The sequence below is a fragment of the Oncorhynchus kisutch genome, linkage group LG15 (genome assembly GCF_002021735.2).
Source record: "Oncorhynchus kisutch isolate 150728-3 linkage group LG15, Okis_V2, whole genome shotgun sequence".
NCBI lineage: Eukaryota > Metazoa > Chordata > Actinopteri > Salmoniformes > Salmonidae > Oncorhynchus > Oncorhynchus kisutch.
This window is the reverse complement of record NC_034188.2, coordinates 87,290,170-87,392,669: the sequence shown is the minus strand read 5'-3', so window position 1 is coordinate 87,392,669 and position 102,500 is coordinate 87,290,170. Positions and strand designations below refer to the sequence as shown.

At 48.1% G+C, this 102,500-nt stretch overlaps 3 protein-coding genes, 1 long non-coding RNA gene and 2 pseudogenes across 20 annotated transcripts in view; 2 read left to right on the top strand and 4 right to left on the bottom strand.

Annotated features, from left to right (window-relative positions):
- Window positions 1–5,552: 5,552 nt before the first annotated feature.
- LOC109881505 (uncharacterized) lies at window positions 5,553–15,021 on the bottom strand. Of its 15 annotated transcripts, XR_004203216.1 has the most exons (7): window positions 14,859–15,021; window positions 13,976–14,257; window positions 9,048–9,089; window positions 8,905–8,966; window positions 8,549–8,768; window positions 8,231–8,311; window positions 5,553–7,551 (listed from the first exon to the last, which is right to left on the bottom strand). It is a non-coding gene; the product is annotated as an uncharacterized LOC109881505 (long non-coding RNA). The 15 variants fall into 15 exon arrangements; XR_002253862.2 differs by lacking the exon at window positions 8,549–8,768; XR_004203212.1 differs by having other exon boundaries at window positions 8,549–8,966; window positions 14,859–15,012.
- LOC116353655 (GATA zinc finger domain-containing protein 14-like) lies at window positions 9,259–12,494 on the bottom strand. Its single transcript, XM_031791242.1, has 2 exons — window positions 9,792–12,494; window positions 9,259–9,731 (listed from the first exon to the last, which is right to left on the bottom strand). The coding sequence occupies exons 1-2, from the start codon at window positions 12,220–12,222 to the stop codon at window positions 9,274–9,276; spliced, it is 2,889 nt and encodes a 962-aa protein (XP_031647102.1). The 5' UTR covers window positions 12,223–12,494; the 3' UTR covers window positions 9,259–9,273.
- Window positions 15,022–15,322: 301 nt separating the features above from the next.
- Window positions 15,323–16,671, top strand: LOC116352929 (uncharacterized; annotated as a pseudogene).
- On the top strand, window positions 16,666–17,172 carry LOC109881503 (dnaJ homolog subfamily C member 30, mitochondrial-like; annotated as a pseudogene).
- A 10,531-nt stretch (window positions 17,173–27,703) lies between these two features.
- LOC109881501 (SH2B adapter protein 2-like) lies at window positions 27,704–67,565 on the bottom strand. 3 transcript variants are annotated; one of them, XM_031791239.1, is made up of 9 exons: window positions 67,325–67,565; window positions 53,879–54,830; window positions 48,157–48,264; window positions 46,360–46,451; window positions 45,875–45,975; window positions 45,540–45,701; window positions 40,122–40,327; window positions 32,786–32,984; window positions 27,704–28,420 (listed from the first exon to the last, which is right to left on the bottom strand). In XM_031791239.1, the coding sequence occupies exons 2-9, from the start codon at window positions 54,797–54,799 to the stop codon at window positions 28,065–28,067; spliced, it is 2,145 nt and encodes a 714-aa protein (XP_031647099.1). In that variant the 5' UTR covers window positions 54,800–54,830; window positions 67,325–67,565; the 3' UTR covers window positions 27,704–28,064. The 3 variants fall into 3 exon arrangements, with proteins under 3 accessions (XP_031647099.1, XP_031647101.1, XP_031647100.1); XM_031791241.1 differs by having other exon boundaries at window positions 32,813–32,984; XM_031791240.1 differs by having other exon boundaries at window positions 48,163–48,264.
- Window positions 67,566–97,273: 29,708 nt separating this feature from the next.
- The window catches only part of cux1b (cut-like homeobox 1b), a 162,230-nt gene continuing 157,003 nt past the window's right edge, over window positions 97,274–102,500 (bottom strand). Inside the window, 5 exon segments of the mRNA XM_031791238.1 lie at window positions 97,274–99,397; window positions 99,518–99,582; window positions 99,671–99,751; window positions 100,081–100,137; window positions 100,649–100,735. Of these exon segments, the coding sequence (XP_031647098.1) occupies window positions 99,349–99,397; window positions 99,518–99,582; window positions 99,671–99,751; window positions 100,081–100,137; window positions 100,649–100,735 (339 nt within the window). The 3' untranslated portion in view covers window positions 97,274–99,348.

The following is a 102,500-nucleotide window of genomic DNA, read 5'->3' as shown; positions in this document are numbered from 1 at the left end:
AACCTGTCATTACTGAGACCAGAAAACCATGTTACATAGAGACACAACCTGTCATTACTGAGACCAGAAAACCATGTTACATAGAGACACAACCTGTCATTACTGAGACTAGAAAACCATGTTACATAGAGACACAACCTGTCATTACTGAGACCAGAAAACCATGTTACATAGAGACACAACCTGTCATTACTGAGACCAGAAAACCATGTTACATAGAGACACAACCTGTCATTACTGAGACCAGAAAACCATGTTACATAGAGACACAACCTGTCACAACTGAGACTAGAAAACCATGGTCACTAGAGACACAACCTGTCATTACATCAGACTGTAAAACCATGGTCACTAGAGACACAACCTGTCATTACTGAGACTGTAAAACCATGGTCACTAGAGACACAACCTGTCATTACTGAGACTAGAAAACCATGTTACATAGAGACACAACCTGTCACTACTGAGATTGGAAAACCATGGTCACGAGAAGCTCAGGAAAGGACATTGGGAACAGAGAGACAGACAAAATTCACAGAAATAATGAATGAAACCCCCAGAACAGGCTTTCGCCTCAAATTGAATCAATAGTTGTTTTTTTCAACTGGCACACAAACACACTTGGTCGCTAGGTCACTGTTCCACATCTATCCTATTAGTTAATGTGTCACTCTAACCCCACAGAGACATGTCACTGGCCCTGTCTGCTAGTAACACTGACTAACAGGGTTACACTATGAGGAGAGGAGAGGAGGCTCTTAATGATTCATCATGACTCACCAGTAGGGAAAAGAGTGAGAGAGAGAGAGAGAGAGGTCAATCACGAAAGAGGGAAGGACATTCAAAGGAGGAGAGGAATAGGCTAAAGACTAGGCTATAAACTGAACTACGTCACTACCTCTAGGGTAGAGGGGGATCTGACCTACCTCTAGGGTAGAGGGGGATCTGACCTACCTCACTACCTCTAGGGTAGAGGTGGATCTGAACCACCTCACTACCTCTAGGGTAGAGGGGGATCTGAACTACCTCACTACCTCTAGGGTAGAGGGGGATCTGAACCACCTCACTACCTCTAGGGTAGAGGGGGATCTGAACTACCTCACTACCTCTAGTGTAGAGGGGGATCTGAACCACCTCACTACCTCTAGGGTAGAGGGGGATCTGAACTACCTCACTACCTCTAGTGTAGAGGGGGATCTGAACTACCTCACTACCTCTAGGGTAGAGGGGGATCTGAACTACCTCACTACCTCTAGGGTAGAGGGGGATCTGAACTACCTCACTACCTCTAGTGTAGAGGGGGATCTGAACTACCTCACTACCTCTAGGGTAGAGGGGGATCTGAACTACCTCACTACCTCTAGTGTAGAGGGGGATCTGAACTACCTCACTACCTCTAGGGTAGAGGGGGATCTGAACCACCTCACTACCTCTAGTGTAGAGGGGGATCTGAACCACCTCACTACCTCTAGGGTAGAGGGGGATCTGAACCACCTCACTACCTCTAGTGTAGAAGGGGATCTGACCTACCTCACTACCTCTAGGGTATAGGGGGATCTGAACCACCTCACTACCTCTAGGGTAGAGGGGGATCTGAACCACCTCACTACCTCTAGGGTAGAGGGGGATCTGAACCACCTCACTACCTCTAGGGTAGAAGGGGATCTGAACCACCTCACTATCTCTAGGGTAGAGGGGGATCTGAAATACCTCTAGTGTAGAGGGGGATCTGAACCACCTCACTACCTCTAGTGAGGCAGTGTATTTGGGGGGGGGGGGGGGCAGTGTGTTTGGGGGGGGGAGAGGCAGTGTGTTTGGGGGGAGAGAGGCAGTGTGTTTGGGGGGGGGGGGGGGGGGGGGGCAGTGTGTTTGGGGGGGGGGGGCAGTGTGTTTTGGGGGGGCAGTGTGTTTGGGGGGGTGGGGCAGTGTGTTTGGGGGGGTGGGCAGTGTGTTTGGGGGGGTGGGGCAGTGTGTTTGGGGGGTTGGGGCAGTGTGTTTTGGGGGTGGGGCAGTGTGTTTTGGGGGTGGGGCAGTGTGTTGGGGGGGTGGGGCCGTGTGTTGGGGGGTGGGGCAGTGTGTTTGGGGGGGGTGGGGCAGTGTGTTTGGGGGTGGGGCAGTGTGTTTGGGGGGGAGAGGCAGTGTGTTTGGGGGTGGGGCAGTGTGTTTGGGGGGGAGAGGCAGTGTGTTTGGGGGGGGAGAGGCAGTGTGTCTGGGGGGGGGGGGGGCAGTGTGTTTGGGGGGGGGAGAGGCAGTGTGTTTGGGGGGGGAGAGGCAGTGTGTTTGGGGGGGGGGGAGGCAGTGTGTTTGGGGGGGGGGAGAGGCAGTGTGTTTGGGGGGGGAGAGGCAGTGTGTTTGGGGGGGGAGAGGCAGTGTGTTTGGGGGGGGAGAGGCAGTGTGTTTGGGGGGGGAGAGGCAGTGTGTTTTGGGGGTGGGGCAGTGTGTTGGGGGGGTGGGGCAGTGTGTTTGGGGGGGTGGGGCAGTGTGTTTTGGGGGTGGGGCAGTGTGTTGGGGGGGTGGGGCAGTGTGTTGGGGGGGTGGGGCAGTGTGTTGGGGGGTGGGGCAGTGTGTTTGGGGGGGTGGGGCAGTGTGTTTGGGGGTGGGGCAGTGTGTTTGGGGGGGGGGGACAGTGTGTTTGGGGGGGGGGGGACAGTGTGTTTGGGGGGGTGGGGCAGTGTGTTGGGGGTGGGGCAGTGTGTTTGGGGGGGGGAGACAGTGTGTTTGGGGGGGGGACAGTGTGTTTGGGGGGGTGGGGCAGTGTGTTTGGGGGGGTGGGGCAGTGTGTTTGGGGGGGAGACTGTGTTTGGGGGGGGTGGGGCAGTGTGTTTGGGGGGATGGGGCAGTGTGTTGGGGGGGAGACAGTGTGTTTGGGGGGGGGGACAGTGTGTTTGGGGGGGTGGGACAGTGTGTTTGGGGGGGTGGGGCAGTGTGTTTGGGGGGGTTGGGGCGGTGTGTTTGGGGGGGAGACAGTGTGTTTGGGGGGGGGGGGGAAGAGGCAGTGTTCTGGGGGGGGGGGGGGGGGCAGTGTGTTTGGGGGAAGCAAAGTGAATTCCCCTCTGGGGCCAATTCATACAGAGATCTCTGGTGAAACAGAGTCGTAAATTGTTTACAGCGTTTTCTCTTCTCTCCTCCCCACTATTCTCCTCAGCTTAATTGGCACTTACACAGGTCTGACAATAGCCTCACTCTCGCCCCTCAGACAGAGTCTCAGACACCCACACCCACACACACCCACACACCCCACTCCTCTTCTCACATGAGATAACGAACACCGACAGCCAATCTTTCCTTAAAGGAAAAACAATCCAAATGTAGGTGTGGTTCTTCATTCACCATGGTCAGTTCCATCCTATCAACAGTCTCTCCTGCACCACTAACCCCTCCCCCCTCCCTCCACCATCAGACCAGCGATTAGCAGGTGTGGTTCTTCATTCACCATGGTCAGTTCCATCCTATCAACAGTCTCTCCTGCACCACTAACCCCTCCCTCCACCATCAGACCAGCGATTAGCAGGTGTGCAGAAAGAGTGAGGTAGAGGTGATATTCAGACAGGGAAAGTCAACTACACCCCTATATAAATAACTAGAACCCCTCTCCTGGTTGCTCTTTTTACTTGGTGACAAATGGTTTGTAAAAAACAACAACCATTAAATCAAATGGGCTTGATTGATTCTTTTACCATCAAGGACCAATCTGGAAATTAGTGTTTTAATTAATACTTCTTAGTGTTATCATCTGGGAACACATTATTATTGTGTAGGTTTTTACCCAAATCAAATCAATTGTCATACACACACAGATGTATTATCAGGGGACTGGGATTTTCTCAGTGCTTAACACATAGTCTATACATGACACTGGAATTAAATGCCTTGTCTCTCTCTCGAACACCCTCCCACAAATCCTTGGAGAACCCAGGACACACCATGGTCCTACCATGTGTCCTCTCTTTCAGGTCCCACCAAAAGTATCACCTACACCAGCTATTGGAGAGTGGCTTTACAGTGGAATCTGTTACCAGGTCGTTACCAGGTTGAAATTCAACATCATTCTTTCGACGGAGATTCATAACAGAGAGAATCCTCATGGATAAGTCAACCGTACTGTATACATTTGCGCGTAATAGCGTTACGCACAGTGAGGTGTCCAGTGCCCACATGCCAGCTGCTCGCTCATATGGTGATGAAAGCGCAATGGAAATATGCAATTCCAGGAAAAACAAATGTGGAGTGAGTCTGGAGTGCCCATCTCGAACCTCTTCTCGGTGGACTGTGAAAATATAGCCCAGTTTCTCTCATTCATTGTCTATTGACAAAAATGCAGGCAACGCCTCGATAATCGGCGCTGGAGCTGTTATTTATGATAACATGTCTGTAATATGGGAGACCATGGTCACCAATGGTGACACTTTATATATGTACCACCCCAGACCCCACCTCAAAAACTCGTTATAGGACCTTTTTCATTATAACCAGGAGCAATTTTGTCACCATAGGTTAATAACATAAGTTGTCATACCCAAAGTAAGCTAGATTGTTTAAAAAAATATACTTTTTCCTCGTCTAGTCCAATTTGACAACTGTTGCTTGGCACAATGTTTCCCACTAAGACATTCCCGCTAATTTATACTGTCCAGTTATTCCATCAGACGTTTGAATAGTCTACAATAGCCTACAGTCAGATACAATTTCCACTGTGACCATTCCTTCTTCGATAACTATAAACGGACTATTTATAGATCGACAAAAAAATAAGTGTCAACTCGCCTGTCGAAGTTCTTGCGTGCGGTCTTTCATCATCACTTATGTTACACTTTGTCCGACTCTCTCCGTAACGCCCCTTTATGAATGTGGTGATGGTGGTGATGGTTTCCGCGCTTATTCTTTATATTTTCTCAAATCTTCAAAAGAGCGGTGGCAAAGAGAGCAGGAGGGTGTCCAAACGTCGAGTGCGCGCTTCAATCGGCTGCTGGATGGCAAGCTAGTAGCGTGATTTCCTCGTCCGTGTTTTTGGAAGGTGGGACTCCCTCGGGGTTAACGCGCTTGAAAGGTGAGGCCACCCGTTTTTTCACACATGAATCCCCAGTGTTCATCGCAACAGATTATATCCCCATATCAAAATACATTCTGATGCAACATATTTTTTTACCCCTCCACTCAATCATTCAAATTGGCCTAAAAGACCACAGGCGAGAACAAGGAATGGACACGGTTTAACACGTCGCCTAGACGACGATAACGCCCAAGTGAGCCTTGATAGTGGGGATGTCATTTCTGGAGGAAGCTATTTGTTGTGCAAGAGCGGCCTCTATAGGTATTAAAGACAGCAGGGTTGAAATTGTCGACCTGTCGCCTTACTTTATTCATCGATTTCTAATGATTGCTACCCGATTACGTACAAACTAATCTATACATGCATTATGCATGTATCTTGTGCGAAATTATACAATACATTACGCCATTAATACATCGTCGGGAATCATTACCAATGTCATGTGTTTGTGCAGTAGTGAACTCGTTCATAGATCCTTCCAACAGCATGGAGAAGAGCTGAGTCACGTGTAGAGAACATGTTTATTATTACAGAGATAAGACACGTTGTTCATTTAATAACTGCATTCAGATGAACGAGACTATCGACAATATAATACGACACATCTCAAAATAATTACATGTAGCCCACATGCCTGGGATGACTAGTGGCCTCTAAATGATATAACTAACCACTGGGATGACTAGTGGCCTCTAAATGATATAACTAACCACTGGGATGACTAGTGGCCTCTAAATTATATAACTAACCACTGGGATGACTAGTGGCCTCTAAATGATATAACTAACCACTGGGATGACAAGTGGCCTCTAAATGATATAACTAACCACTGGGATGACTAGTGACCTCTAAATTACATGACTAGTGGCCTCTAAATGATATAACTAACCACTGGGATGACTAGTGGCCTCTAAATTATATAACTAACCACTGGGATGACTAGTGACCTCTAAATTACATGACTAGTGGCCTCTAAATGATATAACTAACCACTGGGATGACTAGAGGCCTCTAAATGATATAACTAACCACTGGGATGACTAGTGGCCTCTAAATGATAACTAACCACTGGGATGACTAGAGGCCTCTAAATGATATAACTAACCACTGGGATGACTAGTGGCCTCTAAATGATAACTAACCACTGGGATGACTAGAGGCCTCTAAATGATATAACTAACCACTGGGATGACTAGTGGCCTCTAAATGATAACTAACCACTGGGATGACTAGAGGCCTCTAAATGATATAACTAACCACTGGGATGACTAGTGGCCTCTAAATGATATAACTAACCACTGGGATGACTAGTGGCCTCTAAATTATATAACTAACCACTGGGATGACTAGTGGCCTCTAAATGATATAACTAACCACTGGGATGACTAGTGGCCTCTAAATTATATAACTAACCACTGGGATGACAAGGGGCCTCTAAATGATATAACTAACCACTGGGATGACTAGTGGCCTCTAAATGATATAACTAACCACTGGGATGACTAGTGGCCTCTAAATGATATAACTAACCGCTGGGATGACTAGTGGCCTCTAAATTATATAACTAACCACTGGGATGACTAGTGGCCTCTAAATTATATAACTAACCACTGGGATGACTAGTGGCCTCTAAATGATATAACTAACCACTGGGATGACAAGTGGCCTCTAAATGATATAACTAACCACTGGGATGACTAGTGACCTCTAAATTACATGACTAGTGGCCTCTAAATGATATAACTAACCACTGGGATGACTAGTGGCCTCTAAATGATATAACTAACCACCGGGATGACTAGTGGCCTCTAAATGATATAACTAACCACTGGGATGACAAGTGTCCTCTAAATTATATAACTAACCACTGGGATGACTATTGACTTGAATTACATGACTAGTGGCCTCTAAATTACATAACTACTGGCCTCTAAATTACATAACTACTGGCCTCTAAATTACATAACTACTGGCCTCTAAATTACATGACTATCCACTGGGTTGACAATTGGCCTCCAAATTACATGACATGAATATTCACCGGGATTGATATGGGGCCAGTTTCTGTCCAGAGGATTGGGACCATGTCCTAGAGAGGGGCCAGTTTCTGTCCAGAGGACTGGTACCATGTCCTAGAGAGGGGCCAGTTTCTGTCCAGAGAATTGGGACCATGTCCTAGAAAGGGGCCAGTTTCTGTCCAGAGGATTGGGACCATGTCCTAGAGAGGGGTCCGTTTATGTCCAGAGGATTAGGACCATGTCCTAAAGAGGGGCCAGTTTCTGTCCAGAGGATTGGGACCATGTCGTAGAAAGGGGCCAGTTTCTGTCCATAGGATTGGGACCATGTCCTCGAGAGGGGCCAGTTTCTGTCCAGATTCTGTCCACAGGACAGTAGTATTCCATAAGGGTGAATCTCCAGGCCCGGAACACACAGGACTGACTGGGGTTCAGAAGTGAGTCCTTCTCTGCAGGGCAGTGTACGTTGTGTCAGCTCGGACCTCCCTGAGAGACAGAACACACCACAGACAGTAAGAGACCAGCCTTTCTGTTACAGAGCCTACTGGCTTCATCCAAACGGGGTTGTAAGCTATATGAAGGTAATAAGTTGATGGTACTAATGTTAACCTGTACAGGATCACCACCCAATGAGACAGTGTAGACAGAGGGGTACATACCTGCCCTGTCTTCTCAATGAGACAGTGTAGACAGAGGGGTACATACCTGCCCTGTCTTCTCAATGAGACAGTGTAGACAGAGGGGTACATACCTGCCCTGTCTTCTCAATGAGACAGTGTAGACAGAGGGGTACATACCTGCCCTGTCTTCTCAATGAGACAGTGTAGACAGAGGGGTACATACCTGCCCTGTCTTCTCAATGAGACAGTGTAGACAGAGGGGTACATACCCGTCCTGTCTTCTCAATGAGACAGTGTAGACAGAGGGGTACATACCTGCCCTGTCTTCTCAATGAGACAGTGTAGACAGAGGGGTACATACCTGCCCTGTCTTCTCAATGAGACAGTGTAGACAGAGGGGTACATACCTGCCCTGTCTTCTCAATGAGACAGTGTAGACAGAGGGGTACATACCCGCCCTGTCTTCTCAATGAGACAGTGTAGACAGAGGGGTACATACCCGTCCTGTCTTCTCAATGAGACAGTGTAGACAGAGGGGTACATACCCGTCCTGTCTTCTTCTCCCCTCCAGGATCCAGTCTTCTCCCTTCTTTGCAGACTTGCCCTTCATGTTCTTAAAGCGAGATCTTCACGAAGACAAACAGGAAATGACCAACAGCAGACACAGGAAGGGATCGAGACACTGCAGCTCTAATCAAACCTGTAGTTGTTTTTACTCAACTTTAACTTCAAATCTGCTCTATGTCTCGTGACAGATTGTAAAGGACGTCACGCTGCTTGCTAAACGAGTACCACTTCCTCCTGATTCGGCTCATACCAAGGCTGGAACCTAGCAAACACTGCAAACACCCGTGACCACCCACCTGAAGCGGCTGACCGAATAAAGCTAGCCATTCAGCAGGCGCAAGTGGAGACCCTACAGGCTGAGCAGTGAGTTTCCCAAATCACCATCTGCTTGATCATGTGATTGTGAGAGGGAGGAAAAGCTGCCAGGAAGTAACTGTAGTCAGGCAGGACGACAGCCCTCTATGTCCATCTGGGTCCTTCAACCTCATCAGGGCAGGGAAATGTGCCTGGCCTGACCTGAGGAAAAGACCTGCCCAATGTCATCTACCCAACTATGCTAGTACTTTTATTAATAGGTATTTTCTTTAACATAATGGTGGTAATTAAGCATTACACCATGTCTAAAGTTGACAATCTTATTAAATCACTTTACCTCCGTCCTGTGAATTGGACTTGATTTGGGACACTCCTGTCCACCGTCTCTGACCCCAACCCCTGAAAACACAAACCATCAGTGTTCAGCACTCAAGACTGCATAGTCTCTCGAAATAAAAACCCCCCTGTTCTTTTCCTCACCTTCAGCTTCCTGAAAACCCAACCAACAGACACAGGAAGAACCTGAGGAGAAGAATGTCAGTTTGACATTCAAGCACCAACAACATTAACACGTGAGTAATTTAGCAGACACTCTTATCCAGAGAGACTTGCAGTTAGTGCATTCATTCATAACTAGGTGAGACAACCACATATGAGTCATACTAAAGTCAAACTTTTCCTCATTAAAGCAGCTGTCAGCGGTCAGTTAAGTAAAAAAAAAAAAAGGACGAATGTTTGTGCAAAACGGACTTGTTTTATTTCTAGTATGACCACCATAGAAGCTATCATTATGCACTTTAACTGGGGAGCGATGCTTATCATTATGCACTTTAACTGGGGAGCGATGCTTATCATTATGCACTTTAACTGGGGAGCGATGCTTATCGTTATGCACTTTAACTGGGGAGCGATGCTTATCATTATGCACTTTAACTGGGGAGCGATGCTTATCATTATGCACTTTAACTGGGGAGCGATGCTTATCATTATGCACTTTAACTGGGGAGCGATGCTTATCATTATGCACTTTAACTGGGGAGCGATGCTTATCATTATGCACTTTAACTGGGGAGCGATGCTTATCATTATGCACTTTAACTGGGGAGCGATGCTTATCATTATGCACTTTAACTGGGGAGCGATGCTTATCATTATGCACTTTAACTGGGGAGCGATGCTTACTGCTAGTGTGACCACCATAGAAGCTATCATTATGCACTTTAACTGGGGAGCGATGCTTATCATTATGCACTTTAACTGGGGAGCGATGCTTATCATTATGCACTTTAACTGGGGAGCGATGCTTATCATTATGCACTTTAACTGGGGAGCGATGCTTATCATTATGCACTTTAACTGGGGAGCGATGCATACTGCTAGTGTGACCACCATAGAAGCTATCATTATGCACTTTAACTGGGGAGCGATGCTTATCATTATGCACTTTAACTGGGGAGCGATGCATACTGCTAGTGTGACCACCATAGAAGCTATCATTATGCACTTTAACTGGGGAGCGATGCATACTGCTAGTGTGACCACCATAGAAGCTATCATTATGCACTTTAACTGGGGAGCGATGCATACTGCTAGTGTGACCACCATAGAAGCTATCATTATGCACTTTAACTGGGGAGCGATGCATACTGCTAGTGTGACCACCATAGAAGCTATCATTATGCACTTTAACTGGGGAGCGATGCTTATCATTATGCACTTTAACTGGGGAGCGATGCTTATCATTATGCACTTTAACTGGGGAGCGATGCTTATCATTATGCACTTTAACTGGGGAGCGATGCTTATCATTATGCACTTTAACTGGGGAGCGATGCTTATCATTATGCACTTTAACTGGGGAGCGATGCTTATCATTATGCACTTTAACTGGGGAGTGATGCTTATCATTATGCACTTTAACTGGGGAGTGATGCTTATCATTATGCACTTTAACTGGGGAGTGATGCTTATCATTATGCACTTTAACTGGGGAGTGATGCTTATCATTATGCACTTTAACTGGGGAGCGATGCTTATCATTATGCACTTTAACTGGGGAGCGATGCTTATCATTATGCACTTTAACTGGGGAGCGATGCTTATCATTATGCACTTTAACTGGGGAGCGATGCTTATCATTATGCACTTTAACTGGGGAGTGATGCTTATCATTATGCACTTTAACTGGGGAGTGATGCTTATCATTATGCACTTTAACTGGGGAGTGATGCTTATCATTATGCACTTTAACTGGGGAGCGATGCTTATCATTATGCACTTTAACTGGGGAGCGATGCTTATCATTATGCACTTTAACTGGGGAGCGATGCATACTGCTAGTGTGACCACCATAGAAGCTATCATTATGCACTTTAACTGGGGAGCGATGCATACTGCTAGTGTGACCACCATAGAAGCTATCATTATGCACTTTAACTGGGGAGCGATGCATACTGCTAGTGTGACCACCATAGAAGCTATCATTATGCACTTTAACTGGGGAGCGATGCTTATCATTATGCACTTTAACTGGGGAGCGATGCATACTGCTAGTGTGACCACCATAGAAGCTATCATTATGCACTTTAACTGGGGAGCGATGCATACTGCTAGTGTGACCACCATAGAAGCTATCATTATGCACTTTAACTGGGGAGCGATGCATACTGCTAGTGTGACCACCATAGAAGCTATCATTATGCACTTTAACTGGGGAGCGATGCATACTGCTAGTATGACCACCGTAGAAGCTATCATTATGCACTTTAACTGGGGAGCGATGCATACTGCTAGTGTGACCACCGTAGAAGCTATCATTATGCACTTTAACTGGGGAGCGATGCATACTGCTAGTGTGACCACCATAGAAGCTATCATTATGCACTTTAACTGGGGAGCGATGCATACTGCTAGTGTGACCACCATAGAAGCTATCATTATGCACTTTAACTGGGGAGCGATGCATACTGCTAGTGTGACCACCATAGAAGCTATCATTATGCACTTTAACTGGGGAGCGATGCTTATCATTATGCACTTTAACTGGGGAGCGATGCATACTGCTAGTATGACCACCATAGAAGCTATCATTATGCACTTTAACTGCGGAGCGATGCTTATCATTATGCACTTTAACTGGGGAGCGATGCTTATCATTATGCACTTTAACTGGGGAGCGATGCTTATCATTATGCACTTTAACTGGGGAGCGATGCTTATCATTATGCACTTTAACTGGGGAGCGATGCTTATCATTATGCACTTTAACTGGGGAGCGATGCTTATCATTATGCACTTTAACTGGGGAGCGATGCTTATCATTATGCACTTTAACTGGGGAGCGATGCTTATCATTATGCACTTTAACTGGGGAGCGATGCTTATCATTATGCACTTTAACTGGGGAGTGATGCTTATCATTATGCACTTTAACTGGGGAGCGATACTTATCATTATGCACTTTACCTGGGGAGCGATGCTTATCATTATGCACTTTAACTGGGGAGTGATGCTTATCATTATGCACTTTAACTGGGGAGCGATGCTTATCATTATGCACTTTAACTGGGGAGCGATGCTTACTACTAGTGTGACCACCATAGAAGCTATCATTATGCACTTTAACTGGGGAGCGATGCTTACTACTAGTGTGCATTTGTATTTGCCAAAGGGTCAAATCATTACATCTCTAACAAGCTCTGTACACAAAACGTTATTCAATTAAAATAAACTATTTATTGGCCAGATATTTAAACTCTCTGTATGGTAAAGTGTTACATGTCTGGCTGAAAAGGCTTAGGAGTCACATCTCATTCTAGATACGTTAACAATCTAATCACATCTCATTCTAGATACGTTAACAAGCCAATCACATCTCATTCTAGATAATGTTAACAATCTAATCACATCTCATTCTAGATACGTTAACAAGCCAATCACATCTCATTCTAGATACGTTAACAATCTAATCACATCTCATTCTAGATATGTTAACAATCTAATCACATCTCATTCTAGATACATTAACAATCTAATCACATCTCATTCTAGATACGTTAACAAGCCAATCACATCTCATTCTAGATACGTTAACAAGACAATCACATCTCATTCTAGATAACGTTAACAATCTAATCACATCTCATTCTAGATATGTTAACAATCTAATCACATCTCATTCTAGATACATTAACAATCTAATCACATCTCATTCTAGATACGTTAACAAGCCAATCACATCTCATTCTAGATACGTTAACAAGCCAATCACATCTCATTCTAGATACGTTAACAAGCCAATCACATCTCATTCTAGATACGTTAACAATCTAATCACATCTCATTCTAGATACATTAACAATCTAATCACATCTCATTCTAGATACGTTAACAAGCCAATCACATCTCATTCTAGATACGTTAACAAGCCAATCACATCTCATTCTAGATACGTTAACAATCTAATCACATCTCATTCTAGATACGTTAACAATCTAATCACATCTCATTCTAGATACGTTAACAATCTAATCCCATCTCATTCTAGATACGTTAACAATCTAATCACATCTCATTCTAGATACGTTAACAATCTAATCACATCTCATTCTAGATACGTTAACAAGCCAATCACATCTCATTCTAGATACGTTAACAATCCAATCACATCTCATTCTAGATACGTTAACAAGCCAATCACATCCTCTTCTTTTTCTTCTTCTTCTTTTGCGAGACAGATTGGTAACCAAGTGAAGAATCTTGTAGTTTAAATGTGATGGACCATGCCCCAGGACTACCTGACATGATGACTCCTTGCTGTCCCCAGTCCATCTGACTGTGCTGCTGCTCCAGTTTCAACTGTTCTGCCTTATTATTATACGACCATGCTGGTCATTTATAAACATTTGAACATCTTGGCCATGTTCTGTTATAATCTCCACCCGGCACAGCCAGAAGAGGACTGGCCACCCCACATAGCCTGGTTCCTCTCTAGGTTTCTTCCTAGGTTTTGGCCTTTCTAGGGAGTTTTTCCTAGCCACTGTGCTTCTACACCTGCATTGCTTGCTGTTTGGGGTTTTAGGCTGGGTTTCTGTACAGCACTGAGATATCAGCTGATGTACAAAGGGCTATATAAATAAATTTGATTTGATGGGCTCAGCGATGTTAGGATTTTAAAAGTCGTGTCCACCTGGCAGACCCCACTTAGCCCCAAGTCACACCTGGATGGGGCAAGTTATATACACACACTCAGTCTGGAGTAGCTTTAATGTCTTGTTCTCCTACCCAGACCTATTACATTAATGAGAGCCCTCAGACGTCCCCTGGCCAGTACACCTACCCCACATCTAGCAGGATACAGGGCTGGTCCTAATGAGAGCCCTCAGACGTCCCCTGGCCAGTACACCTACCCCACATCTAGCAGGATACAGGGCTGGTCCTCAGGCAGGTTCAGCAGCTCCACAGCCCTCTAGGACATCATGCCCATCTAGCAGGATACAGGGCTGGTCCTCAGGCAGGTTCAGCAGCTCCACAGCCCTCTAGGACATCTGACCCATCTAGCAGGTTACAGGGCTGGTCCTCAGGCAGGTTCAGCAGCTCCACAGCCCTCTAGGACATCTGTCCCATCTAGCAAGTTCAGCAGCTCCACAGCCCTCTAGGACATCTGGCCCTGGATCTAAATCACCCGAGAACTGGAAATCAATGAGGAAATTCTTGAACTGTTGATTAACTGTTGGTTACCTTTAATCAGATTACATTCTACTATGTCTCAAACAGATTCTGATAGCTTCTATGGGGCGACAGGGTAGCATAGTGGTTAGAGCGTTGGACTAGTAACCGGAAGGTTGCAAGGCAGTTAACCCACTGTTTCCTAGGCCGTCATTGAAAATAAGAATTTGTTCTTAACTGACTTGTCTAGTTAAATAAAAGGTAAAATAAAACAATTCTATCAAGGACAGCCTCTGATTCGTATGTAAATGTTAAATGCAACGTTGTAGAACTGCATCATGAGTAGAAATCAAAACAGAAGAAGTGCTGTATCAATCAACTGTATAAAGTCCATTGTACATCAGTAGAGTGTTTAGCTAGCTATACATAAACCCAGCCTAAAACCCCAAATGTAGTGCACATAATGAACTAAATTAATGACCAGTCACTTGGTATGTGGGTATTTGAGAGCAGATCACTAGAGAACAAACTTAGCAAACGTTAAGTCTTCCTACAGTTAGCGGCTAACAGGGCGCTAGCTAGCTCTCATTACGGTCTTTAAACCAGTGAACATGTCATACTAACCATTTTTTAAGCGGGGCAATATGCTCTGGTTTTCGACAACTTGAGGCCATGTTTTTTTTGTTGGTTTAATACAAGTTATCCAACAGTGATCGATTGAAACCAAAATAAGTTGTTCTGATGTCTGGATGGAGCTGGGGCTCGACATGTCAGTATGACGTAGAATGTCTGCGCCAAAGGGGGCAAGTGATTTAAGGAGGCAGCCACAGTTTAAAATTTAAAAATACTTTCAGAAACGACTTCAACAACTAAAACTTGAATTAAATGCATATATAAACCCAATTTTAAATCATACGAAAAATTCAGTTGCACAGACTATCGCAAACTCTTTACATAATACCCGAGAGGAAGTGGTGACATTTGATAACGTTCAAGCCTCAATTCCTCTTATATAATTGGATGTCAGAACACGTTTTTGTGACCACTTAACATTTCCATCGACTCTCATGTGTCTGCTATACATTTGACCGGATACCACCCCTGTATTTTCTCCATGGTCGCTGTACCTGCTGCTACCGGAGAATGGAGGTCAGTCGGAGATTGGGGAGCGAAACGCACCGACTCATTCCCTCCGCTGCGCCAAAGGTCAAGAAAACAGAACGATGTCAGTAGCAGCAGGTTCTATAATTGGAGCCAGAACCTGTAGAGGCAAGGTAACCGCACAGTGGATTTACAAATGTCAGCAGGTGTCAACAAGGGACATTCCTGGGAACCGGAAAATGAAAACCTCAAAGATAATGCCCTTGAATGCATGGAGTTAAGAGCACAGAGCTCAAATACTTTTTAGCCCAAAACATGAGAACAGACTAAGTTATGGGACATTACCTCAAGTTTGTTCAATTTGTGATTTACTTTTATTAGACATTGATGCTCAACCCTCCAATCAAATGAACATGTTCTGCCCAGTGTACAGCCCCAGGGTAAACTAGTAATAACAGTACACAGGATGACATGTTGGAATAGCAGAGGTGTTGTCATGGTCACCTTTCACCCTGAAACCTTTGGGTCACGTCAGCAGCTCCAAGAATTCAGCACGGTCATGCTCAACCTGGCAGAGCAGCAGTCAGGCCGGTTTCGACCTCACCCAGAGGTCCTGTACTCCACCAGGGCTCACAGCTGGAGGAGCAAAAACAACCAGTCAGACTTCCCACCTCTTCACAGGAGCAGAACGGCCTACTACGACATCCTCCGAGTGTCCCCAAGTAAAGACCGCCTACTACAACATCCTCCGAGTGTCCCCAAGTAAAGACCGCCTACTAGAAGCATCCTCCGAGTGTCCCCAAGTAAAGACCGCCTACTAGAAGCATCCTCCGAGTGTCCCCAAGTAAAGACCGGCTACTAGAAGCATCCTCCGAGTGTCCCCAAGTAAAGACCGCCTACTAGAAGCATCCTCCGAGTGTCCCCAAGTAAAGACCGCCTACTAGAAGCATCCTCCGAGTGTCCCCAAGTAAAGACCGCCTACTAGAAGCATCCTCAGAGTGTCCCCAAGTAAAGACCGCCTACTAGAAGCAGTCGTTCATCTACCACCCAGACAAGAACCCCAACAATGAGGAGGCCACCCAGACAAGAACCCCCGACAATGAGGAGGCCACCCAGACAAGAACCCCCGACAATGAGGAGGCCACCCAGACAAGAACCCCGACAATGAGGAGGCCACCCAGACAAGAACCCCGACAATGAGGAGGCCACCCAGACAAGAACCCCCGACAATGAGGAGGCCACCCAGACAAGAACCCCGACAATGAGGAGGCCACCCAGACAAGAACCCCGACAATGAGGAGGCCACCCAGACAAGAACCCCCGACAATGAGGAGGCCACCCAGACAAGAACCCCGACAATGAGGAGGCCACCCAGACAAGAACCCCCGACAACGAGGAAGCCAGCCAGCGTTTCTCTGAGATCAGTGAGGCCTTTAGCGTGCTGGGGAGCATGGCCCTGAGGAGGAAGTACGACCACAGCATCTTCAGTGGGTCAGACGTCCAGGAGGCTGGCAGATCCTCAGAACGGGAGTCCACCTACAACACCAGAGCCTCTAGCCCACAGCAGTATCAACAACAGCAGAGATCCCCACGGTTCTCCAACGTTGGAGGGAAGGCCATGTTTGACCTTGATGCCTTCTTCTAGGCTCACTATGGTGAGCAGCTGCAGAGGGAGAAGGAGCTGAGGGCCAGAAGGGCCCAGTACCAGCAGAAACAGCATCACGATTATAAGCAGTGGAAGCTGTTGGAGATTACTGTAGGGGTGCTGCTGGCCAATGGGGGGAGTCATCTTCTTCACTATCACCGGGTCCTGATTGTAGGGTGCTGCTGGCCATGAGGGGTCAGGGGTCATCTTCACTATCACCAGGTCCTGATTGTAGGGGTGCTGCTGGCCATGAGTGGTCAGTGGTCTTCTTCAGTATCACCAGGTCCTGATTGTAGGGGTGCTGCTGGCCATGAGGGGTCAGGGGTCATCTTCACTATCACCGGGTCCTGATTGTATGGGTGCTGCTGGCCATGAGTGGTCAGGGGTCTTCTTCACTATCACCAGGTCCTGATTGTAGGGGTGCTGCTGGCCATGAGGGGTCAGGGGTCATCTTCACTATCACCGGGTCCTGATTGTATGGGTGCTGCTGGCCATGAGTGGTCAGGGGTCTTCTTCACTATCACCAGGTCCTGAAATAGATCTTAACCAACCTGTCCCTGCCTGCCTGTTGAGGTTTTGTTTTTGGACTGGTGGTTTCCCTCTCCACGGGTCCTAGAAGAACACCAGATCCTGATGTCGTTAATGGGCCCTACTCTCCATAGTGTCATTATCAGAATTGATACCAGGCGTTTAGCCTACTTCGTTCCTACACAATTGATTATAGCCACACATACATGGTCAAGGTATTCTTAAAAACTCAATCAAACCACAATGGATTGTTTATACAGAGATGTTTTCATTTATTAGGATCCCTATTGGCTACAGCAAATGTAGCAGCTACTGTTCCTGGAGTCCACACAAAACATAATACACATGACAAGAGTACAGAACAGTTATAGACAACATAAGATAATATATTAAGTAAAAGATAGCATAAGAGTAAATTATGATGACAAAACTGAATTGTGGTTACTTTTAGAGTTCTCAGATGACGACCTCATAACTGGCTCTATGGGTTCAGTCAGAGTTTGATAATGGGGGTGTTTAACATTGCAGGCGATTTTAAGGTCTAGACTGACTGATCTACAAATCACCTTGCATTATAAATAACTACTTAATATTATTTGTAGATCAGTCAGTCACAATATACCCACGATGCACTACATGACCAAAAGTATGTGGACACCTACTCGTTGAACATCTCATTCCAAAGTCATGGGCATTAATATGGAGTTGGTCCCCACTTGCTGCTATAACAGCCTCCACTCTTCTGGGAAGGCTTTCCACTAGATGTTGGAACATTGCTGCTATAACAGCCTCCACTCTTCTGGGAAGGCTTTCCACTAGATGTTGGAACATTGCTGCTATAACAGCCTCCACTCTTCTGGGAAGGCTTTCCACTAGATGTTGGAACATTGCTGCTATAACAGCCTCCACTCTTCTGGGAAGGCTTTCCACTAGATGTTGGAACATTGCTGCTATAACAGCCTCCACTCTTCTGGGAAGGCTTTCCACTAGATGTTGGAACATTGCTGCTATAACAGCCTCCACTCTTCTGGGAAGACTTTCCACTAGATGTTGGAACATTGCTGCTATAACAGCCTCCACTCTTCTGGGAAGGTTTTCCACTAGATGTTGGAACATTGCTGCTATAACAGCCTCTACTGTTCCGGGAAGGCTTTCCACTAGATGTTGGAACATTGCTGCTATAACAGCCTCCAGTCTTCTGGGAAGGCTTTCCACTAGATGTTGGAACATTGCTGCTATAACAGCCTCCACTCTTCTGGGAAGGCTTTCCACTAGATGTTGGAACATTGCTGCTATAACAGCCTCCACTCTTCTGGGAAGGCTTTCCACTAGATGTTGGAACATTGCTGCTATAACAGTCTCCACTCTTCTGGGAAGGCTTTCCACTAGATGTTGGAACATTTCTGCTATAACAGCCTCCACTCTTCTGGGAAGGCTTTCCACTAGATGTTGGAACATTGCTGCTATAACAGCCTCCACTCTTCTGGGAAGGCTTTCCACTAGATGTTGTGATTTTGCCCGACCTAATGAGGAATGAACAGAACAAGTAAATATACACTACCTTTCAACAGTTTGGGTTCACTTAGATATGTCCTTGTTTTTGAAAGATAAGCACATTTTTTGTCCATTAAAATAACATCAAATTGATCAGAAATACAGTGTAGACATTGTTAATATTGTGAATGACTAGTGTAGCTGGAAACTGCTGATCTTTCAATGGAATATGTACATAGGTATACAGAGGCCCATGATCAGCAACCATCACTCTTGTGTTCCATTGGCACATTGTATTAGCTAATCAAGGTTTACAGAGCAAATTGGCTCTAACCAGAATAAAAAGAGTGGGAGGCCCCGGTGCACAACTGAACAAGAGGACAAGTACATTAGTGTCTAAGTTTGAGAAACAGACGTCTCACAGGTCTTCAACTGGCAGCTTCGTTAAATAGTACCCGCAAAACACCAGTCTCAACGTCAACAGTGAAGAGGCGACTCCGGGATGCTGACCTTCTAGGCAGAGTCCCTCTGTCCAGTGTCCTCAGTCCTCTGTCCAGTGTCCTCAGTCCTCTGTCCAGTGTCCTCAGTTCTCTGTCCAGTGTCCTCAGTCCTCTGTCCAGTGTCCTCAGTCCTCTGTCCAGTGTCCTCAGTTCTCTGTCCAGTGTCCTCTGTCCAGTGTCCTCAGTCCTCTGTCCAGTGTCCTCTGTCCAGTGTCATCAGTCCTCTGTCCAGTGTCCTCTGTCCTCAGTCCTCTGTCCAGTGTCCTCAGTCCTCTGTCCAGTGTCCTCAGTCCTCTGTCCAGTGTCCTCAGTCCTCTGTCCAGTGTCCTCAGTTCTCTGTCCAGTGTCCTCAGTCCTCTGTCCAGTGTCCTCAGTCCTCTGTCCAGTGTCATCAGTCCTCTGTCCAGTGTCCTCAGTCCTCTGTCCAGTGTCCTCAGTCCTCTGTCCTCAGTCCTCTGTCCAGTGTCCTCAGTCCTCTGTCCAGTGTCCTCAGTCCTCTGTCCAGTGTTCTCTGTCCAGTGTCCTCAGTCCTCTGTCCAGTGTCCTCAGTCCTCTGTCCAGTGTCCTCAGTCCTCTGTCCAGTGTCCTCAGTCCAGTGTCCTCAGTCCTCTGTCCAGTGTCCTCTGTCCAGTGTCCTCTGTCCAGTGTCCTCTGTCCAGTGTCCTCTGTCCAGTGTCCAGTGTCCTCTGTCCAGTGTCCTCAGTTCTCTGTCCAGTGTCCTCAGTCCTCTGTCCAGTGTCCTCAGTCCTCTGTCCAGTGTCCTCAGTCCAGTGTCCTCTGTCCAGTGTCCTCTGTCCAGTGTCCTCAGTCCTCTGTCCAGTGTTCTCTGTCCAGTGTCCTCAGTCCTCTGTCCAGTGTCCTCAGTCCTCTGTCCAGTGTCCTCAGTTCTCTGTCCAGTGTCCTCAGTTCTCTGTCCAGTGTCCTCAGTTCTCTGTCCAGTGTCCTCAGTCCTCTGTCCAGTGTCCTCTGTCCAGTGTCCTCAGTCCTCTGTCCAGTGTCCTCAGTCCAGTGTCCTCAGTTCTCTGTCCAGTGTCCTCAGTTCTCTGTCCAGTGTCCTCTGTCCAGTGTCCTCTGTCCAGTGTCTGTGTTCTTTTGCCACATCTTAATCTTTCATTTTTTATTAACCAGTCTGAAATATATATTTTTCTTTGCGACTCTGCCTGTTAAATCTTCAGAGCTGCTACTTAATTATGCTTCCTGCTTTACTGCCGGAGACAACTATATTGTAGTCTATGGGCCCGTATCCACAAAGCATTCAATGTCATATTAATGTTGTTCATTTATGATGTTAAAAGCTAAACAGATTTTTTAATCAGCAGTCCTACAGTGAGATGTTTTTATGGCTAACAGGCCCTTGGCCCTAATTTACCAACCTGACACTATTTAAGTAGACCTATTTGTTAAATATTCATGCATATTAACACACAATTATACAAGCATATGCCTAATACATGACACTGGTGGTCTCTTTGTAGGATATACAGCACCTTTGCAAAGTATTCAGACCCCTTGAATTTTTCCACATTTTGTTACATTACAGCCTTATTCTAAAATGGATGACTTTTTCCACTCATCAATCTACACACAATACCCCATAATGACATCACAATACCCCATAATGACATCACAATACCCCCATAATGACATCACAATACCCCCATAAAGCAAACACAGGTTTTTTAGAAAAACCTGGTTGCAAAACCCCCAGAAATATCACATTTACATAAGTATGAGACCCTTTACTCAATACTTTGTTGAAATATGTTTGGCAGCGATTACAGCCTTGACCTTTCTTTTTTTCCTCATGGTCAGAAGAGTCGTTAGGTGCCTTTTAGAAAACTCCAAGTGGGCTGTCGTGCTTTTTACTGAGCAGTGGCTTCCATCTGGCCCCTCTACCATAAAGGCCTCATTGGTGGAGTGCTTCTGGAAGGTTCTCTCATCTCTACAGAGGAACTCTGGAGCTTTGTTAGAATGACTAATCAGATTCTTGGTCACCTCCCTGACCAAGGCCCTTCTCCCCCGATTGCTCAGTTTGGCCATGCAGCCATCTCTAGGAAGAGTCTTGGTGGTTCCAAATGTCTTCTATTTAAGAATGATAGGTGCCACTGTGTTCTTGGGGACCTTCATAAATGTTGGGGACCTGCATAAACGTTTTGGTACCCTTCCCCAGATCTGTGGCTTGACACAATCCCATCTCGGAGCTCTACAGACAATTCCTTCGACCTCGTGTCTTTGTTTTTGCTCTGACATGCACTGTCAACTGTGGGACCTTATATAGACAGCTGTGTGCCTTTCCCAATCATGTCCAATCAATTGAATTTACCACAGGTTGACTCCAATCAACTTGTAGAAACATCAAGGATGATCAATGGTAACAGGATGCACCTGAGCTTAATTTTGAGTATATATATATATATATATATATATATATATATATATATATATATATATATATTTCTAAAAACCTGCTTTTGTACAGCCGTGGCCAAAAGTTGGGAACGACACAAATATTAATTTTCACAAAATCTGCTGCCTCTGTTTGTATGATGGCAATTTGTATATACTCCAGAATGTTATAAAGATTGATCAGATGAATTGCAATTAATTGCAAAGTCCCTCTTTGCCATGCAAATGAACTGAATCCCCCAAAAACATTTCCACTGCATTTCAGCCCTGCCACAAAAGGACCTACTGACATCATGTCAGTGATTCTCTCGTTAACACAGGTGGGGGGGGTTGACGAGAACACGGCTGGAGATCCCTCTGTCATGTTGATTGGGTTCGAATAACAGACTGGAAGCTTCAAAAGGAGGGTGGTGCTTGGAATCATTGTTCTTCCTCTGTCAACCATGGTTACCTGCAAAGAAATATGTGCCATCATCATTGCTTTGCACAAAAAGGGCTTCACAGGCAAGGATATTGCTGCCGGTAAGATTGCACCTAAATCAACCATTTATTGGATCGTCAAGAACTTCAAGGAGAGCGGTTCAATTGTTGTGAAGAAGGCTTCAAGGCGCCCAAGGAAGTCCAGCAAGCGCCAGGACCGTCTCCTAAAGTTGATTCAGCTGCGGGATCTGGGCACCACCAGTACAGAGCTTGCTCGGGAATGGCAGCAGGCAGGTGTGAGTGCATCTGCACGCACAGTGAGGCAAAGATTTTTGGAGGATGGCCTTGTGTCAAGAAGGGCAGCAAAGAAGCCACTTCTCTCCAGGAAAAACATCAGGGACAGACTGATATTCTGCAAAAGGTACAGGGATTGGACTGCTGAGGACTGGGGTAAAGTCATTTTCTCTGATGAATCCCCTTTCCGATTGTTTGGGGCATCTGGAAAAAAGCTTGTCCGGAGAAGACAAGGTGAGCACCACCATCAGTCCTGTGTCATGCCAACAGTAAAGCATCCTGAGACCATTCATGTGTGGGGTTGCTTCTCAGCCAAGGGAGTGGGCTCACTCAACTTCTCCCAACCATCCAGGAACAGTTTGGTGAACAATGCCTTTTCCAGCATGATGGAGCACCTTGCCATAAGGCAAAAGTGATAACTAAGTGCCTCGGGGAACAAAACATCGATATTTTGGGTCCATGGCCAGGAAACTCCCCAGACCTTAATCCCATTGAGAACTTGTGGTCAATCGTCAAGGAGGTGGGTGGACAAACAAAAACCCACAAATTCTGACAAACTCCAAGCATTGATTATGCAAGAATGGGCTGCCATCAGTCAGGATGTGGCCCAGAAGTTAATTGACAGCATGCCAGGGCGGATTGCAGAGGTCTTGAAAAAGAAGGGTCAACACTGCAAATATTGACTCTTTGCATCAACTTCATGTAATTGTCAATAAAAGCCTTGGACACTTGTGAAATGCTTGTCATTATACTTCAGTATTCCATAGTAACATCTGACAAAAATATCTAAAGACACTGAAGCAGCAGGCTTAGAAAATGTATATTTGTCATTCTCAAAACTTTTGGCCACGACTGTAGATTGAGGGATAAAAATAATAATAACTCAAGAAAATGTTTTTTTTTTTAATCAATGGGTCTTAATACTATCCAAATGCAGGAGTCTCTGCCTCTGCAGGGGTGCAGGAGTCTCAGCCTCTGCAGGAGTCTCTGCCTCTGCAGTGGTGCAGGAGTCTCTGCCTCTGCAGTGGTGCAGGAGTCTCAGCCTCTGCAGGAGTCTCTGCCTCTGCAGTGGTGCAGGAGTCTCAGCCTCTGCAGTGGTGCAGGAGTCTCAGCCTCTGCAGTGGTGCAGGAGTCTCAGCCTCTGCAGTGGTGCAGGAGTCTCTGCCTCTGCAGTGGTGCAGGAGTCTCTGCCTCTGCAGTGGTGCAGGAGTCTCTGCCTCTGCAGTGGTGCAGGAGTCTCTGCCTCTGCAGTGGTGCAGGAGTCTCTGCCTCTGCAGTGGTGCAGGAGTCTCAGCCTCTGCAGTGGTGCAGGAGTCTCAGCCTCTGCAGAGGTGCAGGAGTCTCTGCCTCTGCAGAGGTGCAGGAGTCTCTGCCTCTGCAGAGGTGCAGGAGTCTCTGCCTCTGCAGTGGTGCAGGAGTCTCTGCCTCTGCAGTGGTGCAGGAGTCTCTGCCTCTGCAGTCAGTCTCTGCAACCTGTCTACCTAGGAGACTAGTCAGCAAGAACAGCTTTTGTCCACTAGAGATCTCTGTTGTCCATCAGTAAAACCAAACCTATTCTCATGAAGTGCTGAGCAGTGTTCAATTCAATATGTTGTGATCGGGGTTGGTGCTTGATCAAATGTCTTGTGGGTGGCTTAGAAACGGAAGACATGATGTTCATAATAACAGTTTGCTCAAGTTTTATTCACAGAAATATAAAGTTATGTCAAGTACATCACTCAGTACAAAATTGCACAGACTCTTAAACTCAGCCAGACAACATAAATCAACACTACATGTTAAGTAAGGTGAAGAGGACACCGGTCCGACACTAGCCTCTGATATGTGACCAAGTCTGCTGTGACTCACTGGTTGCACTGAGAACAATGAAGAATGACATCAATAAGACTCGGTAGGAAAATGTCATTTACAACAGCTGAGGAATAAATACTCTTAAAAAAAGAATACAATTTTAATTGGCACATTTACCATGAACTGCCCTTCCCCTCCCCTCCCCTCCCCTCCCCTCCTCTTGTCAGTCTGATATGGCCATTATGGTGACAACGACCGTTGCCCTATGCTAGACAGGACTAATTACAAAATGCTGTTTTAATACAAACCTGTTGCCGATTCTGTCCTAGCATGACCATCTAGGAACTACTGTACAGTTCTAGGTCCTTCCCGTAGGCCCCTGCCCCCTAGACTTCACCATGCAGCAGTGCCAGTATGAGGCACTAAGTCCCCCAATCTATGGTCGCCAAATCCCCCAAACTACGGTTGTCAAGTCCCCCAAACTACGGTCACCAAGTCCCCCAAACTACGGTCACCAAGTCCCCCAATCTACGGTCGCCAAGTCCCCCAATCTACGGTCGTCAAGTCCCCCAATCTACGGTCGCCAAGTCCCCCAAACTACGGTCGCCAAGTCCCCCAAACTACGGTCTCCAAGTCCCCCAAACTACGGTCGCCAAGTCCCCCAATCTACGGTCGCCAAGTCCCCCAAACTACGGTCGCCAAGTCCCCCAAACTACGGTCGCCAAGTCCCCCAAACTACGGTCGCCAAGTCCCCCAAACTAAGGTCGCCAAGTCCCCCAAACTACGGTCGCCAAGCCCCCAAACTACGGTCGCCAAGTCCCCCAAACTACGGTCGCCAAGTCCCCTAAACTACAATCGCCAAGTCCCCTAAACTACGGTCGCCAAGATCCCTAAACTATGGTCGCCAAGTCCCCTAAACTATGGTCGCCAAGATCCCTAAACTACGGTCGCCAAGTCCCCTAAACTATGGTCGCCAAGTCCCCTAAACTACGGTCGCCAAGTCCCCTAAACTATGGTCGCCAAGTCCCCTAAACTACGGTCGCCAAGTCCCCTAAACTATGGTCGCCAAGTCCCCTAAACTACGGTCGCCAAGTCCCCTAAACTACGGTCGCCAAGTCCCCTAAACTACGGTCGCCAAGTCCCCTAAACTATGGTCGCCAAGTCCCCTAAACTATGGTCGCCAAGTCCCCTAAACTACGGTCGCCAAGTCCCCCAAACTACGGTCGCCAAGTCCCCTAAACTACGGTCGCCAAGTCCCCTGAACTACGGTCGCCAAGTCCCCCTGTTTCAGCTGGTTTTCCTGTATTCTAATTCCATAATCAACCAGTTCTGTAGAACGTTCCAAACCAATTTTTTGAAATGAGTCCAAGTCTTCAGGTGTCTGGAAATGATATGATACCTCAGACAGAAAACCGTCACACAACGGGGCGGTATAGGACCAGGTTAAGGAAACAACAGTAGCACATCACACATCAGGCTTGGGGCTGGACATCACAAGAGGTTAGTCAAACTCATAGAGGTCAGCCAGAACAATCCTCTGATATAGCTGATCATATCACTATTGCATGGCTTTCAAACAGCTGTCTTGGAGGTGCTTGCCATCGTACAGCACCTTTGTGTCTGTATGGAAGATACCCCTTACAGTATATTCTGGATTGTCCCCATCAACAACCGTCCCATAGATCAGTGGAAACTAAACATGTTGAATATTATGCATTGAATTTGACTGAATTACAGTAGCAGCCTTCGATGTCAAGCTGCACCATGTTGATATGTGAGCTGGAATGCTGAGCTGTGTTCCGGTAGGTGGAGATGTGAGCTGGAATGCTGAGCTGTGTTCCGGTAGGTGGAGATGTGAGCTGGAATGCTGAGCTGTGTTCCGGTAGGTGGAGATGTGAGCTGGAATGCTGAGCTGTGTTCTGGTAGGTGGAGATGTGAGCTGGAATGCTGAGCTGTGTTCCGGTAGGTGGAGATGTGAGCTGGAATGCTGAGCTGTGTTCCGGTAGGTGGAGATGTGAGCTGGAATGCTGAGCTGTGTTCCGGTAGGTGGAGATCTGAGCTGTGTTCCGGTAGGTGGAGATGTGAGCTGGAATGCTGAGCTGTGTTCCGGTAGGTGGAGATGTGAGCTGGAATGCTGAGCTGTGTTCCGGTAGGTGGAGATCTGAGCTGTGTTCCGGTAGGTGGAGATGTGAGCTGGAATGCTGAGCTGTGTTCCGGTAGGTGGCGATGTGAGCTGGAATGCTGAGCTGTGTTCCGGTAGGTGGAGATCTGAGCTGTGTTCCGGTAGGTGGAGATCTGAGCTGTGTTCCGGTAGGTGGAGATCTGAGCTGTGTTCCGGTAGGTGGAGATCTGAGCTGTGTTCCGGTAGGTGGAGATGTGAGCTGGAATGCTGAGCTGTGTTCCGGTAGGTGGAGATGTGAGCTGGAATGCTGAGCTGTGTTCCGGTAGGTGGAGATGTGGATCATGTTTTCAGGGTTGGGGTCAATTCCATTGAAATTCCAGCCAATTCAGGAAGTACACTGAGATTCCAAATTCTCTTTATTGCTTTTCAAGAGGACAATGTGGAATTGGAATTTGGTTTACTTTCTGAATTGACAAGAATCGAAATGACCCCAACCCTGCATAACTTATCACCTTGACCTGAGGTCATCACTGCCAATGATCACATCATATGATCAAAGCGCTGTGTAACTGACAAGCACTAGGACCTTTTGCCTGTACACTGAGAACATCTCAAATAACACTAACACACCCATTACTATTATTGATGTTACCATTCATTTTGGCAAAGCTATAGGAAAAGAAAGCGGGTTGAACTCCCCTTGGGGACAGTGAGGATATCCGGGACAGACTACAAACAGCTTCACAAACAATAGGGATATGCTCAAGAGGGCCTGGGGAGGAAAACCATTTAGGTAGGTAGCTTCAGCCCTGGTTACTTAGCAGGGCGGTGACAGAGGCTTTGTTCCTAGGGAATTGTGGGTAGGGCAGACAGGAAGTGGTCTGGTGAAGTGAATCAAAACCTCCACTGGGCCACTTCCTCTCTCTCTCTCTCTCTCTCTCTCTCTCTCTCTCTCTCTCTCCACCATCCCTGTCTCTCTCCATCCATCCCTGTGTCTCCATCCCTGTCTCTCTCTCGCTCTCCTTCCATCCCTCTCATCACTCTCTCCCTCCATCCCATCTCTCCATTCATCCCTCTCCACCCATCCCATCTCTCTCCCTCCATCCCATCTCTCCCTCTCTCCTCCATCCATCCCATCTCTCTCCCTCTCCATCCCAACCCTCTCCCTCCCATCCATCACTCTCTCCCCCTCTCTCCATCCATCTCTCTCCTCCTCCATCCATCCCGCTGTCTCCATTCATCCCTCCCTCTCTCTCTCTCCTCACACTCAAGACTAAATCATCTGTTTCTTCATATCCTTAATGTCAGCTGATGAGTGTGGCCACAGAGCCAGTGGTGAACTGGACACAGACACACATTGGAGAAACAGGACATCTCTTGGAACACTAACAAGCAAATAAACAAGATAATGAGTGATCCATGTCCATCTACACTCCCCAGGCAGCCATGCCATTTCACCTATTTAGTCCAAATCCCTGTATGTCCTGTGTCTCAGCCAATGAGAGCTCCCGGTTTGGTTGCGCCCAGTCTCAGTAGAAGGAGTACTGGTTCTCCACAGCTCTGGCCCTGCGTGTTCCGTCTGTCTCTTGGTAGTCCTCCGAGGCACCACTAGAGGGATCTAACAGACGTTCTGAGCTGTTGCTCCTGCTAACCAACCCCTCGCCTCCTCCGCTGCCTGGCTCACCACGGGAGTGGGAAGGAAAGGCGATGGGCGAGGATGAGGAGCTGGATGATATCGGGGTGTCGGAGGGGGGCCCTGCCGGCAGCGAGAACCCAGGGAGGTGAAGGGTTGGGTCAGTCCAGCAGCCTTGGTCCCTGGGTGGGGTGGGGAGCTGAGGCACGGTCACATCTGTGTGAGAGCAGTAGAGAGAGACGGGATATCTGTCTGTAAGAAAAGAGCAGTGTTAAAGAGGCCTGATACAGTTTGTTTTATCAAAGTATCTTTCATTAAAATGCCAAACATAAAACACAAGTGTTGACGACCTTCTATACCATCACCTCTCTTGGTGGGACAACAACAGTAGTGCCACTGATGAAAACACGGCTGAACAGCGTCTATCAATTACGCTTTTTACACGCTGGACCAACAACCCACTGTGTGTGTGTGTCCGAGGGAAACAGAGGGTCTCTTTGTGAGTGTTGGGGCCTGAGGCTGGGCCTGTTGTATAATCACCCCCCTCTCTCTCTCCCCCGTCTCTCCCTATGCACAGGAGGGCATTCATCCCCTGCCAGGCGAGTGGGTGGTTTGCGGTGGGGGTTGGGGCGGGGGGCTGGTCACTGGTTAAAACATCTAGTTAAAGGTTTTAAGACTGAGGAAAACATCAGTCTGAGGTCATCCTGCTGAAAGGTTGCTGACTTCTTCCCAAGCGATTCACTGGACCGAACGATGTTGCTGTTTCCAGCCAGACGTCAGACTGTCCTCTTTAATAACAAGGGTCAGACAGAGCTACCCAGGTGCTGTCCAAACATGACAAACTGTTTCTAGAAGGACGTTCTCAACATTGGACCAGTTAAGAGAGCTTTAGAGTATATATATTGTAATGAAACAGCAGAGAGCAGGCCGAGAGGTCAGGCAGGGAGCAGGCCGAGAGGTCAGGCAGGGAGCAGGTCGAGAGGTCAGGCAGGGAGGAGGTCGAGAGGTCAGGCAGGGAGCAGGTCGAGAGGTCAGGCAGGGAGCAGGCCGAGAGGTCAGGCAGGGAGCAGGTCGAGAGGTCAGGCAGGGAGCAGGTCGAGAGGTCAGGCAGGGAGGAGGTCGAGAGGTCAGGCAGGGAGCAGGTCGAGAGGTCAGGCAGGGAGCAGGTCGAGAGGTCAGGCAGGGAGGAGGTCGAGAGGTCAGGCAGGGAGCAGGCCGAGAGGTCAGGCAGGGAGCAGGTCGAGAGGTCAGGCAGGGAGCAGGTCGAGAGGTCAGGCAGGGAGGAGGTCGAGAGGTCAGGCAGGGAGCAGGTCGAGAGGTCAGGCAGGGAGCAGGTCGAGAGGTCAGGCAGGGAGCAGGCCGAGAAGTCAGGCAGGGAGCAGGTCGAGAGGTCAGGCAGGGAGCAGGTCGAGAGGTCAGGCAGGGAGGAGGTCGAGAGGTCAGGCAGGGAGTAGGTCGAGACATCAGGCAGGTCGAGAGGTCAGACAGGGAGCAGGTCGAGAGGTCAGGCAGGGAGCAGGTCGAGACGTCAGGCAGGGAGCAGGTCGAGAGGTCAGGCAGGGAGCAGGTCGAGAGGTCAGGCAGGGAGCAGGTCGAGACATCAGGCAGGGAGCAGGTCAGGCAGGGAGCAGGTCGAGAGGTCAGGAAGGGAGCAGGTCGAGACGTCAGGCAGGGAGTAGGTTGAGATGTCAGGCAGGGAGCAGGTCAGGCAGGGAGCAGGTCGAGAGGTCAGACAGGGAGCAGGTCGAGACGTCAGGCAGGGAGCAGGTCGAGACGTCAGGCAGGGAGCAGGTCGAGACGTCAGGCAGGGAGCAGGTCGAGGCAGGGAGCAGGTCGAGACATCAGGCAGGGAGCAGGTCAGGCAGGGAGCAGGTCGAGACATCAGGCAGGGAGCAGGTCAGGCAGGGAGCAGGTCGAGACATCAGGCAGGGAGCAGGTCGAGACGTCAGGCAGGGAGCAGGTCGAGACGTCAGGCAGGGAGCAGGTCAGGCAGGGAGCAGGTCGAGACATCAGGCAGGGAGCAGGTCAGGCAGGGAGCAGGTCGAGACGTCAGGCAGGGAGCAGGTCGAGACGTCAGGCAGGGAGCAGGTCGAGACGTCAGGCAGGGAGCAGGTCGAGACGTCAGGCAGGGAGCAGGTCGAGACGTCAGGCAGGGAGCAGGTCTCGAACCCTCGACTCCGAGGTCTGGCGGTATCCACTGTGCCGTAAAAGCTCAAACTGCAGAGTAGATTTCCGTGCTTATAAACCCTGGGTCGTTACAATATACTCTGCTCCAAAAAATAAAGGGAACACTAAAATAACACATCCTAGATCTGAATGAATGAAATATTCTTATTAAATACTTTTTTCTTTACATAGTTGAATGTGCTGACAACAAAATCACACAAAAATGATCAATGGAAATCAAATTTATCAACCCATGAAGGTCTGGATTTGGAGTCACACTCAAAATTAAAAGTGGAAAACCACACTACAGGCGGATCCAACTTTGATGTAATGTCCTTAAAACAAGTCAAAATGAGGCTCAGTAGTGTGTGTGGCCTCCACGTGCTTGTATGACCTCCCTACAACGCCTGGGCATGTTCCTGATGAGGTCTCCTGAGGGATCTCCTCCCAGACCTGGACTAAAGCATCCGCCAACTCCTGGACAATCTGTGGTGCAACGTGGCGTTGGTGGATGGAGCAAGACATGATGTCCCAGATGTGCTCAATTGGATTCAGGTCTTGGGAACGGGTGGGCCAGTCCATAGCATCAATGCCTTCCTCTTGCAGGAACTGCTGACACACTCCAGCCACATGAGGTCTAGCATTGTCTTGCATTAGGAGGAACCCAGGGCCAACTGCACCAGCATATGGTCTCACAAGGGGTCTGAGGATCTCATCTCGGTACCTAATGGCAGTCAGGCTACCTCTGGCGAGAACATGGAGGGCTGTGCGGCGCCCCAAAGAAATGCCACCCCACACCATGACTGACCCACCGCCAAACCGGTCATGCTGGAGGATGTTGCAGGCAGCAGAACGTTCTCCACGGCGTCTCCAGACTGTCATGTCTGTCACATGTGCTCAGTGTGAACCTGCTTTCATCTGTGAAGAGCACAGTGGCGAATTTGCCAATCTTGGTGTTCTCTGGCAAATGCCAAACGTCCTGCACGGTGTTGGGCTGTAAGCACAACCCCCACCTATGGACATCGGGCCCTCATACCACCCTCATGGAGTCTGACGGTTTGAGCAGACACATGCACATTTATGGCCTGCTGGAGGTCATTTTGCAGGGCTCTGGCAGTGCTCCTCCTGCTCCTCCTTGCACAAAGGCGGCGGTAGCGGTCCTGCTGCTGGGTTGTTGCCCTCCTACGGCCTCCTCCACGTCTCCTGATGTACTGGCCTGTCTCCGGGTAGCACCTCCATGCACTGGACACTACGCTGACAGACACAGCAAACCTTGCCAAAGCTCGCATTGATGTGCCATCCTGGATGAGCTGTACTACCTGAGCCACTTGCGTGGGTTGTAGACTCCGTCTCATGCTACCACTAGAGTGAAAGCACCGCCAGCATTCAAAAGTGACCAAAACATCAGCCAGGAAGCATAGGAACTGAGAAGTGGTCTGTGGTCCCCACCTGCAGAACCACTCCTTTATTGGGGGTGTCTTGCTAATTGCCTATAATTTCCACCTGTTGTCTAATCCATTTGCATAACAGCATGTGCAATTTATTGTCAATCAGTGTTGCTTCCTAAGTGGACAGTTTGATTTCACAGAAGTGTGATTGACTTGGAGTTACATTGTGTTGTTTAAGTGTTCCCTTTATTTTTTTGAGCAGTGTATATAAACCTGTTGTTCATGTTTAGAGGTGTGTGTGTGTGGTGTACCTGTGGTGGTGTGTGTGGTTTGGCCGTACCTGTGTGGGGGGGGGGGGGGGGGGTACCTGTGGGGGTGGGGGTGTGGTGTACCTGTGGAGGTGTGTGTGTGGTGTACCTGTGGGGGTGTGTGTGTGGTGTACCTTTGGGGGTGTGGGGGTGGTGTACCTGTGGGGGTGTGTGTGTGGTGTACCTGTGGGGGTGTGTGTGTGGTGTACCTGTGGGGGTGTGTGTGTGTGGTTTGGCCGTACCTGTGGGGGGTCTGTGTGTGTGGTTTGGCCGTACCTGTGGGCGGGTGTGTGTGTGTGGTTTGGCCGTACCTGTGGGGGGGGTGTGTGTGTGGTTTGGCCGTACCTGTGTGTGGGGGGGGGGGGGGGGGGGGTTGGCCGTACCTGTGGTGGGTGTGTGTGTGTGTTGGCCGTACATGTGGTGGGGGTGTGTGTGTGTTGGCCGTACCTGTGTGGGGGTGTGTGGTGTGTGTGTTGGGCGTACCTGTGGGGGTTTGTGTGTTGGGCGTACCTGTGGGGGTGTGTGTGTTGGGCGTACCTGTGGGGGTGTGTGTGTTGGGCGTACCTGTGGGGGTGTGTGTGTTGGGCGTACCTGTGGGGGTGTGTGTGTTGGGCGTACCTGTGGGGGTGTGTGTGGTTTGGCCGTACCTGTGGGGGTGTGTGTGTTGGGCGTACCTGTGGGGGTGTGTGTGTTGGGCGTACCTGTGGGGGTGTGTGTGTTGGGCGTACCTGTGGGGGTGTGTGTGTTGGGCGTACCTGTGGGGGTGTGTGTGTTGGGCGTACCTGTGGGGGTACCCTGTACTTGTACGTAGGAACGCAGTGTGATGTCAGCAGAGCCCCCCGACTCCAGAGGGATGGGGTGGGCATGGAAGTGCCTGAGCATATCTGACACGGTGTGGAACCACAGATGATGAACATGACACTGACCGTTACCATTCACCGACAGACGCAGGTGCTGGGGGGAAGAGAGAGGAGGAGAAGGGGAGCGGGGGGGAATTGTGAGTAATATAAAGTTCCACTTATAACACTCCTGTACATTAATGTAAGAGAGAGAGGGAAAATGAGAGGTTAAAAATAAGTAGAAGGGGAAGAATAGAGAGAGGAGTAGAGAGGTGAGAGAGGGGAAGAGAGAGGTGAGAGAGGGGAAGAGAGAGGTGAGAGAGGGGAAGAGAGGTGAGAGAGGGGAAGAGAGGTGAGAGAGGGGAAGAGAGAGGTGAGTGAGGAGTAGAGAGGGGAAGAGAGAGGTGAGTGAGGAGTAGAGAGGTGAGTGAGGGGAAGAGAGGTGAGTGGGGAGTAGAGAGGGGAAGAGAGAGGTGAGTGAGGAGTAGAGAGGTGAGAGAGGGGAAGAGAGAGGTGAGTGAGGAGTAGAGAGGTGAGTGAGGGGAAGAGAGAGGTGAGTGAGGAGTAGAGAGGAGTAACGAGGGGAAGAGAGGTGAGTGAGGAGTAGAGAGGGGAAGAGAGGAGTAGAGAGATGAAGAGAGGTGAAGAGAGGTGAGTGGGGAGTAGAGAGGGGAAGAGAGAGGTGAGTGAGGGGAAGAGAGAGATGAGTGAGGAGTAGAGAGGAGTAGAGAGGTGAGTGAGGAGTAGAGAGGTGAAGAGAGCGGAGTGAGGAGTAGAGGTGAAGAGAGGTGAGTGAGGAGTAGAGAGGTGAGTGAGGAGTAGAGAGGTGAAGAGAGGTGAGTGAGGAGTAGAGAGGTGAAGAGAGAGGTGAGTGAGGAGTAGAGAGGTGAGTGAGGAGTAGAGAGGTGAAGAGAGGTGAGTGAGGAGTAGAGAGTTGAAGAGAGAGGTGAGTGAGTAGAGAGGTGAGTGAGGAGTAGAGAGGTGAGGAGAGAGGTGAGTGAGGAGTAGAGAGGTGAAGAGAGGAGTAAAGAGGTGAAGAGAGAGTGAGTGAGGAGTAGAGAGTTGAAGAGAGAGGTGAGTGAGGAGTAGAGAGGTGAAGAGAGGAGTAAAGAGTTGAAGAGAGAGGTGAGTGAGGAGTAGAGAGGAGTAGAGAGGTGAGTGAGGAGTAGAGAGGTGAAGAGAGGTGAGTGAGGAGTAGAGAGTTGAAGAGAGAGGTGAGTGAGGAGTAGAGAGGTGAGTGAGGAGTAGAGAGGTGAGTGAGGAGTAGAGAGGTGAGTGAGGAGTAAGAGGTGAAGAGAGGTGAGTGAGGAGTAGAGAGTTGAAGAGAGAGGTGAGTGAGGAGTAGAGAGGTGAGTGAGGAGTAGAGAGGAGTAGAGAGGTGAGAGAGGTGAGTGGGGAGTAGAGGAGTAGAGAGGAGTAGAGAGGTGAGTGAGGAGTAGAGAGGTGAGTGAGGAGTAGAGAGGTGAGAGAGGAGTAGAGAGGTGAGTGAGAAGTAGAGAGGTGAGTGAGGAGTAGAGAGGAGGAGAGGTGAGAGAGGAGTAGAGAGGTGAGTGAGAAGTAGAGAGGTGAAGAGAGGTGAGTGAGGAGTAGAGAGGTGAAGAGAGGTGAGTGAGGAGTAGAGAGGTGAGTGAGGAGTAGAGAGGAGTAGAGAGATGAGTGAGGAGTAGAGAGCTGAGTGAGGAGTAGAGAGGTGACGAGAGAGGTGAGTGAGGAATAGAGAGGAGTAGAGAGGTGAAGAGAGAGGTGAGTGAGGAGTAGAGAGGAGAAGAGAGAGGTGAGTGAGGAGTAGAGAGGAGTAGAGAGGTGAGTGAGGAGTAGAGAGTTGAAGAGAGAGCTGAGTGAGGAGTAGAGTGGTGAGTGAGGAGTAGAGAGGTGAGTGATGAGTAGAGAGGTGAGTGAGGAGTAGAGAGGTGAGAGAGGTGAGTGAGAAGTAGAGAGGTGAAGAGAGGTGAGTGAGGAGTAGAGAGGTGAAGAGAGGTGAGTGAGGAGTAGAGAGGAGTAGAGAGGTGAGTGAGGAGTAGAGAGGTGAAGAGAGGTGAGTGAGGAGTAGAGAGTTGAAGAGAGAGGTGAGTGAGGAGTAGAGAGGTGAGAGGAGTAGAGAGGTGAGTGAGGAGTAGAGAGGTGAGTGAGGAGTAGAGAGGTGAAGAGAGGTGAGTGAGGAGTAGAGAGTTGAAGAGAGAGGTGAGTGAGGAGTAGAGAGGGTGAGTGAGGAGTAGAGAGGAGTAGAGAGGTGAGAGAGGTGAGTGGGGAGTAGAGGAGTAGAGAGGAGTAGAGAGGTGAGTGAGGAGTAGAGAGGTGAGTGAGGAGTAGAGAGGTGAGAGAGGAGTAGAGAGGTGAGTGAGAAGTAGAGAGGTGAGTGAGGAGTAGAGAGGAGGAGAGGTGAGAGAGGAGTAGAGAGGTGAGTGAGAAGTAGAGAGGTGAAGAGAGGTGAGTGAGGAGTAGAGAGGTGAAGAGAGGTGGAGTGAGGAGTAGAGAGGTGAGTGAGGAGTAGAGAGGAGTAGAGAGATGAGTGAGGAGTAGAGAGCTGAGTGAGGAGTAGAGAGGTGACGAGAGAGGTGAGTGAGGAATAGAGAGGAGTAGAGAGGTGAAGAGAGAGGTGAGTGAGGAGTAGAGAGGAGAAGAGAGAGGTGAGTGAGGAGTAGAGAGGTGAGTGAGGAGTAGAGAGTTGAAGAGAGAGCTGAGTGAGGAGTAGAGAGGTGAGTGAGGAGTAGAGAGGTGAGTGATGAGTAGAGAGGTGAGTGAGGAGTAGAGAGGTGAGAGAGGTGAGTGAGAAGTAGAGAGGTGAAGAGAGGTGAGTGAGGAGTAGAGAGGTGAAGAGAGGTGAGTGAGGAGTAGAGAGGAGTAGAGAGGTGAGTGAGGAGTAGAGAGGTGAGTGAGGAGTAGAGAGGAGTAGAGAGCTCAGTGAGGAGTAGAGAGGTGACGAGAGAGGTGAGTGAGGAATAGAGAGGAGTAGAGAGGTGAAGAGAGAGGTGAAGAGAGAGGTGAGTGAGGAGTAGAGAGGTGAGTGAGGAGTAGAGGGGAGAGTGAGGAGTAGAGAGGTGAGTGAGGAGTAGAGAGGAGTAGAGAGGTGAGTGAGGAGTAGAGGGGAGAGTGAGGAGTAGAGAGGTGAGTGAGGAGTAGAGAGGTGAGTGAGGAGTAGAGAGGTGAAGAGAGAGGTGAGTGAGGAGTAGAGAGGTGAGTGAGGAGTAGAGATGAGTGAGGAGTAGAGAAGGGGAAGAGAGGTGAGTGAGGAGTAGAGAGGGTGAGTGAGGAGTAGAGAGGTGAAGAGAGAGGTGAGTGAGGAGTAGAGAGGTGAGTGTGGAGTAGAGAGGTGAGTGAGGAGTAAAATAAGTAGAAGGGGAAGAATAGAGAGAGGAGTAGAGAGGTGAGAGAGGGGAAGAGAGAGGTGAGAGAGGGAAGAGAGGGGAAGAGAGAGGTGAGTGAGGAGTAGAGAGGGGAAGAGAGAGGTGAGTGAGGAGTAGAGAGGTGAGTGAGGGGAAGAGAGGTGAGTGGGGAGTAGAGAGGGGAAGAGAGAGGTGAGTGAGGAGTAGAGAGGTGAGAGAGGGGAAGAGAGAGGTGAGTGAGGAGTAGAGAGGTGAGTGAGGGGAAGAGAGAGGTGAGTGAGGAGTAGAGAGGAGTAACGAGGGGAAGAGAGGTGAGTGAGGAGTAGAGAGGGGAAGAGAGGAGTAGAGAGATGAAGAGAGGTGAAGAGAGGTGAGTGGGGAGTAGAGAGGGGAAGAAGAGGTGAGTGAGGGGAAGAGAGAGATGAGTGAGGAGTAGAGAGGAGTAGAGAGGTGAGTGAGGAGTAGAGAGGTGAAGAGAGCGGAGTGAGGAGTAGAGAGGTGAAGAGGTGAGTGAGGAGTAGAGAGGTGAGTGAGGAGTAGAGAGGTGAAGAGAGGTGAGTGAGGAGTAGAGAGGTGAAGAGAGAGGTGAGTGAGGAGTAGAGAGGAGTAGAGAGGTGAGTGAGGAGTAGAGAGGTGAAGAGAGGTGAGTGAGGAGTAGAGAGTTGAAGAGAGAGAGGAGTGAGGAGTAGAGAGGTGAGTGAGGAGTAGAGAGGTGAGTGAGGAGTAGAGAGGTGAAGAGAGGAGTAAAGAGGTGAAGAGAGAGGTGAGTGAGGAGTAGAGAGTTGAAGAGAGAGGTGAGTGAGGAGTAGAGAGGTGAAGAGAGAGGTGAGTGAGGAGTAGAGAGGTGAAGAGAGGAGTAAAGAGTTGAAGAGAGAGGTGAGTGAGGAGTAGAGAGGAGTAGAGAGGTGAGTGAGGAGTAGAGAGGTGAAGAGAGGTGAGTGAGGAGTAGAGAGTTGAAGAGAGAGGTGAGAGGAGTAGAGAGGTGAGTGAGGAGTAGAGAGGTGAGTGAGGAGTAGAGGTGAAGAGAGGTGAGTGAGGAGTAGAGAGTTGAAGAGAGAGGTGAGTGAGGAGTAGAGAGGAGTAGAGAGGTGAGAGAGGTGAGTGGGGAGTAGAGGAGTAGAGAGGTGAGTGAGGAGTAGAGAGGTGAGTGAGGAGTAGAGAGGTGAGAGAGGAGTAGAGAGGTGAGTGAGAAGTAGAGAGGTGAAGAGAGGTGAGTGAGGAGTAGAGAGGAGGAGAGGTGAGAGAGGAGTAGAGAGGTGAGTGAGAAGTAGAGAGGTGAGTGAGGAGTAGAGAGGTGAAGAGAGGTGAGTGAGGAGTAGAGAGGTGAGTGAGGAGTAGAGAGGAGTAGAGAGATGAGTGAGGAGTAGAGAGGAGTAGAGAGCTGAGTGAGGAGTAGAGAGGTGACGAGAGAGGTGAGTGAGGAATAGAGAGGAGTAGAGAGGTGAAGAGAGAGGTGAGTGAGGAGTAGAGAGGAGAAGAGAGAGGTGAGTGAGGAGTAGAGAGGAGTAGAGAGGTGAGTGAGGAGTAGAGAGTTGAAGAGAGAGCTGAGTGAGGAGTAGAGAGGTGAGTGAGGAGTAGAGAGGTGAGTGATGAGTAGAGAGGTGAGTGAGGAGTAGAGAGGTGAGAGAGGAGTAGAGAGGTGAGTGAGAAGTAGAGAGGTGAAGAGAGGTGAGTGAGGAGTAGAGAGGAGGAGAGGTGAGAGAGGAGTAGAGAGGTGAGTGAGAAGTAGAGAGGTGAAGAGAGGTGAGTGAGGAGTAGAGAGATGAAGAGAGGTGAGTGAGGAGTAGAGAGGAGTAGAGAGGTGAGTGAGGAGTAGAGAGGTGAGTGAGGAGTAGAGAGGAGTAGAGAGGTGACGAGAGAGGTGAGTGAGGAATAGAGAGGAGTAGAGAGGTGAAGAGAGAGGTGAGTGAGGAGTAGAGAGGTGAGTGAGGAGTAGAGAGGTGAGTGAGGAGTAGAGAGGTGAGTGAGGAGTAGAGGGGAGAGTGAGGAGTAGAGAGGAGTAGAGAGGTGAGTGAGGAGTAGAGAGGAGTAGAGAGGTGAGTGAGGAGTAGAGAGGTGAAGAGAGAGGTGAGTGAGGAGTAGAGAGGTGAGTGAGGAGTAGAAAGGTGAGTGAGGAGTAGAAAGGTGAGTGAGGAGTAGAGAGGAGTAGAGAGGTGAGTGAGGAGTAGAGAGGTGAGTGAGGAGTAGAGAGGTGAAGAGAGAGGTGTAGAGAGGTGAAGAGAGAGGTGAGTGAGGAGTAGAGAGGTGAGTGAGGAGTAGAGAGGTGAAGGGAGAGGTGAGTGAGGAGTAGAGAGGTGAGTGAGGAGTAGAGAGGTGGAGAGGGGTGAGTGAGGAGTAGAGAGGTGAGTGAGGAGTAGAGAGGTGAGTGAGGAGTAGAGAGGAGTAGAGAGGTGAGTGAGGAGTAGAGAGGTGAGTGAGGAGTAGAGAGGAGTAGAGAGGTGAGTGAGGAGTAGAGAGGGGAAGAGAGAGGTGAGTGAGGAGTAGAGAGATGAGTGAGGAGTCTTGAGGTGAGTGAGGAGTAGAGAGGAGTAGAGAGGTGAGTGAGGAGTAGAGAGATGAGTGAGGAGTAGAGAGGTGAGTGAGGAGTAGAGAGGAGTAGAGAGGTGAGTGAGGAGTAGAGAGGTGAGTGAGGAGTAGAGGAGTAGAGAGGTGAGTGAGGAGTAGAGAGGGGAAGAGAGAGATGAGTAGAGAGGTGAGTGAGGAGTAGAGAGGTGAGTGAGGAGTAGAGAGGTGAGTGAGGAGTAGAGAGGAGTAGAGAGGTGAGTGAGGAGTAGAGAGGTGAGTGAGGAGTAGAGAGGTGAGTGAGGAGTAGAGAGGTGAGTGAGGAGTAGAGGTGAGTGAGGAGTAGAGAGAAGTAGAGAGGTGAGTGAGGAGTAGAGAGGTGAGTGAGGAGTAGAGGAGTAGAGAGGTGAGTGAGGAGTAGAGAGGTGAGTGAGGAGTAGAGAGAGTAGAGAGGTGAGTGAGGAGTAGAGAGGTGAGTGGGGAGTAGAGAGGAGTAGAGAGGTGAGTGAGGAGTAGAGAGGTGAGTGAGGAGTAGAGAGGAGGGAAGGAGGTAGAAGTTACACCATATTGCTTATACCAATCAAATCCTCTCAGATCTCCACAAGTGCGTAGGGGGCCATTTGGGATTTGGCCTACCCCACCATACAGTGTGCTTACCCATAATATCCACACCAGTACTTAAGTCTGGGCTAAACAGGGACATTCTCAATAGTCTGTCAGCAACCTGTCCTGTTTCCTGAAAGTAAATCCTTCAGTTGGCATCTTATGTTTGAAGATCAGTGCATGTGAAGGGGAGGAGGTTTAGGTAAACCGCCTGCGATTGGCTGACCTTGCCCTGTCTGCGATTGGCTGACCTTGCCCTGTCTGCGATTGGCTGACCTTGCCCTGTCTGCGATTGGCTGACCTTGCCCTGTCTGCGATTGGCTGACCTTGCCCTGTCTGCGATTGGCTGACCTTGCCCTGTCTGCGATTGGCTGACCTTGCCCTGTCTGCGATTGGCTGACCTTGCCCTGTCTGCGATTGGCTGACCTTGCCCTGTCTGCGATTGGCTGACCTTGCCCTGTCTGCGATTGGCTGACCTTGCCCTGTCTGCGATTGGCTGACCTTGCCCTGTCTGCGATTGGCTGACCTTGCCTTGTCTGCGATTGGCTGACCTTTCCCTGTCTGCGATTGGCTGACCTTGGTATTTCCCTTTCTGTGATTGGCTGACCTTGGTGTTTCCCTTTCTGTGATTGGCTGACCTTGGTGTTTCCCTTTCTGTAATTGGCTGACCTTGGTGTTTCCCTTTCTGTAATTGGCTGACCTTGGTATTTCCCTTTATGTGATTGGCTGACCTTGGTATTTCCCTTTCTGTGATTGGCTGACCTTGGTGTTTCCCTTTCTGTGATTGGCTGACCTTGGTATTTCCCTTTCTGTGATTGGCTCACCTTAGCTTTGCCCTGGAAGTTAAAGGTGAGGACGTACTCTCCCGGGCGCGTCTCGCTTTGGCGAATCACAAACAGCCCGTGGCTCCTAGCTCCGCCCGCCAGCACCAGTTGGGCAGCACGCACGCGTGACAATGTCCCGTGGAACCATGGGTACTCCGCCAGGCTGGGTTCTGCCTCCGCCTCAGTCGCCCCGTCACCTAGAACCCCTGAAGGGAGGAGACAAAGATAAAGATCACATGATAAAAAGGTAGACCACCTTATTGATATTGAGTTGCAACCCCTTTTTGCCAACAGAACAGCCTCCATTTGTCAGGTCATGGACTCTACAAGGTGTTGAAAGCGTTCCACAGGGATGCTGGCCCATGTTGACTCTACAAGGTGTTGAAAGCGTTCCACAGGGATGCTGGCCCCATGTTGACTCTACAAGGTGTCGAAAGCGTTCCACAGGGATGCTGGCCCCATGTTGACTCCAGGGATGCTGGCCCCATGTTGACTCCATGTTGACTCTACAAGGTGTCGAAAGCGTTCCACAGGGATGCTGGCCCATGTTGACTCCAGGGATGCTGGCCCCATGTTGACTCTATAAGGTATCAAAAGCGTTCCACAGGGATGCTGGTCCATGTTGACTCTACAAGGTGTTGAAAGCGTTCCACAGGGATTCTGGCCCATGTTGACTCCAATGCTTCCCACATTTGTGTCAAGTTGGCTGGATGTCCTTTGGGTGGTGGAACCTTCTTGACATGCAGAGGAAACAGAACAGGGAGAAAAACCCAGCAGCGTTGCAGTTCTTGACACACTCAAACCAGTGCGCCTGGCACCTACTACCCTACCCCAATCAAAAAAGCACTTCAATATTTTGTCTTGCCCATTCCCCCTCTGAATGGCACACAGACACAATCCATGTCTCAAGGCTTAAAAATCCTTCTTTAACCCGTCTCCTCCCCTTCATCTACACTGGTTGAAGTGGATTTAACAAGTGACATCAATAAGGGATCATATCTTTCACCTGGATTCACCTGGTCAGTCTGTGTCATGGAATGTTTTGTACACTCAGGGTATAATAAGGATATGGCATTTAGCAGACACGTATCCAGGGCTACCTGCTATATGTGCACGCACTTACGGGCCATCAGTGTTACGGGCCATCCGTGTTACGGGCCACCCGTGTTACGGGCCACCCGTGTTACGGGCCACCCGTGTTACGGGCCATCCGTGTTACGGGCCATCCGTGTTACGGGCCATCCGTGTTACGGGCCATCCGTGTTACGGGCCATCAGTGTTACGGGCCATCAGTGTTACGGGCCATGAGTGTTACGGGCCATCAGTGTTACGGGCCATCCGTGTTACATGCCTAATCATAGAATCCCTATCAATAGGATCTCTATGGAGCTAGTTGTAATTGAACTTTTCAAACATTTAAAACCTTTTATTGTGGCATAAACACAACCAGTCATGATGTTTTCATCTGATTGTCAAACTACCACTTCAAAAAGGCCTCCTTTACTAGGCCGCTCACGTTCATCCACTAACAACACATCTCCTACTAGGCCGCTCACGTTCATCCACTAACAACACATCTCCTACTAGGCCGCTCACGTTCATCCACTAACAACACATCTCCTACTAGGCCGCTCACGTTCATCCACTAACAACACATCTCCTACTAGGCCGCTCACGTTCATCCACTAACAACACCTCTCCTACTAGGCCGCTCACGTTCATCCACTAACAACACCTCTCCTACTAGGCCGCTCACGTTCATCCACTAACAACACATCTCCTACTAGGCCGCTCACGTTCATCCACTAACAACACATCTCCTACTAGGCCGCTCACGTTCATCCACTAACAACACATCTCCTACTAGGCCGCTCACGTTCATCCACTAACAACACATCTCCTACTAGGCCGCTCACGTTCATCCACTAACAACACATCTCCTACTAGGCCGCTCACGTTCATCCACTAACAACACCTCTCCTACTAGGCCGCTCACGTTCATCCACTAACAACACATCTCCTACTAGGCCGCTCACGTTCATCCACTAACAACACCTCTCTACTAGGCCGCTCACGTTCATCTACTAACAACACATCTCCTACTAGGCCGCTCACGTTCATCCACTAACAACACCTCTCCTACTAGGCCGCTCACGTTCATCCACTAACAACACATCTCCTACTAGGCCGCTCACGTTCATCTACTAACAACACATCTCCTACTAGGCCGCTCACGTTCATCCACTAACAACACATCTCCTACTAGGCCGCTCACGTTCATCCACTAACAACACATCTCCTACTAGGCCGCTCACGTTCATCTACTAACAACACATCTCCTACTAGGCCGCTCACGTTCATCCACTAACAACACATCTCCTACTAGGCCGCTCACGTTCATCTACTAACAACACATCTCCTACTAGGCCGCTCACGTTCATCTACTAACAACACATCTCCTACTAGGCCGCTCACGTTCATCCACTAACAACACATCTCCTACTAGGCCGCTCACGTTCATCCACTAACAACACATCTCCTACTAGGCCGCTCACGTTCATCTACTAACAACACATCTCCTACTAGGCCGCTCACGTTCATCCACTAACAACACATCTCCTACTAGGCCGCTCACGTTCATCTACTAACAACACATCTCCTACTAGGCCGCTCACGTTCATCCACTAACAACACCTCTCCTACTAGGCCGCTCACGTTCATCCACTAACAACACATCTCCTACTAGGCCGCTCACGTTCATCCACTAACAACACCTCTCCTACTAGGCCGCTCACGTTCATCCACTAACAACACCTCTCCTACTAGGCCGCTCACGTTCATCCACTAACAACACATCTCCTACTAGGCCGCTCACGTTCATCTACTAACAACACATCTCCTACTAGGCCGCTCACGTTCATCTACTAACAACACATCTCCTACTAGGCCGCTCACGTTCATCCACTAACAACACATCTCCTACTAGGCCGCTCACGTTCATCTACTAACAACACATCTCCTACTAGGCCGCTCACGTTCATCCACTAACAACACATCTCCTACTAGGCCGCTCACGTTCATCCACTAACAACACATCTCCTACTAGGCCGCTCACGTTCATCCACTAACAACACATCTCCTACTAGGCCGCTCACGTTCATCCACTAACAACACATCTCCTACTAGGCCGCTCACGTTCATCCACTAACAACACATCTCCTACTAGGCCGCTCACGTTCATCTACTAACAACACATCTCCTACTAGGCCGCTCACGTTAATCTACTAACAACACATCTCCTACTAGGCCGCTCACGTTCATCTACTAACAACACATCTCCTACTAGGCCGCTCACGTTCATCCACTAACAACACATCTCCTACTAGGCCGCTCACGTTCATCCACTAACAACACATCTCCTACTAGGCCGCTCACGTTCATCCACTAACAACACATCTCCTACTAGGCCGCTCACGTTCATCCACTAACAACATCTCTCCTACTAGGCCGCTCACGTTCATCTACTAACAACACATCTCCTACTAGGCCGCTCACGTTCATCTACTAACAACACATCTCCTACTAGGCCGCTCACGTTCATCCACTAACAACACATCTCCTACTAGGCCGCTCACGAGAAGGTACGGTGGGATTCGAGATGGTCAGTGACCTGTTTGTCAACACATCTCCAGCCTCCAAACACTGGTGAATGGAACGAGACATCTGTTACACATCACAAAGTGTCATGACATTTGCCGAATGTCGTCAGGCCAGAATGTATGCGTCCACCGCTGTCCGCTCGCCTCTCAGTGTCGGCCGCTCATCTCTGCCTCGGATAAATGTCCGTGTTCTCGTCGAACCACATCGCATTTTGGAGCGCAGACTACACCACCTGTTACAAGTCCATTCGCTTGTGTGTCATGCCTCTGACATGTGGTAATGATAAGAAGTGCCCTCACTATTTATTTCATCCCGAACCACCAAACATATTTATGACCAACCCAAGATAGTTCATCTGTGTCATTTACAGTGGGAACAAATTAATCATAGCGAGCCAAGCATGAGCTAGCGGGATCCTACTGGCACGAGCTAGCGGGATACTACTGGCACGAGCTAGCGGGATCCTACTGGCACGAGCTAGCGGGATCCTACTGGCACGAGCTAGCGGGATCCTACTGGCACGAGCTAGCGAGATCCTACTGGAACGAGCTAGCGGGATCCTACTGGAACGAGCTAGCGAGATCCTACTGGCACGAGCTAGCGGGATCCTACTGGCACGAGCTAGCGGGATCCTACTGGCACGAGCTAGCGGGATCCTACTGGCACGAGCTAGCGGGATCCTACTGGAACGAGCTAGCGGGATCCTACTGGAACGAGCTAGCGGGATCCTACTGGAATGAGCTAGCGGGATCCTACTGGCACGAGCTAGCGGGATCCTACTGGAACGAGCTAGCGGGATCCTACTGGCACGAGCTAGCGGGATCCTACTGGCACGAGCTAGCGGGATCCTACTGGAACGAGCTAGCGGGATCCTACTGGAACGAGCTAGCGGGATCCTACTGGAACGAGCTAGCGGGATCCTACTGGAACGAGCTAGCGGGATCCTACTGGAACGAGCTAGCGGGATCCTACTGGAACGAGCTAGCGGGATCCTACTGGCACGAGCTAGCGGGATCCTACTGGAACGAGCTAGCGGGATCCTACTGGAACGAGCTAGCGGGATCCTACTGGAACGAGCTAGCGGGATCCTACTGGAACGAGCTAGCGGGATCCTACTGGAACGAGCTAGCGGGATCCTACTGGAACGAGCTAGCGGGATCCTACTGGAACGAGCTAGCGGGATCCTACTGGCACGAGCTAGCGGGATCCTACTGGAACGAGCTAGCGGGATCCTACTGGAACGAGCTAGCGGGATCCTACTGGAACGAGCTAGCATGTATTTGCATATTTCCGTTAGGGAACACCTCATCTGTGAAGTGTGCACAAACTCAATTCGACCTTGCAAAGTGTCAAGTCTATAGTGCACTGTGTTCCTAAAAAATTAAAATAAATAATAATCTAGTTTTGGGAGCAGAAACATTTATTGAGATCAGATGTTTCGTTGATGAGAAAATGTCAGCCCAGTTTCACCGAGTTCCATCCTCTCTCCCACTACCTGCGACTGAACTTCCTCTCACTACCATATTTGGTGGCGAGTGAACTTCCTCTCACTACCATATTTGGTGGCGAGGAAACCTTCTAAAAACAGATGCTTCAGCTTTATAGCCCCCCTGTGACATGTCTGGGTTTCCCCTTCTGTCTGTGCTGTTGTCTGACCTTCACCCCTGATTTCATCCAAAGAGACAGTTTACCTAAGGGGGACAAATGGGAACTGAACCCACTATCCTCGCATTGCAAGCACCATTCTGTTCCCTTTACCTGTGGCGGGGCTTTTCCCCTGGGCCTCTGGGGACTGGAGGAAGCGCTCCAGGGGGACATGGGAAGGGTGCTGGGTGAAGGGTAGTTCTCTACAGCGGACAGAGGGGGCGCTATACAGTTCTGCTGCTGAGCCGCAGGATCTCTCAGGGGTGCGATGAACACCTTGGACACAAAAACACAACATTATAAGATACTGTACGTACATGACAACCTTACACAGCAGCCAGATTGACAGCACATCCATTTCCCTCAAAAGGCAATGTGTGAGGTTTGGTTGTGTGTGTGTGTGTGTCCGTCCGTGCGTGTGTCCGTGCGCGTGTGTGTGTTTGTCTCACCCTCTGACAGAAGCTCACAGCTGCAGGAGGCCACCATGGAGAACTCTTTCGACGCCTGGCCATGGGGACATGACGCCAGCTCAATGTCATCTCCACTGTCCCTGTGTCACACACACACACATACAGGTAAATGTACAGGGACACACACAGCGCCCACACACATACAGGTAATGTACAGGGACACACACAGCGCCCACACACATACAGGTAAATGTATAGGGACACACACAGCGCCCACACACACACACAGACACACAGGTAAATGTACAGGGACACACACACATACAGGTAAATGTACAGGGACACACACAAAATGTATCTCTGTTTATGGCTGTCTAAATACATGCCTGGACTGAACAGACAAACTCACTGTACCAGAAAAACTCAGAGTGTGAGAGAGGGATCTGTCAAACTCTTACAGGGTGATTAATGGCTGTGTGCTGTTCCCCCCTCGGTGAACAGTAAATATTTATCCCTCCATTTACCCAGGGTCCATGCAGTCCTGGATGTCAGACACCCAGGAGTTTTTCTGCAGCGAGTCGATGGTCTCCAAGATATATTCACCTCCATTTTCCACCTGTGGAGAGAAAACAAACCAAACCACAGAAGAGTTACTGTGGGAGTCCAGAGGAGAGACATAGAGAAGACAGGGTACTGTGGGAGTCCAGAGGAGAGACATAGAGAAGACAGGGTACTGTGGGAGTCCAGAGGAGAGACAGAGAGAAGACAGGGTACTGTGGGAGTCCAGAGGAGAGACAGAGAGAAGACAGGGTACTGTGGGAGTCCAGAGGAGAGACATAGAGAAGACAGGGTACTGTGGGAGTCCAGAGGAGAGACATAGAGAAGACAGGGTACTGTGGGAGTCCAGAGGGGAGACTTAGAGAAGACAGGGTACTGTGGGAGTCCAGAGGAGAGACATAGAGAAGACAGGGTACTGTGGGAGTCCAGAGGAGAGACATAGAGAAGACAGGGTACTGTGGGAGTCCAGAGGGGAGACATAGAGAAGACAGGGTACTGTGGGAGTCCAGAGGAGAGACATGGAGAAGACAGGGTACTGTGGGAGTCCAGAGGAGAGACATAGAGAAGACAGGGTACTGTGGGAGTCCAGAGGGGAGACATAGAGAAGACAGGGTACTGTGGGAGTCCAGAGGAGAGACATAGAGAAGACAGGGTACTGTGGGAGTCCAGAGGAGAGACAGAGAGAAGACAGGGTACTGTGGGAGTCCAGAGGAGAGACATAGAGAAGACAGGGTACTGTGGGAGTCCAGAGGAGAGACATAGAGAAGACAGGGTACTGTGGGAGTCCAGAGGAGAGACATAGAGAAGACAGGGTACTGTGGGAGTCCAGAGGGGAGACATAGAGAAGACAGGGTACTGTGGGAGTCCAGAGGGGAGACATAGAGAAGACAGGGTACTGTGGGAGTCCAGAGGAGAGACATGGAGAAGACAGGGTACTGTGGGAGTCCAGAGGAGAGACATAGAGAAGACAGGGTACTGTGGGAGTCCAGAGGGGAGACATAGAGAAGACAGGGTACTGTGGGAGTCCAGAGGAGAGACATAGAGAAGACAGGGTACTGTGGGAGTCCAGAGGGGAGACATAGAGAAGACAGGGTACTGTGGGAGTCCAGAGGAGAGACTGCAAGAAAGAGAAGCAAGAAAGAGAAGCAAGCTGTTAGTTTGGTTTGTCATGGAATTCGTGTCTATAAAGTAGTGTGGTGAGAGGTAGAACAGAGAGAAGACAGGGTAGTGTGAGAGAACAGAGAGAAGACAGGGTAGTGTGAGAGAACAGAACAGAGAAAAGACAGGGTAGTGTTGTGAGAGGTAGAACAGGGAGAAGACAGGGCAGTGTTGTGAGAGGTAGAACAGAGAGAAGACAGGGTAGTGTGAGAGAACAGAACAGAGAGAAGACAGGGTAGTGTGAGAGAACAGAACAGAGAGAAGACAGGGTAGTGTGAGAGAACAGAACAGAGAGAAGACAGGGTAGTGTGAGAGAACAGAACAGAGAGAAGACAGGGTAGTGTTGTGAGAGGTAGATCAGGGAGAAGACAGGGTAGTGTTGTGAGAGGTAGATCAGGGAGAAGACAGGGTAGTGTTGTGAGAGGTAGAACAGGGAGAAGACAGGGTAGTGTTGTGAGAGGTAGAACAGGGAGAAGACAGGGTAGTGTTGTGAGAGAACAGGGAGAAGACAGGGTAGTGTTGTGAGAGAACAGAACAGGGAGAAGACAGGGTAATATTGTGAGAGAACAGAACAGGGAGAAGAGTGTTGTGTGCTGGTTTCTTACCCTTACCTTCAGGACGAAGGTGTTGTCTCTGTCAGGCATCTCCAGGGGCATGGTGGTCCTCACCTCCACGATGGCAGACAGAGGGATGCTCACCTTGGGCTTTGATGACTGTTGGACACACACACACAGGCATACACACACACACACACAGGCATACACACACTCACACACACACACACACAGGCATACACACACACACACACACACAGGCATACACACACACACACACACACACAGGCATACACACACACACTCACACACAGGCATACACACACACACAGGCATACACACACTCACACACAGGCATACACACACACACACAGGCATACACACACACACTCACACACACAGGCATACACACACACACACAGGCATACACACACACACACACAGGCATACACACACACACACAGGCATACACACACACACACACAGGCATACACACACACACACACACAGGCATACACACACTCACACACAGGCATACACACACTCACACACAGGCATACACACACACACAGGCATACACACACACACAGGCATACACACACACACAGGCATACACACACACACAGGCATACACACACACACACACACACACAGGCATACACACACACACACACAGGCATACACACACACACACACAGGCATACACACACTCACACACAGGCATACACACACTCACACACAGGCATACACACACACACAGGCATACACACACACACACACACACACAGGCATACACACACACACACACACACAGGCATACACACACACACACACAGGCATACACACACACACACACAGGCATACACACACACACACACAGGCATACACCTTTTAGATTTCAATTCAAATGTACTCTCTGTGTGTGTGTGTGTGTGTGTGTGTGTGTTGTCTTAGAGGCTTGTCAGTTGATCTGACTGTATCATCAGTCTGTTCTTCATCTCCCTGTATGACTGACTAGCTGTCCTGAGTCCTCCACTCAGCTCATCTCCCTGTACGACTAACTAGCTGTCCTGAGTCCTCCACTCAGCTCATCTCCCTGTACTGACTAGCTGTCCTGAGTCCTCCACTCAGCTCATCTCCCTGTACGACTAACTAGCTGTCCTGAGTCCTCCACTCAGCTCACCTCCCTGTACGACTGACTAGCTGTTCTGAGTCCTCCACTCAGCTCATCTCCCTGTACGACTAACTAGCTGTCCTGAGTCCTCCACTCAGCTCATCTCCCTGTACTGACTAGCTGTCCTGAGTCCTCCACTCAGCTCATCTCCCTGTACGACTGACTAGCTGTCCTGAGTCCTCCACTCAGCTCATCTCCCTGTAATGACTAGCTGTCCTGAGTCCTCCACTCAGCTCATCTCCCTGTACTGACTAGCTGTCCTGAGTCCTCCACTCAGCTCATCTCCCTGTACGACTAACTAGCTGTCCTGAGTCCTCCACTCAGCTCATCTCCCTGTACTGACTAGCTGTCCTGAGTCCTCCACTCAGCTCATCTCCCTGTACGACTGACTAGCTGTCCTGAGTCCTCCACTCAGCTCATCTCCCTGTACTGACTAGCTGTCCTGAGTCCTCCACTCAGCTCATCTCCCTGTACTGACTAGCTGTCCTGAGTCTTCCACTCAGCTCATCTCCCTGTACTGACTAGCTGTCCTGAGTCCTCCACTCAGCTCATCTCCCTGTACGACTGACTAGCTGTCCTGAGTCCTCCACTCAGCTCATCTCCCTGTACGACTGACTAGCTGTCCCGAGTCCTCCACTCAGCTCATCTCCCTGTACTGACTAGCTGTCCTGAGTCCTCCACTCAGCTCATCTCCCTGTACGACTGACTAGCTGTCCCGAGTCCTCCACTCAGCTCATCTCCCTGTACGACTGACTAGCTGTCCCGAGTCCTCCACTCAGCTCATCTCCCTATATGACTGACTAGCTGTCCTGAGTCCTCCACTCAGCTCATCTCCCTATATGACTGACTAGCTGTCCCGAGTCCTCCACTCAGCTCATCTCCCTATATGACTGACTAGCTGTCCCGAGTCCTCCACTCAGCTCATCTCCCTATATGACTGACTAGCTGTCCCGAGTCCTCCACTCAGCTCATCTCCCTGTACTGACTAGCTGTCCTGAGTCCTCCACTCAGCTCATCTCCCTGTACGACTGACTAGCTGTCCTGAGTCCTCCACTCAGCTCATCTCCGGGGGAAGAATCTAAAAGGGATATTTCCTGTTCCTCTTGCCCCACTGAGATCACATCACATCCTTGGCAATAGTCAACAATACCGTGACTCCATTCAAAAACTGTACCTGAAAAACTGTTTGTAACTAATCTCATCTGACATGACTAGATTGATTAAAAGCACCATGAAGGAGACGTACCTACTTCTATAGGAAGTCAAATCTTTGTGGAGTTAAGGAGAGAAGGAAGCATTTTGGTACTGGCCCTCTGTCTGTTCTGCCTATGCCTCCTTCGCCTTGTTATAAGGCAGGGTGCTGCCTGAAGTTTACTGTATGACAAGAGTATTGTGTGTTCTCTCCTCCCGTTGTCTGTCTGTCGGTCTGCTGGGAGATTGATGGTGTGCTGGTGGGGCCTGAAGCAGAGGCAGAGCATCCGGACCAGACCGGGGCCAGGCAAGTGAGACTTCGTGCCTCAGATACTAAGTCTCACAGACACCGTCGACTCCACAGAGCTTTGGCTTGTGAGAACCTGGACCCATAGCCACTTAGTATCACATCCGGCCGTGATTGGGAGTCCCATAGGATGGCGCACAATTGGCCCAGCGTCGTCCGGGTTTGGCCGTCATTGTAAATAAGAGTACGAGTGCTGATCTAGGATCTGTCCATACAATATTATTAGTATGATCTCTACTCAGACCAATGTTCTCTGTCCTGACCACTATTCTCCGTCCTGACCGCTATTCTCCGTCCTGACCGCTATTCTCCGTCCTGACCGCTATTCTCCGTCCTGATCGCTATTCTCCGTCCTGACCGCTATTCTCCGTCCTGACCGCTATTCTCCGTCCTGACCGCTATTCTCCGTCCTGACCACTGTTCTTCGTCCTGACCGCTGTTCTCCGTCCTGACCGCTGTTCTCCATCCTGACCACTGTTCTCCATCCTGACCACTGTTCTCCATCCTGACCACTATTCTCCATCCTGATCACTATTCTCCATCCTGACCACTATTCTCCATCCTGATCACTATTCTCCATCCTGACCACTATTCTCCGTCCTGACCACTATTCTCCGTCCTGATCACTATTCTCCGTCCTGACCACTATTCTCCGTCCTGACCACTATTCTCCGTCCTGACCACTATTCTCCGTCCTGATCACTATTCTCCGTCCTGATCACTATTCTATTCTCCGTCCTGATCACTATTCTCCATCCTGATCACTATTCTCCGTCCTGATCACTATTCTCAGTCCTGATCACTATTCTCCGTCCTGATCACTATTCTCCGTCCTGATCACTATTCTCAGTCCTGATCACTATTCTCCATCCTGACCGCTATTCTCCGTCCTGACCACTGTTCTCCGTCCTGACCGCTGTTCTCCGTCCTGACCGCTGTTCTCCATCCTGACCGCTGTTCTCCATCCTGACCACTATTCTCCATCCTGATCACTATTCTCCATCCTGACCACTGTTCTCCATCCTGACCACTGTTCTCCATCCTGACCACTATTCTCCATCCTGACCACTATTCTCCATCCTGACCACTATTCTCCATCCTGATCACTATTCTCCGTCCTGACCACTATTCTCTCGTCCTGACCACTATTCTCCGTCCTGACCACTATTCTCCGTCCTGATCACTATTCTCCGTCCTGATCACTATTCTATTCTCCGTCCTGATCACTATTCTATTCTCCGTCCTGATCACTATTCTCCATCCTGATCACTATTCTCCGTCCTGACCACTATTCTCCGTCCTGACCACTATTCTCCGTCCTGACCACTATTCTCCGTCCTGATTACTATTCTCCGTCCTGATTACTATTCTCCGTCCTGATTACTATTCTCCGTCCTGATTACTATTCTCCGTCCTGATTACTATTCTCCGTCCTGATTACTATTCTCCGTCCTGATTACTATTCTCCGTCCTGATTACTATTCTCCGTCCTGATTACTATTCTCCGTCCTGATTACTATTCTCCGTCCTGATTACTATTCTCCGTCCTGATTACTGTTCTCCGTCCTGATTACTGTTCTCCGTCCTGATTACTGTTCTCCGTCCTGATCACTGTTCTCCGTCCTGATCACTGTTCTCCTTCCTGATCACTATTCTCTGTCCTGACCACTATTCTCCGTCCTGACCACTATTCTCCGTCCTGACCACTATTCTCCGTCCTGACCACTATTCTCCGTCCTGACCACTGTTCTCCGTCCTGACCACTATTCTCCGTCCTGATCACTATTCTCCGTCCTGATCACTATTCTCCGTCCTGATCCTACTCTAAGAGGCTTTGTGGATACTGGCCCTGATTAGACGACTGTAGTGAAGCTGTTGGACGTGGATGTCTCTTCAGGGAACAGTGTCTTTGTGGATACGGGCCCTGATTAGACGACTGTAGTGAAGCTGTTGGACGTGGACGTCTCTTCAGGGAACAGTGTCTTTGTGGCCATTGGGCACCTGGATCACAACATCAAGTGGTTTCTTTTCCCACCTCAGTGACTGAATCAATTTACAGAAACTCTCTCTATATAATAACATTATTAATTAATGTAAAAATCATAAAATGACCAAACCCGTTCACAGGAATGGATAACAGTAGAGATTCCTCCAGTCTCCACAGATTTGGGAAAATCTGCATTTTGTTTTCATACCCCAACTTTGTGGAACATTCTGGAGAGTTCGCTGCAGTTTGATGTGCCGGTGCCACTCAGGAAGTTTAAATTATTGATCGAGGATCTCTATATAGTTGAATGTGATTGTTTACAATGTTTATTTTCTTTTGATTTTACTGTGCTGAATTTGATTGTTTTATACACGTACGTGTAGTATGTTTTAATATTCCGTTTTTTATTGTCGTTTTTTATTGGGCTCTCTTATAAAAACAGATTAGAATCTCAATGTGACTCCCTGTTTAAATAAAGGTTCAATCAATTAAATCCTCATACTGTGTCTCTCCCCGTAAAGCCATGTGTTCCTCAGTGTGTTTCCCCTGAGTCCGCTGCTTAACAAGCTGCCTGATTTGAGGTCCTTCAGAAATCCCTCCATCCCCCTCCCTCCCTCAATCTCCCTCCCTCCATCCACCTCCAGCTCTACCCCCTTCTTTCTCTCCCTTTATCCTCTTCCCTCCATCCCCCTCCCTCCCTCCCTCCATCCATCTCCCTCCCTCCATCCATCTCCCTCCCTCCATCCATCTCCCTCCCTCCCATCTCCCTCCATCCCCCTCCCTCCCTCCCTCCCTCCATCTCCCTCCCTCCCTCCCTCCCTCCATCTCCCTCCCTCCCTCCCTCCCTCCATCTCCCTCCCTCCCTCCATCTCCAGCTCATCCCCTCCCTCCCTCGTATCCTTGGGCCCCCTGGTATGAAGGGAGAGCAGAGAGATTTAAACAGCTTCAGTCTTATTTTCTCACCTTAAGGTCAGAACCAGTGATCTGTGAAGCCCGCATAGACAAATATGACAGTGTTTTCGTGTGTGTGTGTTTTCGTGTGTGTGTGTTTTCGTGTGTGTGTGTTTTCGTGTGTGTGTGTGTTTTTGTCCACGTCCATATACTGTAACTCTACCTTGGGTGGCACATAGAACTCCAACAAGAACTTGTCACCTCCTTCGTCCCTCCTGGTCTTCCTCAGCAGCAACCTACACTTCTGCCACTGAGGCACCCCTATACAGTTAGTATCATCAGCTACCATGTAACGCAGAGCCCCCTCTCTCTGGATCTCCAGCAGCTCAGCCTTGTGCCCCTGAGACCCCCTGGGAAGACGCAGTCTCTGGGACCATCTCTCCCCCCCTGGCTCCCCTCCTCCGTTGACCCGTCTGACCCCTCCGGACCCCACTACGGGGTCTGGTTCAGGGGAGGCGTGGCGGTGCCAGATCTCCTTCACCCCATCCACCACACACAGACTCATGTTCCTCAGAGAGAATCCCTTCTTGAAGCGGGCCTTGGGGTGTCCCACTGACACGTCCTCTGAGCTGCGTGACTGGCCCAGAGCAGAGGGCTTGTGGGCAGGCTGGGGGGTGCGAGAGGTGGCCATAGAGGAGGAACTACCTCCTCCTATCCCTTCTAGTCCTAAACCTCCACTGTCCATACTGTCCAGGGACTCGCTGGAGGCACCGGCATCCTTGCGCCGCTGGTAGAGGTCATTGTGTCCGTAGGGCAAAGGGCAGCCCTGGATGCCCAGGAAGGGAACAATGCTGTATTTGGGGGGAGCGTTGGAGCCGTCGTCCCCTGGCAAGAGCGAGGCCTGGTGGTCCCTGGCCTGGGTGACAGCAGCAGAGAAACACTCCAGGAAGTGTCTGGCGAAGTGCTGCGAGAAGCTGCTGTCGGCGCCCGGGGAGTCGTAGCACGGGTTCTCCGTCAGGAAGCGGCGGAACTTGTGGGCAAAGTCGGCGGCGGAGGCACGGGCATGGAGCTCGCAGAACTCTCGCCAGTCGGGCAGCGGGCATGAGGAGAACTCCGGGCTGCCGGGCACTGCCGCACTGTTCATCACTGGGCCATGCCAACCCACCTGGGAGAGGCTGAGAGAGATGACAGAAGGAAAGGAAGAGGGAGAGAGAGAGGTGTGAGGTGAGAGAGAGAGGTGTGAGGTGAGAGAGAGAGGTGTGAGGCGTGAGAGAGTGAGGTGAGAGAGCGCGTGCCAACATACCGTGTGTCTGTCACCAATAGCAGGGAAAGACACATTACAGTGAGAATGTGTGCAGCCTAGCATATACAAATGACAGCGCCAACAGTCCCTGCCGTGTGGAAAACAGAAGATGTGGAAATGAAACAGACTGCTGAGGCTGGGAGATCGTGAGCGTGTCATTTCCCTAAATAGAGGCGACAGGCCACAGCCCCAGTCCTTCTTTCTCCGTGGAAGAACGAGCTCTCCACACAGCTCTGCTACACCGACACACATCAATCACAAGGCTCATATACCAGCTGACATCATATGTTGTTAAGAGGTTATTGACATGGACGTGACTAGAGCCAGATGGAATCTGCAGGAAATCATTTCCTTTTAATAGTTTTTATCCGGCTGTGTTCATCTAATAAAACATCTGTATCTTTGTTTTGTACCAGTGTTTGGTTTGGAATTCTACAGATAGCATGACTAAAGCGCAGATACAATATAATTAAATACAATCTAAATTCAAGAGAAACTTAATATATGAACTGTTTGTCAGCTAGAAATCTAAATGTCTGAACTCAAACCTATGAGTTCTCCCTCCCGCTCTTCCCTTTGTCTGTAGGCAGCCTGCATTAGTTGTTATCCCTGTAAATCAATGTGACAGAGACCGCCTGGTTCCTCCTCTCCTACTGGAGATACTCACCCCCCCCATCTCTCACTCTCATCCCTCTCACCCCCCCATCTCTCATCCCTCTCACCCCCCCATCTATCTCATCCCTCTCACCCCCCCATCTCTCTCCCTCTCATCCATCTCACCCCCCCATCTATCTCCCTCTCATCCATCTCACCCCCCCCCCCCATCTCTCTCCCTCTCACCCCCCCCATCTCTCTCCCTCTCATCCATCTCACCCCCCCCCCCCACCCCATCTCTCTCCCTCTCATCCATCTCACCCCCCCCCCCTCCACCCCATCTCTCTCCCTCTCATCCAATCTCTCTCTGCCTCTCTGGATGTATGACTCAACCCTACCCCTTCACTTCCTGCCTCGCCAGGCCCAGGCTGTGCCAAACCACATCAGATCACACACAAACGCTCTCGCTCTCTCCCCCTTCTCATCTCATTTCTCCCCCCTCCTACACGCTCTCCTGCTCCCCATTGCTTGCTAGCTCGCCCCCCCCCCCCCGTTCTCTCCACTCTGAAGCCCTGCAGTAAAGAACCAACTGAGCTGGATTAAAATCAGGTCACATGAAGGACCCAGACTGAGCCCAGGGAAGGATAAGGAGAAACCCCCCAGTACATAGAGCTGAGAGAGAAACCCCCCAGTACATAGAGCTGAGAGAGAAACCCCCCAGTACATAGAGCTGAGAGAGAAACCCCCCAGTACATACAGTAGAGAGAGAAACCCCCCAGTACATACAGTAGAGAGAGAAACCCCCCAGTACATACAGTAGAGAGAGAAACCCCCCAGTACATAGAGCTGAGAGAGAAACCCCCCAGTACATAGAGCTGAGAGAGAAACCCCCAGTACATACAGTAGAGAGAGAAACCCCCAGTACATACAGTAGAGAGAGAAACCCCCAGTACATACAGTAGAGAGAGAAACCCCCAGTACATACAGTAGAGAGAGAAACCCCCAGTACATACAGTAGAGAGAGAAACCCCCCAGTACATACAGTAGAGAGAGAAACCCCCCAGTACATACAGTAGAGGGAGGGAGCTTCCATCTACCACCTTCTTTCAACATGTAAAGACTTGTTTGCAATGCACCGAGATAAAAGTACATCTAGAGTTTGTGGAGGGAAGGGTAAGATAGGGGGAGGAAGGAGGAGAGGATAGGAGGGAGGAAGGAAGGAAGGAGGGAACAAAGGATAGGGGGAGGAAGGAGGAGAGGATAGGAGGGAGGAAGGAAGGAAGGAAGGAGGGAACAAAGGATAGGGGGAGGAAGGAGGAGAGGATAGGAGGGAGGAGAAGAGGATAGGAAGGAGGGAACAAAGGATAGGGGGAGGAAGGAGGAGGAAGGAGAGGAAGGAGGAGAAAATCAGAAGACTGGTTCATGGTAAGTGAAATCCCTCGCCTCTCTCAACTCTGGATCCTGTACCAGAGGAAATACAGTAGGAAGGATCGGCATTGCATCAATGTCTCCAGTCTTCCCTCAGATGAATTCCAGACAAAAATCAGCACAATGTAATTGAAGAATCCATAGTCTCGAACCACTTCTGGGAAAATTGGACAACACTAAACAAACAGAGTTATTTATCCAAAATGGAGATGTACGAGTAAACCACTTCTTCAATCTTTTTGACCCTATAACAAAAGGACAAACAGCAAAAACATATACACGATCAAATACAAATCTTAGTTGTTTCTATTAAAAGACGACCAGAACCCACTGGATTCTCCAATTACATTGACTGAACAAAATACAAAACCTCTTTCCCAAAAAGGCCTGTGGTGGTGATGGTATCCTCAATGAAATGATAAAATATACAGACCACAAATTCCAATTGGCTATACTAAAACTCTTTAACATCATCCTTAGCTCTGGCATCTTCCCCAATATTTGGAACCAAGGACTGATCACCACAATCCACAAAAGTGGAGACAAATTTGACCCCAATAACCACAGTACCGTGGGATATGAGTCAACAGAGACCTGGAAAAATCCTCTGCATTATCATTAACAGCAGACTCCTACATTTCCTCAATGAAAATAATGTACTGAGGAAATGTCAAATTTACTTTTTTTTACCAAATTACCGTACAACAGATTTTTTAAAGGGTCTGCTATGCAAATTGATGGAAAGTGGTGTTGGGGGAAAAACATACGACATATTTGGGACAAAAAAAAAAAAGGGTGAGGTGAGACAGGGATGCAGCTTAAGCACTCTTCAACACATATATGTAAGCTCTCACTGGCTCAGCAACCAGGAGATAGTTGGCTAGGCTCAGCAACCAGGAGATAGTTGGCTAGGCTCAGCAACCAGGAGATAGTTGGCTAGGCTCAGCGACCAGGAGATAGTATGCTAGTCTTCTGTTCCCACATGCTTCAAGAGGACCACCATTTTTCCTGTTCCCAAGAAAGCTAAGGTAACTGAGCGAAACGACTACCGCCCCGTAGCACTCACTTCTGTCATCATGAAGTGCTTTGAGAGACGAGTCAAGGACCATATCACCTCCATCCTACCTGACACCCTAGACCCACTCCAATTTGCTTACCGCCCCAATAGGTCCACAGATGACGCAATCGCAACCACACTGCACACGGCCCTAGCCCATCTGGACAAGAGGAATACCTATGTGAGAATGCTGAGACCCTGGGTCTCGACCCCGCCCTGTGCTACTGGTTACTGGACTTCCTGACGGGCCGCCCCCCAGGTGGTGAGGGTAGGTAACAACATCTCCACCCCGCTGATCCTCAACACTGGGGCCCCACAAGGGTGCGTTCTGAGCCCTCTCCTGTACTCCCTGTTCACCCACAACTGAGTGGCCATGCACGCCTCCAACTCAATCATCAAGTTTACGGACGACACTACAGTGGTAGGCTTGATTACCAACAACGACGAGACGGCCTACAGGGAGTAGGTGAGGGCCCTCGGAGTGTGGTGTCAGGAAATAACCTCACACTCAACGTCAACGAAACAGAGGAGATGATTGTGGACTTCAGGAAACAGCAGAGGGAACACCCCCCCTATCCACATCGATGGTACAGTGGTGGAAAAGGTGGAAAGTTTTAAGTTCCTCGGCGTACACATCACGAACAATCTGAACTGGACCACCCACACAGATAGCATGGTGAAGAAGGCACAGCAGGTCTCTTCAACCTCAGGAGGCTGAAGAAATTCAGCTTGTCACCAAAAGCACTCACAAACTTCTACAGATGCACAATCGAGAGCATCCTGTCGGGCTGTATCACCTCCTGGTACGGCAACTGCTCCGCCCACAACCGTAAGGCTCTCCAGAGGGTAGTGAGGTCTGCACAACGCATCACCGGGGGAAAACTACCTGCCCTCCAGGGCACCTACACCACCAGATGTCACAGGAAGGCCATAAAGATCAAAGACAACAACCACCCGAGCCACTGCCTGTTCACCCCACTATCATCCAGAAGGCGAGGTCAGTACAGGTGCATCAAAGCAGGGTACCGAGAGACTGAAAAACAGCTTCTATCTCAAGGCCAACAGCCACCACTAACATTGAGTGGCTGCTGCCAACATACTGACTCAACTCCAGCCACTTTAATAATGGGAATTGATGGGAATTGATGGAAAAATGTATCACTAGCCACTTTAAACAATGCCACTTAACATAATGTTTACATAACCTACATTACTCATCTCATATGTATATGTAAATACTGTGCTAATTTAAACTGCTCCATCTTGCCATCTTTATGTAATACATGTATCACTAGCCACTTTATGTTTACATACCCTACATTACTCATCTCATATGTATATACTGTACTCGATACCATCTACTGCATCTTGCCTATGCCGCTCTGTACCATCACTCATTCATATATCTTTATGTACATATTCTTTATCCCTTTACACTTGTGTCTATAAGGTAGTAGTTGTGGAATTGTTAGGTTAGATTACTCTTGGTTATTACTGCATTGTCGGAACTAGAAGCACAAGCATTTCGCTACACTCGCATTAACATCTGCTAACCATGTGTATGTGACAGATAAATTGTGATTTGATTTGAGTTAGTACTACAGGATCAAATTTCTGTTTGAAAAAGCTAGCCTTAGCTTTGCTAACTGCCTGTGTATATTTGTTCCTAACTTCCCTGAAGGGGGCTATTCGATGCGAATGCAGAACACCACAAGATGTTTTTGTGCTGCTCAAGGGCAGACAGGTCTGGAGTGAACCAAGGACTATATCTATTCCTAGTTCTACATTTTTTGAATGGGGCATGCATATTTAAGACGGTGAGGAAGGCACTTTTAAAGAATAGCCAGGCATCATCTACTGACGGGATGAGGTCAATGTTATTCCAGGATACCCCGGCCAGGTCGATTAGAAAGGCCTGCTCGCAGAAGTGTTTCAGGGAGCGTTTGACAGTGATGAGGGGTGGTCGTTTGGTCGCAGATCCATTACGGATGCAGGCAATGATTGCTGAGATCTTGATTGAAAACAGCAGAGGTGTATTTGGAGGGCGAGTTAGTTAGGATGACATCTATGAGGGTGCACGTGTTTAAAGATTTGGGGTTGTACCTGGTAGAATGCATTTGGCAGGGGTCAAACGCTCCCTAAAGCATGTCCCAGTTTAGGTCACCTAGTAGCACGAGCTCAGAAGATAGATGGGGGGCAATGAATTCACATATGGTAGAGGGCACAGCTGGGGGCAGAGGGAGGTCTATAGCAAGCGGCAACAGTGAGAGACTTGTTTCTGGAAAGGTGCATTTTTAGAAGTAGAAGCTTGAATTGTTTGGGTACAGACTTGGATAGTAATACAGAACTCTGCAGGCTATCTTTTCAGTAGATTGCAACACCGCCCCCCTTGGCAGTTCTATCTTGGCGGAAAATGTTATAGTTAGCCATGGAGATTTCAGGGTTTTTGGTGGTTTTCCTAAACCAGGATTCAGACACGGCTAAGACAAATGGGTTGGCAGAGTGTGCCAAAGCAGTGAGTACAACTAACTTAGGGAATAGGCTTCTAATGTTAACATTCATGAATCCAAGGCTTTTACGGTTACAGAAGTCAACAAATGAGAGCACCTGGGGAGTGGAGCTAGGCACTCCAGGACCTGGATTAACCTCCACGTCACCAGAGGAACAGAGAAGAAGTAGGATAAGGGTACGGCTAAATACTATACGAACTGGCCGTCTGGCACGTTCGGAACAGAGTAAAAGGAGCAGGTTTCTGGGCACGATAGCATAGATTCAAGGCATAGTGTACAGACAAAGGTAAGGTAGGATGTGAGTACATTGGAGGTAAACCTAGGCATTGAGTAATGATGATATAGTCTCTAGAGAAAAACCAGGTGATGTCATCACGTTAGTTTTTTTATTATACCTTTATTTAACTAAGCAAGTCAGTTAAGAACAAATTCTTATTTTCAATGACGGCCTAGGAACAGTGGGTTAACTGCCTGTTCGTGGGCAGAACGACACCTTGTCAGCTCGGGGATTTGAACTTGCAACCTTTCGGTTACTAGTCCAACGCTCTAACCACTAGGCTACCCTGCCGCCCCAAGGAATATTGAGCAGGGCTAGAGTCTCTACAGTGAAATAAGAAAGTAATCACTAACCAGGACAGTAATGGACGAGGCATATTGATATTAGAGAGAGGCATGCGTAGCCAAGTGAACATATGGGTCCAGTGAGTGGTTGAGCTGACTGGGGACACGGCGATTCAGACAGTTAGCAGGCCGATGCTAACAAGCTAACAGTTAGTAGGCTGGGGCAGGCAAGCAAGCAGTTAGCAGACTGGGGCTAGCAAGTTAGCCTTTGGGGGGACATCGCGATGGGGGTAAGTCTGTTTTTGCCTCTTCGTGCGGTGACGTCGATAGACCAGCCGTGGAATTAGTAGGGTTCCAAGTAGCTCTAGGTAGCTAGCAGGCCTAGCAGGTTAGCAGAATGGGGCTTCAGCGGGCGTCATGCCTGAGGGGCCTGTTGGAATCCTCGGGCAGATTATGTCGGTATTCCAGTCGTAGAGGATCGTCGGGGTTCCGTGCCCCGTACCGGCAGTCACCCGGAATTGCGGTTAGCTAGTTGTGAAGATCCAGATGAAAATGTTCAGAGTTTGCGGTAGGAATCCGGGGATATGGAGAGAAATAGGTCCGTTATTCTCTCAATTCAAGGGGCTTTAATTGGCATGGGAAACATATGTTAACATTGATAGATAGATAATATACAAAGGTGTGCTAACATAATTGTCAAATGGTTCTCTAAATGATCAATTTGGATTAGCTAACACAATGTGCCATTGGAACACAGGAGTGATGGTTGCTGATAATGGGCCTTTCTACGCCTATGTAGATATTACACAAAGAAATCTGCCTTTTCCAGCTACAACAGTCATTTAAAACATTAACAATGTCTACACTGTATTTCTGATCAATTTGATGTTATTTTAATGGACAAAAAAAAGAGCTTTTCTTTCAAAAACAAGGACTTTTGAACGGTAGTATATATGTTCATCAGATGGTTTCAGTACTCTAGCAGTAACTGTGTGTGTGTGTGTATCAGATGGTTTCAGTACCCTAGCAGTAACTGTGTGTGTGTGTGTATCAGATGGTTTCAGTACCCTAGCAGTAACTGTGTGTGTGTGTGTGTGTATCAGATGGTTTCAGTACCCTAGCAGTAACTGTGTGTGTGTATCAGATGGTTTCAGTACCCTAGCAGTAACTGTGTGTGTGTGTGTGTGTATCAGATGGTTTCAGTACCCTAGCAGTAACTGTGTGTGTGTGTGTGTATCAGATGGTTTCAGTACCCTAGCAGTAACTGTGTGTGTGTGTGTGTGTATCAGATGGTTTCAGTACCCTAGCAGTAACTGTGTGTGTGTATCAGATGGTTTCAGTACCCTAGCAGTAACTGTGTGTGTGTGTGTGTGTGTATCAGATGGTTTCAGTACCCTAGCAGTAACTGTGTGTGTGTGTGTGTATCAGATGGTTTCAGTACCCTAGCAGTAACTGTGTGTGTGTGTGTGTATCAGATGGTTTCAGTACCCTAGCAGTAACTGTGTGTGTGTGTGTGTATCAGATGGTTTCAGTACCCTAGCAGTAACTGTGTGTGTGTGTGTGTATCAGATGGTTTCAGTACCCTAGCAGTAACTGTGTGTGTGTGTGTGTGTGTATCAGATGGTTTCAGTACCCTAGCAGTAACTGTGTGTGTGTGTGTGTATCAGATGGTTTCAGTACCCTAGCAGTAACTCTGTGTGTGTGTGTGTATCAGATGGTTTCAGTACCCTAGCAGTAACTGTGTGTGTGTGTGTGTGTGTGTGTGTGTGTGTGTGTGTGTGTGTGTGTGTGTGTGTGTGTGTGTGTATCAGATGGTTTCAGTACCCTAGCAGTAACTGTGTGTGTGTGTGTGTATCAGATGGTTTCAGTACCCTAGCAGTAACTGTGTGTGTATCAGATTGGTTTAGTACCCTAGCAGTAACTGTGTGTGTGTGTGTGTGTGTGTGTGTGTGTGTGTATCAGATGGTTTCAGTACCCTAGCAGTAACTGTGTGTGTGTGTGTGTGTGTGTGTGTATCAGATGGTTTCAGAACCGTTAACTGTAAGTGTGTGTGTGTGTGTGTGTGTGTGTGTATCACATGGTTTCAGTACTGTCAACAGTAACTGTGTGTGTGTGTGTGTGTGTATCACATGGTTTCAGTACTGTCAACAGTAACTGTGTGTGTGTGTATCACATGGTTTCAGTACTGTCAACAGTAACTGTGTGTGTGTGTGTATCACATGGTTTCAGTACTGTCAACAGTAACTGTCCCAGGGGATATGGACAGGAAAGGGGCATTACTTGGAGCAGAGGCAGAGAGGCAACTCCAGCCTGCTAAAACACATTGACCAGGAGACATGAGCAGGGCGATCGGATCCAGTCCTCCAAGGAGATGTTCTGTTCAGTACATCACGTTGATTAATACAACAACACTATTACAGGTGCACTCACACACACACACACACACTGCTCTGAGGACTTCCCTGCCAGCTCAGCAGGGCTGTGGGTTGGGGACTCTCTCCCTCCAATTGGTTGAAATGGACTGCTGGTGATGCCGTTCTCCCACCCGAGGGACTCTAGGCCCTGTCATGCTTTCTAAGATAATCCTGGCCAGGACAAGTCATGTGTTCTCTTTACTACAGTAAACACATACACAGGAAGTCACTGCTGGGAAGAGCAGGAAATTGCACAGGCCAAATTCACAACCAGACACATAAGATAAAATGATAGGCAGACACAGACACAGAACACACACAGGCCTACAAGGGTAGAATGTAGTGTAAACACAGGGCCACAGCCACACAGAAGTCTATCCAGAAGTCATCTGTTTCCTCTGAGAAACAAGATTTGTTCCTTTGGGATCTATAAGAGCAGATCAGACAGTGGGTAGTCTAGCGTGACACTACTGGGACTGACTTACTCACCAAAGGAAGCCTGGCATCAGAGGCCAGAGAAACCAATGGCAGCCTAAATGCATAGCAGAATAAAGGATGCCAGAGAGAGGGAGCAGCAGACATTCAGAATAAAGGATGCCAGAGAGTGAGGGAGCAGCAGACATTCAGAATAAAGGATGCCAGAGAGATGGAGCAGCAGACATTCAGAATAAAGGATGCCAGAGAGAGGGAGCAGCAGACATTCAGAATAAAGGATGCCAGAGAGATGGAGCAGCAGACATTCAGAATAAAGGATGCCAGAGAGATGGAGCAGCAGACATTCAGAATAAAGGATGCCAGAGAGATGGAGCAGCAGACATTCAGAATAAAGGATGCCAGAGAGAGGGAGCAGCAGACATTCAGAATAAAGGATGCCAGAGAGATGGAGCAGCAGACATTCAGAATAAAGGATGCCAGAGAGATGGAGCAGCAGACATTCAGAAGAAAGGATGCCAGAGAGAGGGAGCAGCAGACATTCAGAAGAAAGGATGCCAGAGAGATGGAGCAGCAGACATTCAGAATAAAGGATGCCAGAGAGATGGAGCAGCAGACATTCAGAATAAAGGATGCCAGAGAGATGGAGCAGCAGACATTCAGAATAAAGGATGCCAGAGAGAGGGAGCAGCAGACATTCAGAATAAAGGATGCCAGAGAGAGGGAGCAGCAGACATTCAGAATAAAGGATGCCAGAGAGAGGGAGCAGCAGACATTCAGAATAAAGGATGCCAGAGAGAGGGAGCAGCAGACATTCAGAATAAAGGATGCCAGAGAGATGGAGCAGCAGACATTCAGAATAAAGGATGCCAGAGAGATGGAGCAGCAGACATTCAGAATAAAGGATGCCAGAGAGATGGAGCAGCAGACATTCAGAATAAAGGATGCCAGAGAGATGGAGCAGCAGACATTCAGAATAAAGGATGCCAGAGAGATGGAGCAGCAGACATTCAGAATAAAGGATGCCAGAGAGATGGAGCAGCAGACATTCAGAATAAAGGATGCCAGAGAGATGGAGCAGCAGACATTCAGAAGTAAGGATGACAGCCCATAGATTAGACCTCATGAGGTAAGGGGTCAGAGGTCAACGTTATACAACCCTCCCATACCACACACTATGACCTTTGACCTGACCTATTTCTTCCCTCATGAGGTCATATCAGCCCTGCCGACTGCTTCCTGACTCTCAACCAACTGTCACAGAGAGGAATGTTCTCTTCTCCAGGTAGAAGTGGGACGTAGCCTAGCAACAGATCTAGATACAGCCTCTCCTATGCAGACGGTTTCCTTCACAGATACAGCCTCTCCTATACAGACGGGTGCCTTCACAGATACAGCCTCTCCTATACAGACTGGTTCCTTCACAGATACAGCCTCTCCTATACAGACGGGTGCCTTCACAGATACAGCCTCTCCTATACAGACGGGTGCCTTCACAGATACAGCCTATCCTATGCAGACGGTTTCCTTCACAGATACAGCCTCTCCTATACAGACGGGTGCCTTCACAGATACAGCCTCTCCTATGCAGACGGTTTCCTTCACAGATACAGCCTCTCCTATACAGACTGGTGCCTTCACAGATACAGCCTCTCCTATACAGACGGGTGCCTTCACAGATACAGCCTCTCCTATACAGACGGGTGCCTTCACAGATACAGCCTATCCTATGCAGACGGTTTCCTTCACAGATACAGCCTCTCCTATACAGACGGGTGCCTTCACAGATACAGCCTCTCCTATACAGACTGATAGCGCCAGACTGGGCTGACATGATGACAGCAGTCAGGGCAGGCATAACTTACTGCCCTACGGCCATACTATTTACAAGCATAATGTACTCAGAGTAAACACAAACATGAAAACAATGCCTTTGAGGTGTGCTGTATCACAGAAATACTACCGACAGGAATCTATCGCTGTGTTCTGATTCTGGATGTGCCTACTGTTGGTCTACAGGTGCCTCCAGTGCTGTAAAAGAAACAAGGAGGCACTTATAAACAACCCACACGCCACTGTGCATGTTAAACACACTAATTAGCGTGAGAGCAGACCGGAGACAAACAGAGCGAATGTAAATATTGAGTGAGCAGCGTTCCTCCATTATGACCAAAGGTGATAAAGGATAGAGCGCGTGAGACGCTCATTCCGCGACTCGTTGCTTCTTCCGGTTTCTCTCACTCACTAAATTCATTTCACAGATGATCAAAACACCCTGAAATTCAAGATGTGGGAGTTCTTTTCATCTTGAAACTATAAAATATGACCGGTGCATTCATATGCTGTAATCAGAGAATTAATTCTGTGAACAAATAGGTTACTGGATCATGTTTTTTAGTAGACTGGTAACAAAACCAATCAGTAGTAAACATTGCCTAGGTTAGCCTCCATGTTGCACTGCACTGATCATGTATTAAGTGGCATGATTGTTGTCTGATCTTCACTGTTGCCTCTGTTTGATCATAGTCTATCGAATGAAACAGTCCGCTATAAACAACATTATGCCTATAAGAGCCATTACCAATTAGATATAACTGTAAAATATATATCACTAGACTAGGCCTTTTAGTAATCAATGGGAAAAAATCAATATGCTGTGGTACCATGTGCGCGCGGATGCGGTGCTCATGAATGAGAAATAACCGGCTATTGAACGGCTGAGCACCGAGTCTGCGACTGAAAGAACGGGTCCCGAAATCCGCGTCAATGAAGGGCTGTTAACAGAGTAGACTTTATAGGCAAAGCCAGGACACAGACTCTGATATTGGCAATGACTGCTGGAGACATGTTATTGTGGTCTTTGTTAATGTCCCCTCGAGAGACCTACCCCTAGATCCGCTAAATGGATTAGGGGAAAAGTCCCTTACCGCATAGTCCCAATCCCGAGTAGCGTTGTCTTGAGGCCTCTCGGAGGATGCCCATCAATCATTGAGGTGTAATAAGAACGGAATCAATCGAGTCTGTTAAAGCCTAGGCTACCAGTGTGTCGCTACAATGTTTTTAAATGGATGCGTTTCAGCACCAGGCGCGTTGTCGGGGCGAATAGACAAACGGCTATCCTTCAGCACCTGGAGCGAACACAGTGAGGGCTGAGCCAAACTGCCGAGCCGAGAATTGCTACCCTCCTCACTAAAGCACGACGCAAACATTTTCATAGCCTATAAATAAAATGATATGTGGAACGTAGCCTAAGCTACAGGTTGGCGACCATAAAGGCAAATAGTAGGCTAGAATGCGCGCTATAGCGCCCAGCAACATCCAAGCAGGTCGGAAGCCACAAAATGGAAAACATGAACGCAGCAGCGCTCACCTCGATGTCCGACTCACTGCACGGCGCTACGATCCCCGCTGATGTCGGGGAGCCAATCCTTGCACTGTTGGTTGTTGTTATTTTGTTGTCCAATCAAGGCCAATACTATGCATTACTTCTCTTCATATCGGAGATTAGGAGGCTACCGCGGCAACGTTACATTTTCTCCATATCCGCTCGACGCACACTACACTTTAGGATCCACCGTCTCTCAGCCCAGGGATGGCTGTGTGTGCGTGTGTTGATCTCTCTCTCTCTGATCTATTTAACAGTCCTCGCAGTCTGCCCTTAAAGGGGCCGAGCGCGATTCTTGCTTTCTCTAGATCGGTTCACATGCCCAAGGTAGAAACGTTGCGTGTTTCTTTGTGAGCTAGATGGAAGTCTATTATGTGTAAACCCCCCCCCCCCCCCCCCCAACACGTTTGTTTTACTGTCCCCGTGGGGACAAAACAATTGATTCTCATTGACAATCCTATCTTCCCTAACCTCTAACCTTAAAAGGCATGTTTCCCTATCCAAAACTGCTCGGAACAGTCTGTGTATATATTATATTTAAGTAAAAATACTACTTAAGTTGTTTTTGGGGGTATCTGTACTTTACTATTTATATTTTTGACAACTTTTACTTGACGACATACCTAAAGAAAATGATGTACTTTTTACTCCTTACATTTCCCTGACACCCAAAACTACTCGTTACATTTTGAATGCTTAACAGGAGAGAGAACTGGTCTAATTCACACACTTATCAAGAGAACATCCCTGGTCATCCCTGCTGCCTCTGATCTGACTCACTAAACACTTTATTTGTAAATCATGCCTAGGGGTTTGGAGTGTGCCTCTGGCTTTCCTTACATTTAAAAAACAAGAAAATGGTGCTGTTGTTTAACATAAGGAATTTGAAATGATTGTACTTTTGATATTTATTTGATTTTTTTTTACCTTTATTTAACTAGGCAAGTCAGTTAAGAACAAATTCTTATTTTCAATGACAGCCTAGGTTCTGCCCTTGAACAGGCCTAGGAACTGCCTGTTCAGGAGCAGAACAACAGATTTGTACCTTGTCAGCTCGGGGGTTTGAACTTGCAACCTTCCGGTTACTAGTCCAACGCTCTAACCACTAGGCTACCCTGCCGCCTCTACACTCTAACCACTAGGCTACCTACACTCTAACCACTAGGCTACCCTGCCACCTCTACACTCTAACCACTAGGCTACCCTGCCACCTCTACACTCTAACCACTAGGCTACCCTGCCACCTCTACACTCTAACCACTAGGCTACCTACACTCTAACCACTAGGCTACCCTGCCGCCTCTACACTCTAACCACTAGGCTACCCTGCCACTTCTACACTCTAACCACTAGGCTACCCTGCCACCTCTACACTCTAACCACTAGGCTACCCTGCCACCTCTACACTCTAACCACTAGGCTACCCTGCCACCTCTACACTCTAACCACTAGGCTACCCTGCCACCTCTACACTCTAACCACTAGGCTACCCTGCCACCTCTACACTCTAACCACTAGGCTACCTACACTCTAACCACTAGGCTACCCTGCCGCCTCTACACTCTAACCACTAGGCTACCCTGCCACCTCTACACTCTAACCACTAGGCTACCCTGCCACCTCTACACTCTAACCACTAGGCTACCCTGCCACCTCTACACTCTAACCACTAGGCTACCCTGCCTCCTCTACACTCTAACCACTAGGCTACCCTGCCTCCTCTACACTCTAACCACTAGGCTACCCTGCCACCTCTACACTCTAACCACTAGGCTACCCTACCACCTCTACACTCTAACCACTAGGCTACCCTGCCACCTCTACACTCTAACCACTAGGCTACCCTGCCACCTCTACACTCTAACCACTAGGCTACCTACACTCTAACCACTAGGCTACCCTGCCACCTCTACACTCTAACCACTAGGCTACCCTGCCACCTCTACACTCTAACCACTAGGCTACCCTGCCACCTCTACACTCTAACCACTAGGCTAAACTGCCTCCTCTACACTCTAACCACTAGGCTACCCTGCCACCTCTACACTCTAACCACTAGGCTACCCTGCCACCTCTACACTCTAACCACTAGGCTACCCTGCCACCTCTACACTCTAACCACTAGGCTACCCTGCCACCTCTACACTCTAACCACTAGGCTACCTACACTCTAACCACTAGGCTACCCTGCCGCCTCTACACTCTAACCACTAGGCTACCCTGCCACCTCTACACTCTAACCACTAGGCTACCCTGCCACCTCTACACTCTAACCACTAGGCTACCCTGCCACCTCTACACTCTAACCACTAGGCTACCCTGCCTCCTCTACACTCTAACCACTAGGCTACCCTGCCTCCTCTACACTCTAACCACTAGGCTACCCTGCCACCTCTACACTCTAACCACTAGGCTACCCTACCACCTCTACACTCTAACCACTAGGCTACCCTGCCACCTCTACACTCTAACCACTAGGCTACCCTGCCACCTCTACACTCTAACCACTAGGCTACCTACACTCTAACCACTAGGCTACCCTGCCACCTCTACACTCTAACCACTAGGCTACCCTGCCACCTCTACACTCTAACCACTAGGCTACCCTGCCACCTCTACACTCTAACCACTAGGCTAAACTGCCTCCTCTACACTCTAACCACTAGGCTACCCTGCCACCTCTACACTCTAACCACTAGGCTACCCTGCCACCTCTACACTCTAACCACTAGGCTACCCTGCCACCTCTACACTCTAACCACTAGGCTAAATATATACTAAATATACTAAAAGCATTTGGTTTTAAATATACTTAAGTATCAAAAGTAAGGGCACTTTTGATACTTAAGTATATTTAAAACCAAATACTTTTAGTATATTTAATGTTTTACTGGGTGACTTTCACTTTTACTTGAGTCTCAATGAGACTGTTTTGCACAGACTGGAATATGATCCGGGATTCTTCCACTGGCATGAACATACATACCCCAACCAGAATCCACAGGCAACATTCGCACTGAGCTAAAGGCTAGAGCTGCCGCTTTCAAGGTGCAGGACTCTAACCCAGAAGCTTATAAGAAATCCCGCTATGCCTTCCGACGAACCATCAAACAGGCAAAGCGTCAATACTGAACTAAGTTTGAATCCTACTACACCGGCTCCGACGCTCGTCAGATGTTTATTTTTTTTATTTTTTTATTTCACCTTTATTTAACCAGGTAGGCTAGTTGAGAACACCTTTATTTAACCAGGTAGGCTAGTTGAGAACACCTTTATTTAACCAGGTAGGCTAGTTGAGAACAAGTTCTCATTTGCAACTGCGACCTGGCCAAGATAAAGCATAGCAGTGTGAGCATACAACAAAGAGTTACACATGGAGTAAACAATTAACAAGTCAATAACACAGTAGAAAACGAAGGGGGGGTCTATATACAATGTGTGCAAAAGGCATGAGGAGGTAGGCAGATAATTACAATTTTGCAGATTAACACTGGAGTGATAAAAGATCAGATGGTCATGTACAGGTAGAGATATTGGTGTGCAGAAGAGCAGAAAAGTAAATAAATAAAAACAGTACGGGGATGAGGTAGGTGAAAAGGGTGGGCTATTTACCAATAGACTATGTACAGCTGCAGCGATCGGTTAGCTGCTCAGATAGCTGATGTTTGAAGTTGGTGAGGGAGATGAAAGTCTCCAACTTCAGCGATTTTTGCAATTCGTTCCAGTCACAGGCAGCAGAGTACTGGAACGAAAGGCGGCCAAATGAGGTGTTGGCTTTAGGGATGATCAGTGAGATACACCTGCTGGAGCGCGTGCTACGGATGGGTGTTGCCATCGTGACCAGTGAGCTGAGATAAGGCGGAGCTTTACCTAGCATAGACTTGTAGATGACCTGGAGCCAGTGGGTCTGGCGACGAATATGTAGCGAGGGCCAGCCGACTAGAGCATACAAGTCGCAGTGGTGGGTAGTATAAGGTGCTTTAGTGACAAAACGGATGGCACTGTGATAGACTGCATCCAGTTTGCTGAGTAGAGTGTTGGAAGCCATTTTGTAGATGACATCGCCGAAGTCGAGGATCGGTAGGATAGTCAGTTTTACTAGGGTAAGCTTGGCGGCTTGAGTGAAGGAGGCTTTGTTGCGGAATAGAAAGCCGACTCTTGATTTGATTTTCGATTGGAGATGTTTGATATGAGTCTGGAAGGAGAGTTTACAGTCTAGCCAGACACCTAGGTACTTATAGACGTCCACATATTCTAGGTCGGAACCATCCAGGGTGGTGATGCTAGTCGGGCATGCAGGTGCAGGCAGCGACCGGTTGAAAAGCATGCATTTGGTTTTACTAGCGTTTAAGAGCAGTTGGAGGCCACGGAAGGAGTGTTGTATGGCATTGAAGCTTGTTTGGAGGTTAGATAGCACAGTGTCCAAAGACGGGCCGAAAGTATATAGAATGGTGTCGTCTGCGTAGAGGTGGATCAGGGAATCGCCCGCAGCAAGAGCAACATCATTGATATACACAGAGAAAAGAGTCGGCCCGAGAATTGAACCCTGTGGCACCCCCATAGAGACTGCCAGAGGACCGGACAGCATGCCCTGTGGCAGGGCTTGCAAACTATTACAGACTACAAAGGGAAGCACAGCCACGAACTGCCCAGTGACACAAGCCTACCAGACGAGCTAAACTACTTCTATGCTCGCTTCGTGGCAAGCAACACTGAGGCATGCATGAGAGCATCAACTGTTCCGGATGACTGTGATCACGCTCTCTGCAGCCGATGTGAGTAAGACCTTTAAACAGGTCAACATACACAAGGCTGCGGGGCCAGACGGATTACCAGGACGTGTGCTCCGGGCATGTGCTGACCAACTGGCAGGTGTCTTCACTAACATTTTCAAACCTCTCCCTGTCTGAGTCTGTAATACCAACATGTTTCAAGCAGACCACCATAGTCCCTGTGCCCAAGAACACTAAGGTAACCTGCATAAATGACTACTGACCCGTGGCACTCACGTCTGTAGCCATGAAGTTCTTTGAAAGGCTGATCATGGCTCACATCAAAACCATTATCCCAGAAACCCTAGACCCACTCCAATTTGCATATTTCTGGATCTCTTGGTGCAGTATGCAAATTGCGCCCCCCCCCCCCCCCCCCCAATTAAGGTGCTAACAACCACCTGTGACACACAACACTTAATGTCAATCACTAGCCATTTGTCTCACCACCAGTGTTCCCTCTAAACTGCATATAGCCATAATACACATCAGCGGATTAACTTAAATCTAAAATTGGGTTAAGAATTGTGCTCGAATCAACGCAATATTAGCCACCTTCAGTGTACCATACCGAAAAACAAGACGAACTATGCAAGATTTAGTATGCAAAACTAACTGTGCAAGATATTTCCTTGTAGGTAGAGCGCATTGGAGAAGGATTATATTGTATTAACAGGCACAATTGATGCCGCGTTCAAGACAACTGGGAACTCTGAAAAATACGAGGTCAAATCATGATGTCAGCGATCTTCAGGTCGGAAAGTTGGAGCTCTAAAAAGAGGCCAGAGTTGACAAATTGATTTTTTTCCCAGTCGTAGCTAGTTTTTTTCTCCCAGAATTCCCAGTTGTTTTGACGCACTGAAGTCGAAAGTCGGAGGTCTGAGTTCCCAGTTGTCTTGAACCTACACAGACCGGTGCACCGTAACCAATCAGAGCTGCAGAAGGCCTGTATGGCCTATATTGAACACCACACATCTGCTGCAAACATCTGTAGGCTAAATGATAGAACAGCCATTTCCATATACAAATGTAATGGGATGCATTTTTCTCCCTTGTTTTTGATGGTAGGCTTCTCTGCCTACATTGTGATCAAATACCCACAGTAGCCTACTTGACCAATGTTAAACCTGTAATTTAAAGCAGATACAGTCTCAGTGTTCACAGTGAACACATGCCTGAAGTTACACACAATTTTCACAATGTTCATGTTTGCGCTCAGCAGACCTAAAATTTGCTCAGTGCCTAACATTTATACCTACTCCATTATATCAGAGTTTATAAGCCTGGTCCTGCCCCTGGTCCTGCCCCTTCCCCTGGTCCTGCCCCTTCCCCTGGTCCTGCCCCTGGTATACCACATGAACATGCAACCTACCCCAGCAATTTAGGCACAGCAAGATACATAAATTAATTTGGTGGCAGACAGACAGACACAGTAACATCATTGAGTGAGTGCGTGCGTGCGGACAGACAGACGGACATATCTCTAGACAGACAGACGGACATATCTCTAGACAGACAGACGGACATATCTCTAGACAGACAGACGGACATATCTCTAGACAGACAGACGGACATATCTCTAGACAGACAGACGGACATATCTCTAGACAGACAGACGGACATATCTCTAGACAGACAGACGGACATATCTCTAGACAGACAGACGGACATATCTCTAGACAGACAGACGGACATATCTCTAGACAGACAGACGGACATATCTCTAGACAGACAGACGGACATATCTCTAGACAGACAGACGGACATATCTCTAGACAGACAGACAGACATATCTCTAGACAGACAGACAGACATATCTCTAGACAGACAGACAGACATATCTCTAGACAGACAGACAGACATATCTCTAGACAGACAGACAGACAGACATATCTCTAGACAGACAGACAGACATATCTCTAGACAGACAGACAGACATATCTCTAGACAGACAGACAGACATATCTCTAGACAGACAGACAGACATATCTCTAGACAGACAGACAGACATATCTCTAGACAGACAGACAGACATATCTCTAGACAGACAGACAGACATATCTCTAGACAGACATATCTCTAGACAGACAGACAGACATATCTCTAGACATCTCATATCTCTAGACAGACAGACAGACATATCTCTAGACATCTCATATCTCTAGACAGACAGACAGACATATCTCTAGACATCTCATATCTCTAGACAGACAGACAGACATATCTCTAGACAGACAGACAGACATATCTCTAGACAGACAGACAGACATATCTCTAGACAGACAGACAGACATATCTCTAGACAGACAGACAGACATATCTCTAGACAGACAGACAGACATATCTCTAGACAGACAGACAGACATATCTCTAGACAGACAGACAGACATATCTCTAGACAGACAGACAGACATATCTCTAGACAGACAGACAGACATATCTCTAGACAGACAGACAGACATATCTCTAGACAGACAGACAGACATATCTCTAGACAGACATATCTCTAGACAGACAGACAGACATATCTCTAGACATCTCATATCTCTAGACAGACAGACAGACATATCTCTAGACATCTCATATCTCTAGACAGACAGACAGACATATCTCTAGACATCTCATATCTCTAGACAGACAGACATATCTCTAGACAGACAGACAGACATATCTCTAGACAGACAGACAGACATATCTCTAGACAGACAGACAGACATATCTCTAGACAGACAGACAGACATATCTCTAGACAGACAGACAGACATATCTCTAGACAGACATATCTCTAGACAGACAGACAGACATATCTCTAGACAGACAGACATATCTCTAGACAGACATATCTCTAGACAGACAGACAGACATATCTCTAGACATCTCATATCTCTAGACAGACAGACAGACATATCTCTAGACATCTCATATCTCTAGACAGACAGACAGACATATCTCTAGACATCTCATATCTCTAGACAGACAGACAGACATATCTCCAGACAGACAGACATATCTCCAGACAGACATATCTCCAGACAGACAGACAGACAGACAGACAGACAGACAGACAGACAGACAGACAGACAGACAGACAGACAGACAGACAGACAGACAGACAGACAGACAGACAGACAGACAGACAGACAGACAGACAGACAGACAGGACAGACAGACAGACAGACAGACAGACAGACAGACAGACAGACAGACAGACAGACAGACAGACAGACAGACAGACAGACAGACAGACAGACAGACAGACAGACAGACAGACAGACAGACAGACAGACAGACAGACAGACAGACAGACAGACAGACAGACAGACAGACAGACAGACAGACAGACAGACAGACAGGACAGACAGACAGACAGACAGACAGACAGACAGACAGACAGACAGACAGACAGACAGACAGACAGACAGACAGACAGACAGACAGACAGACAGACAGACAGACAGACAGACAGACAGACAGACAGACAGACAGACAGGACAGACAGACAGACAGACAGACAGACAGACAGACAGACAGACAGACAGACAGACAGACAGACAGACAGACAGACAGACAGACAGACAGACAGGACAGACAGACAGACAGACAGACAGACAGACAGACAGACAGACAGACAGACAGACAGACAGACAGAGACAGACAGACAGACGACAGACAGACAGACAGACAGACAGACAGACAGACAGACAGACAGACAGACAGACAGACAGACAGACAGACAGACAGACAGACAGACAGACAGACAGACAGACAGACAGACAGACAGACAGACAGACAGACAGACAGACAGACAGACAGACAGACAGACAGACAGACAGACAGACAGACAGACAGACAGACAGACAGACAGACAGACAGACAGACAGACAGACAGACAGACAGACAGACAGGACAGACAGACAGACAGACAGACAGACAGACAGACAGACAGACAGACAGACAGACAGACAGACAGACAGACAGACAGACAGACAGACAGACAGACAGACAGACAGACAGACAGACAGACAGACAGACAGACAGACAGACAGACAGACGACAGACAGACAGACAGACAGACAGACAGACAGACAGACAGACAGACAGACAGACAGACAGACAGACAGAGTAACTCATTGAGTGCAGTGACACAGCCTCCACCATACGATTTCTCACAGTATTGTTCTTTCAGACTGTCTCCTGAAAATCATTCACAGGGGGCTTCCTGGGGGACGGGCTCAGACCAGCTGGACACGGACGGACACACACACACACACACACACACACACACACACACACACACACACACACACACACAGAGCTGCTCTATAGTCCGACCCATTGAGTTCCAGAATGGGGTGAAAATGTCAACCATATTGTTCAGGGAGAAATTCAAACCCGTCTGACTGGAACGAATGGTCCTAGAGGCATAATCCTGATTTAACATTTACATTTTAGTCATTTAGCAGATTCTCTTATCCGGAGCGACTTACAGGAACAGTTAGGGGTTAAGTGCCTTGCTCAAGGGCACATCGACAGATTTCTCACCTCGAGGATTCAAACCAACGACCTTTCGGGCTACTGGCCCAACGCTCTTATCCACTAAGGTTATTGGCCCAAATCTCTTATCCACTAAGGTTATTGGCCCAAGCTCTTATCCACTAAGGTTATTGGCCCAACGCTCTTATCCACTAAGGTTATTGGCCCAACGCTCTTATCCACTAAGGTTATTGTCCCAACGCTCTTATCCACTAAGGTTACTGGCCCAACGCTCTTATCCACTAAGGTTATTGGCCCAACGCTCTTATCCACTAAGGTTATTGGCCCAAATCTCTTAACCACTAAGGTTATTGGCCCAACGCTCTTATCCACTAAGGTTATTGGCCCAACGCTCTTATCCACTAAGGTTATTGGCCCAACGCTCTTATCCACTAAGGTTATTGGCCCAACGCTCTTATCCACTAAGGTTATTGGCCCAACGCTCTTATCCACTAAGGTTATTGGCCCAACGCTCTTATCCACTAAGGTTATTGGCCCAACGCTCTTATCCACTAAGGTTATTGGCCCAACGCTCTTATCCACTAAGGTTATTGGCCCAACGCTCTTATCCACTAAGGTTATTGGCCCAACGCTCTTATCCACTAAGGTTATTGGCCCAAATCTCTTAACCACTAAGGTTATTGGCCCAACGCTCTTATCTACTAAGGTTACTGGCCCAACGCTCTTATCCACTAAGGTTATTGGCCCAAATCTCTTAACCACTAAGGTTATTGGCCCAATGCTCTTATCCACTAAGGTTATTGGCCCAAATCTCTTAACCACTAAGGTTATTGGCCCAACGCTCTTATCCACTAAGGTTATTGGCCCAAATCTCTTAACCACTAAGGTTATTGGCCCAACGCTCTTATCTACTAAGGTTACTGGCCCAACGCTCTTATCCACTAAGTTTATTGGCCCAAATCTCTTAACCACTAAGGTTATTGGCCCAATGCTCTTATCCACTAAGGTTATTGGCCCAAATCTCTTAACCACTAAGGTTATTGGCCCAACGCTCTTATCCACTTAGGTTATTGGCCCAACGCTCTTATCCACTAAGGTTATTGGCTCAAATCTCTTAACCACTAGCCTACTCGGCACGTTACACCGGAACATAAAACTAAGTCATGTGATATATCAGAAATTGTGTAATAGAATTATTGTCAAGCTAAAATATAGAAATATAATTATAAACAGTTTATATGGGTTTTATACCAATTCTCTGTATAAATATCCTCTAGAATGAATGTACAATTGAACAGAGTATAAATGTCTTCATTTTTGTTTTCTTGGAAAGCTGTTCCAGAATCCGCCTGGCGAGGGCGCTACAGGACGCTGTATCACTACGTTGTGTGTGGATTTATTTATTATCTGGACCCATGCGGCCAGACTCTTACCAATCCTCACCTTTTCCCCCTCGTGACAAATCCATATCTCCTCCAGCTTGCGGCTTCAGCCAATCAGACAATAGCCATGTGTCTCACCCTTGTGCCCTGATTGGCTAGCCAGCCTGACCCATGATCTCCAAGGGAGTAAATATACCGTGAGCTGTAGGGAAATCATGCACGCTCTAGAATGCCCTTCAAGCCAATCAGAAACGAGTATTCAACAATGCCATGGTACAATTTGTTCTATTCCTTGCATTCCATAAACTGCAATTAAATGTCTGTACTACAGAACCATCTTCATGTTCATCTTCGTCAGTGTGTGTAAATAAAGTCCCCTGTGTGTGTTAAGTGTTGGGTTGCTTAACTCCACTTTAACCAGGGTGAGGTGGTCACAGGTCACAGGTCAGGAAATACGTAGAGCCTCTTTCACCCTCCTTCGAGACGGATTGGTGACTTTGCTGACAACACTACAGTATGGTGGCCCGCAGAGACCACAGAGACCACACAGTTCCTCACTGCCCACCTGAGGTCCAGTGGATGACTGCTGCAATAGCCGAGAGTGCTTTTATATCATACAATATCAGTATTTGTTTCATTTACAACTTGTCTAAGTCCTTTAAACAACTGATTTCAGCCAGTGTTTGACTGTGGATTCACTACATTGTTTACATGGAAACGTTGACATAGTGGCAGTAAATTAGAACTATTAACATTCCTCTAAGACTGCCTGGCTAGCTAGCTAACAAACATACAGTGCAGATAAATTCTTCAAGTTCAGAAATTTTACATAATTACTTATCACAACACTGGCAAACCATAGTTCACCAATTCCCCTGACCAAAATGGCTGACATTCATCCCACCATAAGAAGGTTCATTACCATTCTAGCATTCTAATTCCTAATTCTATGGTTTAGCCATTGATGCTCCACGCTCCACTCCTCCTGGCGGTGTTTTCCCCTCCATGCTCCATTAGACAGAAACCAGGTGTGTTTCCCTCCATTAGACAGAAACCAGGTGTGTTTCCCTCCATAGACAGAAACCAGGTGTGCTTCCCTCCATTAGACAGAAACCAGGTGTGCTTCCCTCCATTAGACAGAAACCAGGTGTGCTTCCCTCCATTAGACAGAAACCAGGTGTGTTTCCCTCCATTAGACAGAAACCAGGTGTGTTTTCCTCCATTAGACAGAAACCAGGTGTGTTTCCCTCCATTAGACAGAAACCAGGTGTGCTTCCCTCCATTAGACAGAAACCAGGTGTGTTTCCCTCCATTAGACAGAAACCAGGTGTGTTTCCCTCCATTAGACAGAAACCAGGTGTGTTTCCCTCCATTAGACAGAAACCAGGTGTGTTTCCCTCCATTAGACAGAAACCAGATGTGCTTCCCCCCATTAGACAGAAACCAGGTGTGTTTCCCTCCATTAGACAGAAACCAGGTGTGCTTCCCTCCATTAGACAGAAACAAGGTGTGCTTCCCTCCATTAGACAGAAACCAGGTGTGCTTCCCTCCATTAGACAGAAACAAGGTGTGTTTCCCTCCATTAGACAGAAACCAGGTGTGTTTCCCTCCATTAGACAGAAACAAGGTGTGTTTCCCTCCATTAGACAGAAACCAGGTGTGATTCCCTCCATTAGACAGAAACAAGGTGTGTTTCCCTCCATAGACAGAAACCAGGTGTGCTTCCCTCCATTAGACAGAAACCAGGTGTGCTTCCCTCCATTAGACAGAAACAAGGTGTGTTTCCCTCCATAGACAGAAACCAGGTGTGCTTCCCTCCATTAGACAGAAACCAGGTGTGCTTCCCTCCATTAGACAGAAACCAGGTGTGCTTCCCTCCATTAGACAGAAACAAGGTGTGTTTCCCTCCATAGACAGAAACCAGGTGTGCTTCCCTCCATAGACAGAAACCAGGTGTGTTTCCCTCCATAGACAGAAACAAGGAACAATTTACCAGACTACGCCATGGCTCGTCCTAATATTTCTACATTTCATTCTTTAACTTTTTAGATTTGTGTGTTTTGTTGTGTATTGTGAGATATTACTGCACGGTTGGAGCTACATCCGTAATGACATATTCTCAATAAGTGTATTTGACCAATCACAATTTGAATTTTGAACCCACATAGACGTTTGATTTCCCCTGAAAGCATCTGAAGTGGTTGAAAGGGAGATTGGCGTCTTGGGGGCGTTTGAGGGGGTCTTCTCAACACCCCCAAAACTGCCTCTCTGTCACGAGAGGGACTGGTGACTGCAAGATACCCCTTCCTACTGAGTTACAGAGAGGGCTTACAATGTGAATATGTGGAGATTATAGAGAGAGAGAGAGCAGGGAGAGAGAGTTGGATGGAGAGGGAGAGGGAGGGGGAGGGGGAGTTGGATGGAGAGGGAGAGGGAGGGGGAGTTGGATGGAGAGGGAGAGGGAGGGGGAGGGGGAGGAGGATGGAGAGGGAGAGGGAGGGGGAGGGGGAGGAGGATGGAGAGGGAGAGGGAGGGGGAGTTGGATGGAGAGGGAGAGGGAGAGGGAGGGGGAGTTGGATGGAGAGGGAGAGGGAGGGGAGGGGGAGTTGGATGGAGAGGGAGAGGGAGAGGGAGGGGGAGTTGGATGGAGAGGGAGAGGGAGGGGGAGGGGGAGTAGGATGGAGAGGGAGAGGGAGGGGGAGTTGGATGGAGAGGGAGAGGGAGGGGGAGGGGAGTTGGATGGAGAGGGAGAGGGAGAGGGAGGGGGAGTTGGATGGAGAGGGAGAGGGAGGGGGAGGGGGAGTAGGATGGAGAGGGAGAGGGAGGGGGAGTTGGATGGAGAGGGAGAGGGAGGGGGAGGGGGAGTTGGATGGAGAGGGAGAGGGAGAGGGAGGGGGAGGGGGAGGGGGAGTTGGATGGAGAGGGAGAGGGAGGGGGAGGGGGAGTTGGATGGAGAGGGAGAGGGAGGGGGAGTTGGATGGAGAGGAGAGGGAGGGGAGGGGGAGGGGGAGTAGGATGGAGAGGGAGAGGGAGAGGGAGGGGGAGTTGGATGGAGAGGGAGAGGGAGGGGGAGTTGGATGGAGAGGGAGAGGGAGGGGGAGGGGGAGTTGGATGGAGAGGGAGAGGGAGGGGGAGGGGGAGTAGGATGGAGAGGGAGAGGGAGGGGGAGTTGGATGGAGAGGGAGAGGGAGGGGGAGGGGGGAGTTGGATGGAGAGGGAGAGGGAAGGGGAGGGGGAGTTGGATGGAGAGGGAGAGGGAGGGGGAGGGGAGTTGGATGGAGAGGGAGAGGGAGGGGGAGGGGGAGTTGGATGGAGAGGGAGAGGGAGGGGGAGGGGGAGTTGGATGGAGAGGGAGAGGGAGGGGGAGGGGGAGTTGGATGGAGAGGGAGAGGGAGGGGGAGTTGGATGGAGAGGGAGAGGGAGGGGGAGTTGGATGGAGAGGGAGAGGGAGGGGGAGGGGGAGGGGGAGTTGGATGGAGAGGGAGAGGGAGGGGGAGTTGGATGGAGAGGGAGGGGAGGGGGAGTTGGATGGAGAGGGAGAGAGAGGGGGAGGGGGAGTTGGATGGAGAGGGAGAGGGAGGGGGAGGGGGAGTTGGATGGAGAGGGAGGGAGGGGGAGGGGGAGGGGGAGTTGGATGGAGAGGGAGAGGGAGGGGGAGGGGGAGTTGGATGGAGAAGATTTGTGACCAGTTGCCACGAGAAAAGGGCAACCAGTGAAGAACAAACACCATTGTAAATACAACCCATATCTATGCTTGTTTATTTTATCTTGTGTCCTTTACCATTTGTACATTGTTAAAACACTGTATATATATATATGACATTTGTAATGTCTTTATTGTTTTGAAACTTCTGTATGTGTAATGTTTACTGTTAATTTTTATTTATTTCACTTTATATATTCACTTTTGTTTATTATCTACCTCACTTGCTTTGGCAATGTTAACACGTTTCCCATGCCAATAAAGCCCCTTGAATTGAATTGAATTGGAGAGGGAGTTGGGGAGTTGGATGGAGAGGGAGGGGAGGAGGAGTTGGATGGAGAGGGACAGGGAGGGGAGAGGGTGTGGGAGGGGGAGAGGGTGTTGGATGGAGAGGGACAGGGACAGGGAGGGGGTGTTGGATGGAGAGGGACAGGGACAGGGAGGGGAGAGGGTGTTGGATGGAGAGGGACAGGGACAGGGAGGGGAGAGGGTGTTGGATGGAGAGGGACAGGGACAGGGAGGGGAGAGGGTGTGGGAGGGGGAGAGGGAGAGGGTGTTGGATGGACAGGGACAGGGAGGGGAGAGGGTGTTGGATGGAGAGGGACAGGGACAGGGAGGGGAGAGGGTGTTGGATGGAGAGGGACAGGGACAGGGAGGGGAGAGGGTGTTGGATGGAGAGGGAGTTGGAGGGAGAGGGTGGGGGAGGGAGGGAATTGGGACTTCTGTTCTCCCTAGTGACTGAGAACAGAAAAGGCCCAATGAACAGAGCTTACTCAGGCTCCCACAATCCCTCAGCACTCATGCGCCTCACTGGGGTTGACAAATACATATTTATTAAAGCAGTTAATGTGTGTGTGCGTATTTTAGTCAAATTACACCTGTTCTCTCACAGAGCCAGTGATTAATTTGATGATGTCAGTATGTCTGGGGACAGGAGCAGAGACAACACATAGTAGACAACATCACTAAATCATCACAGACCAGGAGAGAAAGATGAATGTGCTGATCCAACTTCATCAACAGAGAGACATCAACAGAGAGACATCAACAGCACTAATATTCCCATTCACTCCCACAACGACGAAAAAGCCGACAGTATCAATCAATGACATTTCACTGTGCTTTGTAGAAAAAGGAATTTGACACAATGTCCCTGGTTGTTAATGTATTCATTTTGACGGTGTTTGACACAATGTCCCTGGTTGTTAATGTATTCATTTTGACGGTGTTTGACACAATGTCCCTGGTTGTTAATGTATTCATTTTGACGGTGTTTGACACAATGTCCCTGGTTGTTAATGTATTCATTTTGACGGTGTTTGACACAATGTCCCTGGTTGTTAATGTATTCATTTTGACGGTGTTTGACACAATGTCCCTGGTTGTTAATGTATTCATTTTGACGGTGTTTGACACAATGTCCCTGGTTGTTAATGTATTCATTTTGACGGTGTTTGACACAGGGTGCTCTTCAATAAACACTGTTTTTTTGTTGTTGTCATGATCAGTGGATTAGTGCCTCTGTCTGCTCTGAGCCCCAGAGTCTCCTCCTGGGGGAAGGAGGAGAGGTGGGGAGTCTCTGCCTCACCAAGGGGTGTAAGGGGGGTAGCAGGCTCAGAGCGGGAGGGGCGGGGCGCCTCTAAACATCTGATTGGCTGGACAGGCGGTCACATGTGTGGGTGACTCAGGCCAGTTGCTGTCAGAGCGAATCAGAACGCATATTGGGGAGTGTTCAGCAGGAGCAACCCGACGGAGGTCTGTTTCCATGGCAACGACCGGGGGAACCAGGGGGCGAAGCGACTGCACGCTGTGAAAGAGAAATAGAGAGAGGCGGAGCTTGTTGTGGGGGAGAGGAGTTCCCTAGGAGATGAAGGGAATTAGGGAGGAGAGGTAGAGGGGAGGAGAGGTGGAGGTGTGGAGGGGTGTGGTGAATGGTGCCATCGACAAATGTATGACCCCCTCACACACACTCTATATTAATGATGGGGGGGGGGGGGGGGGGGGGGGACGTACTTAGCAACACGAAAGAGAACATCTTGAATGATGTTGAATCAGTGGATGAGATTTCCACAGCTACTAAGAAGTGAATGATGCTGCTTCTGAATGGTAAGCTGAGAATGCTTCACATATAGGACTTCTGGCCTGGGGAGCAGGTTTGGGGTCAATTCCATTTCAATTCAGAAAGTAAACCAAATTCCAATTTCACATTTTCCTCATTGAAAAGCAATAGAGAGAATTGGAATTGGACTTTCAGTGTACTTCCTGAATTGCCTGGAATTGGAATTGAATGAACCCTGACCCCGCAGGGCAGTCTTAAAACAGGGGTTTAAAGTAACTGTCCATTTGAAAATCTCACTTTTAAAAGTTCCTATTCTGTTAACTCATACCCAAATAATTTTGTTGATGCATCCTATACTCGTATTTGTAGCCAAAACATAAATTGGATAAAAAACATTTAAAAAACCCTTCCTCAAAGAGACTGTTTCAAACATGCTTGTTATTTCCTCATTGAGAATAACGTCATCCTCCTGGGGAGAATGAGCTGCCCAATCAGCTGTCTACTTACATGAATACTAATGACCGGTATACGCCCACACCATTCTGTCGTTGGGGTTCGCCCACACCATTCTGTTGTTGGGGTACACTGCCACCATTCTGTTGTTGGGGTACACTGCCACCATTCTGTTGTTGGGGTACACTGCCACCATTCTGTCGTTGGGGTACGCCCACACCATTCTGTCGTTGGGGTACGCCCACACCATTCTGTCATTGGGGTACGCCCACACCATTCTGTCGTTGGGGTACACTGTCACCATTCTGTTGTTGGGGTACACTGCCACCATTCTGTCATTGGGGTACGCCCACACCATTCTGTCGTTGGGGTACGCCCACACCATTCTGTTGTTGGTGTACACTGCCACCATTCTGTTGTTGGGGTACACTGCCACCATTCTGTCATTGGAGTACGCCCACACCATTCCGTCATTGGGGTACACCCACACCATTCCGTTGTTGGGGTACACTGCCACCCTTCTGTTGGGGTACACTGCCACCATTATGTTGTTGGGGTACACTGCCACCATTCTGTTGTTGGGGTACACTGCCACCATTCTGTTGTTGGGGTACACTGCCACCATTCTGTTGTTGGGGTACACTGCCACCATTTTGTTGTTGGGGTACGCCCACACCATTCTGTTGGGGTACACCGCCACCATTCTGTTGTTGGGGTACACCGCCACCCTTCTGTTGGGCTACACCGCCACCATTCTGTTGTTGGGGTACACCGCCACCATTCTGTTGTTGGGGTACACCCACACCCTTCTGTTGTTGGGGTACACCCACACCCTTCTGTTGTTGGGGTACACTGCCACCATTCTGTTGTTGGGGTACACTGCCACCATTTTGTTGTTGGGGTACGCCCACACCATTCTGTTGGGGTACACCGCCACCATTCTGTTGTTGGGGTACACCGCCACCCTTCTGTTGGGCTACACCGCCACCATTCTGTTGTTGGGGTACACTGCCACCATTCTGTTGTTGGGGTACACTGCCACCATTCTGTTGTTGGGGTACACTGCCACCATTCTGTTGTTGGGGTACACTGCCACCATTCTGTTGTTGGGGTACACTGCCACCATTTTGTTGTTGGGGTACGCCCACACCATTCTGTTGGGGTACACCGCCACCATTCTGTTGTTGGGGTACACCGCCACCCTTCTGTTGGGCTACACCGCCACCATTCTGTTGTTGGGGTACACCGCCACCATTCTGTTGTTGGGGTACACCCACACCCTTCTGTTGTTGGGGTACACTGCCACCATTCTGTTGTTGGGGTACACTGCCACCATTCTGTTGTTGGGGTACACTGCCACCATTCTGTTGTTGGGGTACACTGCCACCATTCTGTTGTTGGGGTACACTGCCACCATTCTGTTGTTGGGGTACACTGCCACCATTCTGTTGTTGGGGTACACTGCCACCATTCTGTTGTTGGGGTACACTGCCACCATTCTGTTGTTGGGGTACACTGCCACCATTCTGTTGTTGGGGTACACTGCCACCATTCTGTTGTTGGGGTACACTGCCACCATTCTGTTGTTGGGGTACACTGCCACCATTCTGTTGTTGGGGTACACTGCCACCATTCTGTTGTTGGAGTACACTGCCACCACTCTGTTGTTGGGGTACACTGCCACCATTCTGTTGTTGGGGTACACTGCCACCATTCTGTTGTTGGGGTACACTGCCACCATTCTGTTGTTGGGGATACACTGCCACCATTCTGTTGTTGGGGATACACTACCACCATTCTGTTGTTGGGGATACACTGCCACCATTCTGTTGTTGGGGTACACTGCCACCATTCTGTTGTTGGGGTACACTGCCACCATTCTCTTGTTGGGGTACACTGCCACCATTCTGTTGTTGGGGTACACTGCCACCATTCTGTTGTTGGGGTACACTGCCACCATTCTGTTGTTGGGGTACACTGCCACCATTCTGTTGTTGGGGTACACTGCCACCATTCTGTTGTTGGGGTACACTGCCACCACTCTGTTGTTGGGGTACACCCACACCATTCTGTTGTTGGGGTACACCCACACCATTCTGTTGTTGGGGTACACTGCCACCATTCTGTTGTTGGGGTACACTGCCACCATTCTGTTGTTGGGGTACACCCACACCATTCTGTTGTTGGGGTACACCCATACCATTCTGTTGTTGGGGTACACCCACACCATTCTGTTGTTGGGGTACACCCACACCATTCTGTTGTTAGGGTACACCCACACCATTCTGTTGTTGGGGTACACTGCCACCATTCTGTTGTTGGGGTACACCCACACCATTCTGTTGTTGGGGTACACTGCCACCATTCTGTTGTTGGGGTACACTGCCACCACTCTGTTGTTGGGGTACACTGCCACACCATTCTGTTGTTGGGGTACACTGCCACCATTCTGTTGTTGGGGTACACTGCCACCATTCTGTTGTTGGGGTACACTGCCACACCATTCTGTTGTTGGGGTACACCCACACCATTCTGTTGTTGGGGTACACCCACACCATTCTGTTGTTGGGGTACGCCCACACCATTCTGTTGATGGGGTACGCCCACACCATTCTGTTGTTGGGGTACACTGCCACCATTCTGTTGTTGGGGTACACCCACACCATTCTGTTGTTGGGGTACACCCACACCATTCTGTTGTTGGGGTACACCCATACCATTCTGTTGTTGGGGTACACCCACACCATTCTGTTGTTGGGGTACACCCACACCATTCTGTTGTTAGGGTACACCCACACCATTCTGTTGTTGGGGTACACTGCCACCATTCTGTTGTTGGGGTACACCCACACCATTCTGTTGTTGGGGTACACTGCCACCATTCTGTTGTTGGGGTACACTGCCACCACTCTGTTGTTGGGGTACACTGCCACACCATTCTGTTGTTGGGGTACACTGCCACCATTCTGTTGTTGGGGTACACTGCCACCATTCTGTTGTTGGGGTACACTGCCACACCATTCTGTTGTTGGGGTACACCCACACCATTCTGTTGTTGGGGTACACCCACACCATTCTGTTGTTGGGGTACGCCCACACCATTCTGTTGATGGGGTACGCCCACACCATTCTGTTGTTGGGGTACACTGCCACCATTCTGTTGTTGGGGTACGCCCACACCATTCTGTTGTTGGGGTACGCCCACACCATTCTGTTGTTGGGGTACGCCCACACCATTCTGTTGTTGGGGTACGCCCACACCATTCTGTTGTTGGGGTACACTGCCACCATTCTGTTGTTGGGGTACGCCCACACCATTCTGTTGTTGGGGTACGCCCACACCATTCTGTTGTTGGGGTACGCCCACACCATTCTGTTGTTGGGGTACGCCCACACCATTCTGTTGTTGGGGTACGGCCACACCATTCTGTTGTTGGGGTACACCCACACCATTCTGTTGTTGGGGTACACCCACACCATTTCTTACATTCAGCACCACTACGTCATGGGAAATATATTATTTCTAACAAAGTTGAGAGCATAGTGACAGGGGAGGTTGAGCATAGAGACAGGGTAAGTTGAGCATATAGGGGAAGTTGAGCATAGAGACAGGGTAAGTTGAGCATAGAGATAGGGGAAGTTGAGCATAGAGATAGGGGAAGTTGAGCATGGGGACAGGGGAAGTTGAGCATAGAGACAGGGGAAGTTGAGCATAGAGAAAGGGGAAGTTGAGCATAGAGACAGGGGAAGTTGAGCATAGAGACAGGGGAAGTTGAGCATAGAGACAGGGGAAGTTGAGCATAGAGACAGGGGAAGTTGAGCATAGAGACAGGGGAGGTTGAGTATAGAGATAGGGTAAGTTGAGCATGGGGACAGGGGAAGTTGAGCATGGGGACAGGGGAAGTTGAGCATAGAGACAGGGGAAGTTGAGTATAGAGATAGGGGAAGTTGAGCATAGAGACAGGGGAAGTTGAGCATAGAGACAGGGGAAGTTGAGCATAGAGACAGGGGAAGTTGAGCATAGAGATAGGGGAAGTTGAGCATAGAGACAGGGGAAGTTGAGCATAGAGATAGGGGAAGTTGAGCATAGAGATAGGGGAAGTTGAGCATAGAGACAGGGGAAGTTGAGCATAGAGACAGGGGAAGTTGAGCATAGAGACAGGGGAAGTTGAGCATAGAGATAGGGGAAGTGAAGTTCTATCAACACATCAACTGTAGTACTCACACTGGGAAAACACTCGACAAATGCTATTCTCTCTTCCGGGATGCCTACAAGGCCATCCCCCGCCCTCCCTTCGGCAAATCAGATCACAACTCCCTTTTGCTCCTCCCTTCCTATAGGCAGAAACTCAAACAGGAAGTACCCGTGCTAAGATCTATCCATCGCTGGTCTTACCAATCGGAATCCATGCAAGATTGTTTTGATCGTGCGGACTGGGATATGTTCCCGGGTCGCCTCAGAGAATAACATTGATGTATACATGGACACAGTGACTGAGTTCATCAGGAAGTGTATAGAGGATGTTGTTCCCACTGTGACTATTAAAACCTACCCAAACCAGAAACCGTGGACAGATGGCAAGCACTCGCACTAAACTGAAAGCGCCTACTAGCACCACATTTAACCTTGGCAAGATGACTGGGAATATGGTTGAATACAAACAGTGTAGTTATTCCCTCCATAAGGCAATCAAACAGGCAAAATGTCAGTACAGAGACTAAATGGAGTCGCAAATCAACGGCTCAGACGCAATACGTATATGTAGCAGGGTCTACAGACAATCACAGACTACAAAGGGAAAAGCAGCCACGTCGCGGACACCAACGTCTTGCTCCCAGACCAGCTAAACACCTTCTTCGCTTTGAGGGTAACACAGTGCCATCGACACGGCCCGCTCCCAAGGACTGTGGGCTCTCGTTCTCCGTGGCCGACGTCAGTGAAAGAGTTAAGCGTGTAAACCGGTGCAAGGCTGCCGGGCCAGACGGCATCCCTAGCCGTGTCCTCAGAGCATGTGCAGACCAGCTGGCTGGAGTGTTTACAGACATATTCAATCTCTCCCTACCCAGTCTGCTGTCCCCACATGCTTCAAGATGTCCACCATTGTTCCTGTACCCAAGAAAGCAAAAGGTAACTGAACTAAATGACTATCGCCCTGTAGCACTCACTTCTGTCATCATGAAGTGCTTTGAGAGGCTAGTTATCACCTCTACCTTACACCCTAGACCCTCCTTCATTTGCATATCGCCCCAATAGATCCACAAACGATGAAATGGCCATTGGACAATAGGACAATGTGGAATATCTGGATAGGACAATAGGAATATCTATGTAAGAATGTTGTATAGCCAAGCCTTCAACATCATTCTACCCTCCAAGCTCATCATCAAGCTCAGGGCCCTGGGTCTGAACCCCGCTCTGTGCAACTGGGTCCTGGACTTCCTGACAGGCTGCCCCCATGTGGTGAAGGTTGGAAACAACACCTTCACTTCACTGATCCTCAACACAGGGGCCCCACAAGGGTGCGTGCTCAGCCCCCTCCTGTTCACCCATGACTGCATGACCACGCACGCCTCCAACTCAATCATCAAGTTTGCAGATGACACAACAGTGGTAGGCCTGATTACTAACAATGACAAGACAGCGTACAGGGAGGAGGTGAAGGCCCTGGCGGAGTGGTGCCAGGAAAATGACCTCTCCATCAATAAAATGAAGGAGCTGATCAAGGACTTCAGGAAACAGCAGAGGGAGCACGCCTCCATCCACATCAATGGAACTGCAGTGGAGAAGGTGAAAAGCTTCAAGTTCCTCGGCGTACACATCACTGACGATCTGAAATGTTCCACCCACACAGACAGTGTGGTGAAGAAGGCACAACAGTGCCTCTTCAACCTCAGGAGGCTAAAGAAATGTGGCTTATCACCTAAAACCCTCACAAACTTCTACAGATGGACAACTGAGAGCATCCTGTCGGGGTGTGTCACCGCCTGGTACGGCAACTGCATCGCGCACAACCGCAGGGCTCTCCAGAGGGTGGTGTGGTCTATCTAACGCATCACCGGGGGCACACTGCCTGCCCTCCAGGACACCTACAGCACTCGATGTCACAGGAAGTTTAAAAATTTGATTGAATCTTTGTTCATGTCAGTTAAGAACAAATTCTTATTTACAATAACGGCCTACACCGGCCAAACCCGGACGATGCTGGGCCAATTGTGCGCCGCCCTATGTGACTCTATGGGAATCACGGCCGGTTGTGATACAGCCTGGAATCGAACCAGGGTGTCTGTAGTGACGCCTCAAGCACTGCGATGCAGTGTCTTAGACTGCTGCGCCACATGGGAGCCCAAAAGGACATCATCAATGACATCAACCATCAATCGTCGGCTACCATCCGGTTACTCAACCCTGCACCTTACAAGCTGCTGCCCTATAGACATGGAATCACTGGTCACTTTAATAATGGAACAATAGTCACTTTAATAATGGAACACTAGTCACTTTAATAATGGAACACTAGTAACTTTAATAATGGAACACTAGTCACTTTAATAATGGAACACTAGTAACTTTAATAATGGAACACTAGTCACTTTAATAATGGAACACTAGTCACTTTAATAATGGAACACTAGTAACTTTAATAATGGAACACTAGTCACTTTAATAATGGAACACTAGTCACTTTAATAATGGAACACTAGTAACTTTAATAATGGAACACTAGTCACTTTAATAATGGAACACTAGTCACTTTAATAATGGAACACTAGTAACTTTAATAATGGAACACTAGTCACTTTAATAATGTTTACATACCGTATTCTATTCTACTGCATTCTAGTCAATGCCACTCTGACATTGCTCGTCCTAATATTTAGTTATTTCTTAATTGCATTCTTTTACTTTTAGATGTGTGATTAAATTGTGATTTGTTAGATATTACTGCACTGTTGGAACTAGGAACACAGGCATTTAGTTAGATATTACTGCACTGTTGGAACTAGGAACACAGGCATTTAGTTAGATTCTACTGCACTGTTGGAACTAGGAACACAGGCATTTAGTTAGATATTACTGCACTGCTGGAACTAGGAACACAGGCATTTAGTTAGATATTACTGCACTGTTGGAACTAGGAACACAGGCATTTAGTTAGATATTACTGCACTGCTGGAACTAGGAACACAGGCATTTAGTTAGATATTACTGCACTGTTGGAACTAGGAACACAGGCATTTAGTTAGATATTACTGCACTGTTGGAACTAGGAACACAGGCATTTAGTTAGATATTACTGCACTGTTGGAACTAGTAACACAGGCATTTAGTTAGATATTACTGCACTGTTGGAACTAGGAACACAGGCATTTAGTTAGATATTACTGCACTGTTGGAACTAGGAACACAGGCATTTAGTTAGATATTACTGCACTGTTGGAACTAGGAACACAGGCATTTAGTTAGATATTACTGCACTGTTGGAACTAGGAACACAGGCATTTAGTTAGATATTACTGCACTGTTGGAACTAGGAACACAGGCATTTAGTTAGATATTACTGCACTGTTGGAACTATGAACACAGGCATTTAGTTAGATATTACTGCACTGTTGGAACTAGGAACACAGGCATTTAGTTAGATATTACTGCACTGTTGGAACTAGGAACACCGGCATTTAGTTAGATATTACTGCACTGTTGGAGCTAGGAACACCAGCATTTAGTTAGATATTACTGCACTGTTGGAGCTAGGAACACAGGCATTTAGTTAGATATTACTGCACTGTTGGAGCTAGGAACACAGGCATTTAGTTAGATACTACTGCACTGCTGGAACTAGGAACACAGGCATTTAGTTAGATATTACTGCACTGTTGGAGCTAGGAACACCAGCATTTAGTTAGATATTACTGCACTGTTGGAGCTAGGAACACAGGCATTTAGTTAGATATTACTGCACTGTTGGAGCTAGGAACACAGGCATTTAGTTAGATATTACTGCACTGTTGGAGCTAGGAACACAGGCATTTAGTTAGATATTACTGCACTGTTGGAGCTAGGAACACAGGCATTTAGTTAGATACTACTGCACTGCTGGAACTAGGAACACAGGCATTTAGTTAGATATTACTGCACTGTTGGAGCTAGGAACACCAGCATTTAGTTAGATATTACTGCACTGTTGGAGCTAGGAACACAGGCATTTAGTTAGATATTACTGCACTGTTGGAACTAGGAACACAGGCATTTAGTTAGATACTACTGCACTGTTGGAACTAGGAACACAGGCATTTAGTTAGATATTACTGCACTGTTGGAACTAGGAACACAGGCATTTAGTTAGATATTACTGCACTGTTGGAACTAGGAACACAGGCATTTAGTTAGATATTACTGCACTGTTGGAACTAGGAACACAGGCATTTAGTTAGATACTACTGCACTGTTGGAACTATGAACACAGGCATTTAGTTAGATATTACTGCACTGTTGGAACTAGGAACACAGGCATTTAGTTAGATATTACTGCACTGTTGGAACTAGGAACACAGGCATTTAGTTAGATATTACTGCACTGTTGGAACTATGAACACAGGCATTTAGTTAGATATTACTGCACTGTTGGAACTAGGAACACAGGCATTTAGTTAGATACTACTGCACTGTTGGAACTATGAACACAGGCATTTAGTTAGATATTACTGCACTGTTGGAACTAGGAACACAGGCATTTAGTTAGATACTACTGCACTGTTGGAACTAGGAACACAGGCATTTAGTTAGATATTACTGCACTGTTGGAACTAGGAACACAGGCATTTAGTTAGATATTACTGCACTGTTGGAACTAGGAACACAGGCATTTAGTTAGATATTACTGCACTGTTGGAACTAGGAACACAGGCATTTAGTTAGATATTACTGCACTGTTGGAGCTAGGAACACAGGCATTTAGTTAGATATTACTGCACTGTTGGAGCTAGGAACACAGGCATTTAGTTAGATACTACTGCACTGTTGGAACTAGGAACACAGGCATTTAGTTAGATATTACTGCACTGTTGGAACTAGGAACACAGGCATTTAGTTAGATATTACTGCACTGTTGGAGCTAGGAACACAGGCATTTAGTTAGATATTACTGCACTGTTGGAGCTAGGAACACAGGCATTTAGTTAGATATTACTGCACTGTTGGAACTAGGAACACAGGCATTTAGTTAGATATTACTGCACTGTTGGAACTAGGAACACAGGCATTTAGTTAGATATTACTGCACTGTTGGAGCTAGGAACACAGGCATTTAGTTAGATATTACTGCACTGTTGGAACTAGGAACACAGGCATTTAGTTAGATATTACTGCACTGTTGGAACTAGGAACACAGGCATTTAGTTAGATATTACCGCACTGTTGGAACTAGGAACACAGGCATTTAGTTAGATATTACTGCACTGTTGGAACTAGGAACACAGGCATTTAGTTAGACATTACTGCACTGTTGGAACTAGGAACACAGGCATTTAGTTAGATATTACTGCACTGTTGGAACTAGGAACACAGACATTTAGTTAGATATTACTGGACTGTTGGAACTAGGAACACAGGCATTTAGTTAGATACTACTGCACTGTTGGAACTATGAACACAGGCATTTAGTTAGATATTACTGCACTGTTGGAACTAGGAACACAGGCATTTAGTTAGATATTATTGCACTGTTGGAACTATGAACACAGGCATTTAGTTAGATATTACTGCACTGTTGGAACTAGGAACACAGGCATTTAGTTAGATACTACTGCACTGTTGGAACTATGAACACAGGCATTTAGTTAGATATTACTGCACTGTTGGAACTAGAAACACAGGCATTTAGTTAGATATTACTGCACTGTTGGAACTAGGAACACAGGCATTTAGTTAGATATTACTGCACTGTTGGAACTAGGAACACAGGCATTTAGTTAGATATTACTGCACTGTTGGAGCTAGGAACACAGGCATTTAGTTAGATATTACTGCACTGTTGGAACTAGGAACACAGGCATTTAGTTAGATATTACTGCACTGTTGGAGCTAGGAACACAGGCATTTAGTTAGATATTACTGCACTGTTGGAGCTAGGAACACAGGCATTTAGTTAGATATTACTGCACTGTTGGAGCTAGGAACACAGGCATTTAGTTAGATACTACTGCACTGCTGGAACTATGAACACAGGCATTTAGTTAGATATTACTGCACTGTTGGAACTATGAACACAGGCATTTAGTTAGATATTACTGCACTGTTGGAACTAGGAACACAGGCATTTAGTTAGATACTACTGCACTGTTGGAACTATGAACACAGGCATTTAGTTAGATATTACTGCACTGTTGGAACTAGGAACACAGGCATTTAGTTAGATACTACTGCACTGTTGGAACTAGGAACACAGGCATTTAGTTAGATATTACTGCACTGTTGGAACTAGGAACACAGGCATTTAGGTAGATATTACTGCACTGTTGGAACTAGGAACACAGGCATTTAGTTAGATATTACTGCACTGTTGGAACTAGGAACACAGGCATTTAGTTAGATATTACTGCACTGTTGGAACTAGGAACACAGGCATTTAGTTAGATATTACTGCACTGTTGGAGCTAGGAACACAGGCATTTAGTTAGATATTACTGCACTGTTGGAACTAGGAACACAGGCATTTAGTTAGATATTACTGCACTGTTGGAGCTAGGAACACAGGCATTTAGTTAGATATTACTGCACTGTTGGAACTAGGAACACAGGCATTTAGTTAGATATTACTGCACTGTTGGAACTAGGAACACAGGCATTTAGTTAGATATTACTGCACTGTTGGAGCTAGGAACACAGGCATTTAGTTAGATACTACTGCACTGTTGGAACTAGGAACACAGGCATTTAGTTAGATATTACTGCACTGTTGGAACTAGGAACACAGGCATTTAGTTAGATATTACTGCACTGTTGGAGCTAGGAACACAGGCATTTAGTTAGATATTACTGCACTGTTGGAACTAGGAACATAGGCATTTAGTTAGATATTACTGCACTGTTGGAGCTAGGAACACAGGCATTTAGTTAGATACTACTGCACTGCTGGAACTATGAACACAGGCATTTAGTTAGATATTACTGCACTGTTGGAACTATGAACACAGGCATTTTGCTACACCCGCAATAACATTTACTCAACGTGTATTTGACCAATAACATTTACTCAACTTGTATTTGACCAATAACATTTACTCAACGTGTATTTGACCAATAACATTTACTCAACGTGTATTTGACCAATAACATTTACTCAACGTGTATTTGACCAATAACATTTACTCAATGTGTATTTGACCAATAACATTTACTCAATGTGTATTTGACCAATAACATTTACTCAACGTGTATGTGACCAATAACATTTACTCAACGTGTATGTGACCAATAACATTTACTCAACGTGTATGTGACCAATAACATTTACTCAACGTGTATGTGACCAATAACATTTACTCAATGTGTATTTGACCAATAACATTTACTCAACGTGTATTTGACCAATAACATTTACTCAACGTGTATGTGACCAATAACATTTACTCAACGTGTATGTGACCAATAACATTTACTAAACGTGTATTTGACCAATAACATTTACTCAACGTGTATTTGACCAATAACATTTACTCAACGTGTATGTGACCAATAACATTTACTCAACGTGTATTTGACCAATAACATTTACTCAACGTGTATGTGACCAATAACATTTACTCAACGTGTATTTGACCAATAACATTTACTCAACGTGTATGTGACCAATAACATTTACTCAACGTGTATGTGACCAATAACATTTACTCAACGTGTATTTGACCAATAACATTTACTCAACGTGTATGTGACCAATAACATTTACTCAACGTGTATGTGACCAATAACATTTACTCAACGTGTATTTGACCAATAACATTTACTCAACGTGTATGTGACCAATAACATTCGATTTAACCCATCCCAACTATGCATTATTGAGGAAGTGCCATTTGAGACGATTCCTCCGACGCAATTAAAACATTACTCTTTAAGAACTATGCTGTTATCTCAGAGACGACGGAGGTGAATATTTATGGAGAGGTTGATGAGAGGAGGAAAACTGACTGACTGCAGAGAGCAGGAGCTCTGAATAGAGGATGATTAGATGTGAGTGGCAGGTGGGGTGAGGGGGGAGGGATTAGCTGACAGGTAAATGGGGGAGGAAAAAGGTGAATTGAAGTCTCTGAAGATTGGATCAGGCCAGGGTGATTATGCTGACTGGAGGGTGGATGTGAGATGGTCTGGGGGAGGAAGCGGTGGATGTGTGTGTGTGTGTGTGTGGTGGTGGGTTTCCTGTAGTCAGAACACCTCTTTAAAGTTGAATGATCCAGTAAGAAGTTTAGAGACGTGTGGAACTCTTTAAAGGGGACTCCTCACATTAATAATTCAGTCTCACTCAGAAGCACACACAAGACCTGAGACCTCCTACAACCCCCGCATACCGTAGACAAGAGACCTCTCATTCCAACACATCAAATTATTGGCACGTTTGAGTGGTAGTGCTCGAGCTACTGCCTGGAGACCAACGTCGAAGAGTGAAGGGGGAAGTGCCTCTGCGACAGCCTGAAGTCCAACAGCAAGGCTCAGATCAACATGGCGGCGTTGCCATGGTTTTATAAAACTGTTTCTTCACAACGTTGAAATAAACATGTCTCCAAGCCCCATACCCCGACACTCAGACTGAAACCATGTGTGTACAAACTATTAGTGCGAGAGAACACCTGAAAATCACATTTTGTATATATATATATATATATATATATATATTCGCTGTATAGGCGACATGAATGTATAGGCGACATGAATCGCTGTAAAGTTGGTTCCAGTCATTATGATTCACATTGTAACACCCATATAAATTGATTATATTTCTATGACTCCCTGCTTAAATAAAGGTAATCATTCCACATATTGTGACATCTCTCATTGTGACCAAAACACACAGGTAAATGCATAGAGTTTATTTAGAATGATAGCGAATGGTGATGAGAGTGATATATGGTCTGCAGCTCAAGTTAATACATGTCCTAATAGCAAGTGGAGGGAGGTGGTTGGAATATAGGAATCTATTTCATCATAATAGTCAATCACATGAGACTCAGCAATCCTTCATTGTGAACTACTGCAACAGAAATCATGACCCGTGTGATGTCATCTGTCCAAATCCATCAATCTAGGAGCCAAAGACCCCTCAACACAACCACATCACTCCTATTCATCTGGCTAGAAACAATGTCCCTGCCTGGACACCCACCCTAAGAAAACAACAGCATGTCATGACACAGGTACACTTCAACATAAGATACAAGTTAAACCATACTGCCAATCGAGTTCAATTCAGACATTTATAGCAATTACAGGTGCTGTGAGAATTCACATTTATAGCAATTACAGGTGCTGTGATAATTCAGATTTATAGCAATTACAGGTGCTGTGATAATTCAGATTTATAGCAATTACAGGTGCTGTGAGAATTCAGATTTATAGCAATTACAGGTGCTGTGATAATTCAGATTTATAGCAATTACAGGTGCTGTGATAATTCAGATTTATAGCAATTACAGGTGCTGTGAGAATTCAGATTTATAGCAATTACAGGTGCTGTGATAATTCAGATTTATAGCAATTACAGGTGCTGTGATAATTCTTCCCATTTGACTGAACTATGTAATCTCAAAGAGGGAAATGTAAAAGCCAGAGATGGTACTTCATCTTTAAACATGATCTCTTAAGTTGTATAGCAATTGTAATATTCAAATCCTTTGACAAATACACAAGTACTTTCACAATATTCCTCAACACCCTAAAAATGACCCGAATCAAAGGAAAACAAAACACCCCTCTTGTCAATCACTTCTTCATTCATCAAAATCATTAGTTTAATAATATCAGTATTGGAGACTACAGGCTGGGACAGAATATAGCAAAACTAAAACATATTGATCCCTTTGGTACTAGGAAATGGTAAGATACCGTCGTTAAGTTCAATTTAAACTTTAATCCATTTAGATCAAAAACAGATTCTCAACTTCTCTTAAAAATTATTGTCTTTAGTTAATTAACGTTATTCTTTAATATATCAATGTTAAGGTAGCAGAGGACTATCCAAGACCTTAGATCGATAGTTCACTCTTTAAATCAAAGTTTGATATTTTCACACAACATGGTCTAAGGTATGACAAAATGTCTGACAAACTTGGCTAAATGCTCTTTCATAAGCAGTTAGTTTCTATGCCTTGACACTGGGGAGAGAGCTGGGGAGAGAGCTGGGGAGAGAGCTGGGGAGAGAGCTGGGGAGAGAGCTGAGGAGAGAGCTGGGGAGAGAGCTGGGGAGAGAGCTGGGGAGAGAGCTGGGGAGAGAGCTGGGGAGAGAGCTGAGGAGAGAGCTGGGGAGAGAGCTGGGGAGAGAGCTGGGGAGAGAGCTGGGGAGAGAGCTGGGGAGAGAGCTGGGGAGAGAGCTGGGGAGAGAGCTGAGGAGAGAGCTGGGGAGAGAGCTGGGGAGAGAGCTGGGGAGAGAGCTGGGGAGAGAGCTGGGGAGAGAGCTGAGGAGAGAGCTGGGGAGTGAGCTGGGGAGAGAGCTGGGGAGAGAGCTGGGGAGAGAGCTGGGGAGAGAGCTGGGGAGAGAGCTGGGGAGAGAGCTGAGGAGAGAGCTGGGGAGAGAGCTGGGGAGAGAGCTGGGGAGTGAGCTGGGGAGAGAGCTGGGGAGAGAGCTGGGGAGAGAGCTGGGGAGAGAGCTGGGGAGAGAGAGCCTAAGGGGACAGCCCTTTTTCTGACAGCCTGACTAGCCAACATCTATAACTGACCTTTACATTAACCCTAACCTTAACCAAAACTCTTAACCTAATTGGAAAATTAAATATAACTTTGCATGTCAGCCACCTCCCTTTAGTCTCCCCCCCCTCCCCCAAAAGCAGAGAGTAAGCACACCCCACAGTGGGTAAAAGCATCTACTGGAGAACATAAAGCTGCTATTCCAGTCTGTCCTTAGTCTCGCCACGACTTGTTGACATCCCTGTTGACATCACAGGTTGTCCCCGTTCTCATGGAAACGATGCAGGTGATCCGAGTACCTGGCAGACGGACAGAAGGGAGGGGATTGAGAGAAGAAGAGATGGATAGAATTAAAGGCAAGCCTAACCTGACACCGCTGTTCTGCTAGCGGGGGGAGGAAGACTGAATGAAGTACTCACTTCTTAGCACAGAAGGCAGAGCAGTCTCGACCGATGCTCTCACTCCAGGCAGTCTTATACAGCACCTGAGAACACACACACACACTCATTATGACATCAGCACCGACATCTGTGAACAGCCAATGGGGTGGTGGGAGGTGAAAGGTTACATACCAGGAAGACCAGGCAATGCAGGAAGAGGGTGTAAAAGAAAGCAATGGTTCTGGCCATCTTGTTGGAGAGAATACCACGACCCTAAAACACATGGGCGAATTACTACCGTTTGTCACACACATGTATCTGTGAATGAATGCAAGTCAGTTGGCAACCCATCCCTTATGGGATTAATTGACGCATAAACAAACATTAGAATAATTCACTGTGGTAATTAAATGATCATTCTTCTTCTGGTGTTCTCCGCATTGCGCATCGGATAAAGAGTAAAAAAATGTAAGATAAAAATCAATACATAATAGTAAATGATATCCCTAGGGCAGTACAATAATATACATACAGCCCCTGTGTGTGTGTGTGTGTGTGTGTGTGTGTGTGTGTGTGTGTGTGTGTGTGTGTGTGTGACTCACCAGGCTGAGGGTAACCTTGTCCCAGGGGCTGAGGCTCAGGTATCTGCGCTGGCGTTCCTGTAAACACACATGATGAGTCTCAACAACAACACATACCAATACACATCACCACATACCAGTACACATCAACACACACATCACCACACACTGACCAATACACATCACCACACACTGACCAATATACTGACCAATACACATCAACACACACTGACCAATACACATCAACACACACTGACCAATACACACTGACCAATACACATCAACACACACTGACCAATAGACATCAACACACACTGACCAATACACACTGACCAGTACACATCAACACACACTGACCAACACACATCAATACACACTGACCAATACACATCACCACACACTGACCAACACACATCAACACACACTGACCAACACACATCAACACACACTGACCAATACACATCAACACACACTGACCAACACACATCAACACACACTGACCAATACACATCAATACACACTGACCAATACACATCAACACATACTGACCAATACACAATCTGCCTAAAGTGTGTGTGGTTGTTCTCACCCTTTTGCTGAAGGAGGCGAAGGGGTCCAGTCTCTCCTCATACTGGGAGGAGTAACGCACCGTAACCGTGTCATCACTGCCTCCAGCCTATAGGGGGAGACAGATCAGTCAGTCAGGAAGTCAGTCCAGCCTATAGGGGGAGACAGATCAGTCAGTCAGTCAGTCAGGAAGTCAGTCCAGCCTATAGGGGGAGACAGACAGACAGTTAGTCAGGAAGTCAGTCCAGCCTATAGGGGGAGACAGACAGACAGTCAGTCAGGAAGTCAGTCCAGCTTATAGGGGGAGACAGATCAGTCATTCAGGAAGTCAGTCCAGCCTATAGGGGAAGACAGATCAGTCAGTCAGGAAGTCAGTCCAGCCTATAGGGGGAGACAGATCAGTCATTCAGGAAGTCAGTCCAGCCTATAGGGGAAGACAGATCAGTCAGTCAGTCCAGCCTATAGGGGGAGACAGATCAGTCAGTCAGTCAGGAAGTCAGTCCAGCCTGTAGGGGGAGACAGATCAGTCAGTCAGGAAGTCAGTCCAGCCTATAGGGGGAGACAGATCAGTCAGTCAGGAAGTCAGTCCAGCCTATAGGGGGAGACAGATCAGTCAGTCAGTCAGGAAGTCAGTCCAGCCTATAGGGGGAGACAGATCAGTCAGTCAGGAAGTCAGTCCAGCCTATAGGGGGAGACAGATCAGTCAGTCAGTCAGGAAGTCAGTCCAGCCTATAGGGGGAGACAGATCAGTCAGTCAGTCAGGAAGTCAGTCCAGCCTATAGGGGGAGACAGATCAGTCAGTCAGGAAGTCAGTCCAGCCTATATGGGGAGACAGATCAGTCAGTCAGGAGGTCAGTCCAGCCTATAGGGGGAGACAGATCAGTCAGTCAGGAAGTCAGTCCAGCCTATATGGGGAGATAGAACAGTCAGTCAGGAAGTCAGTCCAGCCTATAGGGGGAGATAGATCAGTCAGTCAGGAAGTCAGTCCAGCCTATAGGGGGAGACAGATCAGTCAGTCAGGAAGTCAGTCCAGCCTATAGGGGGAGACAGATCAGTCAGTCAGTCAGGAAGTCAGTCCAGCCTATAGGGGGAGACAGATCAGTCAGTCAGGAAGTCAGTCCAGCCTATAGGGGGAGACAGATCAGTCAGTCAGTCAGGAAGTCAGTCCAGCCTATAGGGGGAGACAGATCAGTCAGTCAGTCAGGAAGTCAGTCCAGCCTATAGGGGGAGACAGATCAGTCAGTCAGGAAGTCAGTCCAGCCTATATGGGGAGACAGATCAGTCAGTCAGGAGGTCAGTCCAGCCTATAGGGGGAGACAGATCAGTCAGTCAGGAAGTCAGTCCAGCCTATATGGGGAGATAGATCAGTCAGTCAGGAAGTCAGTCCAGCCTATAGGGGGCGATAGATCAGTCAGTCAGGAAGTCAGTCCAGCCTATATGGGGAGATAGATCAGTCAGTCAGGAAGTCAGTCCAGCCTATAGGGGGAGACAGATCAGTCAGTCAGGAAGTCAGTCCAGCCTATATGGGGAGACAGATCAGTCAGTCAGGAAGTCAGTCCAGCCTATAGGGGGAGACAGATCAGTCAGTCAGGAAGTCAGTCCAGCCTATAGGGGGAGACAGATAGAGTAAAAGGTAAACGAATTCCGAGTAGGTTCCTCTAGAGGAACCTACTCACCCTGCCAGGGTAGCCTCTGGAGGAACCTACTCACCCTGCCAGGGTAGCTCTAAAGGAACCTACTCACCCTGCCAGGGTAGCTCTAGAGGAACCTACTCACCCTGCCAGGGTAGCTCTAGAGGAACCTACTCACCCTGCCAGGGTAGCTCTAGAGGAACCTACTCACCCTGCCAGGGTAGCTTTAGAGGAACCTACTCA

Coding starts and splice junctions, on each gene's coding strand:
- LOC109881501 (XM_031791239.1), bottom strand. CDS start 54,799: ATGAACAGTGCGGCAGTGCCCGGCAGCCCGGAGTTCTCCTCATGCCCG. Junction 48,265..53,878: donor AGTTCTATGTGCCACCCAAG/GTAGAGTTACAG, acceptor TGTGTCCAACAG/TCATCAAAGCCCAAGGTGAG. Junction 28,421..32,785: donor CAACACACACACCCCCACAG/GTACGCCCAACA, acceptor CTTTTCTTACAG/ACAGATATCCCGTCTCTCTC.
- LOC116353655 (XM_031791242.1), bottom strand. CDS start 12,222: ATGCACACTAGTAGTAAGCATCGCTCCCCAGTTAAAGTGCATAATGAT. Junction 9,732..9,791: donor TGATAAGCATCGCTCCCCAG/TTAAAGTGCATA, acceptor ATCGCTCCCCAG/TTAAAGTGCATAATGATAAG.